Raw genomic sequence first — 115,503 nt, forward strand, 5'->3', positions numbered from 1 at the left:
GCTGAGGTAACATACAGGCTGGGGGGTTACAGAGGTAGGTACTGCAGGGCTGAGGTAAAATACAGGCTGGGGGGGGTTACAGAGGTAGGTACTGCAGGGCTGAGGTAACATACAGGCTGGGGGTTACAGAGGTAGGTACTGCAGGGCTGAGGTAAAATACAGGCTGGGGGGTTACAGAGGTAGGTACTGTAGGGCAGAGGTAACATACAGGCTGAGGGGTTACAGAGGTAGGTACTGCAGGGCTGAGGTAACATACAGGCTGAGGGGTTACAGAGGTAGGTACTGCAGTGCTGAGGGGTTACAGAGGTAGGTACTGCAGGGCTGAGGGGTTGCATACTCCGCACGCTGTGCCTGACTGCAGCCCTCCTTGCGTGAAGGAGGAGGGTGGAGCTCTGGGGGCGTGACTCCGGCCAGTGAGCATACTGGAGGCGTGTCTAGAGCTGGCTGAGCGGCCTGAGGGCTCATGGGAAGTGAAGAGGAAAGGAGGCGGAAGTGACGTCACGGAGGCTGAGCATGTAAACAAACAAGGAGGAGGCTGCAGCAGCATGCATAGCGGAGAGGCATGAAGAAACAAGCCAGCAGGTATGTGGGGTGGGGGGTGTGGAGGCGGCTGCTGTGCAGGATGAGGCTTAGATACAAAGGGACCTTGTGCGGTACACCCCTGTAACGTATTGGTGCAGCTCTGGCTTTGTGCATTGTCCTGTCCATCATGACCTTCCCTGTTCGGATGCCTGCAGGGGGGATTGTTTGTAGCTTCATGCACACAAAAAGCTCAGCCGGGGGAGAACACAACGGATTCTTTTAACATCCCTACAAAGTGCTCTGCTATTGGCTGTTGAATCATGGCAGCTTCTTACTCCACAGGAACTACATAAAAGCTTCCTGGGCTCGTCCAGCATCCCATCGCCTGTGACACTGCCGGCGGCTCTTCTTTACTTCAAGGATTTTGTTTCATTTGGTCGCTGCAGGTTTTGACTTTTCTTCGAGGACATCTTCATAGGAGTGATCGCTTCTAACTACACAGGTGAGCTTATTCGCTTCTATGTTCTGGTACCCTTCAAAATAGTGATCAGAACGTCCGCAGGGGCCACGCGTGTGCGATCCAGCGCCACGCGTGTGCGATCCAGCGCGGTGAAAATCGCATTAAAGAAAAATGGCCGCGATCGAGTGCCAATCTTAATTATTATATTATTGGCCATTCACACGGGCGGTTGCCACGTGATGGCAAAAAACGCAGGTGCGCGGAAATCCTTTGATGGGTAGAAATCCTCAGAATGACCGCTAATAGTTAAATAGCAGCAGCTGTCATCTTTTTCCCGTGTTGGACAGTGCTAAACTCCCTCCCCCTCTCTGTTTTCCAGCTCCCATAGACTTCTATGGGAGCTTCCAGCATATCTTGGCAAAAGATAGGGCAAACCGTACAAAATCAGTCACCATTTTCGGTTGTTTTTCCCATCGTAATTTTTTTTTACGTGCGCAAAAATCGTTCCTCTGGATGAATACATTGGAATCCAATGCTTCAGATGGTCGTGATTTTTGGACGCAGCTGCCATAGCAGCGTAAATACGGTCGTATGAATAGGGACTTATATACGTGATGCACTTACTTCGTGGAGCAGTCCTGTTCCAAGGTAGGATTCCTCTAAATCCAAGTAGGTCCTCAGTAATCCGAAGGGAACGCCAATTGTTTTTATCTGGTGCGCTACACACAGCCGCTGTCCGCCCGACCGCTTCTAACGTGACGTTCTGCTCTTCGGCTGTTGCACGAATCTCCTCTCGACTCTCCGCTCCTCCTAACTTTCCACCACCGTGACATCGTGTAGCGCATTATAGAACTGTACCAAATAAAAAATTGGGGATCCTCAAGTCCCCTGGATTACTGAGGACCTACTTTTATTTAGTCCTACCTTGGAACAGGACTCCTCTACGATGTAAGGGCATCACCCGGAGCACAGGGATTTTATCATTCTGTTGTGTTTTATGTGACCGAGGTATTCTTCATCCTGAGGGTTGCCCCTTGACGCTCTTCCTGTGCCTCTTGAAGATGCCTCCAGGGATTGGTGTAATGGATATAGCAAGGCCCCCTTGGACCGGTGGTATGGAGGACCTGTCTCACGACGGGCATTCCACATCAGCTGAGTCCCCCTTCCGACTATCAATGTCATAAAGTATCAATTGAATGGAACACTTTTCCGTTAACCTAATGACGTGTCTCCTATCATGGCGTTCATACTGGCAAATGGAGAGACACATGGCTCTCCTGCCTGTGGGATGCTTTTGTTTGCTACTTCGAAAGATATTTCAACATGTAAATAGTTAATTCGCTCACCTGGAAGATATGGTTTTTTGGAGGAAATGTTCGCAAGAGCGAACTCTTCCATTGCAAAGGAGAGCTTGTTCACTTGTAGGTTTGCAGTGTTACAGCACTCTCTGCACTCGATCCCCATGTAATGTAAGTGTTGTGTTTATTTACAGTTGTCGATTAAGAGGGCAGTCAACACTTCGAGGGCTACGATGCTTACTTGGGCTAAACGCCGTCTGGCAGCTGCAATCATGATACATGTAGCGGAGATGAAGATGGAAGAGAGGGAAGAGGAAGAGGAAGAACGTCCCCGCAAACGACAGCGGAGAGTTTGGTCCAAACAGCTGCAGCAAGGAGAAAGCTTGTCAGACTCGGGGCTTATAACAGAGCTACGGGAGAACAACCCGGAGGATTTCAGGAATTGCTTGCACATGTCTGAGGAGTCATTTTCTGTTTTGCTGGCATCTGTGAAACCATTTATTGAGAAGCGAGACACAGTTATGCGTGAAGCTATCTCCGCAGAGAGGCGGTTGGTGGTGACTTTACGCTTCTTGGCTACCGGCAGATCGCTGCAAGACCTGAAGTCCTCAGCTGCCATCTCAGTTCCTTCTCTGAGTGCCATTATCCCGGAAACTTGTGATGCAATAGTCAGAAGCCTGAGAGCAGAGTATTTCAAGGTAGGTTGTTGTAGCTACTTATCTGGTCTCAAGAACACTTGGCAGCTCATTAGCAAGAAAGTTGGGTGGGCAATCCAAAATCGTTGTGCAATCCCATAGGCGTGCCAAAGTTTTTAACTTCAGGGAGATATTTACACATCCGTTAAACTTGTTCAATTATTTTTGAATTTTTCCTTCTACACTCGGACCCGCACCCCGCATGCCCTATTGGCGTCAGAGAATCACACGATTACAGGACGTGTTTTGCCGTATCACGCAGCTGTAAATAAAACCGTATCAGAATGTGGCGCAAAGTGTTTAATAAATGCTTGCTTCTGTTTGTGAGCTTCACTGCTCTGTTCCATCTTGTAACCAAGTGTTATCTTTTCCAACAGTTCCCAAACACAGCAGAGGAGTGGAAGAATGTGGCAGAGGAATTCGATCGTCGGTGGCAATTCCCCAACTGTGGAGGGGCTCTTGATGGCAAACATGTTAGGATCTCAAAGCCTGCAAACTCAGGATCGTATTATTACAACTACGAGGGCTACTTTAGTATAATCTTGATGGCCCTGGTGAATGCTAACTATGAATTCCTGATGGTAGATGTGGGCCAGAACGGAAGATTATTGGATGGTGGTGTTTTGGAGAACACCAAATTCATGGAGATGTTGCAAACAGACAGACTAGGACTACCGAGCAATGCAGACACCAAGGCAAATTTGAATTTTGTGTTCATTGGAGATGATGCCTTTCCACTGCAGACACAACTACTAACCCCTTTCCCTCAAACCGTATTGGATCCTGAAAGCAAAATATTTAATTATCGTCTGGCAAGAGCCAGACGTGTGGTGGAGAACACTTTTGGCATTATGGCCAACCGATTCCACATTTTTCACACCGCAATCAATCTACGTCCAGAAAAAATAGACAAGGTAGTGCTGGCCTGTTGTGTCTTGCACAACTTTTTACGACGCCGTGACACACTGTCATATTCTCCGCCTGCAATGTTCGATAACGAAAATGTGGACACCTTGGAAGTCAACCCTGGCGAGTGGCGGTCAGAAGCACAAAGGATGGTACCTCTTCAGCCCCTTCAGGATCACTGTGCCTGTGATGATGCCATTCGTTCTCGCGAGCAGTATAGAACATATTTCAACAGCGTTGGTGCAGTACCATGGCAGGCTGGAATAATATGATATGTATGCAATGCTTATCCTATGCATCTAAAGGGAGTCTGCATGTTTTAGAGTGGGCTGAGTTGAGCAGGTTGATATGTAGTTTTATCTGGAAAGATTCAGTATGAGTTGTACTGGATTCATTTATATCTCTGCACATCCCAAGCCAAACAGTCCAATGGGCAGGATGTGCAGAGACACAAATGAATACCAGCTGACAGACACCCTTTAAATGCAGCCAATAAAGCGGGATGAGCTGAGCAGATTGATATGTAGTTTAATGTAGAAGGTTGTATAAGCTGTAATTTTTCATCCTTATGTAATAAATTAAATACATGACACAAACGCAGTCTGTTATAAAGTATACATTTTTTTTTTATAACTTAGTAAACTTTTTATGGAAAAGTAAATAACAAACCGCGTTGTAACTGGAGGCACTACTTCCTAGTCCAGCTAATGGGGCAGCACGATGACGACATGAGACCAGCCCCATCAGCACCCAATTACTGTGAAGCAAAAGTTCTGCGGACGCTGTAAGGAAAGTATGGCCTTGTTGGGAAGTGGAGCGACCCAAAGCTCTATTGTTGAATCCCTACAGGCCTTTTACAGACACCACATTTAAACGACCCCAAGATCACTATCACTGCAAGATGTCCCAGTAGCGTTCCAATATTCTATAGACATCAGTTTCCCTCCCATCGTATGTGCCGATTAATCTAATTGTCTTTTGCTAACTCAAAAGGCTGTTTGTCACTGTTGTTTTCTGAAACCTCGTTTCCAGGGTACCATCTCTACCCCTCTTGATACTTAAAATCTGTTTTTTCCCAGTGTGAGGTGCTTTGTCTGGGTGGACCGCTAGGATGGAGGCTCCTTAGTATTGGATGGGGAAGCCGAGCCCTCCATGGTAGGTGGTGTTTCTGGGGGCTGTTTAAACTGAATGTCCTATTGGACATACTGGTTGCTTCCTTCCATAGCTATCAGTCCACCATCATGGTGGCATTTTTGTCTGTTTTTATACCTACCTCTTCTGTCTCTCTATACTAACTAGTTGTCAGCGTTTGGTGTTCTAAACTGGAGATTTGAGAGAGTTTTTCTTGTGAGGAGCCCAAAGCTTTGACTATGCCTCTGATGTAGGCCTTATGTGTTTCCCACACTAGTGGTTGCTTATCTGATGATTTGTACATTATCTTTAAAGAAATGTTTTAAATGGGGTAGATATGGTTTTATAAACTTCCTGGTTATCCAGAAGAGATTCATTTAATCTCCGGCACCAACTTTTGTTCAGGAGGTCGGTCAAGGTTAATGTAACTGTGACCGGAGCATGGTCTGAGACTGTTATACTATCTATATTGGAGTTCTTGATTTGCGAGGCTAGGCTAGAGGAAAGTAGGATGTAGTCTATTCTTTGGTGTGAATCATGTACCAGAGAGTAGAAGGAAAAATCTATGGCTGATGGATTGACAGTTCTCCATGCATCTATCACTTTTAGTTGTTGAAAGACTTTATGCAATTTTCCGGGCTTGTTTCTAGATCTAGAATCTCTCCTAGGAGGAGTCCAAAATGGGACATAAGAGTGAGGTTAAGGTCTGAACTATTCTGTAATTAGTGTGAATTTACTTAGAGCGTCTGACGGCCAGGTAATCTGTTTTTTATTTGGTGCATACAGGTTTACTAGAGTGAAAATTTCCAAGTGGATCTTCCCCTTTATGAAAAACATTTGTCCCTCTGGGTCTGAATACTGGCTGATAAGAGTGAATGGGACCGAAGGATGTATTGCTATGGCCACTCCTTTGGCGGAAGAGGTTGGATGGTTGTCTACATACCATTTTGAACAGAAACGTTTAGGGAGTTTGGGGATTTTATTGCCTTTTGAAATGGGTCTCCTGTAGGAACTCAATCAGTGTTCTCAGCTTCTTTAAGGGCCAGCATTTAATAACCTAAGAGTGCATGTGTTTGTCGTGGGGATTTTGGATAGTTAATTTGTGTATTCACAAATGTCCGAGTTGAGGTTAAGGGTTAGATTAAGGGAAATATCGGGTGTTGGAAGTGTTCTAGGATGGATCCAAGGTTAAAATTGGATAGAGAATAAACCTTTATCCAGCTGTTAGACCTAGGTCTACCCACTGTGAGTCTGGTTAGGCCCAACTTGGCGGAAATGATATGTAACAGTTTTTATTCTTATTTCTGAAAACTTAAGTCTTGTCTGATCTTGGTGCGCACCTACATAATGCAACTATCAATTTGACATGTATGTTAAACATTTCTGGTGAATCTAGCAAGTTTTAATAAACTGGCATCAGTGCGGCCGAATGATATTTGGGTCCAGCACCGCAGGGGAAAGAGAGAGGGGGAACGGGGAAAGGAGGGGGTGGGGGGGGGGTGGAGAGACCAGACCAAGCATCCACCACCACAGCCGTGAGAGTCCCCTCCGCATTAAAATATGTTCCAACCCCTTCCCCTCCACGGCACAGCAGATAGCGTCAGGCCTGTCCGGGAGGCACATGGTAACGCCCCCAGGGTTGGCCCAAGCACCATCGGGTTAGCGAAGCAAGGATCCAGACCATGCTCCTAAATATAGTATATAAACAGTGCTGGTGTGTAGGAGCCTAGTAAACATCAGGAATATAGTAAATACTGTAAATCAAAGTTGCATATACTACAACCATAAACACATGTTTTACTACATAATGGATAGAAGAAAAAAAAGAGGTGAGCATGCAAGAGCCTCAATAAAATGATTTTTTTTTTTTATTATTAAATAGAATTCTATAAAAATATCACAATACAGAAGGGATGAGTTTCCCAAAAAAAGAAATAATGAGGAAGTTTGAGCGAAACGCGTGTTGGGGCTCAGGTCATAAGGTTGGGACCATTATGTTCATGTTCCTATTATTGTCCTGTACATGTGAATATGCAGTATTTAATATGCTTGTTGTATTATCGTCATCATTGTAAACATGATTGTGATAGCATTGAATATCTCTTGCTTATACATCTCTATTTGCATGACATGCTTCCTTTTTTGATGCATTATTTCTTTTTGTTTGGTAACTCATCTCTTCTGTAATGTGATATTTTTAAATCTATTTAATAAAATGGAATAAATTCTTTTTATTGAGGCTTTTGCGTGCTGACCTTTTTTTTTTTTGTCTAGCAGGAATATTACAGTATAATAAAACTAATTTGGGAGTAATATTAGAACCGGCTAATTAACAGCATGCCCAGCAGACATAGTAAGTCCATATTCTCTGATAGATCTTTCTCCTACAACAGAGTAAGAAGTCTCCAGATTGCGTTCCTTTGCTCGCCTCCCCACCTATGCTAGGAACCCTTTTCCCTCACACCTTCTCCAGTCCCTCTCCCCGCTAGTTGTCATCTACCTCACCACCATATTTAACCACTCTCAGACCTGTGATATTTTCCCCTCATTCAAACATGCTATCTTATCCCCACTGCTAAATAAACCGACTCTTGACTCGTCATATGCTGCCAACTACCGACCCATCTCAAATCTCCCTTTCATCTCCAAACTATTAGAATGCCTTATAATATATCTCTCTGAAAACTCTCTTCTTGACCCCCTACCTGATGGCTAAGTTGAGGGGGTGACTACTCCCTACTGATCCTCCTCGACCTCACACTGTTGCCCACAAACTCCTCACTATGCTTCGCTCCATTGGACTAAAGGACACTGCTCTCTCCTAGTTCACCTCCTACCTATCTGACCACTCAGTGTATCCTTTGCAGGCACTACCTCCCCTCCGCTTCCCCTTGCTTTTGGGGTCCACCAGGGCTCGGGCCCCCTCCTATTCTCCATCTACACAGCCCCTTTTGGACTAACTAGCAGGAGATTTGGCTTTCAGTACCATCTCTGTGCTGATGACACTCAGTTATACACAACCTCCCATGACATCACATCACCATTCCTCCAGAACGTCACTGACTGTCTGCCCGCTGTCTCTAACACTACGTCATTTCCCTACTTAAAACTGAACCTCTCAAAAACTGACATACTGGTGTTTCTGCCCTCTACTAACCGACCTTATCCTGACATCTCCATCTCATTGTGTGGCGCCATAACTTCCAGACACTCACTGTTGCCCTTATCCACTCTCTGCTCGATTTATTGCAACTCACTGCTGATCGGCCTCCCCTGTGCCAGACTCTCCCCTCTCCATTCTATCCTGAATGCAGCAGCCAGGCTTATCGTACCGTCCAGCTGCTACTTGGATGCATGTGCCAGTCCCTGCACTGACTGCCTGTCAAATACAGAATTCAATTTAAATTCGCCACCCTCATCCACAAAGCTCTCCACAGCACCGTGCTGCCCTACATTGCTTCTCTCATCTCAATCTACCACCCGGTCCGCTCCCTCTGCTCTGCTAATGAAATCAGACTGGGCCCCTTTAATTTAAACCTCTCATTCCCGCCTCCAAGACTTCTCTAGAGCAGCACCAGTCCTCTGGAACGCACTACCCCAAAATTTGCTCCTTGCAGTCACACCGATTCGCCCACTATTTGGCACAATCTTACTATTGTCTTTGTGTATAGCATCCCTCACTCTCCACCTCACCATACCGCGCACATCTCCAGCCCCTTTACCTTCTGTACCACCCCATTATCTGTAGTATGTAAGCTCGTTGGAGCAGGACCCTCACCCCTACTGTTTCCAGCAACTGATTACTAGATGTAACTGTGGTTTTGTTTCCCCCTGCTTTGTAAGGGCTGCAGAATATATTGGTGCTATATAAATCTTATTCTATTGCTTGTGGAGGCGTGGACGACAGTCGATCGCCGGATCTTTCAAGTGAAAAGAAAGGGGAAAACACAAGTTCTGCATACTGCGGGTACCAACAAGTAGTGTTGATTGAAGAGTCAAAATTGCCATATGTCCTGGGGACCTACACCATATCTCAAGGCAGCAACTCTAAGGATCTGGAGGGAGGTCGGCAGCTATAGATTCTTGAGCTTTGCGCGAGACTTCCTGCTCCTTGGAGATTTTTAATGGGTCACCTCCTTCCAAGGTGTTTGCTTGGATAGGTTAGGGAGATCTTCCAGTTCTCTCAGTGGCATCCAAGAAGCTGTCTGAATTGGCGGTATGTCTAGCTCTTTCCGGGTCTGCCGGGGTATGAATTATGATACATTTGCTGTCTTTTTGGACAGCTAGACCAAAGGGAAACAGCCAAGAGTATTGCAAGTTTATGAGGGCCTCCAGAAGGGGTTTAAATTGTCTTCTTTTGGCTAGATCCTCGAAAAATTGGAGGTTTGCTTCTTCGTATTTTAGTTATACTTTGCCCCTAGCTGCCGACAGTATCGCCTGTTTGTCGATAAATGAGAGCAGGCCGCAAATTACGTCTTGAGGCCAGTCGCCCATCCTTTGTTTTGGGCGCACTGCTCTGTGAATTCTTTCAATGATGATGGACTGAGCTCTTTACCTACCCAGGATTTCGATAAATAGTTCATTCGCTATGGTATGGAGTGTGTCTGGCGCCCAGGACTCTGGTAAGCCTTTAACCCTAATGTTGCGGCCGCAGCTCTTATACTTTTGACCTCCTATCAGGGTCAGTGCTCTGTCGATTTGATCTCTTTGCTGCGTGACGAAGGTGGACAATGTGTTAGTTTGTGCTATAATAGCCGCGCAGGTATTTTTGAGGTCCCCTACCATGTGACCGATGTGCTGGACCTAAAAGAAAAGTGAAAATAAGATCAATAAAGTTTTATTAATTGTAAAAAAAAAAAAAAAAAAGTAATACAAGTTTAAATCATTCAGACGACCGTATATCGGCCGGGTATTCACGAAGGCCGATATACGGTGTCTCTCTCTCTGCAGGGGAAGAAGGCTGAAAGAGCCGGGGGGCAGTGCTCTGAGCTCCTGCCCCCTCTCTGCCTCCTCTCCACCCCCCCTGCACTATTTTCAATGAGGAGAGGTGGGACTGGGGCGGGGCAAATTCACTGAACTTAGCCCCGCCCCCTTCCCACCTCCTATCATTGCAAATAGTGCATAGGGGCGGAGAGGAGGCAGAGAGGGGGCGGGAGCTCAGAACACTGCTCCCCGCTCTTCCAGCCTCCTCCCCCTGCAGAGTGAGACGCCGTATATCGTCCGTCGTGAATACCTGGTCGATATACGGTCGTATGAATGCACCCTAAAAGTCTGATCTATCAAAGTAGTGCATTATTTACCCCGCACAGTGAATGTCGTCCGAAAAAAAAAAGAGCACCATAAATGCACTTTTTCAGTTACCCTGAACGCAATAAAAAGCGATCAAAAAGTCGTATGTATTCCAAATTGGTACGACCGTAAACTACAGGAAATCCTGCAAAAAATGAGCCCTCACACAACTGCGTTGACGAAAAAATAAAAAAGTTATTGTGCGCAGAAGATGGTGGCAGAAAAAATTTAAAAAATGTAAATGTCTGCAAAAAAAGTAGTACAGTAAAAAAAAACTATACAAGTTTGGTATCGCAGCAATCGTACTGACCCAAAGAATACAGTTATCGTGTCATTATTGTTGCAGTTTGTGCGCCGTAGAAACAAGACGCATTGCAAGATGGCGGAATGTCTTTTTTTTTTCATTTTACTCCACTTTTTTTTTAAAGTTTTTCAGTACACTATAGGTACATTAAATATCACCATTGAAAAACACAACTCGTCCGTAAAAACAAGCCTTTATACAGCAACGTCGACAGATAAATAAAAGAGATACGATTTTTTTTTAAAGGGGGGTAGAAAAAATGAAAATGGGGGGGGGGGGGGGGGGGGGGAGGGCCGCATCATTAAGGGGTTAAATCTCTTTTTTTCCTGTGCCGTCGCTAGGTGATGACGCGTGTACCCGTGACCTATCCGCAATGTGAGTGGGCCGCGGGTCGGACAGCTTCCATTGACTTTAAATCCGCACAAGAATAGAACATGGCAACGGACATACGAATGTTCTATTCTTGTAATGTATGCAGAATACTTCGGTGCCGCTTTCCATGTCCGAGTCGGCAAGGGTTTCCTCCTCAGTGGCAAAAGATGAGGATTTTTTGGTGGCTCCTGGGAGGGACTGGGCAGTTCTCTTTTTTAGAAAGCGTTGGAGGTCCGCTTGGTTTTTTGATGAGCTCTGCAGTATGTAGTATGATGTTACGTTATATTGTGTCCTGTCGTCTTCTAAGAGAGGTTGGTGTTTATGGTGGTTAGGCCCCTTCCTATGGAACCTGAGCTGCGCCGGCCAGAGTCTGATGCAATAGCACACTCTCTCTGTTACGGTGATCGTAGGTTAAAATATGCAGGTATTAAAAGTTTTTTAAGTTTTTTTTTAGGGTCTCGATGCAGTAACCCAGTACTCCTCAGTGTTCTTCAGTGAGGATGGGGGAGGGGAGCTGTGGGCTGAGGCGAGGTCTCTTCTTTCAGGCCTCATTGTGGAGTGTTAATGAAAGGCCTATTGTTCTCTACTCACTCTGCATCCACACCCAAGGCTCAGCCAGAGCCTTTCACTAGGCCATCTCCCCTGCTACCAGTGTCTCTGCAGACTTCCCTGCAGCTGCACACTACAGACAATTTCAGGCCCAGGCAGTGGGTTGTGGACTCCCCTCCAATATCTCATCACTTTCTCCCCAGGTCAGTAACCTAGCAGGGAACTCCTTCCATCTATGGATGAGCTGTTCTTTCCGCGGCTTCCAGATTTTGTCGCAGCGCAATCTCGCGGCTTTTCCTGTACTCAAGCTCTTGGCTTCTCCTGCTCCACTAGGCCCAGAAGGCCGCGATCGTATCGAGTGGTCTGGAGAGGCGGGAGGCCCGTCTTTCTGCTGCTCTGTAGCATGAGAAAGCGCTTAACTTTTTTACTGCAGGACTTAGAACCAGTTGTCTCCTCCTTGCCTAATAAGCCGCTCCCGTAAGTGATGAAGGACATTTAATGTTTTTTTTTTTTTTGGTGCTTTATCACTTTTGAGGTATACTTTTTGCATTCTTGTATTATGTCTAGTTTGCTATATTGGACCATTTTTATAGTTCGGATTAATAAAGGTTACGTTTTAGGGGTTTCTCCAGTAAATTGGTGAGAATGTAAGTGGGTAGGTAACTGGCTCAGTAATAGAAAGCAGAGGGTGGTTCTAAATGGTACATACTCCGGGTCACCGTTACTAGTAGGGTACCACAGGGGACAGCATTGGAGGGGATCCCTGTTATTAGTGGGGTAATCCAGGGTGCAATATTCGAGGTCTCCCCCCCCCCCCCCCTCCAATATTGCCCCGTGGTACCCCACTAGTTAAGGTCCATTTACATGGGACGGCAGTCAGGCAAACGATGCCAAGACACACGTCCCTGTGTTTCCTCACCCCCGTGCTGTTGCATGGGGGCTAGCAGAGCTGTCTCGCTCACAGAGCGGCTAGCAGGGGGACGGGCAGTGCAGGAGATTTCTCTCCTCTCACTTCCCCGCCCATCTCCATTGAGATACACAGCGGCCGTTCACTACTTAACGGCGGCTGTTTAAACTGAGCAATAAGTTTATCGCTGATCTTTTATGCTGCATAAACCATGAGCCCATCGTTCAGTTTTATCTCAATGCACTCTGTGAGCGAGACAGCTCTGCTAGCCCCCATGCAACAGCACGGGGGCGAGGAAACACAGGGACGTGTGTCGGGCATCGTTTGCCTGACTGCCATCCCATGTAAATGGACCTTAACTAGTGGGGTACCACGGGGCAATATTGGAGGGGTCACTGTTACTAGTGGGGTACCACAGGGGGCAATATTGGAGGAGGTCACTGTTCCTAGTGGGGTACCACAGGGGACAGTATTGGGCCCCATTCTTTTTAATATATTTATTAATGACCTGGTAGAAGGATTGTGCAGTAAAATAGCAAGATTTGCAGATGAAACAAAACTAATGTAAAGTAATTAACGGAGAAGACAGAATGCGGTGGATCTGGATAAGTTGGGGGGGGGAGAAAAGGGAATTCCGCCCCGTAAAATAACCTATAATCACCTGCGGCATGTTCTGCTTGCCACGGGCGTACGCGTGGACTGCTTCCATTGCAGTCAATGGAAGCCGTTCGTTACGCTATCTTCCGCTGTAGCACAGCCGAAGATAGCGTGAAAACGCTTCCCCGCCCGCGTCACATGACGCGGCCTGCGCGTCACGTAACGCAGCCAGCACGTCATGCGCTGTACTGCGCATGCACACAGGATGCGGGACATCGGGCAGCAGATCCGGAGGCGAGTATGGGGTCTCTGGGGGGGGGCGCCGTGACTGACTCAGCTGCGGAATTCCGCCTGCATAGCCTGTCACGGCCGTGGGCACTAGGCCTTACACTTTGCCCTCATCCTAACCCTCCATTCCTCTCAGAAATCACTGCTGCTGCTTGAGTTTAGTGGGCTGTCAGGACCTGCAGCCCATCGAGCTCTGCAGCCAATCACGTACAGCCCCCCTCCCACTTGTCAATCTTGACTCCACCAGTTCTTCCTGGTGGCGTCAAGATACACTAATACCGACGAGAACATTGTTCTTCCTCTTTACAAGTCACTGGTCAGACCACACATGGAATATTGTGGACAGTTTTGGCATCGGTACTCGAGAAGGACATATCGGAGCTTGAGCAGGTACAAAGGTGGGCAGCTAAAGTAATAAATGGAATGGGCGAACTACAATACCTAGAAATGTTATCAAAATTGGGGATATTTAGTTTTAAAAAAAGATGGCGGAGAGGCGACCTAATAACTATGAATAAATATATCAGGTGACAATACAGAGATCTCTTCCATTACGTATTTATACCCAGGACTGTGACTGTAACAAGGGGAGCCCTCTACATCTAGAGGAAAGAAGGTTTCTACAGAGACATAGAAGGGGTTCTTTACTGTAAGAGTAGTGAGACTATGGGACTCTCTGCCAGAGGATATGGTGATGGTGAACTTACTAAAAAAAGTACAAGAGGGGTTCGAACACCTTTCTTGAGGGTTACATTATTACATGTTATGTCACTGATTACTTCAGAATAGTCGGTGATCCGGGGATTTATTCTGATTGCCAGATTGGAGTTGGGAAGGAATTTTTACCCTAGACTGGGTATTAGTGTTTCTTGACGCCACCAGCAAGTGCTGGTGGAGTCAAGAGTGACGGGGGTGACGCCCCTGTATGTGATAGGCTGCCGAGGAGGCTGTGCTGCAGGTCCTGGCAGCCCACTGATTGCCTACAGCTCCATGGAAGGAGAGAGCGGCCCCCGCAGTGGGCTGAGGTGCAAGGGGCTTTGCCATCGGCGGCACCCCGTTCTGTTCAAAATTGCAGAGCTGGGTCGGCAGCAGGGAGGCCACACGTCGGGAGCGGCAGCGCCGGCTGAGGAGCGGCTGCAAGAAGTCCTCAGGGCTACGTTACACAATGTAATGTTGCCTGCGGTGACACAATTCTCCTTCCCCCAGCACAGTAGTCAGCGGTACACTGCTCAGCGCAGACAATGTCAGTCAGCACGTCACTTCCATGGAAAACTTGAGGCGAAGCTAATGGCAGGGCTGCGGGATGTTGCAGACAAGGGCGCTCTGCAGAGCGCATCACAGACAACGTCCGCACATGGCTGTAGCGCGGGCACTGCACACTTACACCTGCGGCCCCTGGGGACTATCAACTGTCGCACAACTGTTAACACAGCGCACGGCAGGCTGGATCCTCACACCTCTGAGGCGCACACTGCATTACAGCGGGGACGGCAGAGTGACAGCTGCGGCCTCCGTCCACAAAGCGAGTGGCAAAAATCCCACAACAGTGGCCGCAGGACATTTCCATCTGCGCCCTCCGGGAACAGCGCTGTGAATAACTTCACTTCGGCATCCAATTGTGCACATCAATGCTCATAGTACTGTGTGCTAACGGAGCACAGAGCGAGTGCAGCCACAGCTGCTACACGCTGCTTAAAGGGGTTGTCCCGCGAAACAAAGTTGGGGTATACACTTCTGTATGGCCATATTAATGCACTTTGTAATGTACATCGTGCATTAATTATGAGCCATACAGAAGTTATCAGAAATTTTTCACTTACCTGTTCCGTTGCTAGCGTCCTCGTTTCCATGGAGCCGTCTAATTTTCAGCGTCTAATCGCCAAATAGGCGCGCTTGCGCAGTCCGGGTCTTCTTCTTTTCTCAATGGGGCTCCGTGTAGCTCCGTGTAGCTCCGCCCCGTCACGTGCCGATTCCAGCCAATCAGGAGGCTGGAATCGGCAATGGACCGCACAGAAGCCCTGCGGTCCACCGAGGGAGAAGATCCCGGCGGCCATCTTCAGCAGGTAAGTAAGAAGTCACCGGAGCGCGGGGATTCAGGTAAGCGCTGTCCGGTGTTCTTGTTTAACCCCTGCATCGGGGTTGTCTCGCGCCGAACGGGGGGGCTGTTGAAAAAAAACAAAACCCCGTTTCGGCGCGGGACAACCCCTTTAAAGGGGTTGTCCCGTGCCGAAACGGGTTTTTTTTTTTTTTTAAACCCCCCCCCCCCCGTTCGGCGCGAGACAACCCCGCTGCAGGGGTTAAAAAAACAACCCGCACAGCGCTTACCTGAATCCCGGCGGTCCGGCGTCTTCATACTCACCTGCTGAAGATGGCCGCCGGGATCCTCTGTCTCCATGGACCGCAGGGCTTCTGTGCGGTCCATTGCCGATTCCAGCCTCCTGATTGGCTGGAATCGGCACGTGACGGGGCGGAGCTACACGGAGCTACACGGAGCCCCATTCAGAAAAGAAGAAGACCCGGACTGCGCAAGCGCGGCTAATTTGGCCATCGGAGGGCGAAAATTAGTCGGCACCATGGAGACGAGGACGCCAGCAACGGAGCAGGTAAGTATAAAACTTTTTATAACTTCTGTATGGCTCATAATTAATGCACAATGTACATTACAAAGTGCATTAATATGGCCATGCAGAAGTGTATAGACCCACTTGCTGCCTCGGGACAACCCCTTTAAGGACCTTCAAGCTCCTTCAGGAATGCCGCCAATCGGGTGCTGGGGGTGTGATAGGGGCGTTCCTCCTGTCAAACCCCTAGCTTCCGGTGGCGTCAAGAAACACTAATACCAATACAGTAGGCTGAACTGGATGTGCATATATATTTTTTGGCTTAGCATACTATGCTAAAGAGTCGCTTTAAGGCTATATTCACACATGCGCTTTTTACGGCAAAGCTTTTTGGATTCGAAATTGCATTGCTTCTGTGAAATTGCGATCCTTACGCTCATGGTAGGATTGCAAGTATTTCATGTTGATGGCATGCAAGGCCTTTCGGGGTCCTATTGAAAACATTGGGCAATGCATTCCAGTGGAGCATCCAAAAATGAAATATGCTGCGATTTTTATTTCCTTGCAGCGTTATAGGCCTAGCCATGTGTTCTGTAAGCAGATAGGGGTATAGACCATCAATGTAAAACTTCAGAAAAGCCCTATAGTCTTACATGAATTAATTTTGCAATTTATTATGTACTTTCAGCGCCACCCTGTGGACAATGACAGGTAATTTATTATTCTATTGAATTTCTCATCCATTGAGCAAAGATTTATCTCTGCATTCCAGCGATTCTTTTTTTTTTATTTCTTGGTTGATATTGCTGGATGAGGTCTTGTTTTTTGTAGGATAAGTTGTATTTTAACCGTCAGTCTTTATTTTTTTTGTGGGAAAAGGAAAAAAATATACATACTGTGTTGACCAAAAATAAGACCCTGTCTTATATCAATGTTTACCCCCAAAAGAGGCACTAGGTCTTATTTTTGGGGATGTCTTATCATACTTACCTAGCAGGCACGGTCCATGTCCATCACGCTGCTCTCAACAGCTCTGACGTGCTTCCCGCAGTCCTTGGCCGCTCATACAATATCACTTCCTGGTTACTGGATTCATAAATCCTGCCTCCAGAAAGCGATGGCTGTGATTGGTTCTTTGACCGCTGCTCGGCCAAGCAATGCAGCGCTGGAAGAACCAATGCGACGGCTGTGATTGGCTTATCCAACACTGCATTGATTGCTTGAGCAGTGGTGGAAGAACCAATCAACAGTCATTGCATTGTAGAGCCGGGAGTTATGAATTGGCTGAGCTGCGGCCAATCACAGCAATTGCATTGGTTCATCAAGCGCTGCATTGACTGGCTGAGCAGTGGTTAAAGAACCAATAATGTCTAGTATAGTAGTTTTCTGAATAGGCATCGTGACCATCAGTAGGTAGTAGGTATGTAATTGCGGCAAATTTTTTTTTTAAAGTGTAGAACGGCTATTGAAGTAATAGGACTGTATCCAAAGGCAAAAGGGTGTAAAAGGCTGCATTCTAATCACTCAATATTCTTTAGGCCTAGATACCACAGGTGAGGATTCAACTAGCCTGTTTCTCCGAAAATACCATACCCTGATTTTTCAGGAAGACTTGAAATATAAGCCCTGTCCTGAAAAGAAGCCCTAGCTGCATTAGATTATAAAAAAAATGAATACTAGCAGGCTTGGTCCAGGTCCTCCTGCTGCTGTCAGGAGCTCCATTGGATGTCCTGCAGTCCTTGTTTTTGACCACAGAAAATCACTTCCTGGTTATGGGCTTCATAAGCTTCACCTCCAGGAAGCGATGGCTCTGATTGGTTCTCAAGTGCTTATCATTGAAGCATTCAATGAACCAATGCGATGGCTGTGATTGGTTCAATGAGCGCTGCATTAATTGGCTTACAGCGTTGAAGAACCAATCACAGCTATCGCATTGTTGAAGTGGGATTTATAAATTGGCCAATCAGTGCCATGGCTCATAGCCCGCCCCTTCTAGGTAAGTATAATAAGACATCCCCCAAAAATAAGACCTGGCGCCTCTTTCAGGGCAAAAATAAGACAGTGTCTTATTTTTCGAGAAAACACGGTAGCTCTGCACAACAAAACCATCGCTTTGGACATACCATCTCCAAAAGCTTAACTCTGTGCAAAATATTTTGGGCATTTTATTCCGACTTTAGAAGGTGAGTTTGCTTGTACTTGTTTCTTCTCTATAGCTGTTGAAAGCGGTGTATTCCTTGTAGTACTGATCATAAATGTGAGTGTAAAAAGAGATCCTTTGTTCTCCCGGCAGCCAATCGCTCTGCCTTTTTAGGCGCAAGAAAGTATGCCCCGCTAAATGATGACCCCCTTCCCACAAATCACTGAACGATTGTCATTTAAATCAAGTGAACTGCCAAAAGACGGATTTTATGTGGACTGAAAGTCAACGATGAACGAATATTGAACGAACAATGCACAATGGCCGTCCGTTTACACGTAACAATTATTGCTGACTTTTGGCAGTTTGAATAACTTTTCTTTAAAATAATTGTTGCGTGTAAATGGGCCTTTAAACTCCTCCTTCAGTCATACTAGTTAATGAATGTCTGGCATGTCTAGAGTGGAGCTGGTGTTTGCCCTGGCCCTTGTCATGCTGGACGTTTGAGGAACTATACAGATGGCACATTTCCTGAGTTCCCCCTCCATCCATGAGATTTCTGCAGACTCCTCGGGGCATTTGAAAAAGCCTGTTTGGTATTACTCTCGGGGCTTATTCACAGCCGGACGGCCGATATATGCTACCATCTGATGCATTGGATGGCAGTGCATCAGATCAGACATGTGTATTCCTGTGGTGTAAAAGCCGGGCAGGAAAGACCGTCCTGGAACTATTTTCCTGGCAAGACTACGGACGCTACCATAGACTCCTATGGGAGCCAATGGCAGCGTCCGGAGAAGGGAGGTGGGAGGGAGTTTAGCAGCGTAACTGCTAAACTATCTACCCCTTCTCTTCTTCTCTCCGGCTGTTTGCAAATGGCTGTCCTCCCCTCCAGCAATTGCTGGCTGCGGACAAAGGGCAAAGAGGGGGCTAGAGTTTAGCTATGCCCCCACCTCTTCCATTGCAAACAGTCGGAGGGGAGGAGAGAGGAGTTGAGCTGGTGAAGGGAAGGGAAAGGGGAAAACAGCTTAGCAGAGCTAAGCTTAGCTGTCATTCAATGACAGCTGGGCGCTGCCTCTGATTGGTCACAGCGCTGTGACCAATCAGAGGCAGCGCTTTCAAGAGGCGGGGATTTAGTAGTAGAGTTCCGGGGACCTACTAGAAGACTCGCCAGAGATGACTGTGTTTCCAAGGTGATGTATTAGTATATATAATTTTCTACAGTTCATGGATTATGCTTTTTTTTGGGGGGGGGGGGTTCAGGGGCTTATATTTCAAGCCCCCTTCCCCCTGAAAATCCTCGCCACGGTGAGTCCTCTGCCACTGCTGTCACAGCAATGGCAGAGGGTCGTGAGCATCTCCCATTGATTTCAATGGGGCTGTCGCTACTGCCGCCGGCTCTATTGGAGAAAAAAAGGGGCGAGATCGCAAAAAGAATAGACATGCCACAATTTTGTTTTTTTAACGCTGCATCTCCAGTGTTAAAATGTTCCACATGTGCATGGAGCCATTTGAAGCCATTGGCTTTAAATTTTTGCGATTTCTCGCAGCACTGGGAAATCGCTGCAATCTCTATACGAGAAAGGAGAAAAAAACTCCCATTGTGAATGAGTGAGGATAGTTTTTGAAAAAATAAATAAATAAAAATACATGACAGTGAATAAAGTGGAGATATTAAGTGTACATAAAATCTATGACGCATATTACTGCAATATAATAATACAAGAGATGTGCATATAAGCATTAAGATCATCCCAACAGTATGGCAACCTTGACAGCAATCTCTGTAAGGGGGGGGGGGGGGGAATTGATAATGTAAACATGAGTGAAAAAAGCACAATAATGGGTCATACAAGCATAACAGTGAATCAAGAGGAGATATTGAGGGTTACATGAAAATGACGACGCCATAAAGTGATACAATAAATAGAATCTAAAAGTGAAGTAAGTGTAGCAAATGCTAGTCTAGTTCCAAAAAATAGGACACTATACATAAAAATATTACTAGATCTAGAAAAAAAGTATTCTTAAATCAGTAGCCAGTCCTCCCGTCCATAACTGTAGAGCGTGAATGCTTCCTGCATGAGAGGGACGTGTGAATCCACATTCTTCTCCGAATATCCAAACAAAAAACAGACACTATGAAAGAGTTAATAAAATGAGAAACTTAAAGCTAAACATAGCAGAGATATGGAGCTACAGGAACGATGAGAAGGAAAGGGGCTCCTTCAGTGTCTTGGGGACCATGGTATGCAGATGAACTATCCAAAAACACTCCCTCTGTGCCAACAGTCTCCTGGTCTTCCTCCCTCGATGCCACAACTAACCCTCTCAATTCCCCGCACCTTAAGCCCATCCGGATCACATCCATGGAATTCTCTAAAGAGCTGTGGTATCGTTTTTAATGCATGTACCGATCGCACTTTTTTGCCGGATCAATATCGCGTGCTGTAAAAAATAAGCATTTTGCCTCAGTTTTAAGGTTTTTTTTTAACGCTTTTTGCCGTGCAGTATAAAAAGTGTGTTCAACATATTGTAAGAGTCGTTATGGATACGATGATGCCAAATATGTGGGATTTTAATTTTATTTATTTTTTTATACTAATAGGGAAAAAAGCACAAAAAAGGGGGGTGGGGAATTCCTTTTTTTATATCCCTGTAGGGAACTTGTACCATAGCAGCTATGTTTGCTATGATAAAGCATTGCAGGACTTCTGTCCTGCAATGACTTATAGCTTGCAATAGCGATCATAGGTAATGGCAAATCAGGATGCATATAGCTTGCATCCTGTTGCCATGGCAACCTGTTGGCCCTCTACTACCATCTAGCGAGGGTCTGATGACATCACAGAGGGAGCACCCTCCCTCTGTGAGCCCTTTACATGCCGCGATCTACATAGATTGCAGTGTGTAATTGTTTAACAGTGGGGGTTGCTGTTGCAGCAGGTGGCCGGCTATCGGTGATAGTGACAGCCATCTCTCATTGCCGGATGGCGCGGGATCTCTTCTGATCACACGCTATCCGCAGGACATAAGTGTACATTGTGTTAAGTACCCCTCTGCCAGGATGTACACTTACGCCCCGTGGCGTTAAAAGGTTAAAATCCTCACATGGGAAAGCTGCCTCCTCGCTGCAGCCGCTGTTTGGACTAAGCTCCACGCTTTTTATGTGCTGGAAATGCAGCGTCCCATAGGGAGACCCCGGACACCTGACATACGTGGGGAGCTGGGAAGGTAAAGTGATAGCTTGCCATGGCGGCACTTAGCAGACTCCTTTCCCGAAGGGATGACACGTAGCCAAGGCCAGAGCAGGACTTCAAGCCACCATCGACACGCCTAGGATAGGGAATGCCAATAACAGGGTAGTGGGGGTAGTAGTTATTACAGGTGACGCCAGTGTTTCTACACACCGGAATGATTCTCGGCGGAGAATGAATACAAGTAGAGAAAGACTTTGAGTACCGCGGGTCCATAGGAACAGTTAGGGCCCGGTATAAACTTTTACTTGCAAACTTGAACAGATTATACAGGGCAGTTCAATCAGAGATTTTACAGTGCAGGCAAATGACTTTCAAACATAATACAGATTATTCTATTACAGTACCTTCACCCCGACTCAGAGATGCAAGGGTGTGACAAAGGGTGTACCTCTACGCGGTGATCCTGGCTCTGGACGGCCATATAGATAAATTAGACAGGCAGTACCTCTGCACTGGCCTTGTCTGAAAAATTACTTACAATTGCTCTCTCACTATTGGGGACTCACTCCACTCACATCCAGAATTCAGACATTACGGGAAATCCCTCCTCCGCTTTCATCTTCACCACAAGGAAGCTGAAGGTGCTTCCATGTGGTCTGTGTTTGGTGGCAGACAAGGTGGAAGACCTGCTACTCGAAGAGATGGAACTCACTCACTTTCCCGCTCTCAAGCACTCCTATTATACCCTCTCTCACTCCATGTGGCATGACATGCAGACTTGGATTTTATTAAAGTTAACCTCTCAAGCGCCGCAGCTGTGCAACACACAACTGGAAATAACAAGACAGGCTTGCACAGTGCATCCACATAAGACAACATGTATGACATTTATGGAGGGGACCAGGACGATGTGCTGGGCCACAACAGAAACTACGCCCTGACAATCGCCTTTCCCCTCCAGTCATTTGAATGAGCGCTCTATAAACAATAGATGGACGAGAGAACACAGACTTTCAGTCCTGCCAACACAAAATGACGAACGTCATTCAGTCGTTGACTGGCGCTTAGACGGAACGATTATTCTTCACTTTTGTTCATTTGAACATGTAAACTGGGAATTATTTTCTGTGCTCTATGCTTATGCCCCATTTACACGGGATGTCTGTCGTCTAAACGAGCGGATGACGTCACCACTAGTTCACACAGAATGTTTAGACAGGCAGATCATCGCTGACTTCTCTCACTGCTTCACATTCTCAGTAAAAGACTGATCGGGAAGCGTTTAGACGCAGCGAGAAGTCAGCAAGCCGGCGCCGATTTTAATGCAGGCTGAATCTAAGCAACAAATGAAAAGTAAGCGAATAGTATACGATTGTTTTGCGTTTAGAAGTAACGGTTATCGCGCAATTATTACATGTAAATTGGCCATTAGTTATGGTTTGCCTGACCTGTGTCCCTCCCTTCTTCTGCGCTCACTTACTTGCTGCTGTGATATGCAAATTTTGACCTTTCTTTACATTTAGAGAGTTTATTCTGCTGGTCTAGTCAGCACCTACCTAGATTGATTTAAAGAAACAAAACAGGAAAAGTTACTAATTAACATATTAATATGCCTATGGGCTTTCTGCATTGATATGTTAAATATGACGTTTCCCTGTTCAAATGACTCCGGGGGAGGGGAGGGGTGATTGTCGGTGTAGTCTCATGCACAGGAAAAGCTCAGCAGTAGGCTGAATAGAACAAAAGCCTTGGTAGTGTTACAGCACTCTCTGTACTCCATCCGCATGTAACGTAAGTGTTGTGTTTACTTGCAGTTGTTGATCAAGAGGACGGTCAACACTTCGACAGCTACAATGCTGACTTCGGCCAAGCGCTTTCTGGCAGCTAAAATCATGCAACATGTAGCAGAGATGGAGGAGCAGGAGGAGGAAGAGGAAGAAGACGAAGAGGAAGACGAAGAACGTCCCCACAAGCGAAAGCGTAGAGGTTGTTACAAACGACGGCTGCAGCGAAGAGCCAGCTGGTCAGACACAGGGCTGTTAATGGAGCTACGGGAGAACAACCTGGAGGATTTCAGGAATTGCTTGCACATGTCTGAGGAGTCCTTTTCTGTTTTGCTGGCATCTGTGAAACCATTTATTGAGAAGCAAAACACAGTTATGCGTAAAGCTATCTCCGCAGAGAGGCGGTTGGTGGTGACTTTGCGCTTCTTGGCAACCGGCAGATCGCTGCAAGACCTGAAGGTATCAGATGCCGTCTCGGTTCCTTCTCTGAGTACCATTATTCCGGAAACTTGTGATGCAATAATCAGAAGCCTGAGAGCAGAGTATTTCAAGGTAGGTTGTTGTAGCTACTTATCTAGTCTCAAGAACATTTGGCAGCTTGTTAGCAAGAAAGTTGGGTGAGCAATACTAAATTGTTGCGTAATCCCGTAGACTTGGAGTGGAACAGGTTACCACGGGAGGTGGTGAGTTCTCCTTCAATGGAAGTGTTCAAACAAAGGCTGGACAAATATCTGTCTGGGATGATTTAGTGAATCCTGCAGTGAGAAGGGGGATGGACCAGATGACCCTGGAGGTCCCTTCCAACACTACCATTCTACGAGGTGTGCAAACGTTTTTGACTTTAAGGAGATATTTACACATCCGTTAAACTTTTTCAATTATTTTTAATTCAGCCTTCATCACTTGGACCCGAGCCAGCATGCCCTATTTTTGTCATGATTACAGGGCATGTGGTGCAGCGTCACGCCCCTGTAAATGAAACCGTATCAGAATGTGGCGCAAAGTGTTTGATAAATGCTTGCTTTTGCTTGTGAGCTTCACTGCTCTGTTCCGTCTTGTAACCAACTTTTTTCTTTTCCAACAGTCCCCAAACACCGTGGAGGAGTGGAAGAATGTGGCAGAGGAATTTGATCGTCGGTGGCAATTCCCCAACTGTGGAGGGGCTCTTAATGGCAAACATGTTAGGATCTCTAAGCCTGTAAACTCAGGATCGTACTACTTCAACTATGCGGGCTACTTTAGTATAATCTTGATGGCCCTGGTGAATGCTAACTATGAATTCCTGATGGTAGATGTTGGCAAGAATGGACAAGTATCGGATGGTGGTGTTTTGGAGCACACCAAATTCATGGAGCTGCTGCAAACAAACAGACGAGGACTACCGAGCAATGCAGACACCAAGGCAAATTTGAATTTTGTGTTCATTGGAGATGAGACCTTTCCACTACAGACACATCTACTAACCCCTTTCCCTCAAACCGTATCAGATCCTGAAAGCAAAATATTTAATTATCGGCTGACAAGAGCCAGGCATGTTGTGGAGAACACTTTTGGCATTATGGCCAACCGATTCCACATTTTTCACACCGCAATTAATCTCCGTCCAGAAAAAATAGAGAAAGTAGTGCTGGCCTGTTGTGTCTTGCACAACTTTTTACGACGCCGTGACACACTATCATACTCCCCGCCTGAAATGTTTGATAGCGAAAATGTGGACACATTGGAAATCAACCCTGGCGAGTGGCGGTCAGAAATGCGAAGGATGGTACCTCTCCAGCCCCTTCAGGATCACTGTGCCTGTGATGATGCCATTCGCTCTCGTGAGCAGTATAGAACATATTTCAACAGTGTTGGTGCAGTACCATGGCAGGCTGGAATGATGTGATGTGATATGTATGCAATGCTTGTCCTATGCATATAAGGGGAGGTATAGAGTGGGCTGAGCTGAGCAGGTTGATATGTAGTTTTATGGGGAAAGATTCAGTATGAGTTGTACTAGATTCATTTATATCTCTGCACATCCCAAGCCAAACAGTCCAATGGGCAGGATGTGCAGAGACACAAATGAATACAAAAACGGAATATGAAGCTGCTCTGCTCCTCCTGCTCTACAGCATTCAGCCTGCTCTTCAGACATCTTGTTTCAGCTGACGGACTCCCCTTTTTAATGCAACCTATAAAGCGGGATGAGCTGAGCAGATTGATATGTAGAAGGTTGTATAAGTTATACTTTTTAATCCTTTTATATAATTAAATACATGACAAACGCAGTCTGTTATAAAGTATACATTTTTTTTTATAACTTCTTGTTTACTTTTCCATAAAAATTTCACTAACAGTGCTGTAACTAGAGGCACTACTGCGTAGTCCAACTAATGGGCCAGCACGATGACGACATGAGACCGGCCCCATCAGCACCCAAGTACTGTGAAGCAAAAGTTCTGCGGACGCTGTAAGGAAAGTATGGCCTCGTCGGGAAGTGAAGCGACCTGAAGCTCTGTCGTTGAATCCTTCCTCTGCACACTGCCTCTCCTGCATGCTTCTAATTAGGTACTGCATCACACTACAAGGCACAGTGCAGTGTGGGGTGGCTTCTATATAAGCCCCCCTCGTCCTGGGAGGGGATATTGTTGCACTGCCGTGGGATAAAAAGTTGGTGTCACTATAACACTTGGCTATGAAGTAACATTATCCAAGCATGGAACTAATCTGAACTGATAAAAAACTAAAAAGTAGTATGAGACATAAAGATGGACAACCACAGATATCTCCCGCATTAGATTAAGGCCTCTTTCACACGGGCGATGGCGATATTACTGCGAGAAAATCGCAACAATATCGCATCTGTGTTCTGTGCAATATTGCTGCGTTTTCTTGCGGCGATATCAAGATTTTTGTATTGCTCTTTTGCCAGGATTTTTTTTTGGGGGGGGGGGGCATGAAATATAAGCCCTAGCCTGAAAATAAGCTCTTGTTACATTAAGACACAATACATCACTTGACAGCGACTGTACGCTGTGCCGCACATCTCCTTTTTAGGTCCCGACACTCTTTTTAAGTGTTCAGGCAGCGCTTCCTGGACTGGAGGTTCAAAAACCCCGCCTCCAGGAAGCAATGGCTGTGACTAGTTCATCGAGCGCCACGGCTCAGCCAGTCACTGCAGCACTCGATGAACCAATCACAGCTATTGCATTGTCCCCTGTAGAGGACCTGAACCATAGCTACGATAAGGCATTGCAGGACTTCTGTACTGCAATGCCTTATCGTTTGTAATGGGGTTCATAGGTAATGGTAAGCCATTGGCCTTCCGTGATCCCACGCCATCCACAGGACGTAGGTTTATGTTCTTTTGCGTTAAGTACCCTGCAGCCAGAATGTAAACTTATGCCCTGTGGCGTTAAGGGGTTAATGGAATTGCATATACAACATATATAAAATATTCCCATCATCCCCTGGTACCATTATAGGTCTGTCCCAGTTGGGGGAGATTGATGGGCGCAGGTTGCTGTGGGACTCTCACAACAGGCTCACTTCCCCTTTAAGAAATTCAGACAGCACAGGGACTTGGGAGCCTGTTGTAGAGACGGACAGAGAAGGGGATTCCTAGGGCTCCCTATTCTGAGTCCACTCACTCACCCTCGGCTCTTAACTCCCCGGAAGGATCTCTTTCTCTACCTTTGGAAACCCAAGGGACCTCTCCTAGCTTGAGCGGAGTCTACGAAGATCCAAATCGATAGGGTCCACAGAATAACCGACCCCTGTCGCGCTGAAATCTTCTACACCATGGGATGTTTGGTGCAGAATTCATTTTTTCAGAGAGGAGGAGATTTTACAACTTGTCTGGAGATTGGGCCCCATATTGTTTCAGAACATCATGGTGCAGCTGTTGCCAGCTCTTTCACAACGCATCCTTGGAATGAGGAGCCTGAAACCCCTCCTGGGTCGTTTCATCGAAATAGGTGCAACTTACAGATGGGGACACCCTTTTGACCTTATTATACGGAAAATCTGCGCTACATTTTCTCTACACTCACCAGATGAAGCTGCTGCTTTGGCCCTCTTCTTGGGGCTTGAAAACATATCCTTTACAGATTGGCTGGTTTTCCCGCTACCTCCTATGCAGCAACATCCCCTGCCTCAGGAAATCAAATGAAGTTCGACTTTCAGACCTCGGCGCACGACTCTTAATAACAAGAACAAACCTCCATGATCTGCCTCAACATCTTCACCATATACTTGGAGACCCTGACATCTAATCTACTACTCCTCTAGTCTTTCTTCTGGGCGAGTACAGACGTGGCCCCTCCCTGAGTAAACGGTTGTCCGAGCTGTGGCTCCACATTCTCCTACCGAAATAGTCTTATCTTGTCCTCAGCTGAGGAGCCTGCAGTTGCCCAGGACCAGGTCCCTGGCTCCTGCGTTTGCACCTCCCCAACTACTATGGTTTCTTATCCCTCTGTCTTTGCCTGCTCTTGGATTACCCAGCATCAGTACCTGAATCGACTCCAGTGACTCATTACCTTCTAATCACTTTTTTTCCCCCTTTCTCTCCCTTCCTTTCTCGCCTTATGACCAGGACATGGACACTGTTTCCTTTACCATGCTTAACACTCGGGCCCTCAACTCACGAGAGAAGAGGTCCTTCCTCCTCCTGCTCCTTTGGAGCAAAAGGGTTCAGATAGCCTTTCTCCTGAAACCCATTTTAAGAACAGCTCGCTCCCCACCCTTTAGTCACGTAGATACCCCGATGCCTACTACAGCTGTAACCATAGAACAAAGGCCAGAGGTGTGAGTAGTCTCCTATCCTGGGGGGCTGCTGTGAGAATTAAATGATCACCACTGGGATAGAGAGGGATGTTTATTCGTTAAGAGGAAATTGGTAGAACGTCCCTTCACCTTTGTGAATGTATACTGCCGAATCCTAACCAGGTGGCGGCCCTAGAAGACATTCTAGAAAAGTTAGCTGAGTTTGTAATCTGTTCGTAGATTTGAAACCTAGCGCTCGATCCCCTTTTTGGATGTTTCAAGGAGTGCATCCTACTTAGCCTTTTCCTATTTCTGTTGGGTTAAACAACTCCCACAGTCACACCAGTTAATGGATGTCTGGCGTACAGCCTAGCCACAGGGGGGTGGGACTACATTTATTATTCCTCAGATCATAAGGATTGACTACTTTTTATTTATTAGACATGCTGATCTCCCTCAGATCCGCTTCTCTATTGACCCCAATCACATATGTAGACCATGCGATGTTGCATGTCTTGCTGGCATTCCCTGCGACTATATCCAGACCTTGGCACTGGCGCTTTAATGAGTTTCTATTGCATGACGTAGCGATTAGTGAGGCCATTCAAGCAGACCTAACTCACTACTTTAAGGAAAAACCCACCAGGCAACACTTCTCCCCTTACGGTGTGGGCAGCATATAAATGTGTCGTTTGCGGGCTGTTTGTGAGGCATGGGACTCAGCATAAAAAAAGAAAGGTCACATGAAATAGTGGCCCTTATAGCTGAAATTGAAGCTCTAGAAAAGACGCATAAAACGTGCACATGCCGATTCCATTCACTCCGCACTCACCATAGCCCATAAACATCTGAAAGAAATTAGACTACCCGACGTACAGCAATACTGCGAGTCATGGACTGGTGCAGACATGATTCTCTGAAACAGTGGGTCTCCATTAAACATGCCTTTGCTCTCACTCCACTAGATTTTCTCCCCTGGTTACCTGGTCCCATCCCACGATTGGACCTAAACTTTCTCTATGCAGGAACCCATTGGACGGGAGGGATAGATCACCATCTCCCGTCTTCCCCATCTTGCCATACTCACAATTCCCCACAAGTTTCTCCATTGGACAGTTTCAAACTTGGTGCCTTCCCAGTAAATACTACACTGTACATTTTCTATTAATTTCTAATTGGTTGTCTAGAGCGGGGCCGCTGTCGGTCCTGAACCTTGTGCCCCTAGGCTTTTGAGGACCTATACAGATAGCACGATTCCTGAGTTCTTTCCCACCGGCAAGAGATTTCTGCAGACCCCTCACAGCATTTGAAAAAGCCAGTTTACTGACAGTAATGAATAGATTCTGACCAAAATTCATTCTCTCCTGGTCTCACAGCCAAAGGACTTAAAACCCTCTACTTGATCAAATGGGAACAGAAGCTTAATTTGTTGTTCTCCCCGACCCAGGTGGATAGGATCTTCGAGTTCACACATAGATCCTCAATCGCCAGCACATATCAAGCTCCTTTCACAATGGTACATGTTGCCCTCTAAATTGCACAAAATTTACCCTTCCTCATCCCTAACATGCTGGCAGTGCAGTACAGAAGTTTTCTGGCATTGCCCCCTGAAAACGTAGCTTCTGTCTCCAGCCTTATTCCTATTATATCTTTCGGATCTCCCTGCGCAAAATATACCGTAAATCTATACTTAAACACCTTGCTAATGCGGCCCGCTCATGCATCCCCAGCCCTTTGGAAGTCCTCTTACCCACACTCCCTGGGCCTTTGGACCCGCAAGATAGAAGAAATCCAGTGGATGAACTCGCAGGCTCCTTTATAGGTAAATATGAGTTTTGTTATTATACCCGGACCCCCTTGGGTTAGTTTCTAACACACACAAGAATATCAAATAAACCTGGGCTGCATCTAGGACGTTAGAGTAGAGGCCCATTTACACGCAAAGCCATTGTGCACTACTACCGTAGTTCACTTGTCGTTGGTCGCTGAGTTTCAGCCTGCATACAAATAGCTACTTTGTTCACTTGTCAGTAGGTTAAACAGCAGTTATTCAAACAACTGGAGAGGAGGAAGGGGGAGTAGGGGGGTGATTGTTTGCCCAGTCCACTACTGCAGTAGACAATGGCTTTTTTTCACACTAATTAAAAAACATTGCACCTTGGGATTCTTCACATATGCACACCAACCTGAGCAAACACTCCTTCACTTACCTTTACATATAAACACTAGCAAAAGGATCCAGCTAACCAGGAAACCAGTGAGGATTTCAAAGAATTATTTTTACGTGTGAACACATCATTTGAAAGCAAAAAAAAGGCATTCATTCGTTCAAATGACAATCATTGCGTGTAAATGGGCCTTAAGAGGTGAGAAGAGAAAAGTAACAGAGACCCTGCATTTACTCAGCATGGTGAATAAGCGTCTGTCAAGACTCCGACCCAGAGTATACCGTGATCAGCATCTTTTGGTTCCTGTGAACTGTTGATAATTGTGTTATCTCCTTAGGACTGGTTCACATGAATGGGTTGGATTGTGCTTGCAGGAGGCCCGCACCGGATTCCGATTGCGAGCCTGGCCGGTCACCCTGCGTACCTGATTTTTCAGTATTGTCTATGACTGCGGCGACTTGTCCTCAGTTATGCGCAGTTTTTTTTTCTTTCTCTTCTTGATTGTCTGTATTTCCCATGCCATTAATTGTGTATGGGCTGCCAATCAGACTTCAATGGAGGCAGTCCACGACACAATAAAGAATGCTGCGATTTTTCTTACACTTGCAGAATACGCAATTCATATCCGTGAGTGTGAAGGAAAAAACGAAAGTTCATGCCTTTGAATGCCAGTGTTTTGCTGCAGATGCTCTACCCGGACAACGATTGCGGATTACACAATTAGAATCCGTCCATGGGAGACCCTCCGTGGTGGGAGATTTTTTTTTTTTGGGAGGGAAAAAAAAAAAGCAAACAGCATAAAAAAGCAAAAACTTTAAAAATAAAGACACTATAATGAAAAAATTTTTTTTTTTTTTTTTAGATGGGGGTGGATGGAATATGACATCTTTTCTTTTTTAAATCTGTGTTCACCAGTTTAAGGGCTCACTCACACAGCCATCGGCATTTTTTAAGTGCGCCCGACGGGGCTGTAAAAACGCGTGAACAGGCGTACAAAGCTTACCTTTGTGCGTCCATTCAGACAGCCCGAGCTCTGCGCATATACGCCAATCCCATAATACCGTTGGGCAGGGAGAGGGTGGAAGACAGTTTAGCTCGGCTAAACTGTTCTCCCCTTTCCCTCCCCGGCTCTCTGCAAGGTAAGTAGGCGGGAACTAGTGTGCTAAGCTCCTGCCCCTTGTCACAGTCAGCAATGGGAGGGAGCTTAGCTCCACCCCCTCCCATTACAAACAGACAGCAAAGGGCGAAGAGGAGCAGGGAAGGGGGTGGGAGTTTAGCAGTCTTCTCCGGCTGCTGTCATAGACTCCCATAAGAGTCTATGCAGCCGTCATAAAAACGCCCATGTGCACTGATGCATTGTAAACCAATGCATCGGAGAGGCATCTTATATCACCTGGGCATGAAAGCGAGAATTTTTCTTTTCAAGAATTCCCCTTCTTGAAGACATCATGACAGCATATGCTGGAGGTTGCTTCCCTGCTGACCTGAAAGGACAGGACGAGGCAGAGCATAAAAGAAACCTCCCCTCCACCAACACCAGTGTGTTCAAATGACAGAATACTTAACCAGAAGGTGTGTTTTTATTGACTTCACACACCTCAGAAAATAAACTTCTATACATATACATTACCTCATGTGAAATTAAACATGTCGGTGGGGGGAGAACCCGTATGCTGTCATGATGTCTTCAAGAAAGGGAATTAAATGGCAAGGGCTTTTTTAGGGAGGGACTACCGCTTGCAGCACTTTCCACACAAAGGTTGCATCCTGACTAGCTTTTAAGTCCAGCCTATAATGTTTAATAAATGTGTGGCTAGTGGCCCGCGTGGCTGCATTACAAATTTGTTCAACTGAGGCATGTGCTTTTTCTGCCCAGGAACATGCAACCGCACGGGTAGAGTGAGCTTCCAGTCCTTTTGAGGAAGGGATGCCCTTGGCCTTGTAAGCCTCCTGGACGGCTCGCCTGAGCCAACGGGCGACCAAGTCTCTTTCTTTGGCCTGCCCCTGATATTGAACAAATAGTTTGCCAGTCTTCCTAAAACTTTTTGTTGCCCAACGTAGTAGTGCTCTTTTTACATCTAAATTATGGAGCTTTTGCTCCTTCACATTTTTGAAATCCTGAGAAAAAGCTGGAACAACAATTGTCTGGCCTCCATGGAAATCTGACAAGACTTTGGGCTGGAAGGATGGGTCCAAAGTAAATGAGATTTCAGCAGAGTGTCATATATGGGGCCCTTTGTGATAGGGCCTGGATTTCACCCACGCACCTAGCCGACGTAAATGCCACAAGGAGGGCTATCTTATACGGCAGCATGGCGATGGATAAGTCTCTAAGAGGTTCAAATGGGGGTTCACAGAAGGCCTGGAGGACTATAGTCAAATCCCAGGGGGACAGGCGCAGTAAGCCTTGTGAATGGATGGAGTGTACGCGCCCCTCTAAGAAATTTTTTAACCCATCTGTGTTCTGCAAGAGCGAGATCAAAGAATGCACCCAAGGCTGCCATCTGGACCTTGACAGTATTTGGGCTCAACCCTTTATCCAGGCCCTCTTGGAGAAAATCCAGTATTCTAGGGATGTCTCTTTGATTTAAATGCTGTATATTTTGACCCGCCCACTCCGAGAATTCTTTCCAAATTCTTGAATAAATCTTTTTGATTGAAGGCTTAAGGCTTTCGCAAATAGTGGATACTACAGTACTAGATAGGCCCTTGCCTAAAAATTTTACCCGTTGAACATCCAGGCCACCAGCCTGAACTTGTGACCCTCAGGGTAAAGAGGGCCCTGCAGAAGTAAATCCGGTCTTGGAGGGAGGTGGAAAGGCTCTCCCACTGAAAGGGAGATCAGGAGAGGGAACCAGGGTCTTTTGGGCCAATAAGGAGCTACCAGAATTACTGACAAACTTGACTTCAGTAACTTCCTTCGGAGGAACAGGGTTAAGAGGCAAAAGGGGAGAAAGCATACGCAAAGTCCCAAACCCAGGGGTGAGAGGGCGCCCATGCCTAAGGCTTGTTTCTCTGAGCCTCGGGGGAAAAAGTGATGGCACTTGGGATATGTGCTTGACACAAACAGGTCTATCTCGGGTAGCCCCCATTTCGTCACGAGAAAGCCAAACACTTCGGGATGAAGCTCCCACTCTCCTGGATCAACTTTCTTCCTGCTGAGAAAGTTCGTGGCTATATTCTCAGCTCCTTTTATATGGAAAGCCGACAGGGACCTGGTTGTAAGTTTCAGCCAATGAAGTGTCTTTCCCGCCCGATGTTGAAGTAGAGGATTCCTGGTGGCGAATGAGTGACACTGTCGTCATGTTACCTGAGAAAATCCTAACGTGTTTCATCCCTAACTCTGTTTGCAGACTATGTAGGGTTTTCCAAACTGCATTAAGTTCTCTTAAGTCAGATGAACTGGTTCTCTACGGGGGTTCCAGGAACCCTGGATCTGGCCACACTCAAAAGTGGGCCTCCCACCCCTTGGCATCAGTCATTATTATTGCGGGGTCCAGATTCCATTCAGATGCCCGAGAAAGGTTGTCTGAGGACAACCACCAGCAAAGGGAGGATCTAGAGCTGTAGGAAATAAGGATTGGTTTGATCAAGTGAAGCCTGCAACTTGTCCCAACTCCCGAGGATAAGTGCCTGAAGGTCACGGCTGTGGCACTGGGCCCAGGGAACCACATTAATGCATAAAGTCATTAACCCCAGGATCCGCATAGCTTCTCTAATTGACACTCCCGATTTCAATCAAGGGTCCGAACATTCGTCTACAATGAGTTGGTTCCTTAGGGAAGGTAGGGATGAACATTGGAGACGAGAATCCAAAATGACTCCCAGTTTCTGGCTCCATGTTGCATTTTTTAAATTATGAATGATCCAGCCCAGATCGCGTAGTAACTGAAGTGTGGTATTTAAAGGGGTTGTCCCGCGCCGAAACGTTTTGTTTTTTTTTATTCAATAGGCCCCCCCGTTCGGCGCGAGACAAACCCAATGCATGTGTTAAAAAAAATTAAAAAAAACCGTTTAGTACTTACCCGAATCCCCGCGCTGCGGCGACTTCTTCCTTACCTTAGCAAGATGGCCGCCGGGATCTTCACCCACGATGCACCGCGGGTCTTCTCCCATGGTGCACCGTGGGCTCTGTGCGGTCCATTGCCGATTCCAGCCTCGGCACGAGCGGCCCCATTCACCAGGGAGAAGACCGGACTGCGCAAGCGAAATTAGACGGCACCATGGAGACGAGGACGCTAGCAACGGAACAGGTAAGTGAATAACTTCTGTATGGCTCATAATTAATGCACGATGTACATTACAAAGTGCATTAATATGGCCATACAGAAGTGTATAACCCCACTTGCTTTCGCGGGACAACCCCTTTAAGTGTAACTTCAGAATTGTTGGAGAATCCGCCACCAAAAAGGAAGTCATCCAAATATGGGATGATAACAATTCCCAGATTACGCAGAAAGGCTATCATTTCAATAACAATTTTGGAAAAAACCCAGGGAGCGGAGGAAATAAACTGGTAGTGACAGATTACCCCTTCAATTACCAACACAAATGTTAGGAATTTTGGAGAGGTAACAAATGGGGATGTGATAATACGCATCCTTCAGGTCGATAGTAGCAGTCACACTATCTGGACCAATTAGGGGGGGTTAGAGTTCTGATCGTCTCCATCTTAAAATTTCTTGTATTCTATGAAATTATTTAGGTCTTTAAGATTGATTATGGTGAGAGCTATTTGGTTTAGGAACCAGAGATAGTGGGGAGTAAAACCCCTTCCCCTATTCCCTTTTGGGGACGGGGGTAACAGCAGCAGAATTGGAGACTTCAACGAGGTTAACACAAACCTATCCAGGGGACAAAATTCTAGCTCAATCTTGTAATCCTTCGCTACTAGGTGTAGAACTCATTCATTGGTTGTTAAATTCTGCCAACTGGTATGGAAATAAGGTAATCTTCCACCTACCGGGCATGGAGATGTAGACTGAGGGACAATGGTAAGGACCTTAGCCCTTTCTCCCTTCGGATAAGACCATCTCCCTGTCTTTCCTTTCCCTATATAGGCTAGAACCAAGGGACGCGGGGTGAAGGGCCTTTTAGCAGGTCTGATAGCTGGAAGCCCCCGACTTGTCGGCTGCCTATTTTAGCAGGCGATCCAGGTCTGGTCAAAATATGCGTAGGCCCCAAAAGGGTAAAGTACACAATTTATTTTTTAGAGGCAACGCCCCCTGACCATTCTTTTACCCAGGCTGCCGTTCTGGCTGTGTTAGATAAGGCTGCCATACGTGCCCCAAAACGGACTGACTCCATGGAAGCATCTGCCAGGAATCCTGTAGACATCTGAATTAAAGGAATGCCACTTGCAACTTCCTCTCTTGAGGCTTTTTGATCAATTAGAGAAGTAAGCCATACAGCGTGCTACCGAAGTGGCTGCAATGTTGGTCTCTTCATGACCAAACTTGATGTGGACCAGGCCTTCCGCATGGTCATATCCACCTTGTTGTCCATCGGATCTTTCAGATGGGACGTATCCTCAAAGGATAGCCCTGTCTTCTTTGTCACCATAGAGATGGCTGTATCCATCTTCAGCGTTTCGTCAAAGGTAGCAACATCTTCATCCCAAAAGAAGTCGCTCCTTAAACATTTCTTAGAAATCAAAAGGACTTTGAACCACACATTTCCACTAATTTAGAATCAACTGTTTAAGCGTGATGTTTATGGGAAACATGGATCTGCGTTGGGGTAAAAGGCCCGCAAACGTGTCATCTTGCGCTGTGCGAGGTTGTTATACTTCCTATTCAACTTGTATGGCCTTTTAATAAGTGATCCCTGTTAGCAGTGAAGAATAGATATTTTTTTCTCCTCCTTCGCCACTTCGCTTAATTTCCCCCCAAAGAGAATTCCTCAGCCATGCAAGAGTCAGACTGACATTACCATTCTCGATCTTCTTGCGGTCCCCCTGAGGGCCCTGGCTGGCGATCAGAGAGGGAGGATTGCACTTCTTCCTGGAGTACTGTCTGGATCTCAGACATAAGGAAAGATTTTTGCTTCCTGCAGAACCTTCGCTGAAAACGCAACACATAGCATTTTAGTATAGGCGACATACAGTTTTGCTAAGCATACTGCACACTTTACTCCTCCTCGCCTCCCTAGGTTTTTGAGTATCCCTGTCCTGAAATGACAAGGGAGAACTCCATTAGTAAAAGGAGTGTAGTGCAGATATTTGTAGGTTGGCCCAAAGAAGCACTTACAGTTTGGAAATAATCTGGGTCCTCCCTGGCTGACATCCTGCACTGTGGGCTCGGACTCCTGTCCTTAGGAACCGATCCCCGCTTGTAGTAGCCGCCTGCAGCGTTCTCCCAGTGCAGGAGCTTTTTGAGTTTGGGGCCAAGCCACGCCCGCCACCTTGGAGAGTCCTGAATCCAGCGGCATGTGACAGCATACGCAGGAGCTCTGCCGCTGTTGTCCTGAAGGGACAGGAAAAACACCGATGTTGGTGGAGGGGAGGTTTCTTTTATGCTGTGCCTCTTCCTGTTCCTTCAGGTCAGCAGGGGAGCAACCTCCAGATGTATGCTGTCATTATGTCGTAGGGAAAACACTTAACGTTCGTGTGAATCCAGCCTAAGTGATCATCACTAGGATCTGCAAGCCAATACGACTATGGCAATGCCAAATTTAGGTTATTGCGGAAAAAAAGGGTGTGTATTAGAGATGAGCGAACGTACTCGTCCGAGCTTGATACTCGTTCGAGTATTAGCGTGTTCGAGATGCTCGTTACTCGTAACGAGTACCACGCGATGTTCGGGTTACTTTCACTTTCCTCTCTGAGACGTTAGCGCGCTTTTCGGGCCAATAGAAAGACAGGGAAGGCATTACAACTTCCCCCTGCGACGTTCAAGCCCTATACCACCCCCCTGCAGTGAGTGGCTGGGGAGATCAGGTGTCACCCGAGTATAAAAATCGGCCCCTGTGCAGTAGTGTGGAGGCTGCTTTTAGCAGTGTTGCACATTTTTATTTTTTTGGTATATCGGCCGTGCAGAGCATTGCACCCTGCAGTAATACTCCAGGGAAAGAATTGTGTAGGCAGGGCCAGAAGACATATATTATAGATTGAATATACGCAGTGGTCCTTTAGAAAAAAATATTTGAAAAAAATCTATTTGGCCTGCCTGTCACTCTGCTCAGTGTTCTGGGTCTGTGTCTGCTGGGGGTAGTAGTTCTCCAAATAAATACGCAGCCAGCTAAGTGTTACAGCAGGCTTGCGCCAAATTATTTCCTGGCTCTGAAATCACCGGTCTGTTGCAGTTAATAACAGTGCAACACTGCAGTTCCGTGACACACATATCAGGGACAGAATTGTGTAGGCAGGGCCAGAAGACATATATTATAGATTGAATATACGCAGTGTGGTCCTTTTGAAAAAAATATTGGAAAAAAATCTATTTGGCCTGCCTGTCACTGTGCTCAGTGTTCTGGGTCCATGTCTGCTGGGGGTAGTAGTTCTCCAAATAAATACGCAGCCAGCTAAGTGTTACAGCAGGCTTGCGGCAAATTATTTCCTGGCGTTCCGTAAGTGAACTCAGCCTCCAACCACAGGCCAATAAGCGGCACATTTAATTACAGTGTTGTGTTTCTGCATTCCTGGTAATACAGCATGCTGAGGAGTAGGGGTAGGCCTAGAGGACGTGGGCGCGGCCGAGGACGCGGAGGCCCTAGTCCGGGTGTGTCCAGGTGTATCGCAGCCGACTGCTGCGGGATTAGGAGAGAGGCACGTTTCTGGCGTCCCCACATTCATAGCACATTTAATGGGTCCACGCGGTAGACCCTTATTAGAAAATGAGCAGTGTGAGCAGGTCCTGTCATGGATGGCAGAAAGTGCTTCCAGCAACCTATCGTCCACCCAGAGTTCTGCGCCGTCCACTGCTGCAACTCAGAATCCTCTGGCTGCTGCTCCTCCTTCCTCCCAGCCTCCTCACTCCATGAAAATGAGACATTCTGAGGAGCGGGCAGACTCCCAGGAACTGTTCTCGGGCCCCTGCTCAGATTGGGCAGCAGTGGTTCCTCTCCCACCAGAGGAGTTTATCGTGACTGATGCCCAACCATTGCAAAGTTCCCGGGGTCCGGTGGATGAGGCTGGGGACTTCCGGCAACTGTCTCAAGACCTTTCAGTGGGTGAGGAGGCCGATGACGATGAGACACAGTTGTCTATCAGTGAGGTAGTAGTAAGGGCATTAAGTCCGAGGGAGGAGCGCACCGAAGATTCTGAGAAAGAGCAGCAGGACAATGAGGTGACTGACCCCACCTGGTTTGCTACGCCTACTGAGGGCAGGTCTTCAGAGGGGGAGGCAAGGGCAGCAGCAGGGCAGGTTGCAAGAGGCAGTGCGGTGGCCAGGGGTAGAGGCAGGGCCAGACAGAATAATCCACCAACTGTTTCCCAAAGCGCACCCTCGCGCCATGCCACCCTGCAGAGGCCGAGGTGCTCAAAGGTCTGGCAGTTTTTCACTGAGAGTGCAGACGACCGACGAACAGTGGTGTGCAACCTTTGTCGCGCCAAGATCAGCCGGGGAGCCACCACCACCAGCCTCACCACCACCAGCATGCGCAGACATATGATGGTCAAGCACCCCACAAGGTGGGACGAAGGCCGTTCACCGCCTCCGGTTTGCACCGCTGCCTCTCCCCCTGTGCCCCAACCTGCCACTGAGATCCAACCCCCCTCTGAGGACACAGGCACTACCGTCTCCTGGCCTGCACCCACACCCTCACCTCCGCTGTCCTCGGCCCCATCCAGCAATGTCTGTCAGCGCAGCGTCCAGCCGTCGCTAGCGCAAGTGTTTGAGCGCAAGTACGCCGCCACGCACCCGCACGCTCAAGCGTTAAACGTGCACGTAGCCAAATTTATCAGCCTGGAGATGCTGCCGTATAGGGTTGTGGAAACGGAGTCCTTCAAAAGTATGATGGCGGCGGCGGCCCCGCGCTACTCAGTTCCCAGTCGCCACTACTTTTCCCGATGTGCCGTCCCAGCCCTGCACGACCACGTCTCCCGCAACATTGTACGCGCCCTCACCAACGCGGTTACTGCCAAGGTCCACTTAACAACGGACACGTGGACAAGCACAGGCGGGCAGGGCCACTATATCTCCCTGACGGCACATTGGGTGAATTTAGTGGAGGCTGGGACAGAGTCAGAGCCTGGGACCGCTCACGTCCTACCCACCCCCAGAATTGCGGGCCCCAGCTCGGTGGTGGTATCTGCGGCGGTGTATGCTTCCGTCACTAAACCACCCTCCTCCTCCTCCTCCGCAACCTCTGTCTCGCAATCAAGATGTGTCAGCAGCAGCAGCACGTCGCCAGCAGTCGGTGTCGCGCGTCGTGGCAGCACAGCGGTGGGCAAGCGTCAGCAGGCCGTGCTGAAACTACTCAGCTTAGGAGATCAGAGGCACACGGCCCACGAACTGCTGCAGGGTCTGACAGAGCAGACCGACCGCTGGCTTGCGCCGCTGAGCCTCCAACCGGGCATGGTCGTGTGTGACAACGGCCGTAACCTGGTGGCGGCTCTGCAGCTCGGCAGCCTCACGCACGTGCCATGCCTGGCCCACGTCTTTAATTTGGTGGTTCAGCGCTTTCTGAAAAGCTACCCTCGCTTGTCAGACCTGCTCGGAAAGGTGCGCCGGCTCTGCGCACATTTCCTCAAGTCCCCCACGGACGCTGCCACCCTGCGCACCCTGCAACATCGGTTTAATCTGCCAGTGCACCGACTGCTGTGCGACGTGCCCACACGGTGGAACTCTACGCTCCACATGTTGGCCAGGCTCTATGAGCAGCGTAGAGCTATAGTGGAATACCAAGTCCAACATGGGCGGCGCAGTGGGAGTCAGCCTCCTCAATTATTTTCAGAAGAGTGGGCCTGGTTGGCAGACATCTGCCAGGTCCTTGGAAAGTTTGAGGAGTCTACCCAGGTGGTGAGTGGCGATGCTGCAATCATTAGCGTCACCATTCCTCTGCTATGCCTCTTGAGAAGTTCCCTGCAAAGCATAAAGGCAGACGCTTTGCACTCGGAAACAGAGCCGGGGGAAGACAGTATGTCGCTGGATAGTCAGAGCACCCTCCTGTCTATATCTCAGCGCGGTGAGGAGGAGGAGGAGGAGGATGAGGAGGAGGGGGGGGGGGGGGAGAGACACAGCTTGGCCCACTGGTGAGGGTACACATGCTGCTGGCCTGTCATCCTTTCAGCGTGTATGGCCGGAGGAGGATTCTGAAAGTGATCTTCCTAGTGAGGACAGTCATGTGTTGCGTACAGGTACCCTGGCACACATGGCTGACTTCATGTTAGGATGCCTTTCTCGTGACCCTCGTGTTACACGCATTCTGGCCACTACGGATTACTGGGTGTACACACTGCTCGACCCACGGTATAAGGAGAACCTTTCCACTCTCATACCCGAAGAGGAAAGGGGTTCGAGAGGGTTGCTATACCACAGGACCCTGGCGGACAAACTGATGGTAAAATTCCCATACGACAGCACTAGTGGCCGAAGGCGCAGTTCCGAGGGCCAGGTAGCAGGGGAGGCGCGGAGATCAGGCAGCATGTACAGCACAGGCAGGCCAACACTCTTTAAGGCCCTTGACAGCTTTATGGCTCCCCAGCAAGACTGTCACCGCTCCCCAGTCACGGCTGAGTCGGCGGGAGCACTGTAAAAGGATGGTGAGGGAGTACGTAGCCGATCGCACGACCGTCCTCCGTGACGCCTCTGCCCCCTACAACTACTGGGTGTCGAAGCTGGACACGTGGCCTGAACTCGCGCTGTATGCCCTGGAGGTGCTTGCTTGTCCTGCGGCTAGCGTCTTGTCGGAGAGGGTGTTTAGTGCGGCTGGGGGAATCCTCACGGATAAGCGTACCCGCCTGTCAACCGACAGTGCCGACAGGCTTACACTCATCAAGATGAACAAAGCCTGGATTTCCCCAGACTTCTCTTCTCCACCAGCGGACAGCAGCGATACCTAAACAATACGTAGGCTGCACCCGCGGATGGAAGCATCGTTCTGTATCCCCATCCAAAACGGGGACCTTTTTGCTTCATCAATCTGTGTATAATATTCCTCCTCCTCCTCCTGCTCCTCCTCCTGAAACCTCACATAATCACGCCGAACGGGCAATTTTTCTTAGGCCCACAAGGCTCAGTCATATAATTTTTCTACGTTTCAATGCTCATTAAAGCGTTGAAACTTTCACCTCCACCAATTTTTATTTTAAAGGAGATGTCCCGCGCCGAAACGGGTTTTTTTTTTTTTTAAACCCCCCCCCCCCCCGTTCGGCGCGAGACAACCCCGATGCAGGGGTTTAAAAAACCACCCGCACAGCGCTTACCTGAATCCCGGCGGTCCGGCGTCTTCATACTCACCTGCTGAAGATGGCCGCCGGGATCCTCTGTCTTCATGGACCGCAGGGCTTCTGTGCGGTCCATTGCCGATTCCAGCCTCCTGATTGGCTGGAATCGGCACGTGACGGGGCGGAGCTACACGGAGCTACACGGAGCCCCATAGAGAAGAGGAGAAGACCCGGACTGCGCAAGCGCGGCTAATTTGGCCATCGGAGGGCGAAAATTAGTCGGCACCATGGAGACGAGGACGCCAGCAACGGAGCAGGTAAGTATAAAACTTTTTATAACTTCTGTATGGCTCATAATTAATGCACAATGTACATTACAAAGTGCATTATTATGGCCATGCAGAAGTGTATAGACCCACTTGCTGCCTCGGGACAACCCCTTTAACTGGGCTGCCTCCTGCCCTAGTTACCAATTAAGCCACATTAACCAAACCGATTAATGGGTTTCACCTGCCCTCTTGGTTGGGCATGGGCAATTTTTCTGATGTACATTAGTACTGTTGATACAGCAATTTTTGGGGGCCCTCGCCTACAGTGTAATCAAATGAATTTTTAGCCCACCTGCATTACAGCTGACATTACCTCAGCTGTGTTGGGCAATGCAATGGGATATATTTATGTACCGCCGGTGGGTTCCAGGGAGCCACCCATGCTGTGGGTCCACAGGGAGTTGTAAATGCATCTGTTTCCACTTCTAAAGAACCCCAGTCTGACTGGGGCATGCAGTGTGGGCCGAAGCCCACCTGCATTAAACATGACATTACCTCAGCTGTGATGGGCAATGCAATGGGATATATTTATGTACCGCCGGTGGCTTCCTGGCACCCACCCATGCTGTGGGTCCACAGGGAGTTGTAAATGCATCTGTTTCCACTTCTAAAGAACCCCAGTCTGACTGGGGCATGCAGTGTGGGCCGAAGCCCACCTGCATTAAACATGACATTACCTCAGCTGTGATGGGCAATGCAATGGGATATATTTATGTACCGCCGGTGGCTTCCTGGCACCCACCCATGCTGTGGGTCCACAGGGAGTTGTAAATGCATCTGTTTCCACTTCTAAAGAACCCCAGTCTGACTGGGGCATGAAGCGTGGGCCGAAGCCCACCTGCATTTAACATGACATTACTACCTCAGCTGTGATGGGCACTGCAATGGGATATTTTTATGTACCGCCGGAGGGTTCCAGGGAGCCACCCATGCTGTGGGTGCACACGGAATTCCCATTGCGGAGTTGTACCTGCCTGTGACTATTTATAAAAAAACGCGGTCTGACTGGGGCATGCAGACACCTTGACAGAATGAATAGTGTGTGGCCCACGTGTGCAGCTCCAGATGGAGGTGGCACAGGATTGGATTTCTCATTGCTTCTGTACAGCATTGTGGGCTATCGCCCCGCCCCTTTTAAAGAGGGTCGCTGCCTAGCCGTGCCAACCCTCTGCAGTGTGTGCCTGCTTTTCCTGTGGCAGACGCACTTATAGACATGTGTGGCGTGGCATGAGGGCAGCTGAAGGCTGGGCAGGGACAGTTTGGTGTGCGCTGTGGACACTGGGTCGTGGGGGGGAGGGGGGGCTTGGGCAGCATGTAACCCAGGAGAAGTGGCAGCGGAGTGTCATGCAGGCAGTGATTGTGCTTTGTTGGAGGTAGTGTGGTGCTTAGCTAAGGTATGCCATGCTAATGAGGGCTTTTCAGAAGTAAAAATTGTTGGGAGGGGGGGGGGGCCCACTCTTGTGGGACCTGGGAACTTGAGATGCAGCCCAACATGTAGCCCCTCGCCTGCCCTATCCGTTTGTGTCGTTCCCATCACTTTCTTAAATTGCCCCGATTTTCACAAATGAAAACATCGGCGATATACAAAAATGCTCGAGTCGCCCATTGACTTCAATGGGGTTCGTTACTCGAAACGAACCCTCGAGCATCGCGAAAAAATTCGTCTCGAGTAACGAGCACCCGAGCATTTTGGTGCTCGCTCATCTCTAGTGTTTATTTATTTTTTAATACACGTCCCTCAAGGGGACTTTACAATGTGTTTATGGCCTGTTGCAAGATCTCAGGCTGCCATGGCAACCCATCAGCATCCCAGAATTGCATTGGGAGGGGACGGACAGACAAAAGGAGCTCTGCTACTGACCACACTATGAATGGGGTTAAATGGCCAGATGAGAAGTCTCTCCGCTCTCTGCCATTACTGCAGGCGCCTCGCTGTCAGGAGGCAGCAGAGCTCTCCCTGGCACGAGACTCATGTGCTGGCTTTAGACTAAGCTGCTGTCTTTAAAATGTTCTACCCCAAGCCCCCTTAATGCCCGCAGTAAAACCCATCTTGGTTGTCAGTAAGGGGTGATTCTCATGTTCTAGTCACAGATTATGAGACGACGGCCGGTAATACAATCCACCCAACAAATGTCAAAGTCATATTTTTTTTTATTGAATATTCTGTTCACACAAACATTTCTTATTTCAGTAAAAGCACAATATACCCCCGTTATATCTTAGCAGCAGATAGCTCCTCACTCTTATTAAATTATAGTCACGGTGCCGGCTTTATTTACATTTTTTTTCTGTTAAGTACAGTAAAAGGAAAAGAAAAATTAAAATGAATCTATGGAGATATTACAGCAATTTCTCTTAGCAAAAAAATACATGTTAAATCCTCTATCGGCTATGGCCTGTACTAGACATCTCTGTAGAACGGTTTGGTTATATACACCATACGAGGGAGGAGAACTCACAACATTGCTCTATACTGACAATCAGCAATCAGATGACGAGGGGATGGTAAGAAGAGAATAAGGAAGGGGGGGGGGGGGGGGTGTTCTGGGCTTCAACAATAAAAAGTTTACATCATCTCTTGCTTTGTAAGTACAAAAATCCACCTGCATTGTTTGACCGCTGCTGGAGAGCGGCCATATATAGAGGTGACAGGAAGGTCCTTGGGACGCACATTTACAACAAGACTTCAACCCTGGCGCTGTCTAGACTGTGGTCAGGATTATACTTGTTTGTAGTGTCTGTGGGATGATTTTTACCAAAAATTCAGGATGATCCTGGGTCTTCTGTAATAAATGGAAATATGGGAAAAACTCCCCAAGCTTTCTTCAAATGCACTAAAAACCTAGGAGGCTACCAAACGCCAATGCGACACCCCTGTGATCAGAAGAAGATCTGTTTGGCATCTCCGGGACTCTGCTCCATAGGGCAATACGGGCACTTTAATCTGCAGAAAAGAAAGACCGTTGAAAAACACCATGACAGTTGTGGACATTTAGGCTGTGGAGTCGGTACAGATGTACTAACTGCCCTCATAACGTTATTAAACCCCATTTAGCATTTTACTACAGTAAATCACTAATTGTTTTACATGAAGCATTTATGAAGGTGTCGGAGCTGAAGACAGAGTTTGGAAAAATAAGAGTCAGTCCGCTTACCGACGCCACCAGTAGATATCAGATATAAGATAATATACATGGTGTAGTCAAAAAGACTGATCCAGAGTCATTAAAAAATAGTCAGGTATGAACTTCTCTAGTCATTGGGGATCCTGGCATGCTCAGCAGCACTCCCATAATCCTGCTGCATCAGAGCTGAGAGATCTCATTAGTTAGTCGTGGCATTGCCTAATCACAGTCCATACCGATGGCAACCACTGTATTCGTACTGTGCGGTATTAGGCAAGACGTAAACCCTCCCAACAACTAGTGAGATCTCGCAGCTATGGGATCACCACTGACCAAGAGTTCACACCGACTTCTGCAGGAAACCAGGTAATTTTCATACGGTAGATCTGCTGTACTAGGAGCAATAGCATTGACAATTTTACAATAGGAGTGACAGGACAAGGGGAGGTGTTGGGACCGCTTTAAAAGGAAACCTGTCAACTCCTGTAAGCACCATAAACTAAGTTATGGTGCACGTAGGTAGGATAGCGCCCTATGAGTCTGAGGGTGTAATTGTTATACTTACAAGGCTCCACATTCCATCGCAGTCAACCCAGCAAGTGGTCAGTTAGCATGACTCTTCATTTAGTCTGAGCGCACACTCAACTGTTCTCTACTTGAGTGCAAGCCTGGACTGAATGAAAAGAGTTATACTGACCGAATGCAGACCGACTTCTAAGATTGACAGCGCAGGAATTAGGAGCCAGGTAAGTATAAAGTTACACCCCTGGAATCAGCGGGACCTAGCCTATAAGCAACATAACTTAGTTTATGATGCTTATAGGAGGCGTCAGTTTCCTTTTAAAGTCCTGAAAGGCTGTTAATAAGAGTTAAAGTAATTTACAGCGTTATTAAGCATAAAACCGTTTTCATGTTTTGCCCTCAAGTGTCCACACATTGGTGATACTGGGGGCAAGCCCTGGATAGAATCAGTCTCCTTCCCCCTATGGCAGCCAATATAGTCCCGTCTTACTTCCTCTGTGCGAAGAGTCATATGAGCTATACTGCTCCTGACAAGAAGACGGAAACCCATTTCCATTGAAGAGCGGACCACTGACTAAGCGTGCGTCCCCTCCAGTACTCTGCTCATCAGGTGGACGTGTGCACCGCTGCACACTGAACACCGGGCACTGTCATTAGTTGGCTAATACTTTGCTCTGAGATTAAAGAGACCTAAAAAAAACAAAAAAAAAAAAAAACCTCAAGTAGACTACTTGGGCATAAAATAAGACCGAAAATACTACAAGTTGATGTACAGGGTTCACATACTTACTTGCTACCATTAAACATTTTATTTAATGCATCTCTTGATATTATATGTCCACAAACGAGTTTCATGGGAGGATTATTCTCTGTAGTTTGCTGACGAAGGATGGGGCAGGCGAATATTGAATGGTACCAGCACTTTTTACCCAGGTCCACTTCAATCTGAGAAGAAATGCAGAAAACATTATCCGTTACACACTGCTGAGACCGGCAGAAACTGCTAGAGAAGACAATCCATACTAAACACAACTGGCAAGGTAAGCCGGCTGGCTCATCACTACATTTAGTCTGCAGACTGTGCTGGATAGCAATAATAACCATTAGGGAAGAAGGTCTTCAGAACCTGCAAACTCCAAGCACAACAGGCTACCAAAGTGCTGCAAATCACCAATATAGATCATGCAAAAAAACTTACATTTGGGGAAATGGGGGTTGGGGCTATGATCACCTCCAAGCGGAAGAGGCCTACTCGATGCAGCAAGCAACCAAGCAAGTGAAACGTGTAGTGAAGGAATCATGTAATGTAACATTCCTCTGTTAGAGATACCACCAGCGTTGTTTGAACGGACTACACCTTTTTACTAAAGCAGACATCAGTAGAGCAGGGATCTCCTTTTTAACCCCTTAAAGACCAGTGATGTACATGCAAGCCATGAATTGCAAAGGGGGTAGGAATGGGCTCTTAGATCATTCCAATCCAGACCATTTGATTGCTTAGACATCATGGTCAACGCTGAAGCCGTTAATAGGAGGACGACTCGCTCTGCTCTCCCCACACATGATGCCATTGCAGAGTGCCGATGGATTGTCATAGAATTATGTACTTGTAAGGCACAGCCTGCTATCAGCCCTTGAGATGAGAACGTACCTGAACTTACACTTTACACAATTAAAAAGGGTTTTCCAAGGATTCCGTCAATTTCCAAAAAGCAGACAAATCAGTCCTAGATGTCCCAATGCGCCCGTCTATTACCTTCTCCCACTGCACACAGTGTCTGCTGACAATCAGAAGTTTCGCCACACCATTTCACGCCCAGCCTTACTACAAGGCCCATCATCCTTAGTACTGCCATTGCAGCCAGCCTTTGGTCTGCCCACCACGCTCCGTATGGATGGCTGTTTCCCACCCTGTTCGCCCGCCCATCTAATGAACATTCAGATAAGAGAACCGGAAGATAGCTGCACCAAGGTTATCGGCAGAACGTAGGCAGAAGCGAGGAGACGGCGTGCAGCAGAGTCCAGTGATTGCTGATCTGCATCCCAGACTGACCCGAGTACAGGTACACAAAGCATATTGGAAAGGCTTTTAAATCATGCTTGGCTTGTTTTTATGTGCAGAGTAGGAAAAGCCCAGCAATACCCGGGGTTCAATAGTGCCGCACCAAAGTATCTCTCAAAGCCGAATGTGGCTGGCAAAAAAGGAATTAAAAAAAAATAAGTAAATACATAATAAAACAAACCAACCACATTTTCCTATTAAAAACTGGTAGAACTAATAGTTTTATCTTACGTTGACTCTAGATAACAGAAGGCAGGTAGTGGTCCCTGATCCACGTATGGCTACATAAAACAGCTATGCCTCCCACCCAGTTTCTGTAATCTCCCCACTTACATAAAGGGGTTGTTGGAGACTTACATTTGATGACCTGTCCTGATCGTCCAGCCTGCTGTCAGTGCCGACAGCGCCATCTTTAGTGCTACTGTCCAGTTTGGTACTGCAGCAGATCCCATAGAATTCAACGAGATCTGTGCTTGTAATACCAAACCAGGCTGCTGCAATGCTGACAGCACGATCTGTTCCCAGTGCTTTATGCACTGACAGTGAATATCCTGAGCAGCGGATCGGCACCATTCAACTACTGATGACCAATCCTGAAAATAGGTCATCAATAGTAAAAAGTGCTGGACAACCACTAAGTATAGGGTGCCTCTGACCACTTTTTACCTGGAAGATGAAGCACTTTGATTTTTTTAAAAATCGTAGGATGATGACAGGCCCGGTTCAGTGCCAAAGTCTCTTGAAAGTTTGGGAATCTCTCTGGACCCTCAAAATTGGTAGAGCGTGCAAACCCCATATTATGTAATAACTCACCCGGAAAGTGTACATTATACAGTTCTCCCTACATAGGAGACAGAAGCGCTCTACTCACCGGTAACTCGTCCTTCTGATTCCACACTCCAGTGCACTGCCGCTGTTCAATTACCGCCTTTATGTTAATTAATGCTGGAAGTGCCACGCACCCTGCAGAAAAGCTACAAGAGAACAGATAAGAACCTCACATTACCATTACATCTAGATGGACGGGAGGCTCACAGTTTTTTTTTTTTTTATAGATTATGTTAAACATAAGAGATTTGTTCAGTTTTTACATTAAAAAAAAAACCAAACAAACCCCTTTTTTTACTTTGTAAAATGGATTTTTTTGTTAAACTGTGATGTCACGGCAACCCATGACCCACACTGCAAGTCCATTGAGATCAGTGGCAGCGTGATGCTGCAGTGCTTAGTCATCTTCGGGCCTCCTTTGTGGCCAAAGTGGCTGTGTAGCCCTAGCTGACCTTACAAGTCTTGGAGGAAGATAAACTGTCCTATGAATACAAAATAAAGTATTACGGCCCGTTTACAGGCAACAATCGTCGCGAAAAAGTCAGCGATAATCGTTACGTGTAAAGGCGAATCCATCATACACTATTTGCTCACTTGTCGTTGGTTGCAGAGTCTGTCTGCATAACAATAGTCACTAGTTTGTTCGCTTGCTGTTAGGGTTAAAACAGCAGTTGTTCCGTCCTCACCCAACTGGAGGGGAGGGGTGACTGTTTGCCTAGCTAAACAAAATGACTCATTCAAAAGCCAATCCCCATACGGCTGCAGCAGACAATGGCTCCCCCCCCCCCCCGCACTAATTAAAAACCGCCCACCTAGAGATTCTTCAGATATACAGGCACCAACCTGAGCGAACAATCCTCTACTATTCTTTACATATAAAAGCTACCCAACCACCCAGCTAACCGGGGAGATGAGGAGGATTTCAAGAGATTATCTTTATGTGTAAACAGTCATCACTTGAAAGCAAAAAAAAGTCATTGAGTCGCTCAAATGACAATCGTTGCATGTAAATGGGCCTTTATTCGCCAGGCACACGACACTCACCTAACACTGAGAGGAGATTCAACAGATAGACCCAGCAGGGCGCAGGCATCCCGAGTGAAGATGTCACAGATGTCTGCCCACTGGTTTGCATCCAGCAGATGAACGTAGGGAGAGTTCTCGATTCCCTGCCGCAGGTACACAAGGCTTCCCATGAGCACCTGGATATCTAGGAGATGGAAGAGAAGGATTAATACACAAACTTCCCCAGTGACCATTCCCCAATAATGAGCCGGGGATCACTCACCTTTCTGATGATTTAAAGCAAAAGGCTGGAAGTTTTTGGCATATTGCAGCGCCTCCCTCTGGTTGGTTGCTCCTCCCATCAGTAAACTAATGAAGTATAATCTGTGAAGCTTGAACTCCAGTGAGCTGTTCTGAGCCATCAACATTTCCCTGTTTGATACTGCCCATCTATGGGGAAAGAGAAGAAAGAAAAAAAATTTAAATCCTCCCTGACCATCTGCAGTATTTTCAAGATCTCTGCTTACTGGAAGTGAAGGGGAACCTTTTTTCGTTTACACCCAACTACAGCCAAGTTTGACAGTCCTGTGGAGACCAATGGAGTGGCAGTGCACATGGACGATCATGTCTACATCCGTGCGGGTTGGCTTAGAAAGTTGTGTCCTTGTGATCGTTGGGGATCCACAGTTGGGACCCCTAATGATCAGATACTAACAATTTCCACGATTTGGTATACCTGGCTGCAATAAAGCGCTGCAGATCCGATCTAGCGGTGAAAGCCCATCTACCGCGTCTTCTGAAACATGCAGTGTACACACATTGCTTTACTTTGTATGTGAAGAGGAAAACGTGAGCAGAGGCCCAAATGGCATAAGCACTGCAGTCAGGAGCCGGCGGTTTAGAGGAGGGAGCGAGGATAGTATGCGGACTCAGTGACTCGAGTAGCTGCAGGCATCACCCAGATGACGCTAGACCGGACATTTACATACGGGGTGCTTAAGAATAAAATAAGAATTTGGGATGACTAAGGCCCAATGTCCATGGGGAAAATTGATTTCTTAAATCCGCAGAGGTCTCCCACCTGCGTGATCCACGCCCATAGGGAATCATTGGACACCTGCAGGTAATTAAATACCTGTGGATGTCATTTCCCCCGGCGTGCTGGTCGCACACGCGGGAAAACAACCACAGCATGCTCCATTTTTGTGTGGTTCTCCCGCGGCTTCCATTAAAGCCAGTGGAAGTTGTCCGGATCCACTGCACAGACACAGCTGTCCCTGCATCCGTGTCGCGGACCGTGGGAAAGCAGAAGTTTAAAAAAAGAAAAAAAAAAAAACTGCACAGAGCATGCGTGTGGCACGCTGCCGGTGTCCTGAGTGCATCCACCGGCCAGAAGAAAAAAGATTCGGCTGCAACGGAGGAGAGCCCCGCAGCATCTGGACAGGCGAGCACACTGTATTTTTCGGCCTTATGTCTGCGGGCCGGGTGGAACCTGCTGCAGGATTCTGCACGGGAAAACCATGCGGGCCCATGGACAAGAGGCCTAAGGCAGCTTCACATTGGTGTATGCGCAAATGTGCATGCTTCGGCGTAACATGTTTGCGTTATGAACGAAGTTGATTTGCGGGCGCCTGCTGTTGACTGTACTTTGTTTGCGCACGCAGGGCATGTTCATATGTTTATGAAAAACACCCACGCCCCAAGGGCGTGTAAACGAGGGGAAGGACAATTATTTTTGGGACTCTGTTTAGTGTTCTTTTAAATACATTGTGATGGAAGGGGTTCTCGGATTTTTAGAGTTACACTGTTGTCCTTGCAACGTGAAACCAGGACAAAAAGAATTACATATATTGGTTTATTTAGATGCATAAATAGAGAAAAACCAATTTCACGGAGGCAGAATAAATCTACGTTTACTAATTATAGAAAAAGATATAGAGAAATAAAGAAAAAGATGACAACAGTGTCATTTATAGACATATTCCGGGAAACAGGAGGCAGCGCTCCCATTGATTTCAATGGGGGTGAAGATGACGATTACACTTTCTTGCAAGACCACCTATATTGACATCCAGCCGACTGCACTTAGAGTGAGCCAAACGATCAGCCGATCTGTGGGGATCCCAAACAGTGGGCCCCTATAGATCAACTATTGATGACCTGAGGATAGGTCATCAGTAGTTAATGTCCCGGAATACCCTTTTAATACTCACTCTAAAGCCGGTCGGAGAACTCGAACCTTCAGTGCCTCCAATATCCTATTCAGCTCAACGAATGGTTCTTTTTGGCTCGGGTCTATGGAGAGTCCAGCTTCCTGCAGAACAGAGGAAGGACAGAACAGACCGTGAGCAGCTCGTACAATCCAGCAAGAACGATAGGTAAAGGTCATCTGACCGCTGCCAAGTGGACTTCATCCCAAGTGACACGATATAACAAACATAGGTAAAGTCAGAGCTCGGCTAGGAAGACCCACATAAATCAAAGCATCTACAAGTGTCCTTTTCCGGCATCTCCTACCTAAAAGGGACTTAGCATTTGTTGTCCGTTCTTAGGATAAGCATATCAGGTTCCATTAATGTGGGTTTGGACTCTGGGACCCCCCACAATCAGCACAGTGGGCGAGTGACGCAAACCCCTCACTGTTTACATAAACATTGCATCCCATACATTCAAGTGGCTGAAATAGATCCATTTAATGCGCCACATAATGTGTTGGAAAGTTTGTTTTGTTTTTCTCCTAAAAAAAACTGCAATTAGAGTAAAATGAAAAATAAATAAAAATATATGCAATTTCCCAATTTTTGTTTCTACGCCATTAATGGTGCATCAGCTTTATTCTGTGAGTCTGTACAATTGTGGCAATACCAAATTTATCTAGTTTTATGTTGAACTATTTAAAAAAAAAAAAAAAAGGTAAAACAAAAAAACGGTTTCTGTCACATCTTGCCTGACAATCTCTGATGGTTTCACTGAAATGAATGGAGCCTCTGCTCTGTTCATTTGAGGCTGACTGGATCCCTGGGGTCTGAGCTGTTAGACCTCCCACCACCAAACTATCAGTTTTCACCTGTCCAGTTGATGAAACTTTAAAACCATTAAGTCTCCAGAATACCCCTTTAGCACATTGCCCTCACATGATCTGCCATGTCACATTCCCTAAACCTGGATCTCAGCACTGCGAGAACTGGTGCAGAAGGAGATTTAGGTAGTACATTTGGCAGCAGATACCTGGCACAGCTCTTCAGCCACATCCAGCATCCCCTGCCGGAAGAAGTGTTCTACCATTACTTCGTTGAGCATACGTTGGCTGTCCGCCTGCCAGCAGCCATCAATCCCCACACTGCTGATATCTGCATCAAAATTCTAGGGAAAAAAATATATACATAAATTATATGAAATAGACAAGGGAACTTCATTATAGAAATATACTCAAAACCCAATCAGCAGCCTCGCCCCGTGAGCGGCGCTCCACACAACCCCCATAGACCGCTCTGTTGTCAAGACATAGGACTCTTCCCTTCATGATCTGACCGCTCACTCAAAAGGTGGTCAGAGCAGCCAAAGGGGACCGTCATACCCACCACCTCTTACTGTGCCGCTACCCCAGGACATAATACCCAGAGACACATTAAAGAATCGGAAATCAATCACTTTAACCCCAGTGTGGAGTCAAAGATGCTGCAATCTCACTGATCAATCATCATATCAGTTTCATGTATTGCCGCGCTTCCGTATGAGACAAGGACCTATAATGCCTCTCATCCTGATCTTCCTGGTGCATGAACAGCATCTCCAGTGAAAACAGATACATAGTAGAGTAGAAGAGATAACAGTGCAGCTGTACATGCCATAGAGGCTGTGAGCCGCTGAGTGACAACCCGTATGGGCACTATAATGGTTCTGTCACTCACCATCTGTTACCTGTGTGGGAGAGTCATATAAATTATTAAAGAGACCTCTCAGAAGACGACGACGCGCACTACTAGTTCTGTTATGGTGGAGGGAAGCTTTATACGATTACTGTCCGGTAATGGTTAAATAAGATCATGAGTGTACACGAGGGGCCGGACGCCTTTCCTGAGTGTAATAATATTACGTTATATCACTGATTACTTCAGAAGGGTCGGTGATCCGGGGATTAATCAGTCAGGAGTAATTGGAGTCAGGAAAGATTTTTCCCCCCTTAAAGGGGAAAATTGGCTTCTATCTCATTTGGGTTTTTGCCTTCTTCTGGATCAACATTGGGGGATAATAGGCTGAACTTGAGGGATGTGTCTTTTTTTCGGCCTTACATACTATGTAAACGTGTATGACTCGCCCCAGGATATTAGAGCAGGACTATTTGTTAACGCTACGGCCATTAACAAACCAACTACTGTGAATATTGTGCAAGGCCGAATTCATACGGCTGTACGGCAGATTGTGCCAACTCACATCAGAGAGAACACAGCCGTCTGAGGTGACCAATCTGTACGGTTACTGCATATTGTAGATTTTATTCTCCATGAAAATGGGAAGAAAAAAAAAAATAGGACATGGGTAGAGATGATCGAACGTAGTTGTAAAGGGCGATTTCGCAATCGAGCATCGCTATTTTTGAGTACCTGACTACTCGGGTGAAAAGATTCAGGGGGCGGCGTGGTGGAGCGGGGGGATGGGGGGTAGCAGTGGGGAGCTCTCTCCCCCCACCCCACTTCCCTCGGCTACCCCCCGCCACCCCCAAATCTTTTCACCCGAGTAGTCAAGATACTCGAAAATAGCGATGCTCGATTGCAAAATCGCCCTTAATGAGCACGATCGCTCATCTCTAGACATGGGGCAATTTTATTTTGGTCTGTGTGAAAAATCGTGCATGTAAAAACCACACAGGCTTTAATAGTGCAGCATGCCGTCTGCGGATGGCACACAGCCCGTGAATAGGCCCGAGGGTATAGCGCGGGACAGATGGGGCAGTTTTGTTGCAGCTTGCATTGCAAGATCTCTGTGACTTTGCCTCAGATTTGACCATTTGCATTGCAAGGGGTATCTGCACTATATGTAAACTTCCATGCGGATTTCTGAAGCAGCGTGCAGATGAGATTTCTTTAATCCTCCCCCACTTTTTGCCTGTGACTAGACCCCAAGGGCCCTTCTGCACAGAAAGATGATCATTCAGGTAATCGCTGAATCGTGCGAAACTCACTAGTTCAGTGTAAACAGCCACAATGAACAATTCATCGTTATTGTTGTTTATGCAAACATGATAATAATTAAGCCTGCTTAAGTCTATGTACGACTACCTGTTTACCCTGAATGGAGGCGGGCAGCCGGAAGAGATCCCAACGCGTTCCGCCTCCATTCAACGAGCGATTACTGCTCCTGTATTGAGGCATAGAAGTGATTACCGTTGGGACGACGGTCGGGTGCTCTACAGTCACCCTGTGTAAAAGGGCTCCAAGGTTCAGCTCATGCAGTGTTGTAGCCTTATGCCAGGGAATGCATAGGAAGGGTCTTCCGTACGTCAATGTAGTAGGCACGAGCCATCCGGAGACTCCCATGTGGGGTCTTTATAATGTACCCTAATAAAGTGATGGCAATAGGCAAGAGAGATTTTTTTGGATATACGAGCCGTCAAGCATTAATGCAGAGAGGGCGCAAGATCAGCTCCTCCCTGACCTCGAGTGTATAGAATAGAAGTATCCGCCCCATTTGTTCCGGGGCCCTTTGGGAAGATGCCTAGTTTCACCCCCAAGCTTATCTTTATGGGTAGGCTTACTTAAAATGCTTTTTCTTAGCAATATATACCCCTTTACATTTATAGACAGCAGCTCACAAATTGAATCCACCAGTGGGAGGCATAAGTCACCCCTGCTCTACTACCTGTACATAAAGCCTCAAGGCAGTGGTAAATGAGCGGTCAGCTTTACTTACACAAGTTGTCCAAGACTAACTTTTTCAATCAGAACAGTTCATCAATAGATGATCAGTAGGGTCCTGCCGCTCGGAACAATCAGCTGATTCCCGCTGCCACTGGTGGCACAGACAGCGCAGGAAGTATATCGCTGACCGTGCGGGGTTAATAATGTGTTACTTTGATATATCGGACTTTTACGGAGGGGGCTGATTAGAGCTGTTATGGGTGGGCTTCAGCTGTAGGAAACAGCCAGCACCTGCATTGTAAGGAGTTGGATCGACCCCTGATCCCCATCTATACAAACCCGAACATCCATGACGGATCTGTACGTCCTGGAGCATTAAGGGGTAAAGCCGAGGTTATATTCCATACGTGCCGAGACTGGCACAGATCACACATACCGTACCTTATCTATGGCCTTCCCCACCCTGGACACACTGCTGTGGATATCCTTGTGGTCGGAGGCCAGTTTCTGCACCGTGTCCTTTATCCGTTTGCAGCACTGCGTTAACACCAGAGAAAGCGTCCCGGACAGTTCTCCATCTTGTTCTACTGGGCAGAAGGGAGAGAGAAGTCAGTTATGGACAACGCAGCTTGTGGTCAGTAATCACAAAACAGTATTCATAAAGGAGACTCGCTATAGTCCACCACATCCGTCCGACTTCATGAAGAACGTGCAGTCAGACCGGGGAGCAAGCAGGTTTACAGATAAGTGGCTGCCAGCCATCAGAGCTGCTTATCTTACAACAAGCAACCATAGATTAATGGTTAAAAGGTTAACCCTTTCCAATCCAATTTGTATCCTGGTTTTCCTAGGGGGCTTACTCTTTTTCTGCTGTTATACAACAGCGCTATATCCTGGCTAAAGCCAGTACTGCATGAGATGACACGTTGGATAGGCTCCGACAGCAGAGAGGCTGGCAATATACAGTAAGAGAACCCCGACGGACGTCTTCCAACATCAGAGCTGTACAGCCTTAAATCATAATGTCTTCAGAGGTCAGAGAGGATTGGAAAGGGTTAATATTCAATACTTTCATTGACTCCATTCACCGTGCATTGCAGGTGTAATACGTGCTGAAATCCCGGTCGTGTGAATGAACCCCAAGGGCTCCTTTTCATGGCTTGATCTGAGCCGTATAACAAGCACCGATCAATGAGATTTGCGCAAATTTGCCTTCCTTCACACAGCCAGATTCAGAATGTATGGAGGACGAAGGAGCCGATACAATCTCAATGTCACTAGCACATCCGCAGTTTACACGCCAACAATTTTTTTTCCCACCTTCGGTTGCAAAAAAGATGCGATCAATCAATAAACGTGCGTTTCCTCCTTTATCGCTGATCAGGTGCAGCTTCACACAACACATTCTCATTCACCCATATCAGAGGCCCTTATGTGCCAATGTCTTGTATGAGCCGGTGAACGATGTCCGGTCGCTCGTGCAGCCTGTTTATACAGCTGATACATCGTTGGCGCGGTCAAACGAGAAATCCTTCAGGTCGTTCCCATTGACTGTATAAGTGACTGAAGGAGCGCGGGGTAAACTGACGACAGGGAACGAGCCAACCGCGATTTAGTCATAAAATGAACGACGAATGAGAAGTGAATGATCGTTTGCTGTTGGCTGCGTTTACACAGAACAATTAGCTAATTTTTTTGCTTTTTTGAATGATTTTTGAATCATATTTGTTCCGTGTAAAAGGGCCTTAAGAGTCTGAAAATGTCCTTCACATAAAAAAAGAAAACAAAGCAGACAAAACCACCCCCTGAAGAGCGCAGCTACGGAGCAGTGACCTGTAAGTGTACTCACGCTGGGTGCGGGCCAAGTACAACTATTGTTCTGTCGCCGGTCACTGATCACAAAGACAATGGACAACTCAGAGCCATATCCAAAAATAGAGACTGCAGGAAGTACAAGAGCCAAAGATAGCGCCCGTACAGGACAATAGGACCGCCCCCTGCGCCAAACTGTGGGGCACAGCAACAGCTCAAAGCTCATGGACACAGTACTTAGTGGGGTAAGTGAGAAACCACCATAACAACTGTAGGCCACTTACATGGGACCATCCTCACGCCCCTGCGGGAGTTTGAGCGATAGTCGTCCTGTGTGAACGCACGCAGCGGCCGAGCGAGGATTGTTCGGTCGTTCAGTGGAACCAGCGGCCGGTCACTTCTGAACAGCAGCGCTACGAGGGATACTCCTGTATAACAGCAGCGGGCATCACTGGGACGAGCGCCGGTCAGTGTGGCCAACAGCTCGTCCCGGGTAAGTGGGGTATGAGGGCACGCAGGGAAAGCCATTGCATTTAATTCTGTGTGGACTCCACTTCTACAATCGAGGCAGAGAGCAGCAGCCAAGCTGCATATTTTGACGCAGATCCACATGGGGATTTAGCCTTGTGAAGAAGTAGAATCTGTGAAACGTCTGAAGTCATCTGCGCTAAAGGGGCCGCCCCAAAATCTAAAGTTATCCCATATCCACAGGACAGGGGATAACTATGTTTGGTGGGGGTCTCACCACTGAGCCCCCTACCAATCTTGAGAATGGGGGTCCCCTTTTCCCCCTTCTCTCACCCGCAGTGACATCACAAGGAGTGCTGGCTGACACTTGTAGCACCTCTCCATTCATTTCAATAGGACTGATGGACATTGCCGGGTGCTTGTACTTGGCCGTCTCTGGCAGTCCCATTGACGCGGCCATCGCTCTGTTCAATCTTCTCCTCACCACGGGAAGGGGGCAGTAAGGCGAAGCAAGAACACGGAACCCCATTCTAAGGATCAGCGGTGATAAGATTATCCCCTAAACCACAGGATAGAGGAGAACTTTTAGGTTTTGAAGTAGCCCCTTTAAGTAATAGCAGGTCACTTCTAAACCCAGAATTGCGTAAGAAATTGTGAACACAGATTTTGTCATTCATTGAGCATCTGGATCTGCAGCAAATGTGCATTCGACATTTGCCCCTCACTGTGTTGCAGAGATTGACCTGCGGTGAGCCCAAGAGAGGAGAAACCTGTCGCCCAAGCCACTGTTCGCCCAGGACAGCCGCGCCACCACATCCTCCCCGGTACTGGATACCCGTGGAGTGCTGGTCCGGTTAAAAACTAACTTTTAGAATTAGATCCTTGAGTGAAGGCAATAGAACGAGCGGTACTAACCTGATGCCAGGAGGAGAGTGGCAACGCTGCGGCCTCTGATTGGCAGGCAGCATGCACCTGATGCCAGGAGGAGAGTGGCAACGCTGCGGCCTCTGATCGGCAGGCAGCATGCACCTGATGCCAGGAGGAGAGTGGCAACGCTGCGGCCTCTGATCGGCAGGCAGCATGCACCTGATGCCAGGAGGAGAGTGGCAACGCTGCGGCCTCTGATTGGCAGGCAGCATGCACCTGATGCCAGGAGGAGAGTGGTAACGCTGCGGCCTCTGATTGGCAGGCAGCATGCACCTGATGCCAGGAGGAGAGTGGTAACGCTGCGGCCTCTGATTGGCAGGCAGCATGCACCTGATGCCAGGAGGAGAGTGGTAACGCTGTGGCCTCTGATCGGCAGGCAGCAAACACCTGATGCCAGGAGGAGAGTGGTACCGCTGCGGCCTCTGATTGGCAGGCAGCAAACACCTGACTCCCGCGGTCTACAGATACAGCGGGGCTGCAGCGCAGGATCATGGGTAGTTTTATTGCTTTCATTCATATGGATCAAATTATAAAAACGCTTTTAAAAGGGTTTTCCAGGGAAATCCTACTGATGACCTGCCATCAGGATAGGTCATCAACAATTGATCAGCTGGGGTCTGCAGCTCAGGCTCCCGACTGATCAGCTGAGCGGGCACGAGCGGCGAACCCCAGCCGGTCAATTATTAATGACCGGTCATCAATAGTATTTCCCTGGAAAACCCCTTTAAGCAGACAATCCCTTTAAAGGCTACCCATCATGTCCCCACTGAGCCACAAACTAAGTTCTAGTGCTGTTAGGGGACGTGACCAGGAGCCACAGAGTCACCCGGAGAGGATCGCGCGGCGTAGAAAGATCTGACTACTCGAGAGTCCTGTGTACCCGCTCTCCATAGACTATATAGAAGTGCGCAGATTCTGGTGCCCCATGTGATCTTCACCGGGTGACAGCGCTGAGTCGCAGGCCATTATAAATAAAGTACATCATCCGACTCCTGGTCACGTCCCCTAACAGCACCATAACTTAGTTTAAAGGGGGCTGCCGATGGGCTTATAGATGGAGGGTCCCACCTGTAATAGATGGAGCTGCAGTGGAAACGCTCGGCCGGCTGCAGCTTACCCTCAGTGGTCTGCGAGGGGGCCGGGAGCAGGAACCGGGCCGTCAGCAGAGGACCCTGGGAGGCGCCTTGTTAAAGCGGACGTCTGATAAAATAACCCCTACAGTCCCGGAAGCTGTTACGACCTGTTGAAGTCCTCACCCCGGACACGGGACGTTCAGCACATACGCCAGGAACGCTCCGGATGTATACAGCATTGTTTCGGTCACTGGCAGAGCTGGTCTGGGGTCTACCAAGACCCTGCGGCTCCGCCATGACGGAGGGCATGCAGCGATCATGTGTTCGGATGGAAATCATATGTGGAAACTGCCCGGCCGCTTCTTCTATTCTCTAGACATCACTCCGCAGAAGAGGTTATAAGCTGCTCATGTCTTCTCCTCCGGGTCCGCGGCCGTCTCTACTAGACTGCAGGAGCTTTAGACCCACGCCATAGTTGTACTATTGACCAGGATTAAAGCCCAGGAACAAGTGCCGTATATTTATGGTGCTTGGTCTTTATCAGGTTAAAGGGGCAGTCTGGGGTAAAAAAAAAATCATATATAAGACGTCATCCAATCACTGATGCCCAGTCCAGCGTGGCGACGTCCCATCATTGGGTCATGTGACCGCCGCCGCCAGTTATCGCTGTAACTCAGACTCATCCAGTAACTGGCAGCAGCGGTCACATGTGTGTACACGGACATCGTCCTCGGGGTCAGAAGAGCGCAGCTGCGGGGGCCAAGTGAGGAGAGGGCGATATGTCTCCTGTTTTTACACAGGGCTGAGCAGGTGTTGTTTATGTAGTGCCATCTACACGAAGGCTGCGTCCACACAGGGCGGATTTGGCGCGAAAATTCCGTGCAGAATTTCCCTGCGGCAAATCCACCTGCGGCCACTAATCCAGAGATTAGCCAGCCACGTGGACGGGACTTGTCAAAAATCTCGTCCACACGGGACGGCCGACCAGTCGTGGCAAAGCCGGCGCTGCGGCAGATTCCCCGGCTGCAGCAGGCCTATTTTTTTACGTTGCCACCGCGCTCCTCTCTGTGGGAGCGCCCGCTCCAAAACCCGCAGCTAAGTGCCATGAGTTTTGAAGCTGCGCTTTCCCGGCGGAAATCTCGCGTTTTTTTCGCTGCAGCAAAACTGCGAGATTTACGGCGGGCTTCTGACCTGTGTGAACCCAAGGTCAAAGGGAGAAGAAAACCGGCTGCACACAAGGCCTGAGGCCGTCACACTGGATGCGTCACACCACCCTTCAGTGGGGCGTCACAGACCTGCGCCTGGAGGCAGCGCTTCTAACAATGCGATTTTCAAGCGCCGTCTGCTCCATTTTCACGTTTTAGCGCACCTCACCCCACATCACAGTGACGGGGGCATTGGGTAGCGCTCTCAAACGCTGAAACATGCAGGTAAAATCGCGGTGAAATGCTGCGGTTTTGCGCAGCGTTTTCTGAACATATGTGAGCGACCTAAGGCCACACAGAGTGTCCACCGCCCCTATAATACGACAGGACAGTCATTAGGAGCCTCGCCAGCCAGTGTGGCTCAGTGGTTTGCACTGGGGGGCTCACATCTGCGCCCACGATTATGCTTTTCTACTCAGTTTAGGGAATCCCTCGGCTGAGCGGTTCTGTCTGTGGATGGAACTGAACATCGCTGGGCGGACCCCGCCGCCTGCCACGGGGGTCCTTCTGCTTTACCACCCGCCTGCCACGGGGGTCCTTCTGCTTTACCACCCACCTGCCACGGGGGTCCTTCTGCTTTACCACCCGCCTGCCACAGGGGTCCTTCTGAAGATAACGTGCCACATCTGTATTCTTCCAGTATTTGCAGCGGGATCAGCGATTGAACCTCCAACCAGAGATACCGAGGCAGATGTGGCCCCGGCCTAGAGTCCAGGGGTCCGAGGGGCAACCCTCACTAACCTTGAACCTACAACTCCAGGACTGCAAGGCAGCAGCTCTAATAACTGGGCCACCATGCTGGTTCCTTCTTCCACCAGGGATGGAGAAGTTAGAAGCATGGTGGCTCAGCGGCCAGCACGGGGCTTCATGTCTGACCACGGTCAACATCTTCATGGAGGTTCTACATTCTCACGTTTCTTCTTGTGAAGCATGGTGGCCCAGTTATCAGCGCTGCCGCCTTGCAGTCCTGGAGTTGTAGATTCGGATCGGACCAACGGGGATGTCTCTACAGAGTTATTGGAGGCAGACGTTGTCCTTGCTGAGAGTTGGACCCGCGTGTGCTGAGCCGCAGTCATGGAGGAGCCGCCAGGCAGAAGACAGGCCAATCTAGTAATGACAACCGGCCGTCCCCCCCCAAATCCATCCGCGTCCCCGCCGGCCGTCCCCCCCCAAATCCATCCGCGTCCCCGCCGGCCGTCCCCCCCAAATCCATCCGCGTCCCCGCCGGCCGTCCCCCCCAAATCCATCCGCGTCCCCGCCGGCCGTCCCCCCCCAAATCCATCCGCGTCCCCGCCGGCCGTCCCCCCCCCAAATCCATCCGCGTCCCCGCCAGCCGTCCCCCCCAAATCCATCCGCGTCCCCGCCGGCCTACCCCCCAAATCCATCCGCGTCCCCGCCGGCCTACCCCCCAAATCCATCCGCGTCCCCGCCGGCCATCCCCCCAAATCCATCCGCGTCCCCGCCGGCCGTCCCCCCCAAATCCATCCGCGTCCCCGCCGGCCGTCCCCCAAATCCATCCGCGTCCCCGCCGGCCGTCCCCCAAATCCATCCGCGTCCCCACCGGCCGTCTCCGGCCTCCATACCGCCTCCCGCTGAGCACCCAACACTCCGCGCTCCTCATCTAGTGTATAAAACGGAACAGAGGCGGTAAATAACGGACCGCCTGAACCCGCAGACCGCCGGCTCCGGTACGGAAACGTTCGCGCTCCGTTTCGCGGTTCTCATGGCAGATAGGAAGGCGCTACGAGGACGGGCCGTAACCGGCGGACACCGTAAGCTGCCGTGTCGCCCCTAGCGATGCCACCGTAGCGGCCATATTGGTTGGCTGTAAGTGACTTACCGGCCGCCTGCAGGATCTCCCGCCTCAGCCCGCCCGCGTACTCGATGAGCTCCTCCAGGCTCCGCTCGCAGTGCTGCCCGTAACCCCCGAACTTCTGCAGCACCTTCTCCAGCTCCCGCTCCACCGTCACACACTGATCCATGTCCCCGGGAGGTCCGGAGGAGGGCGGGGGGCCCGGTGGCACAGGGCGGCGGGGGGGCGGCCCCGGGGCCTCCTCTTCCTCAGACAGCAGCAGAAGCAGCTCTTCGGCCCGGGCCGGAGCGGCCCCCGCCAATGCGACCTGTGGGGGCGGAAGAGCAGGGAGGCGGAGGACGCGGCGCCGGCCTTACGGTGTCAGCGCTACCGCTCCGTAGTCCCGGCGCTCACTCCGCTCCAACAGCCCGAGGACCGGCAGCTCTACGTCAGCGAGGCTTGTTTTTGTTTTTTAACGGAGCTCATCGTTGACCTGTTTTACCGGGACTGTACCACTGCACATTATAGGGGAGTTCAAAGTAAATGTCAAGTAAAATGGTCACTGAAATACAATTGTCAAATCTTCAGCTGATTACAGTCGTTATATAATATTTAACTAAACGTGTTAAGGAGTTATAGTCACTCTAAGTTATTTACTTATTGGTAGCGGTAAACATCTTCTCTTCGAACTCCACCCTCAGTTCGACGTAAACTAATGGAACGTTCCATCTGGTTACGTCACTCTGCTTCCCCCTGCCTGTAGTTGTGATTGCGTCCGTGTTTTTTTAACATCCGGGTCTCGGATGTTGTTGCTGGGCGGGGCTTCGGAAGCTGCCACCTGACGTCACAAGACTTTCTGTGTTTGATTGGTTGTTAGGGAAAGCAAATCTGGCTATTAACTCATTAAAAACCGGGTTCATTTAAGTAGGACCGAAGTACCGGGTCTTAATTTTCAAAATAATGTAACGTTAAAAATAATGCCTTTGTTGCCCATAGCAACCAACCAGAGCGCAGCTTTTATTTATTAAACAGCTGAGGTGAAATGAAAGCTGCGCTGTGATTGGTTGCTATGGTCAACAAAGAAGTTTACGGTGATAAATCTGCTCCAGTTGTGTCTATTTGGGAAAAAGTTTGAGGAGTGAATATGATTCTAAAATAAAGTTTCTAAGTATTTTTGTGATTTATGGTAAATGTAGAAATTATATAAACCAAAATGGAAATAGTTATTTTTGTCATTTTTCATTAATTTCTCTGGTGCTCCTCCTGCTGTAGTGCAATCATCGGATGTCACAAGACCAAATACGTCTTCGCTATATACTGCCGTGAATTAGGAAATGCCAATTAAGTTTAGCGCTAAAAAAAGCGCCTTAGTTTTTTCCTACTTTCTGCACCTCTTGTTCTTCCCACGCGCGCAAATGTTGTTCCATCCGATTTTTGGATAGAAAAATTGGTTTGAAAATCAGGCAGTTTTTTTTCTCAATTTGAGGCTACCTCACACGGGCGAGCGCGGTCTCGGGCCAAGAAACTCGGCCTAATATAACGCTCGCCAACGTGCGTTTTCACAGCGATGCATTTTTCAGGCAAGTAGCGATCCTCCCGCACGGCTTTCAGGCGCGTTAGAGGATCGGCAAGTGTTTCCCATTGTTTTCAATTGGAAACCTCGCTTCGCATTCGTCGCCGCCGTGCGATGTGCTTCACTGTCCCACTGAAAACAATGAGCGATGTGTTCCGAGGAACACGAAAAGATAGGACATGCTGCAATCTTTTCTCACACGCTGCATCGCTGATGTATATGACTCCATAAAAAAAAATGGGGTTCATATTCGGGTGAGATGTATGTGTCTTGTGCAAATTTTTCGGCCGTGTGAAATCAGCCTGATAGTCCAAGTAAAATAAATGGCAGCAGGTCCAATTCTTGGATGAAAATAGTACATATCAGCGTGCGGTGTCCGCACAACACACGGCCGGGGGGGGGTCAGTGTGGGGTGCGGGTTGTGCCCGAGACTCCCAGGCGCACCCCGCGGTGGCCCATGTGAATGCGCCCTCATTGAGCCTATTTGACTATTTTTTCGTATGAAGAATTCTTTTTCTGTTTTTCGTAGGTAATATTTTGGGATAGATACGAGGGGGGACCCCAAAGACACCGGAACCTTCTTCTGGCGTTGAAGTGTTACTAGTAGTGGCTTCTGTTGCTAGGTGACAGTCTGCGGACCGCTTCTGTGGCATTATTTCGTGGAAGGTTGTGTTCGATTCCAGTGATTTTTTTCAACAAGTTCTTCAGTTTTTCGCCCGTTTTGTGATGTTGATTCAAACACTCGTAGAAAAAAGTCGCACGGAGCGAGGTCAGGCGTATATGGAGGGTGAGGCAAGAGCGTCATGCCAGTTTTCAGCTTACCAGTCCGGGCTGTGTGGCGGGTGTGTGTCATGATGGAAGAACCAGTCGCCTGTTTGCCCGCACAGTGCTGAGTGGTAAGCAGTTTTTGACAATAAACGGAACGGACGCCATCATGGTCAATGTAGTCTGTTCGGCGCTGTCCAGTTCCGTTATAAGATGGAACCGGTCGGCCAGGGGATTCCCCTCTCTGAACGGAGCAGGAAAACGAAATCCTCGCAGCGGATGTGAAGCCCTCCTTACAAGGCCGCTAGGAGGTCGGACGTTGACTTATAGGGCAGTCACTGCCCAATAGTAGGCGCTGTAGAGGCGTTCTACCATCTCTTTTATTTATACAGCACTGCAGTGGATCAGGCCGGTGACGCGCCACCGTATTTCAGCCGCGTCTGTAATTAACTCGAGCGAGTAGTGCCTTAGTCGAGTATCTCCCCGCTCGTCTCTAAAGATTCGGGGGTCGGCGCGGGTGACAGGTGAGTTGCGGTGGGGAGCGGGGGGAGAGGGAGAGAGAGATCTCCCCTCTGTTCTTCCCCGCTCTCCCCGCCCCCCGAATCTTTAGAGACGAGCAGGGAGATACTCTGCTAAGGTACTACTCGCTCGAGTAATGTACCTTAGCGAGTATACTCACTCATCTCTAGTAGTAATAGTGGCTCCCATAATGGCTACAGTAGTAACAGTGATCGCCATAGTGGTTCCTGTAGTAATAGTAACCCCCATAACGGTTCCAGTAGTAAGTGACACCCATAGTGGCCCCAGTAGTAACAGTGATCGCCATAGTGGTCCCAGTAGTAATAGTGGCTCCCATAATGGCTGCAGTAGTAACAGTGACTCCCCATAGTGGTTCCTGCAGTAATAGTAACCCCCATAAAGGTCCCAGTAGTAATAGTGACTCTCACAGTCATCCCCATAGTGGCCCCAGTAGTAACAGTGACCCCCATAGTGGTTCCTGTAGTAATAGTAACCCCCATAACAGTCCTAGTAGTAATAGTAACCCCCATAAAGGTCCCAGTAGTAATAGTGACTCTCATAATGGCTGCAGTAGCAACAGTGATCCCCATAGTGGTCCCAGTAGTAATAGTGGCCCCCATAGTGTTCCCAGTAGTAACAGTGGCCGCAGTAGTAATAGTGTCCCACATAGTAGCCCCAGTAGTAACAGTGTTCCTCATAGTGGTTCCTGTAGTAATAGCAGCCGCAGAAGTAAGGCTGGGTTCACACGGGGCGGAATCGCTCGTCCGTGATAAATGCGGCCCAAATATGCCCTGCGAGCACAAAAAGTACAGTAAAATGTGCTGATAAATGCGCAAAAAAGACTAGTTTGTGGCGCAAATACATTGCACTGATTTACGTGAAAAAGCACATACGCCCTTATGAATCCACCGTAATAGGATGGACAGGACGGCCACAGAAATCTCTGCAGCCAATCTCCTGGAATGAATTCACTGTAAACCCATGAACACCGCATTACCTAGCCAGGAAAGTGCAGTTTACTGCAATTTTCGCCCATGACGTCAGTGCTGAGTAATGGCTGGCCTCCAATTCAAAATAATGCAAAAAAATTAAATGACATTTTACTAGATTGCGAATTATATAAATTCCGTACGGAGAAAATAGAATTATTACAAATATTTAGGGGCTTATTTACCAAAACTGTCTAAGAGAAAATATATCTTTGTTGCCCAAAGCAACCAATCACAGTGCAGCTTTTATTTTACCACAGTATTTTCAGAAATGAAAGCTTAGCTTTGATTGGTTGCTATGGGCAATACAGATTATTTTCACCTCTTAGCATCAAAGGACATACACGTCCATCTTGCGTACACGAGGTGTGTATGGAGTGGGTCCAGGAGTCGAGCCTGCTCCATACACGGCCAGTGGAAGCGTTTTTTTGACAGTCAACACCCATCCACGACCAGCGTTCACACCGATTGCAGCTGGCAACCTTTTAAATGTCCAGCTTGGTGTTTGCTAGTCTTGAAAGGCCTCCCCCTGCGATGAGACTGCGAGGTGCCGTCTAGGTGCATGTCAGCTATGGCCCTCCTGAAGGTCCCCTGGGCTGATATGTATTTTTGCCTATTAGGACAGGTCTGTTTCTCAACCTTTTAGAATGCAGGCAGAAATACCATATACTGCAATCCTGAAGTATTGCAGTATATGATATAAGCAATCAAATGATCGCAAGTTATAGTTCCTTATGGGGATTAAAAAAATAGTAAAAATACACAAAGAAAAGGTTTTTATTATTGTAAAAAATAATAGCTATTAACAGTTTAAGCCCCACCCTTTTCATATATATCATATTTGGTATCGCCGTGTCCGTAAAAGTCTGATCTATCCAAATAATGCATTATCTACTGTATCCCGCACGGTGAACGGCGTCAGAAAAAAAATACAACGTTAGAATTGCTCTTTTTAGGTCACCGTCTCCAAGAAAAAATAAACAGGTCATCAAAAAGTCGTACGTACTCCAAAATGGTAGCAATGGAGAAAACTGAAATTAAATTAAAAAAAACGTCTGTGCCACTTCCATCATCCCGCCACTGTGGCGCTGCATCGCTCTGTGAGTCACTCTTGTCTAGCGCTCTCTCTACGCTCCCGCCCCTCTCCTCGCTGCTCTCTATGGTGAGGCCCCGCCCCCAGGCTCTCACACAGTAGAATACACACAGCGGGGTCAGAGGTCGCGGTGACGTCACAGCTGTCTTGTTGCTCAGCTGATTCCAGTCCGGTAAACATCGTCGGTGACAGCGGAGATCCCGGCGATGGACGGAGCCGTCCTGCCCTGCAGCGCCTGAGACACCTCTCCTTCCTTCTTGCCGCCGATGAGGTAGGGGGCGACACCGATCCTGTGCCCTGCACAACCCTGGGGGTGTCTGGGGAGTCCTGCAGACGTCATCAGTCTCATCCCTCCCACTTGCTGTGCCCCTTCCTCAGCTTGCTGTCAGTGAATGGAAACCTGAGCAGATCCCTCCCCTCCTCCAGCTCGGGGTTAGTCAGTCCTTTCAGGACAGAATGGAGCTGTAGTTCTTTAGTTTCTCCTTAACGCTCTGCATTATGTTGCTCCTCTGCTATTCCTCCTGGAAGTGTGACTAAATTGCTACTGTGCATCTTGTTATGGGGGCGGCTGCCGTACGCTGCGCCAATGTGTAATCTGAGCACTCAGCAACACGACCCTGTGGGCACGGGGCACAGAGACCACCAGCTGGCAGCTTATTCCTGGATTTCCAGGAGGAGTAACAGAGGGATACGGAATGTAAAAAATATCTTCCAGAATCACCTTTGTTTTTGAGGGGGGACAATTGTTTCCTGCTGCAGTGAGGAGAGCTGGCAGGTCGTCTTCTCACAGCAGAGGGTTTGTTTCAGTTGCATCCAGTGTACACAATACTCCGTGAGCAATGTCTGTGCGAAACTTCAGCCACATTTCTGTCCCGCGTGAACGCCTGAGCGCAGTTGTTGCGCCTGCGGGTGGTTGTGGATCGTGCAGCCAGACTGCACCGCCCGAATAGTCCCTCAGGCTATCCCACGGACTTCAATGAGTCCACGTGCGGTCGCCCACACCGACCATAAATAAGTGCGAATGACCCCTAATTCGCCTGCCCTTGAACTCTCCAGTGCTCTCATTAAAACGAATGGCGCTGCCTTGCGCTTACCTAACCTCCCCATCATTCATTTAGGGACCGACTGCACCTCCATTCTTGGGATCAGTGGAGTCGCAGCAGCTGACCCCCACCTATCAGCCACACATCGTCTATCCCATGGATGACTTGCGAGAACCAGAACACCCCTTTAAGGCGTCTGCCACATGAGCGGATATGCAGTCTGTGTGCTGTCCGGGTAAAAAAAACGGATTGGCCTTGGTCGGCACACAGCGCCATGGCAGTCAGTGGGGCAAGATGACTGTCATTGATTTTACACAGATCATGAGAAAAACCTCCCAGCGTGCGCCATTGTGATCCGATTCACGGACAAGACTTTCCCATTTAGGTCAACGAGGATATGAAAAAACAAAAACCGGACGATACTTGGACGCTGTCTGTGGGCTGTTCTTCATCAGTCCATTGCCAAGTGTCAGTGCCAATGGGCTGACAGGTGAAGGTCAGGATGGTGGCACAGGTGCACCAAGTCACAGCGTGGTCCAATCAGAGCAGAGGTCAGGGAGCGCAAAGGTCAGAGTAGGTGAGTCAGAAATCAGTATACAGGAACTGGGGCTGCCACAATGGCCAATGCTGAGTGACAACAATTAGCATCTTGCTGTGATGGCGCCTCGTACTCCAGAAATAGAGGAGCGTAGAAGTGGGAAGACGTCTTCTACCCTAGCAGGGTCTATGGACGGGCTGAGTTACCTGACAGACTGGTTGCTAGGGATGTGTTGCCTGACAACCTCGTTGATTGTGGTCACCAAGCAGTGTGTCCGTAGCAACCACATTGTCAGACGTTCTACCAGCAGTTCAGAGAGGTTCTGTCATGGTAGATCAGGTGATCCTCGTGGCTCCAGCTCCCAGGATCCTGGAGGAGGCGAGGGCCACCCCTGTGGGGGCTGTTATAGTGGTACACAGGCTGTCGCTCCACTTCAGACTATATATGAGAAAGTTTATAGTAAGTTTGTAACGACTTGCCAGAAGAGGAAATGGCCTGAGCTCCTTCTCTTACATTAGGTGTACAGTTACAGACGGCTGGGCTGCGGCCCTCCTCCGCTTCATTGTTGGCCTGAACTGTTACTTTGTTTTGTCACCCCGACAATCCGGTAAAACAAGTTCAGTTAGGTGTGTTTTGGTACGCGGCCAGCGCTCTGCGGCTCGTTAAGTTTTAGAGAGGCTTTTCGCGTTTCTAAGGCTGCAGCTGCTAAACCTCGCTGCGGGGCTGATTCGCACGCTGCGGGGCTGATTCGCTCGCTGCGGGGCTGATTCGCACGCTGCGGGGCTGATTCGCTCGCTGCGGGGCTGATTCGCTCGCTGCGGGGCTGATTCGCTCGCTGCGGGGCTGATTCGCTCGCTGCGGGGCTGATTCGCTCGCTGCGGGGCTGATTCGCTCGCTGCGGGGCTGATTCGCACGCTGCGGGGCTGATTCGCTCGCTGCGGGGCTGATTCGCTCGCTGCAAGGCTGATTCGCTCGCTGCGGGGCTGATTCGCTCGCTGCGGGGCTGATTCGCTCGCTGCGGGGCTGATTCGCTCGCTGCGGGGCTGATTCGCTCGCTGCGGGGCTGATTCGCTCGCTGCGGGGCTGATTCGCTCGCTGCGGGGCTGATTCGCTCGCTGCGGGGCTGATTCGCTCGCTGCGGGGCTGATTCGCACGCTGCGGGGCTGATTCGCACGCTGCGGGGCTGATTCGCACGCTGCGGGGCTGATTCGCACGCTGCGGGGCTGATTCGCACGCTGCGGGGCTGATTCGCACGCTGCGGGGCTGATTCGCACGCTGCGGGGCTGATTCGCACGCTGCGGGGCTGATTCCCTCGCTGCGGGGCTGATTCACACGCTGCGGGGTGGAGCAGGATCTGTACGGTAAATAAAGTAATCACATACATTTTTCTGCTAAAGCGTGCGGAATACATTGGCGCTATACGAATAAAGAGGATTATTATTTTTATTCTGTTTTGGAATGGCACCGCGTTTTGGCTTGCAAATAGTGAGCAAATCTGAAATGTACAACAAAGGCCTACGGGCTCCCACACACTTGGGATTGCGTTTTTTGTTAACGCGATTGTCAATGGGACTTTCTATTATAAAAAAAAAAAATGCAACGCACGCAACTACGTTTTTGGTGCGTTGCGTTTTTAACATTAGAAAGTCCCATTGACAAACGCATTAACAAAAAACGCAATAGCCAGTGTGTGGGAGCCCTTAAAGAGGTTTTTCAAGGGTGTGTGTGTGTATATCAGATATATATATATTTTTTATTTAAAGCCTCTTCTAGTCGCCCGTCTCGGGTCCCTACAGCTCCAGCGTTGTATTTCCGTTCTCCCTGCCGTGTCAGACCTGTTTCTTGGAGCATCAAATGCTGTTGCAGCCAATCTTAGACCTCAGAAGTCCGTGATTGGCTGCAGCAGCCTGTGACATCCTATATAACTGACAGCCTTAGGCTACCTGTCCACGGGCGGGTTTTCATTGCTTTCCCAGCCGTGGGGAACGCAGTGAAAGCTCTCTGTAGCATTGCCATGGAGAGCGCTCCCCCCCCCCCCCCCCCCCCCTGTCCATGAGCGGAGAATCATTGCGATTCTCCGCTTGCGGGCGGCAATTCACAGCATGCTGCGAATTTACTGCGATTCTCCACGGTCAGCCTATCTGTCAGACAGGCACCCTTAGGGTGTATTCACACAGGTGATGTTACATCCATCCACCTTTTTAGAAAAAAAAAACTGAATAAAAAACAAATAAATTAAACTTTATTGTACCCTTTTAACACTATTTCCAGTCCCTCAAGGGGACTTAAAGATGTGATTGTTTGATCGCTAAGACAGTACACTGCATTACTTGTGTAGTGCATCTTACAATGCCTATTAGACCCTGCCGGAAGCGAAGTCTAATAAGCTGGGTTCCATGGCAGCCTTGGGATCCCACACTGCGGGGTACCGATGGGTGACAGGAGTCGCCTCCCCTGTCTTCTGCTTACATGCAGCAGTTGTTATTGATTGTGGCATGTAAGGAGCTAAACTGACAGATCGGAGGTTTCTTAGCCAGCCGAGCCACTGCCTTAAAAGATGTATGTCAAGGTTTAAAGCCCGTTAGTGAGGTCAGTAAAAAGGTGGACTGGCCGTCACTGAGGGGTTAATTAGCGGCAGACGACATAAGGGCTTATTCTCACACGTGAGTCCAATTTCATTATATGAAAGAAGCACCGATTTTAATGCCCTCCCCACTTATTTTTTCGCACACCCTTGACTGAGAAGTCGGACAACAACAGGGAAATAAAAGTAAAAGGTCTGTGCAGTCTTATTGGCTGTGATGGTCCGTGTGCAGTCAGCAATGGCCATGACAATGACCTGTGTGAAGAAGGGCTCAGCGCTCACATAGCGGATGAGTGCGGGAATTATGCATCAAAATCTGCGTCACTTTGAAGTTTGAAAGGGGTGAAATCTGCTGAGTATCCGCATCAAAGACCACAAATAGAGTGGACCCGCACCAAGATCTGCTACGTGTGAACACGCTCTTGGGCCTTAGGCTTTTTCTGGGATTGGTTAAGTCCCAACAGGCAACATCCTTCCCTAGCCACCTCCGCCATCTATTGGCTAGATATCGCCAATCCCATGGATAGGTGATAATTTGCTATACCCCTTTAAGGGCTCTGGTACATAATTGTGTATTCAGTCTGTGTGATATCGAGGTAAAAAAAAAACGGATTCGACTTGGTCTGCACATAGTGCCATAGCAGTCCGCGAGGCAAGACACCATGTTCATACTGCTGAGAAGTGCGTAATATGTGAATGTAAAAATACGAAATGTGGTTCGGTAAACGGTACCGTTGAAAAATGCATAAAATAAGCCCTCCTACGGCTATGTCGAAGGAAAGGTGGGGGTGAAAAAAATGTCATGTCTTCAAGAGCTTACAAAACAATGGACTTCTAAAGCCCCTTTAGGGTCCTTCACACGAAGCAGAGAAGGGTGTGGAGAAGCCACATCATTTCCTCAAGCAGCGCCCCACTTTCTGCAATGTGTGAACGTACCCTTGAAGTAAATACAGGAATTGGAGTACATTTTATTAGTAATTGAGTCAAAGGGTTCACTTACTTTACCTCGACACTAATGGGTGAAGCAAAGTGTTTGTAAGGTTACTCCTCTTATTATGTCGCTGTAATCTTGCTCATCAATGGATTTTCCTTGAAGCCGTCTTGCATGCATCGCCTACATACTTACTCATGACACGTGAAGCATTATGTATGCGTCGCACATCTCTGAGGCCTCCGGTGAGGATGTCGGGGTGATGACATAATCATGTGAAGTCCTCGGGTTGTTTTCTTCTGACACCAGTTGTACCCGTTTTTGATTCCGCAGGGCAGAACAGATAAACTTGCATCCTTCAAGACTGGCAAGATGTGGCTGAAGCTCTTCCTTCTCCTCCTCTACTTTCTCATTCTCTTTGTCCTGGCGAGGTTCTTCGAGACCATAGTGTGGTATGAGACGGGTATCTTTGCCAGCCAGCTCGTGGACCCTGTGACCTTAAGCTTCCACCAGCTGAAGACCATCTTGGAATGCCGGGGTCTGGGGTACGCCGGGCTACCGGAAAAGAGAGATGTCCGGGAACTGGTGGAGAAATCAGGTATTGGAATGACCATGTTATTGGATGGGCACTGGTGTGTGATATATAGCTATTCCTATTATTGTGGCTGGGCAGCTCCCAATGGGGGGCACGGGGTTGGCTCTGTTGCTAGCATTGGAAGAGTCTCTGTAGAGCTACTGTAATGGGGTACATTTGTCCTGACCGTGCATTGGAGGGGCACACTATGGTTTGCACAGCATGGCGAGGAGAAAATTGTGTCTGGCTATGGGAAGGCAAACGCTGCGGTGTAATTCAAAAAAGTTTTGTGGCGAAAAAAAGTGGGAAGTCTCTTCACGGGTTCTTCGGATTTACCATAATTTACGCCTCCAACTGGTGAGTTCCAGCACTGTCATCCGCTGAAGTCCCGCGCCATCTGGAGCTGCTGAGGAGCGAAGTGCACGGTGGCTGTAGCTGTACTGATAGAAAGAAGCGATATGTTGTTTGGCGTGATACGGAGAGGGGAACAATGGGGGGGATTTATAACACAGCACTATGCTAGGCTGAGAAAAGACATATGGCCATCTAGTTCAGGTTATTTGCTCCCCCAATGTTGATCCAGAAGAAGACTACAAAATCCCAATGAGGTAGAAGCCAATTTTGCTCATTTAAGGAAAAAAAGTTCCTTCTAATCTGTCAATCAGAATAATCCCCGGATCACCAAACCTTCTGAAGTAATCAGTGATATAACATGTAATATTGTCACACTCAAGAAAGGCATCCAGGCCCCCCCTTGTACTCTTTAGTGAGTTTACAATCACCACATCCTCAGGCAGAGAGTTCCATACTCTTACAGTAAAGAATCCCCTTCTATGTCGGTGTAGGAACCTTCTTTCCTCTAGACGCAGAGAGCGCCCCCTTGTTACATCACAGTCCTGGGTATAATAGATGATGATTGGAGATCTCTGTATTGTCCCATGATATAGTCATACATAGTTATTAGAGCGCCCCTCAGCTGTCTTTTCTCTAAATAAATAATCCTGATTTTGCTAACCTCTCTGGGTATTGTAGTCCGCCTATTCCATTTATTACTTTAGTTGCCCGCCTTTGTACCCACTCAAGCTCTGATATGTCCTTCTTGAGTACCAGTGCCCAAAACTGTCCACAATATTCCATGTGTGGTCTGACCAGTGACTTGTAAAGAGCAAGAACAATGTTCTCATCATGTGCCCCTAAACCTCTTCTGATGCCCCCATGATCCTATTTGCCTTGGCAGCAGCTGCCTGACACTGTTTGCTCCAGTTAAACTTGCAGTAAACTAAAATCTCCAAGTCCTTTCCATGTCAGTGTTTCCCAGTAGTTTCCCATTTAGTGTGTAATGGTGACATGTATTTCCTGCCCATGTGCAGAACTTACATTCATCAGTGTTAAACCTCATTTGCCACTTTTCTGCCCCCAACTTATCCTGATCTCTTAGCAACTGCGTTCTGTTTTCTCTGTCTGCGCATCCTGTATGACGGGACGCTCCCCTCCTCATATATTAGACACATCTCGCCACCTACGCAGTAATGTACACCCGCTGTGGGCTGGAATAGGTTTCTGGTGTAACTAATAGCTGTAAATTATACATACATGTGTTGGGCGGGGGCGTCTATGACCCCTACCGACGAGCCATGCCCCCTCTAATAGCTTGTTCGGACTGTCCTAGATGACAAAAAATAAATTTTGCCACTTTTGTGTGTAATTTTTAGTTTCACAAACCTCCCCCGTGGCGGTGTCACTTCGGTTCTTGTGACCCACGGGAGGTTCAGGTGCTGCATCCATGATACAGGAGTAAAAAGGCAGCTTTGGTTCTTTTAGATGGCTGCTATATTTCCTCTGCAGCGGGCGCTACCTACAGCCACCACTAGGGGGATGGCGCCTGTGAGTGCCTCACATACGGATTTATTATTGCGTTTTAATAGAAGCTGTATAAATCCATCTTCATTAGGGTCTTAATCTTCCCCTAGTAGTGGTGGGATACCCTGATCTTAAGGGGACACCGGGGAAAGCTTCTGTTGGTGCTCAGTCATGGGTGTATTGCATCTATATTGGATCTGATGGTTATCATTAGTGATTGTGTGGATCTGCTTTTGGACATATTGATGTCTTCCTTGTAGTCGTTGTCCTTACTTTGACTTGTCTTTACCAGGAGATCTTATGGAAGGGGAGTTATACTCTGCCTTAAAGGAAGAAGAGGCCTCCGAAGCCGGATCCAGCACCAACTTCAGTGGAGAAATGCACTTTTATGAGTTGGTGGAGGACACAAAGGACGGCATTTGGCTGGTACAGGTAACTGCTCTTATGTCTGCATGCTGTCTGTAATTGTCCGAAATAAAAGGGTTTTTTTTTCTAAAAAAAAACGTGTTCTACATGGCAAAAGAACCCCAAAACAAGCTGATCCTCTCCTGACATGTCCCCCACCAGGTCTTCACTGTGACATGGTTTACAGGCTGCAGCATCTTGTGTATGGAACGTTTACAAGCTGCAGCAGCCAATCACAGAGCTAACGATTCACCACTGAGCTCTGTCATTGGCTGCTGCAGGCTGCATACAATACATCACAGCAGAGAGCTAGAGCTATTGGTCAGGAACCCACAGGGAGACAGGAGAGGCGAATATCAGTTTGCTGCTTGTGTTTTGTTTTAGTTTTTTTTGCCATGGGGACATTTTTTTTTAAGAAAACCATTTTGTCTTGGACAGCTCCTTTTAAATAAGAACACTGAATATGGAAAACCTTCATGGATAATGGGAATAGAAAAATTGGAAAAGTTGCCTATGTTGGGTCTTTAATTTTCTTTTCCTTTGCGCAAATTTTGATTGTTACTTCATTGTGTTTCCCATTTTGACGTTTATTAGACTTTGCACAATAAAGACTGACCCTTCCTATAGGCCCTTATGTTTGTCCACGTATCATGTGGTCAGCACATTTCTGACTAGTCAACATGTAATACCACATATCCCCTTTAGTAGTCACTGCAAGGAAAATATATGGCCAGATGCAAGTTAGAAAAACCTGACCGCAGCAATCTGCTGATCGCCCGGCCGGCTTTGGTTGGGACAACAGCCTTCTTCTTGCAACAGCGTGTACATCCGGGGTGCCATAATGTCAGCAGTTAAAAAAACGGTGCTGCTGCAGCCTCTATTCGTCAGGCAGCGGTCACCTGACTTGCACTGTCAACAGAGACTGGAAAAATTGTGGGGCTGAGGACAATTAATATCCTTTATTTTAACCCTTTCCCATCCACTGTCTGACATCTTCTAACATTCTGATTGAAGCCTCTGCCGGAAAACGTCCAGCAGAGTATTCTTACCATCTATTACTGTCCGCCCTGTTGTTGTGGGGCTTCTCTGGCATGTCACATACTGCAGTACTAGCTCTAACCAGCAGATGATGCCATTGTATAATGGCAGAAAGAGAAAAACCCCTAGGAAACCCTGAATCCAAATTTGGATCGCAAAGGGTTAACCCATTGGACTCTAATTTTACAGTTAATTTGTAAATGGCCAACCCCTTTCAAGCATGTTACTGCTACAGGGGGGGGGGGGACATATGTGTAGGTTCTAATTGATAGTGGCCGGCTCTTCATTCATAAAATAAACATGTTGATCCCCTTGAAGTTGAGGGTGAAGACTTGTATTTTGCTGGTCAGCAAAAAACACTGAACCTGTGCAGTAGCACACCAGTATGGGGGAGACACACAAAGGTCTCAGGACTTGTAAAAGCCTAAACTGGAGTGTCATTACTGCCCACAATAGAGCCTGTTTGCCAAAGAAATTAGGGGATCTGGAAAATTGCCAAGACTGATTGGGTGCATTTTTACAAGGTTCTTAAACTATTAAAATCCATTTTATGAAGAATAACATGAGGCATGGGCCAAACACTTTACATTCTTGGCTATTCATAGAATCATGTCGGCTTATTTTTTTGTCAAACGTAATTTAAACAAAACCCTGCAATACCGAAGTATTGCAGTGTATTCTATCAACAATCAGAGAATCACATCTTCATGTCCCCATACTGGGACATAGAATAATAGTTAAAAGAAAAAACTGGGGATGTGGGGGGGGGGGGGGGGGGGTAGTAATCACCCTTCTTTACAAAAAAAATAAAATTCTGAAAAGCATAGTGATAATAAAAAAAGTACATAATTGACCTCACCGCAGCCATAACAACCTGGACAGTAAAATGGAAGTATCCCACATGGTGAACATTGTAAAAAATAATTTGAAAACTAAGCCAAAATGTTTTTTTTTTTTTTTTGGTTCAGTTCCCCTCCCCAAATGTCATGTACTCCAAAATGCCACCAATAAAACTACAGATTGTTGGGCAAAAAAGCGAGCCCTTGAATGTTACTGGACAACGCCTTTAAAGGGTTTTACTGGAAACATATACTTGCCACTGCTGATGAAGAAATGGCAGCGTTTCCACTTCCGCTCCAGTTCCAACACCAGTGACGTGGTACGGACCTCTCGTTGTCACTGCAGGGTCCGGCTGATTGGTTCACTGCCATAACATAGCCCGCCCCTTTCTTTGCCATGGCTATTCCAGTGACAGAGAAGGGGTCTGACTAAGGCTGCCTGTCCACGGCTGTGACAGAATATCGCTAGCGATATGCCACCGCAGGGAGGAGGAGGGAGCACTGACAGGTCTCCGCCATGAGCCTATCTAGATAGGCTCACTGTGGAAAATCGTGGCATGCTGCGATTTGAATCCTGCGAGCGGAGAATCGCTATGATTCTTCGCTCGTGGACGTTCGCCTGTGCTTTCAATAGTTAGCCTATGGAGAGCATGTTATGCGAGGTCCGCGGGTGATTTATCGCCACGGATCTCGCAATAACAACTCGCCCATGAACGGGCAGCCTTAGTTATTTAAATAAGCGAGTCGGCCAGCCACCCGCAGTTTCACCGTCAACGAGAGACCCATACCGTGCCATCAGAGCTGGGTCAGAAGTGGAGGTGCTCCCCCCCCCCCCCCCCCCCATCCACCCCTTCTGCTATCCTGCACCAGGACATACCTGTACTTCCTTATGTGGGAAGTTTAGTCACTTTGCTTTTTTGTTTTCCGTCCTCCTTCTGTTCTCTAATCCCTACCCGCACTTCTCTCGTTACTTGCAGGTGGTTGCAAATGACAGGAGTCCTCTTGTAAGTAAAGTCCATTGGGAGAAGATGGTGAAAAAAGTGACCAAGTTTGGCATTCGGACAGGAACCTTTAACTGCTCAAGTGATCCCAGGCAAGTGTGCTTCATTGTGAACTTCACTTCTTTCTGTTCATCGTAAAGTTTTCTAACCTTTGTTACCGGCTGCTTCACATCTCCAGAATCTTCTTGGAGCGGATCTGGCACCTAAATATACTCCCATTTATAAAAGCTTGTGCTCTTCGGCCAGTGGGGGCTATCCTAGAATACAGTTATGAGACCGCTGTATTCGTGAGGGTAGTACTTGCTCTGACTTTCTCCACCCCTATCACCGGTGACTGACCAGTTCTTGTAACTTCACTTTTTTTTTTTATTCACGCATTCTACATTTTTTTTCCCCCCAGCATATATAAGCGAGCTAGTTTTACCTTGGTTAGTTATTCCTTTCTGTCTGAAACTCCCAGCCTCTTTTTCCTCAGATGGTCATGTGATCTCAGTTCTGACCAGCTCAGATCTGCTTCGGTTTATGTGTTCTCAAATTTAAGCCCTTTTAACAGTCTGTGTTATGCTGTTTCGTGAATCCTACCAAAGAAACTGCTTAGAGGGGAACACCGACACTCCTGTTACTGACCACACAGGTATGATAGAGGAGATCACAACTCATTCTCCTGATTGTATACTTACAGTCTGTAGCTTATTTAGGTTAATATAGAAGGTAATAATTAAACTGTCTCCCTAGCAGGCAGAAATGGTATAGCCTCAGCTAATGCTGTGCTAATTCATCAATGGGAGTGATGTCAAGCAAAGTAAAAAAAAAAAAAAAAATCTCACTCTAAAGATGGTGCCTGATGAGCATCAGACAAGAGCCGGCATTGCATAGAAGTCACTGTAATACACAGAGGACACCTCCAGAGTGTGACAGGCAATTGGATGGAATTTTTTTTTCTACCGTAGGGGCCTTTTAAATCCTCCCTGCCTATGCCCTTTTGTCTTTTCTTATCTTTTTTTTTTTTTTCATCCCCACTTCCAAACAATCAGAACTCTGTATTTTTATGGTGACACAGCTACATAAGTGCTTGGGTTTTTGCAGCAGGAGTTACAGTTTTCAATATTGCCATTTAATATATCATGTAATGTATTGGAAAACTTTTAAACATTTCTAAATGAGCTGAAATGGGAATAAACTGCAATTGATGTGGGAGAAGGAGTAGTTTTTAAAACATTCATGGTGTGATAAATGACACATTTTTCAGTTAAATTATGATGATACTAAATTTCTATAGTTTTTTTTTTTAAGTTGTAGAACTAGAACAAAAAATAAATTGCCTTTAAAAAAAAAAAAAAAGGTGCCAACTTCTGACTCCTGTAACTAAATTAAATGTGTAGTATTAAATTTTAGTAATACATTTTTTCATGGTGGTGGGGTGATCGAAAAAAAAGCACAATTCCAGCATTGCATATTTTTTTCTGACTGTGTTTTATTGTGTGGGATTAATGATGTGATTTATTTAAAAAAGGAAAAAAAGAAGAAAGTAAAATTATAATCTAAAAGTCAAATTTATGTGTTTCTGATGTGACATCTGGGAAAAGGGAATTTTAAAACTTTTTTAAAATATTTTTTTACATCTACAAGATTTTTTTTTTTTTCTTAGTGCCTATAGGAGACTTGAATTGACAATCTTCTGTTCACATGTACAATATACTGCAATACTGAAGTATTCCAGCATATTGTACATTTCCAAACATCCTGCTAATCCCTGCTGTAGGTCCCAGGCTGCCATGGTAGCCGAGTGGCACCCTGCAATCTTGTTGTGGGGTGCCATTTGGGAGACAGAGGCAGTCATCTCCCTCTGTCAGGCCATTGAAATGCTGCTGCCAGTACTGCTGTGACATTGGAACTCACACTTCCTTTCTGTCAATTAGAAATTGCAGTAGGTAGTGTGTGCTTTATGGCAGCTGCAGTGAAAGGAAGTTAAAGGGGTATTATATAGTCCTTTTTTTTTTTTTTTTATAACTGATGACCTATACCCTGGATGTGTTATCAGTAGGTGATGGACAGGGGTGCAGTGTTCGGGACCCCAGTCTATTAGCTGATTGTCTGGCCCACTGCAGAGCTTTTCGCCTACCATTTCTGCTCAGGAAATTCTGGCCAAGAGAGCAGCAGGAAGCAGCTTGGCGCTCTCATTGATTTCAATTGGAGTGAAGACAGCACTCCCTCTGACCATTGATGACTACATCTGGCTTGCTGCAGTTTCGCAGTGGGATGGAGGATCAGCTATTAGACGGGAGTCCCAAGGAGCGGACCCTCGTCCATCCGCTACGGTTGACGTATCCAGGGGTTAGGTCATCAGTTAAAACAGACTGGAATACTCCTTCATTGGTCAGAAAAAATTGTCAATAGACTAATACAAGCTCCAGGAAGTGGAGTACAGCCTAGAGCTGCATATAGATTCTTCTTTGTGCACATAATTGTTTTTCTGTCTTAGTTAACTTTCAGAAGTGCAATAGAGCTGTTATTAACCCTCCTACCCTCTAATGATGTTACTCCGCTTACTCTGCCTCAGTCTACAAAGTACAGCTGAAAATCGAGCTGCAGAAAACTGGGAATGGTAGCTTATTGTGTGTTCTCCTTAATGAAGATAGTCAGTAAGCAGCACACTGGGGAGAGGGGCAGTCGCCCAAAGAATGCAATTGGGTCCATGCTTCACTTATCAAAGGCTCATTGGAAAATGTAGGCAACAACCTATTGGGTTTCTCCACCGCTGTTTGCTTGCACCAATCTTTATGAAGCTTCCATACGAAGTACAAAAGTAGGCTTGGTTGACTTGCAATGTCCTTTATTAATTTTACAAAACCTAACCTGTAGTAATGTTTTTTTTTATGATTTCCAGATATTGCAGAAAGAGAGGATGGATGAGATCAACCCTTATTATGTCCGTGCCTCAAACTAACACTTCAAAGGGAAAAGTCATGCTTAAAGAATACAGCGGACGTAAAATCGAAACAGAGCACATTTTCAAGTGGATTACCGCCCATGCCGCTTCACGCATCAAGACCGTCTACAACTCTGAACATCTAAAGGAGGAGTGGGACAGAAGTGACCAGTACAAGGTCAAACTGTTCCTCATTGCAAATCTGGATCAGCCTCCTGCCTTCTTCTCTGCGCTGAGTGTTAAGTTTACTGGAAGAGTAGAGTTCATATTCGTCAATGTCGGAAACTGGGATAATACAAGTTACATGGCTGAAATCGGCATATCGAGAACACCATCTTATGTTCTGAAAACTCCAGAGGGAATTTACAAATATGGGAATAATACAGGGGAATATATCTCCCTCCGAGCCATGGATTCCTTTCTGCGCACCTTACAACCAGAAGTCAATGACTTGTTTGTGCTCAGTTTGGTTCTGGTGAACCTCATGGCATGGATGGACTTATTTATTACTCAAGGAGCTACCATAAAAAGATTTGTGGTTCTGATCAGCACTTTAGGGACATACAATTCCTTGCTTATTATTTCTTGGTTACCAGTCTTGGGTTTTCTCCAGCTACCTTACCTTGATAGCTTTTATGAGTACAGTCTGAAACTACTTCGGTACTCAAACACCACCAGTTTAGCTTCATGGGTAAGAGCCGACTGGATGTTCTATTCTTCTCACCCCGCTCTTTTTCTTAGCACTTATCTCGGTCACGGGTTGCTCATCGATTACTTTGAAAAGAAAAGGCGGAGCAGCAACAATGCCGATGAAGCCAACGCTAATAATCTTGAGTGGTTGTCCAGCCTCTGGGACTGGTACACCAGTTACTTATTCCACCCAATCGCTTCTTTTCATCACTTTCCCAACAACTCCGATTGGGATGAAGATCCAGAACTTTTCCTCGAGCGTTTGGCCTTTCCAGATTTATGGCTTCATCCTCTGATACCCACAGATTACATAAAAAATCTACCAACCTGGCAGTTCTACTGTCATAGTCATCACTTAGAAGAAGACCTCTCTGAAAGTTCACAAGAAAGTGACAGTGACCCCGAAACTGAACAGTCTAGGTGTTTAAGGAATCATCCTTTGAGTTGCACAAGAGAGACAGCTTCAGAGTCTGCTGACCAGACTTGCTCATGCGAAGAGGCACAAATTGGTTCATGTGAAAGAAAACTTGGGTCCTCCTCCAAGGACAACTTGGAACCAGACTGGTCCACGTGGCCCAATAACATGTTGCACTGTACAGAATGTGTCGTTTGTTTGGAGAATTTTGAAAGTGGTTCTCTGCTTATGGGTCTACCGTGTGGTCATGTGTTCCACCAAAATTGCATTGTCATGTGGTTGGCAGGTGGTAGACATTGCTGCCCAGTTTGCCGATGGGCATCCTATAAAAAGAAACATTTCACTCAACAGTCATCTTTGTCAAGTCCTGCCCGTTCTTAGCATCTGCATTTTGTCCGGAAGCTTCCTGGCCTGTAACTGCTTGTATCCGTGGTTTGATGTCATGTTTTCAGTCCTAGTACAGTGGACTAATACACATTACGTTACTGTCATGGTTAATTTTCTTGCCTTGCGTGTTACGTGTTAATGCCTATGTAAGCTACAACAACAACAAAAAAAATATTTTTATGATTTTCACAAATTATATTCCTATTTCAGTGTATTTTTAAAAAAAAATCTGCCAAATTGTAGAAAGAGAATTTTATGTTGATTTTTCTTTTCTTTTTGACTGCTTTCATTTCTACCATCCTTGCTCAGTGTTTCATACGTTGGTAACGGTACATAATGGAAGTCTGAACCTTTCACTTAAGTGTTATGATTTTTTTTTTCCTTTCTAATAAAACTATAACAGAGTCTTCTGCTCTGGTGTCCGAAGGAGGACAAACTATAACTTCAGTATCTGAGTCTTTCCTGTACTAAATATTTTACAGTTTGCGTTTGAGATTCTAAGCCATAGAAACCTTTTTTTTTTTTTTTTTTTTTTTTTAATGCTCTAAAATGTTCCAGATGACATTCTGTTGTATCTATGAGTAGCGGTGCAAGAACCAAGATGACAGAAATGCAGAAAAATTTGCCTTTATGTATTGATCTATAAAAGATGCTAATGTTTATGCTCACAGTGACTGTTTTCAAGCCTTAAAGTTTTTCTAGATTTAAAGGTTAAAAGAGTTTTCCAAGACTCAGACATTTATGGACTAACCAAAACATTAGATCAGTGGGGGTCTGGTGCTTGGGACTCCCACCGATCATCTGTTTGAAGAAGGAGTGATGCTCAAGTGAGCGCCATGGTCTCTTCTCGGACCTGTGATGTCACGTGGAAGTGCTCAGTCCTATACAGGTGAATGGGATTGAGCTGCTATACCAGGCACCACCACTATAGAAATGTACAGCACTGTGTCTTATTTGCACAGCAGTAGCCACAGAACTCGCTAGGGCTGTGCCACTTCAAACAGTTGATCAGTGGGGGTCTCGGGGAGACAGACATCCCCCACTGATCTTCTATTGGTGACCTACCCTGAGCATAGGCCTTAATATCTGAGCCTCAGAAAACCTCCCTAATCAGTGTAAGCAAAATAAATACTTAAACAGCTATATGTACTCTATACTCATTTCCTCACCATTTTTATTATGTTTCTTGTCTACGGTAACAATGCTAGCTCAATGCAAGATGGCAGAACTGGACTTCACTTAGAGCGGTTGCCTTTCATAGAATAATAGAATGGTAGAGTTGGAAGGGACCTCGAGGGTCATCAGGTCCAACCCTCTGCTCAGTGCAGGATTCACTAAATCATCCCAGACAGATATTTGTCCAGCCTTTGTTTGAACACTTCCATTGAAGGAGAACTCACCACCTCCCATGGTAACCTGTTCCACTCATTGATCACCCTCACTGTCAGAAAGTTCTAATATCTAATTTGTGTCTCCTCCCTTTCAGTTTCATCCCATTGCTTCTAGTCTTTCCTTGTGCAAATGAGAATAGGACTGATCCCTCTGCACTGTGACAGCCCTTCAGATATTTGTAGATAGCTATTAAGTCTCCTCTCGGCCTTCTTTTTTGCAAGCTAAACATTCCCAGATCCTTTAACCGTTCCTCATAGGACATGATTTGCAGACCGCTCACCATCTTGGTAACTCTTCTCTGAACTTGCCCCAGTTTCTGTCTTTCTTAAAGTGGGGTACCCAGAACTGGACACAGTATTCCAGATGAGGTCTGACTAAGGAAGAGTAGAGGGGGATAATGACCTCACGTGATCTAGACTCTATGCTTCTCTTAATACATCCCAGAATTGTGTTTGCCTTTTTGGCTGCTGCATCACATTGTTGACTCATGTTCAGTCTATAATCTATTAGTATACCTGCGTCTTTTTCACATGTGCTGCTGCTTAGCTCAATTCCTACCATTCTGTATGTGCTTTCTTCATTTTTCTTGCCCAGATGTAGGACTTTGCATTCATCCTTGTTGAATACCATTCTGTTAGTCGCTGCCCAGTGTGAAAGCTCTTCTAGATCTTTTTTGAATACTTTATCTCTCTTCCCTAGTATTAGCTATCCCTCAGCCTTGTGTCGTCGGCAAATTTGATCAGTTTCCCATCAATTCCCTCCTCCAGATCATTTATAAAAATGTTGAACAACACTGGGTCCAGGACAGAGCCTTGTGGTATCCCACTTGATACATTCTTCCACTTGGATGTGCAGCCATTTATGACCACTCTTTGCGTACGATCACTCAGCCAGTTCTGAATCCACCTAACAGTTGCCTTGTTAATCCCATATTTGGTCATTTTTTCATTAAGTATGGTTTGAGATACTTTGCCAAATGCTGTACTAAAGTCAAGATGTACTATATCCATCGCATGTACCTGATCAACCAAGTTGGTGATCCTGCCATAGAAGGAAATTAGATTAGTTTGGCATGACTTGTTTGTTACAAACCCATGCTGGCTCTGGTTAATTATTTAATTTTCATCCAAGTACTTGCATACATGCTGTTTAATTTGTTCAAAGATCTTTCCCAGTATAGAAGTCAGGCTCACAGGCCTGTAGTTTCCTTTATCCACCTTCTTCCCTTTTTTTGAAGATAGGAACAACATTTGCCCTTTTCCAATCTTCTGGGACTTCTCCTGTTCTCCAGGAATTTTCAAAGATTATGGTGAGTGGTTCAGCAATTACCTCTGCTGCTTCCTTTAGTATCCTAGGATGTAATTCATCTGGACCTCGAATTCACCATTTTCATCTTGTAAGCATCCAATAACATCTCTGACTTTTCTTTTGTTTTTGACATACTTCCAAAATTCTTTTTTTTTTTTTTCTTTTTATTGCTTTCGGCCTCTGTTGCAAGCCTCAATTCATTATTAGCTTTTCTGACACTTGCCCTACAGTTTCTGCAGACCGCATTATATTCTTCTTTAGATATTCCCCCTCTTTGCATTTGATAAACATATTTTTCTTTGTTTTTACCACGTGTGCAAGTTCAGTGTTCATCCATCCGGGTCTCTTTAAATGCTTCCCATTCTTCCTTCTTTTAGGGATTGTTAACGATCTTGCTGTGTGAATCTCATTTGACAATATTTCCCAATCTTCTTGGGCATTTCTGTTCTTAAGAACATACAGCCATTGGATTCTTTCTTCCCTCTCTCTGAGTTCATTAAAATCTGCCTTTTTGAAATCCAACCTTGAGGTCTGAGTTTTCTCAGGTCTTCCTCCCCTTTTTATCCAAAATTCAAGGATAACATGATCACTGCCTCCTAATGTCCCAGCCACTCTTACTTCCTCAACCATTCCCTCCCTGTTGGTAAGAATTAGGTCCAAGATAGCAGATCCCCTTGTTTTCTCTTCGACCTTTTGAAAGATAACGTTGTCAGCAAAAGCGGATAAGAATTTGTTGGATCCATTACTTTTACCTGAGAGAGATTCCCAACAAATGTCTGGATACCCTGTTTCCCTGAAAATAAGACATACCCTGAAAAAAAGACATAGCATGATTTCCCAGAATTTTTGAGGATGCAAAATGATTTTTCAGGCTTTTTGAGGATGCTTGAAATATAAACCCTACTCCAAAATTAAGCCCTGCTAACAGTTAATTAAAAAAGTCAATTTAAATAGTGTCCAGGCAGCTATACATGTAAAAAAGTTAAACCTTTTTGAACAAAAATTAATATAAGACACGGTCTTATTTTCGGGGTAACGGGATAGTTAAAATCTCCCATGATCACTATGTCAGGCTTTTTTGAGAGCTTGGTCATCTGATGTAGAAAGAGTTCATCACTATCTTCTGCTTGCCCAGGCGGCCTATAGTAAATGCCTACAATGGTGTCCTTTCTGTTGTTCTCTCCTTGTATTCTTACCCAAACAGTTTCTACAGAACTTCCAGCTCTGAAGCTGGAATCTCTGTGGAGATGAATGTTTTCCTAACATACAGCGCAATACCTCGTCCCCCTTTTTTAGGTCTGTTTCTTATACATATGTTGTATCCTTCAAGCCTTGTGTTCCAATCATGTGTATCATCCCACCAGGTTTCCGTGATGCCGATGACATCATATTTCTTTTTTTGTGTAAGAAGCTCCAATTCACCTTGTTTGTTTCCCACGCTCTGTGTATTTATGTAAAAACATTTTAGTTTGTGATCGGTGTCTTTTGCTCCTACTTTCCTTCTGAATTTTTTGTCTTTGTTCTTTCTTTCCATTTCTGATAGCAATGTTTTCAAATGTATTGATTAGCTGTATACTTTTACCTGGCCTTTCACTTTCCTTCTCATATTGTTCTAGTTTAACCCCTTGAGTGGCGGGTTTCCTACCAACCCTGTCAGACCCACCAGGGCAGGTTTTTTTTAAATGGTCTAATCATTGAATTTCAACTAATTTTGCAGTTGCGTCTCAAGAGCCATAACTTTTTCATTTTTCCATTGACATGGCCGTATAAGGGCTTGTTTTTTGCGGGACAAGTTGTGATTTTTTTTAAACAGGGGGAGGAAAAAAAGAAATGGGGGAAAAAAGAAAAAAAGGGGCCATGTCATTAAGGGGTTAAATAATGTATTAACTTCCTTCTCTGGGTCATTACGACGCATGGATACCACATGTGTGATTGTATTTTTGATTTTTTACAAAGTAAAGGGAGACAAGTGTTTTTTATAATTTTTTTACTTTTTTTTTTTTAATTTTTTTTGTCCCTTTAGGGGACTTCCACAGGGACCCATCAGGACCCCTGATCACATTGCGGGGGTCCGATGGTGACAGCCTTTTACATGCTGCAGTGACAGCCCTTTACATGCTGCAGTCACATAGACTGCCGCATGTAAAGGGTTAACACAGCAGAGATCGGAGGTTTTCTCTGATCTCTGCTGTAAGCGCTGGTACCTATCTGTCCTCTGACAGCTAAGCACCAGCTCTCCCTGCCACAGAGACCATCGGCTTGCTTCTGACAAGCCGATGGTCTCTATGGCAACCTGTAAACAAAGCAGGAGACTTAGAAGCAGGAGATTGCCGGCAAATCGGCAATATCTTCTGCTGGTTTTTCAAAGCCCTTGCTTTGTTCTCTCTGGGTCTTTGCAGGCAGAGCACAATGCCACAGCTTGTGGTATTGTGCTCTGCAGCTCCCATAGTGATACATAGCCTGAAATCTTCCGGGCTATATCACTATCGGCAGTGGAGCTCATCCCGGAAAATTTCCGGGCGTGCCCCTCAAGGGGTTAAAGCTCTCCTAATGAGTGAAGCAAGGCACCAACCAAATATCTGCTTACCTGTTTTTGTAAGGTGCAACCCATCTCTAGCAAGCAGTCTATGCCTTTCTTGGGTACTAACTGTGTCTGTTATTACGCAGATACCACCAGCATTTACAGTAGCTCTAATTATGAAACTCCTCAACAGTTAAATGAGTAATAAGATGAAGCATGTCTCAACACTAGTAGGTAACCAAAAAAATATGCAGGAATAGGTAATCAACAAGACAGGAACAAAATGGTGGTGGTAATCGAATGATTGCAGTATTAGATAAAGAAGCAAATTCTGATCTAGCTTTCCTATATCTTCTCCTGCCCCTAACACCTGCTACTGTGCCGAAGTATCAGTAAAGATATGTCTAATGGAAACTCTATCTGAAGCACTGGCCCTGAACAATGAGAGGACACTAAGACAAGAAAACCAAAGCTGAACTATGAAGCAAGACAAGGCACATACCAACAGGCAAAGGGCCTAATGGAGAACTACAAGGCTAAGAAACAAGAATTTGACTAGTAATAACTATAGATACAAGCAAAGCAAAGCTTCTATATAGAAACAAGCAAAGAAGAAATACTGGATTTAAAAGCACACTGCTTACACTATACCCCCCAACACACAGCAGAAGCCAGGAATATTTGCACAGAGGCTAAACACCCAGAAACTCCTCTCCAAATGAGACTAAGCCGTAGCAAGGTGATCAGCTGTGGGACAGTTGCATAGTAACTGCTCCAACAACAAATTTGTTAGGGAGAAGATGATACTGTAGGCAAATTCGTACTAATCATAACATCTGTGAAGGAGAACATGACGTCATGCCCATCCTGCAGTTAGTTCACATTGCCTAGACTGGATATAAGAGCTTTGACTCCAGACTGATACATTGTAGCAAACTACCAGAGAGGCATTGGGCATCTATTTCTAATGTATTTAGCTCACAGAGCATTGCCTAGACAGGATACAATTGCAGCAGTTTCTCAGCCGAGTGCAGGACTAGCTGTGAAAAGTTAACTTTGAATGCGAACAAGTTTTCATTTTCAGGCCTCGGTCAGACGGGCGGTTTTTCACGCGATTTGTGGATCGCATGACGGATGCGCATCCGCACATCGCGTGACCGGGGCCGACGATTCGCCGAAAAATCTGCAGCTAGCAGCGTTTTCGGCTAAACGGCCCAGCGCTGCCCGCTATCCTCTGCCACAGCTGTGGCACAGCTGTGACAGAGGAGAACGATGTTCGCCCATTGAATTCAATGGAGCCGGCAATCCAGCCGGCTCCATTGAAAGCAATGGGCTGCCGGCAAGCGCGGGATGAATTTTCGGGAAGGGCTTAAAAATATAAGCCCTTCCCTGAAAACCATCCTAAAATGTGTAAAAAAAAAAAAAAAAAAAAAGTATACTCACCTTTTTCCTGCAGCCGGAGTTCAGCCGGGTCCGGCCGGCAGTTCTCCTGAACTGCTCTGTGTAGTATTCAGCAGGCGGGGATTTAAAATCCCCGCCTGTTGAATGGGCTGCCTCTGATTGGTCACAGGCCTCACCAATCAGAGGCAGCACTCACCCATTCATGAATGGGTGAATGAGTGCTGCCTCTGATTGGCTGAGCGCAGGGACCAATCAGAGGCAGCTCTCAGCTGTCATTCAATAGCGCATATATAAAACATAACGAAACGCAGATAGGCGCGTTCTGCTAAAAAGCGGACGTGACTGATCCCATTGCGAAGCATTGGGTCTATATATGCGCGGATCGCATGCGCAAATCGCGCAAAAAAACGCCCGCCTGACCGAGACCTCAGTCAGTGAATAAGATATCTTCAAAGTGGTGAGAAATTAAAATCTAAAGTATGTTAGGAAGTTGTAGGATGTTTCATTCATACACTGAATATGCTTCAATAAGGGGCCACTGCAGCGTAACCCTATTTTTCCATCTCTACACCCCTCACCTAATTGCCTGTCATGCTCTGGACATCTATGTAAATTGTAGCCACCTCCTCCTGTCTGATGCTGAGCTATGACCATGATTTTTCTTTTACAATTCTGTGCTAGTAATCCCATGAGGCTGTACCACAACATCACATGAGCTACTAGACGCTAGTACCATCTCTGCCTGCTGGGAGGATACTATAATTATCACTACTCTGTTTATTCACCTAAACAAGCTACAGACCTAAGTATAGAAGTCTGGAAGCTGAACTAGCATCTTCATAATAACCGTATGATATTGGCCTCTAAACCTCATCAGTCACTGTAATGGGAGTTTGTGTCCCTATCTGAAGAGCAAGAACCCGGGACCGGTATGTACAGTGCGTCTGTGTACGTCTTATTAAAAGATGTTGCTGTGTTTAAGAATAAATATACTTTTCATATCCACTGGTTTGCCACTTCCACCTTTTTGTTGTTGGCGTAGAGTTCAGAGGATTGAAAAAAGGAAGTCTTGAAAGTGCTACTTTTTTTTTGTCTATCCGGAAAAACTATTTAGGAACATTAGAAGCAAGATGTTCACATCAACCTAGACCAATGTCTCCCAAACTTTGGTTTTCACGACCCAACAGGTCACGTTTTCAGGATTTTCTTAGTGTTGCACGTGTGATGTCATTATTGTTGGTGACTCAGAAACTGCACAACTATTCTCTCTACAGGATATCCTGAAAACATGACCTGTTGGGCCTCATGAGGACTAGACCACAAACTAGGGAGTCTGTGAAGAGTGAATCACACCCCCTGGTTTACCAGACCGGTGCTCTAATCCTCCAACTATGATGCCCGTGTGCTGTCCCTTCCCACAACAGGGTAGATTTACCATTGAACATTTACCGTATTGTGGTGCACATTGCGCCACATTTGAGGTGTTTTACTTACTGTCAGACACTTTTCTTTGCGTGGAAAAACGACATGCCCTAAATGTATCATCGTGTGCTAATATGGCCATGTCGATGGAAAAATAAAAAAATTATGGCTTTTGAAAAGTGGAGATGAATATTTCCCAAAAATTGCAACGTCCTTAGTGCCAAAACAGGCCGTGTCATTAAGGGGTTAAGAAAAACCAGGCTGTCTGAAGCAGGATTCAAACCAACAACTCCATTACTCACTACAACCGAAGGTGAGCACCCTAGAAAGCGCAGCCATTCAGATTGACATACAACTAGGGATGAGCGAGCGTACTCGCTAAGGAAAATTACTCGAGAGAGTGTTGCCATTTTCGAGTACATGCTCCCTCGTGCCAAAAGATTAGGGAGCCGGCGGGGGAGAGTGTGGGGGAGATCTCTCTCTCTCTCCCCCCATGCTCACTCCTGCAACTCACTGCTCACCCCCGCCGAACCCCGAATCTTTTGCCACCAGCGGGCATGTACTCGCAAATGGCAATACTCGCTCGAGTAATTTGCCTTAGCGAGCACGGTCGCTCATCTCTACATACAACCCCTAGTGCTCAGAATTCGGTGTGATATGAGTCATCATAAGCCTCAACACAAAAAAATTGTCATATTATGTTAAACTACCACCTAGGGGCTCTGGGACGCTGCTTCAGTAATGTGGAAAGACCTTGAGTGACCTTCAGCAAAAACTGGGATGTCACCAGCGATACTAGAAAGCAAGACTCTGGGATAGGCTGCGCAGACATCGGCGTAGTCGGGGAAGGAGGCCAGTGAGAGTAGTCATTGGTGCCGGTTGGGAAGGTGAGTGGCCATTTGTCGTCTGTTTACATGTCACTACCATGCAGAGTTTTTTGTGTTTTTTTTTTTTTGCAGTTTTTGTTTTCTATGGGGCTTAGGGAATTTTTGTTCAAAACACAGCATGCTCTATGCCTGCCGTTTCCTACTGCCGGTTTTCCATGGGCTTCTCTTTAGGATTTGGAATACGCCTGATTAGAAGTGCTGCCTAATTTGCATGCACTGTATCAATATATGAAGGTGTTTTATAATACATCATTCCTTCAGGATTTTGCAGAGACTTGCAGAAGCAATCGGAGGGAGGAACTGTTATTTTTGGTCGCCTGAATCGAGTTGCTAGGAGAGAATGAGAAGTCTCCATGGCTTAGGGCGTTCCTACGTTTGGTGATAGAGATTCGCTTGCTAATAAGATTAACGAATTCATGCATCAGATATTCTTTAAAATGATTCGCTGGTAGAAATGCCGTAAAAGAAAAAGAAGTTCTTTTCAGAAGAGCTTCGAAGTGTGACTCAACCACATCTGTGTTGTCCAAGGCTTCTGTCCGCTGTGCAGCTTAGTAGACACACCGGCCTGACGAGGCTACCGATCCCTTCGAGTATTGAACCGATTTACTCATCATTTCTGGTGGAGGATGCCTGAAAGTCATAGGGTGCTACAACGGGGCTGACACCCCTTCCCCGTACCCCGCCTGTCTGTATGCGGTGGTTTCACACCTGGTTAGGGCTAAGTTCAGGGGTTCCGTCTCTCTGCTCCGTTTTTAGAGAATTCAAAAGTGAAATGAACTGATCAGTTTTTCTCCCCTATTGATTTCAATGGGTTTTCAAAAAAGCTGAAGGCTTTCAGTCGGCTTCAATTACATCTATTTTCTTCCGTTTTTTAGACTGGAACAAAGACGTAGCAGAGTGCGTCTCTGGGTGGTTTCACATCTGTAGTAGGGATTTTGTTTTCCTGCTCCGTACGGGGAGTAGGAAAGGGGAATCCCCGCAGTCGAACGGCTTCATCTCTAGACATAACTGAACAGTGCAGAACGGACCCCATTAACGATAATGGGGTCCTCCCAGCGCTTTTTCTTCCGGGATTTTGAGCCGGATCCTACAACAGAACCTCCAACCGGAGGATCCGACGCAGAGGTGAAACCGGCCTTTGTGCCAGTCAAAAAACTGAAGTAAAACAGAAGTGAAGTGAAGTCAATAAGAAAAAAAAATGATATTTTATTTAAGTTTTACATCCTCCAAAAACTGAGCAGAAAGAGGAAAAACTCTAAAGCCGGTCTCACAGCTGCATCTCAACCTCCGACTGGAGGTTCCATCGCAGAACCTGCTCAAAACACCGAAGAAAAAGCTCTGCGTACATCGCCCTTCCTTCCGTCCAAAAGCCGGTCAGCTGGGTGTGGTTTATGTTTATGGATGGCTTTTTAAAAAATAGGTTTTCCCACTAAAGACAGTTTTACGTAAATGTCTCATTGGCAGTGTGACCGCTGGGGCCCCAGCATTCACAAGAACGGTGCATGCAACGCGCCCCATGGCAAGTACACGGCCACTGCTTCTATGGGAGTGAGGGATATGTCCCGTAAAAGGGAACAGAGCAGTGGTCAAGCATGTGCACTGCCGCAAAATTTAAAGGGGTCCACTACTCGGGACCATCAATGATCGTCCTGCCCACTGTCAGTAGAGGAAGCCGAGGCAGCATCGGTTTCACTCCCGTTGAAGTCAATGAGAGGGACACGTTGGCTGGATACTTCCGCAGTCAGCACATCATGTCGTGTCCTGGGCAGGGTGGCACTACCATTAATTTCACTGCCAGTGAAGCTGGCGCTACCCCGGCTTCCTGTCATGATGCAGGTCCTGCCACTGACCGCGGGCAGGACAATTAGCTGATGGACTGTGGGCTAGCGGCAAAACCCCCATCATCAACTACTGGATAGGTCACCAGTGAAAAAAAAGCCCAGAATCCCCCATTAAGTTTATGTGTCCATCCAATTTTATTCATAAGTATTATTTTTGTTTACATGTTACTAGGCAACACAATTATTTGACTAACAGCCTCTTACAGCCCATATGTCATATATACTAATAGTACACATATCTTATAGCAGAGCAGCAGGTTAGTGACCAGCCTCCTCCTCCCAGACCTAAGCGCCCACGTCACCAGCGTACGGACGCCAACTGCGCACAACGTCTGACGTCACACTAAGGGCGGAAGTGTCAGGAGGTGTGAAGTGTCGGGCGGAAGTTCTTGACACCGGAAGTGCTGTGGGGAGGCTCCAGCTAAGTGTTATAGTTGTCGGGTAGCTATGGGGTTGTTCGGCAAAACCCAGGAGAGGCCGCCGAAGGACCTGGTGAGTGACGGCAGAGCCGGGACGGACGGGGTGTGTGGTAGCCTGCGCGGTGTAGATGTGCTGTAGTGATTACCGGCTGTTCTTATGTGCCGGGCTTATAATGTGTGTATATCCCTCTCCTTCCTGTGTCAGTATGTTATGTAACGCTAGCTACTGGTTATAACCGTGCGGTACGCAGCGCCCTCTGGTGCCTGTGCAGTACTTTTAGGGTCAGAGGCAGGAGAGGGTGCTATGTATATAGTATGCGGCGCCCCCTTGTGGTGGAACGGTATGCGACACCCTCTTCTGCTGGTGGTGGTGCTTTTACAGTTGGAGGCAGGAGACGGTACTATGAATGTAGTATATAGCACAGCGCCCCGTCGTTCCGGTGGTGGTACAGTACATGGCGCCCCCTCGTGCCGGTGGTGGTACAGTACGTGGCGCCCCCCTCGTGCCGGTGGTGGTACAGTACGTGGCGCCCCCCTCGTGCCGGTGGTGGTACAGTACGTGGCGCCCCCCTCGTGCCGGTGGTGGTACAGTACGTGGCGCCCCCCTCGTGCCGGTGGTGGTACAGTATGTGGCGCCCCCTCGTGCCGGTGGTGGTACAGTACGTGGCGCCCCCTCGTGCCGGTGGTGGTACAGTACGTGGCGCCCCCCTCGTGCCGGTGGTACAGTACGTGGCGCCCCCCTCGTGCCGGTGGTGGTACAGTACGTGGCGCCCCCTCGTGCCGGTGGTGGTACAGTACATACCATAAGCGCTCCCACTGATATTAGTGGCAGTGAAGCCGGCCATGCCCACTGATGATAGTGCAGCGGGCCGGGTGGTCAGCCGGGGGGGTCCCAAGCGGCAGAGCCCCATCCATCAACTACTGATGACCTACCAGAGGGATAAGTCATCAGTTCAAAAATCCTGGGCTACCCCTTTATATAAAGTGTCGGACAAGTAAAGGTGACTTCTTCATATGTGAATTGACCTCCGATAGAAGACCTCTTCCAGTTTGTATTGCACCTGACAGCCGTTGCATGTTGGTGACGCGGCGGATGTGAGGCCGGCCAGTTCTGTGCAGACGCAGCAGATCCTCTGTTGCTGAGATCTGTTGTTTCAGGTCCCCTAGTGCCGCCGGCGCTCACCCCCAACCTGTTTAGTGCAGCAGAAGTGGCACCGCAGGACTCGCGTTATACTGATGGCGCACATCTAACGCTTCTCCTTCCTTTTATAGGTAAATGAATGGGCGCTCAAAATCCGGAAGGAGATGCGAGTGATTGACCGGCAGATACGAGGTGGGTCACGACTTTGGTGTCCGATACATTTTTTTTCTCCCCTCGTTTTTTATTGACTTTATATCTGCAATGAAAATTTAAAAAACCCCTTGCTCCGAAGGCCCCAAACTCCACTTGTGATAATTGGCGCTGAATGAGCAGTGTCTTCCCTGGCGGCGCCATGTAGATGGCGTAACACCGCGGCAGCCCTTCTGTTGACCAACATGGTGGCAGGTCTGTGAGCAACCAGAAGGAGGACACCAAGGGAGCAGAGGGGAACGTAGATGTACCGCTCTGACCTCTAGCTCTGCAGGGGCGTCTAACATGTATTTCCGAGCGATCCCCTGCCTCTCTAACTGGCACACACCCGTTTCCCTGCTGAATGAGCTGCCCGGGCGTCCTGCTTGCCACCATCTGCGCCGCACTGAGGCATCGTGTGATGTCATCCCTGCGTGAGAGGGAGTCGTCGTGCCGCTCCAGATCCCTCGGTGCGGTGCAGACATCTCTAAAGTCAGCATTAAGCAAAGCAGGGGGGATGTTTGAGCTGAAGACCCCGGACTGCTTGCAGAGGTGGACCGCCCATTGGATGGGCCACCGCTAGTTAGCATACGGTGCAGAAGGAACTTCAGCAGCGATATCTCAAGATGGGAACCTCCATTGAAAATAATAAATAGTTCAGACGCACATGCAGAGACAGACGTCCTTTAACGGACCTATATACTGTCTGTAATTGGCCTGAGGAAGGCGCCAACCCGGATCAGCAACGTGCTGCCAATAAAGCTCTAATCTAACCAACCTTCAGTCCTCTTTGCCAGTATCGCCGATCTTCCCTCGTGGTCTTCTTGTGGTGGCCCTATTGACTAGGGTGATGCCAGTGAGCAGTGGAGTCTGCCAACTTCAGAGTAGCTGAATCTAACAGGACCCGGTACAGGGGGAGATTAGCAACAAACGAACCCCCATTAAAGTCAGCAGAGCGGAGGCTACAACATCAGCCAGTCCTGCTGACCCAACGACGGGGCGGGTTAAGACTACCCTGTCCATATTGGGGTATATGGATTTCCTCAGGAGGGCCCCCATGAGCTGGAGCAGCAAGCCCCTCTATAAGAGCCTCGCCCTTCCAGCAGACCCCACTTGTACTTGTATTATACGCTCAGCTGTCGGTATGGACGGCCACCATATAACACTACATTTCACTTGCATCGGCTGCGGCTCAGAAAATACCCGGCAGGCTGTGGCTTCTTTTGGTATAATCGGCTAGGGGGGTCCAAGAGAGGCGGTAACCAGCTTATCACCTTACTGGATGCCTTCTGAAAGGGTAAAAAGACAGCAAAGATAGCGTAAAGGGCAAAAAGAAAGAGAAAATGTAGATAAAGAAGTACAAAAAAACCATTGTGGGGTTGGCGGCTTTTTTTTTTCCACACTTTTCTTGGAAAGAAAGTGCTGATTATGTGGAAATAAACCCCGTGGACAGTATAGTATACGGGGAGCCTCAGTGTGCATAGTGACCAATAAAGGTATAGGGGAGGAACAAAGATGGCCGCAGCGGCTTCCCTGACGCAGATCTGTCCGTGTTCTTGGTCAATACCCGGCAGAATGCAGCGGGGTGAACACACATGCAGGTCTGTAAGGCCACCCGATCTGGTATCATGGGGTTAGTACCCAACCGTATGGACCCCTATGGTCACATAATGCATTCGGCAGTGGACTCTTATGGAGTTAAATGGACGTCTGAGTTGTGGTTCTAGCTGGTCTGAGCGTTTAGTTTCTGCCCCCCGTAACCTGAACCGCTTCTTGCCCCCACTCTCGCTGTGTGCGGGCCCCTGAGATAAGGGGGTCTCTATAAATAGACGCTTCTCTCCGCTCAGCTGTTTGCTTTCTCTGAACATGACATAGAAGGCTGTCGGACATCAGTAGCTGCAGTCTGTGGCCACTAGAGGTCAGTAACTTGTGTTATCATGGTATACATAAGGAATCGGAAGTAAAGTGTGTGCTGGCGCCAGTGTGCATGTCTTGTATATGGTGTATGCCTAATACTCTGTAGGACCCCCTTGTGCTGCGAAGGATACCAAGACCCATGAAGGCCCGGACCCTGCAAGACCCGGCAGCAGCAGAACCTTTAACCTTTTTTTTTTTTTTTTTTTTTCTCAAAAATTCATAATTGTATTTTTTCCATTAACTAAGCTATCTGATGGTTTCTGGTGGGACGGGTTGTATCTTCCAATGGTACTATATAATGTAGCACCGAGAGGAACATCAGCTCAGCGACTCCTACAAGAAACAAAGTATTACAAAATCATCTAAATAAATGTAACCTTAGGGCGCCGGCCACAAAATATCAAAACACGGTTTTTTGTTTTTTTTTTACACGTTTCTAATGCGATCGGCACACACGGGTTCACTCACTGGCGCCAAAAATGACATAACTTTACTCTGTGGGTCAGTAGGATTACCACAGAAGCCCAGTGCCAGTCAGTTGTATCATGGGCAGTCTCCACTACCCATCCAGTGCCCACGCTGACAATTGGTTTACAGTGGGCAGTGGAGACCACCTACATGATGGCTTATTATATTTTTATTTATTTTTGGGGGCTTTGACATTAAGGGCATCCTGTATTCTTGTCTTGTTCCTTAAGGGACGTCTTGCATATCCAGCTTCTCTTTACATATAATGCGCTGCTGACTGATGAATCCGGCGCTGCTTTTCTTATCTTCCTCCGTGCTGAAAATCCGTTTTTATTTTTGCTTCCCGCACGATGTGTGACTGATTGTAGTTCCCTGGCCCCACTTGTCCACGACTCGCTCCCCCATCCAAACCCTAACCATGCCTGCAGCTCCGGGGACCTGGAGGCGCTGTGTGTCACTGACGGACTGCCCCCGGTGGCCCACGTCTGTCCTGACGCTTGCACAGTGACGTCGCTCAGTCTGGGAGATGAATGACTGTTGCGGCGTATTTCTTGAGGCGCCAGCACAGTCCTCCAAGGATGCATGACGTCTCCAGTTTCCCTGAGCTCTAGGCATCGCTCGATGGCCTGGGGGCGAGGTTGGCATTTGAAGGGGGGAGAGAGTCTCGGATGAGTTGGGCAGTGGAGCCCCCGCTGAATAGTCCAGAAGTCACTTACATACCTGAGGGAAGCTCCATGAAATGGGGCCTAGACATCATCGACTGTAATGTGTTTGGGAGCCTTCACCATCCAACGTTGTGTGACTTGGTCGTAAAGTGTCTTCAGTCAGTAGTTCAATCTGAAACCCCCACAGCTGGAAGGAGGATGTGTGAACAATTGCAAAGCAGTAATGGGGGCCGCAGTCATGTGACACGACCGCTGGGTCTTTGGATGCTTATGTGTACCTTGGCATCTGATCCTGCCGTCACACTCTCTGCCATCGGTCCTCTAATTCTTGCTGGCATAAAGAATATTAAGAGGTTCGGTAAAATTGCTGCTTCTATTTTCAATGCAGCGGGGTGATATTAAATGGTGCAGAGGTGAGGGGCGCGGCGTGTGTGTGATCCGGGCAGAGGTGGGGGGCGCGGCGTGTGTGTGATCCGGGCAGAGGTGGGGGGCGCGGCGTGTGTGTGATCCGGGCAGAGGTGGGGGGCGCGGCGTGTGTGTGATCCGGGCAGAGGTGGGGGGCGCGGCGTGTGTGTGATCCGGGCAGAGGTGGGGGGCGCGGCGTGTGTGTGATCCGGGCAGAGGTGGGGGGCGCGGCGTGTGTGTGATCCGGGCAGAGGTGGGGGGCGCGGCGTGTGTGTGATCCGGGCAGAGGTGGGGGGCGCGGCGTGTGTGTGATCCGGGCAGAGGTGGGGGGCGCGGCGTGTGTGTGAGCCGGGCAGAGGTGGCGGGCGCGGCGTGTGTGTGATCCGGGCAGAGGTGGCGGGCGCGGCGTGTGTGTGATCCGGGCAGAGGTGGCGGGCGCGGCGTGTGTGTGATCCGGGCAGAGGTGGCGGGCGCGGCGTGTGTGTGATCCGGGCAGAGGTGGCGGGCGCGGCGTGTGTGTGATCCGGGCAGAGGTGGCGGGCGCGGCGTGTGTGTGATCCGGGCAGAGGTGGGGGGCGCGGCGTGTGTGTGATCCGGGCAGAGGTGGGGGGCGCGGCGTGTGTGTGATCCGGGCAGAGGTGGGGGGCGCGGCGTGTGTGTGATCCGGGCAGAGGTGGCGGGCGCGGCGTGGCGTGTGTGATCCATCATGAAAATTTCGTTATTTAGCGAATTTATTGGTACTGTGGGGATTAATATGACGCTTGTTCCTATTGCAGATATCCAGAGAGAGCAGGAGAAAGTGAAACGATCCATAAAGGACACGGCTAAGAAAGGCAACCGGGAGGCATGTGTTATATTGGCCAAGGAAGTGGTGCAGTCAAAGCGGGCGGTCAACAAGCTGTACGCCTCCAAGGCCCACATGAACTCCGTGCTTATGAGCATGAAGAACCAGCTGGGTAAGTGGCTGCCGGCAGCACTGGGGGAATGTTGGGGGTTTGGGGACATACTACACTAATAGTCCTGCCAAACTGTAGGCTTAAATCCTGATACTCTAAACCAACAAACTTCACTTTCTTTGTATGTGCCCAGATTTGCTGTTTTTGGTAAAATTGTAGTTTGGCGCAATAGTTTCTGTGTAACCTGTAACGGTGGAAATCAAATCTACACTGAATGGCCACGTTTTTTGCCTTTTCATGAAACTTTCCTGTATGGAAATTCTCCCCGTGACCCCGGAGTGCAGCATTAAATCAAGTGACAAGTTTTTTGTGTTTTTTTTTTTTGTTTTGTTTTTTGTGGATCAGCTTCAGTGTGACTCCAGACTAGAAAAGGACAATCCAGCAATCTGATCGACTTCCAACAAGGACCGGTCAGCGGGGCTAGACTAGCCAGGGCCAAGGTCCTACGCTGCCAGCCTTTTGGGGTTAATGGTGTGGGGAGAGTTTAGAGAATGGTGTGATCATTGGGAAACATCCACCAAATGGGGATCCTGTGGATGTAAAGAACCCGTTGACAAAATGGGTCAAAAGAGGATGTCAAGAATCATTCTGATGAGCAGTCAAGAGTAGCCGAATACAACGCTGGTGCCCCAACTGATGTGTCCAAATGCACAGCTCACCGTTCGTTAGCATGGATGGACTAGAACCGTAGAGGACCAGTTCCAGCGCCATTGTGTCTAAGAGAAGCAGAAATGGAGAGTCTAGGAGGCTAAAGAGTATAAAACTTGTATCGCTGATCAGGGGAAAAACCTCTCCTGGTCAGATGAATCCAGATTTCTGTTGCACCGTGCTGATGGGAGGTCAGAATTTGGCGCAAGCAGTATAAATCGATGACCCCTTCTGTCAGCACCACCATCTAATTTATGGAAACTGCATGAAGCTTCCTGTCCGCAGGGGCCGATCTTCCCACGGACTGACTTCATCATGGCATAGCTTCCATAAGGTGTTGGATTCCTGCAGTTCTATCAAAGTGGCATTCAGTGTACTTTATCGCTTCCTAATCTGTGGGATGTGACTGCTGAGACCCCCACTGATTCTCAGAACAAAGGCTTGTTAAGCCAGCTGCCCACAGTGTAAATAATAGGGGCCCCATAGCCATTAGTCGCCTAGCGGTCAGATGAACAGTTGTCCCCCCTTCCTTTATAGTATAGGGGTTGTGCAGTATCTTACATATCTTGTAGTTGTCAGATAAGACTGTGAAGCTCCACGTTCAGCAGCTGCTTGCAGTCACAGTAAAGTGTTGTGCGGCACATAGAGCAAGCCGTAAGGCTTCATCTGTTAGTCCCAGAGAAGGCTTTGTGAGGCAGTGATACTGTAATAATGGCCACAAATGTCACCTTCCTTCATCATGTTGATTGATTATACTTTCTTGCTTGAACATATGGTTCTAGCCGTACTCCGAGTTTCTGGCTCCCTACAGAAAAGTACCGAAGTCATGAAAGCCATGCAAAATCTAGTGAAGATTCCAGAGATCCAAGCCACCATGAGGGAACTTTCTAAAGAGATGATGAAGGTAAGAAAAGCTACACAATATAATAAGAAAGAGGTCACCTCGCCTTCTTAACTGGACCAGGAAAATATCATTGACTTAAGTTCACTGTACTGACCTTGGGTCATATCTGTATTATACTCCAGAGCTGCACTCACTATTCTGCAGGTGGAGTTGCGGTGAACAGTATTTATCCTGTACTGATCCTGAGTTACATGCTGTATTATACTTCAGAGCTTCACTCACTATTCTGCTGGTGGGGTCACTGTGTACATACATTACTTATCCTGTACTGATCCAGAGTTACATCCAGTATTATACTCCAGAGCTGCACTCACTATTCTGCTGGTGGAGTCACTGTGTACATACATTACTTATCCTGTACTGATCCTAGGTGACATCCTGTATTATACTTCAGAGCTGCACTCCCTATTCTGCTGGTGGTCATTTAAAATGGTCAGCAAGCTTGTTATGGGATATTTCCTTAACGGTGTAGCGGAGCTCCTATATTGGTAGTGTTGTTGTTTCCTACATCAGATTGCTGTACAGGTCAGTGAAGTTGGCACTTTACAGAGTGTAGATCCCCAGAACAGGGGCTGTACAGAAAAGATGCTCCTTGAAGGTCATATGTTTTGCCTCTTGATTGGACGATGAGGTCCTCGCTCGTTGATGACGCCTGCTGGAATCCTCCTCTTGTAGTAAGAGCCATCAGCAACCTGTAAGACCATACAACTGTGCACAGAGAAACCAGATTGTCAGCCGCACTCACCAATCGTCCAATCGTGGATGGAGTGGAATTAAATGCACGCTTTATAGGGATAAGATCCAAATCCGCTTGAAAAAGACCCTTGTTGTGGGTGGAAACGGCTGTCGCTGTATACTGTGACCCTGCAGTGGAAATAATAAGTGATTTATTATGAAGAGACGTTGAGAGTTTGATCTCTATTCACCTCTGATGCTGCTCTTTCATAAGACAATACAACTGTGTTTTTTCCTGCAGGCCGGCATTATAGAAGAGATGTTAGAAGATACGTTTGAAGGCATGGAAGACCAGGATGAGATGGAAGAAGAGGCAGAGATGGAAATCGATAAGATCCTTTTTGAAATCACAGCAGGTAAAGAACCCGTCAGATATGATATTCAGAAGGAGACTAGACCTCCTTCTCGAGCGGAAGGATATTACAGGATATAGACATTAGGTGACCAGCGGGTCTGTAGTTCCGGGTCTTACATTTAGGTAGGAACTATCAGAGGTTGATCCAGGGATTATTCTGATCGCCATTATGAAGTCTGGAAGGAACTTTCCCCCAAATGGGCTATTTGGCTTCTGCCTTTTTGGGGTTTTTGCCTTCTTCTGGATCAACTAGAGGGTGGAAACAGGCTGAACTAGATGGACATTGTCTTCATTCAGCCTCACCTACTATGTTACAGACACAACTCCGAGGTTAAATTTGCTCATCTGAATAGACCCGAAAGGAGGGAGTCCCAACTTGCTCCAAACTTATCAAATCACTCCAAAATTTGGCTTATTTCCCCTTCATAGTAAAATCTGCACCTGATGTGTCACCTTAATGATAAAAAGTTCTGACCACCAGAATGCAAATGGGCACAATCCACTCACCACCACTAGATCCAATTATCAAGCACCACAGGCTTAAAGGGGTTGTCCCGCGGCAGCAAGTGGGGTTATACACTTCTGTATGGCCATATTAATGCACTTTGTAATATACATCGTGCATTAAATATGAGCCATACAGAAGTTATTCACTTACCTGTTCCGGTGCTGGCGTCCCCGTCTCCATGGCGCCGACTAAAGCTGCCTTCTCCTTCCATTAGACGCGCTTGCGCTGTGCGGTCTTCTGCTCTGTTGAATGGAGCGGCTCCGGCGTGCTCGCGCCGGAGAACGGGTCTGCGCATGCGCAGAAGACATGTGCGGCGCGAGCACGCCGGAGCGACCCCATTCAACACAGCAGAAGACTGGACAGCGTAAGCGCGTCTAATGGAAGGAGAAGACAGCGTTAGTCGGCACCATGGAGACGGGGACGCCAGCAACGGAGGGGGTAAGTGTATAACTTCTGTATGGCCAATATTTAATGCACGATGTATATTACAAAGTGCGTTAATATGGCCATACAGAAGTGTATAACCCCACTTGCTGCCGCGAGACAACCCCTTTAAGGAGGAGGAAGGAACACTTCACTATTGGTGCAACAGGAACACAAAGAATCGGCCAGCACTCTCCAGCTATGTCAAATACTTTTATTGTATCTTGATTAAAAACCTCACAGGAGCAGAAAAAAAACACACATGAACGCTCTTACACGATTGGAGCCACACAAGCTTGTATAGCTCAAATTGTGTAACAGTGTTCTTGTGTCTTGTCCTTTTTTTCTTTTCTGCTCCTGTGATAGCGCTATATATATATAATTTTTATTAAAGAAACCTTTATTGGGTATTCTTCTACAATACAGACCTGCATAGGAAGGGATATCAGCGGTGCTCTGTAAAGTTCAATAGTCAGAACTCTTGTTCTCCTCCCGTCCTCTGTAATTACATATACCCTTTTATTTATTCTCCCCCCAAAAACAGAACTCAAGATTCCCAACCTGGGAAATGGTAGTAACTAAAACATAGTATATACGTATAGATTTATATCATTTTTTATTAATTCTTCTAAATATAGGTAGTGACGTTGGATTATTATTTTTTTAATATCAGTTCTTTTAGCATAAAACCTCGATGTCTACAACCGGTCATTTTCTGATGACACATTCCCTTTAACAAAAACCACCAGATGAGACCTTCTGAAGGACGCTCTGCTATGGTGGACTGTCTTCATAGTATCTGTACTGCAGTTAATGTTGGTGTGTTTTCTAGGCGCCTTGGGCAAAGCTCCCAGCAAAGTCACAGATGCCTTACCAGAGCCCGAAGTGAGGGGAGCCACAGCTGCTGTGTCCGACGAAGAAGAGGAGGAGGAGGACTTGGAAGCCATGCAATCCCGGCTCGCTGCCCTCCGGAGCTAATGATGCCCTGTACAGACTCCGTCCTTTATATTACTTGTACCTTTCTTCTGTGGAAGTATTTTGGGTTCTATATATATATATATTACTATATAAATCTATCTCCCCTCAGCTTATTAAAGGTGACATACTCCTCGTGCTGTCGTCTTCCCCTGGTTCCTGGTACTTGCCCTCTAGGGGGCAGGCAGCGGGGATGGCTCTCACTGTGCGCCATGCACTTGTCTTACCTTTTTGTGACTGGATAACCCACGATGACCTGCTGCGTGTGATCAGTGGACGGACAGACAATGGACTAAGAGCGGGTTTTGCATCTGTTAAATGATGGCTATATTACTGTATCTATATATAATCTATTTTTTATCTTCTGATTAAGTTGTTAATTGCGTTGTCAGATGGGTTGGATGTGGTCTATTGATTGCCTAGCTGTGGAAGGACCCATACAGCGTATATGTGAGTATGTATCATGTCTGTCTGCACAGTTACTACAGGTTGACTCCACATATCAGTAGTGATGTCTGGTCGCTAGGATTGCTCTTTTATGTACTTTATATGAGGTTCTGACCTGGATTTGGAAATGTCTTTAATTTTTATTTAGCACTAGGAATTGCTTTTCTGAAATCGGGAAGCTTTTTATGCTTTTATTGCATCTTCACACTCTTTGAGCCTCCTACAGTTTTGGAGGAGCTCTGCTTGTTCTATAGGAAAAATACATTATGGTTTCTGGCAAACAGGGCTCTTTCAACCTCAGAGAGCTGTAGCTCCATTATGACTTTTTTTTTTTTGCTTTGCTTTAACATGACACCAAAAGCATGCTCACGCTAATAGAACTGAAGCTACAGCCATTTGAAGTGGGGTCGGTAACACTGAATTTACAGCTGTCATTTCAGTGTGTGTACAGAGGGAGGTGCAGCGGACAGGGAGCAGCACAGAAGATCTACCACTTTCCTTCCTCTCCCTCTGTCCCAAGGGAGGGGTAACATGGACATTTTCATGTAATTACCCCCTTTATCAATCATAGAAGATATTTTCTCTTTGACCTCTTGCTAATCTTCTCATTATTCCTCTACGATTTTTAACCCCACTAACCGTAGGATCTAAACAATTTTGTATAATTAGAAAAATTATGTATAATTTTTTTCCCCCCTTACACAATGCTTTAAATATGGAAAAAATTACCTTTTAGTCCCCGCATACGTAACTTCTGGCGCTATACAATATTATGTTATTTATCCAGTATGGTAGTCCATCAAAAAAATCCTAAAATAGCAGTTTTCCTGCTTCTTCAAAACAGGAATAAAAAGTAATCAATAAGTCAAACATCAAAGTGGTAGCAATAAAAACTACAAGTCATCCTGCAAAAAAACAAGCCCTTGTACAGCTCTTGTCACCTGAAAAATAAAAAATGCTGCAATTGTGGACTGTGGTGCTTAAAATGAAGTAGTCAAACATATCAAAAACTACTATGTAAATCGGGTGTTGTTATAATCGCGATGACACATAGAATAAAGTTACCGTAAGATTTATACCACATGATGAACACCGTAAAAATCCCTAAAACCAATTTTGAAAAAAGCTTTTTTCTTTTTTTTTTTTTTTTTTTGTCCCTCATCACCCTGCAAAAAAAAAAAATTCTTGAATATCTAAATAAGTTATTGATGACGTTTATATGTAACCGAAATTGGTCCCTATAAAAACTAGAACTCGTCACGCAAAAGACAGTCTTGTACTGCAACACTGATGAAAATAATATAAAAGTTATGAATGCTGGAACACAAAAGGTAAAACTGTTTATTGGTTCTCAAGTCTAAAATTAGTTCTGCTACGAAGGGGTTAAAACTGGACTTGAGGCAACTGATTAATGTGCTGAATATATCTACAGGGAGGTTTATTCCCTTTAATGTGACTGTTGGGGAGTTAAAGGGGTTGTCCAGCTTTAGAAAAAAAAGGCTTTGTGTGTTTATAGGCCCTGTCCCGTGTTGCAACTCATCTCCATGCAGTTAAAGTGACCTTCAGGTCCCGGGGATGAAACTAGTCCTGCCATCGTAAGGCAAGAGGGACATATTATCCGCTGAGCTCTGTTTGTGCCAGCGTAAATGTCAGACCTCACAACCTGTACAAGAGAAGTCAAGAAAATATTTCCTAAATTGGTCGGTTTTTCTATCGATTTTTCCATGTAGTCAGCTGCTTTAGTAGATCTCATCCTGTCGCACAATAGCAAATTCCTTTAAAACACTACACCGTCTTGTCTGCCATGTTGGAGCACAGAGACACTTTAAAGCGACCCTCTGGTCTTGGACCAACAAAGATGGCCGCGCCTCTTCTTTGACTACCTGATGCACACTGTGCGTTGGTACGTAGTGGTAGTCTAAGACACTTCATGCTGATCACATGGGCAGAACTGGCCAATCAAAGCATTATGTAGTGTCGGCCATCTTTGTTTGTCCAGGGTCGGAGGGTCGCGTTAACTATATAAGCCAAATGACTAAGATGTGCTAAGTGTGTACTACGGTTTACACCGTCTGCAGAGCTGTAGATTGTGGGATCTAGCCTTAATTAGTGAACAACCAAAACTTCCTGTTAGCACACGGTCCACAACTCACAATGCCCACATCAGTTAAAGCAGAGGGTGCTGCACCTCTTGTGATAGGGCGCCCCCAGAGGGCTGTAGGGCTATTACAAACACATCACCATTCCCTACAGTTAACCGCCACCACAATAGACTTTCGGAAGAGGTGAGCAGGAACGGCACATGAAATGCTGTGGAACGTGATAACCAAAATGACTTTGCAGTGTGTTGTATGGCTCATGCAGCGCCGCCCCCCTCTCCATCTCTTGTATGTATAATGGCACGACGGGAGTTTTCTGCATCCTACGTTTAACCCTAAATGCAACTAAAATTTCTTAAAAGGGCCGTCCAGAATTTGAGAAATGTGTCAGCTTTCTTACAAAAATGGCACTATGGGAACACCAGTTGGGTTTTTCAAAGACGCCAGTCATGTTTTTCTAATCTTGGATACCTTTAAAGGGACCCCGTCAGCCCAGAACAGCATCGTAACTTTATAAGCATCGTTTATGGTGGTGTTCGGGGAGCAGGGGATGTGTGTTCTTTTTTTAAATACACGCCCTCTCCCTGAATCCTGGGTGTCCTCCAGTGAAGTTCATCCACAATCTCCAAATTTGCGCCTCTCAGACTTCTGTGGGGGAACAAGATAGAAAACAAAAACAGGCAACCGAAATAGTGGGCTAGGCATTTTGTGGCTTATTTACTATTCAGAATACAACTATTTCCTGGCATAAATTATGCCAGAAACGTCTGACATGCTTGTGCCACATTTTTAGACACTTTCTGAAAGTCCTAAATTGTGCCAACTTTTTGGCTCATTTTTTGGTGTAAAGTAAGCCCCCTAATATGTGGTGTAAACGTAGTCTTATAATGCACCAGATGTAGGACTGTGTATAGTTTGCCCTAGCTTTTAGACCGTATTAGTAAATAGGCCCAATGACTATGTAGTATGCTCTCCCCCATAATTGTATAGTAACTATGCAGTAACTCCAAAATGCATGATCAAAACAAGGAGCCCAAGGCCTCATGTCCACAGGCGGACCAGCTTCCGCATGCGGGAGCCCACAGCAAAATCTGACCCTGCCTGAGGACCCTGTGGGTCTTCATTTTCTTCTCTGCGGATGTGTTCGCAAGCGCCGGCCACTCATGCGCAGTGGTTTTTCTTTTTTTGTTCCCCTTAAACACCTGCTTTCCAGCAAAATCTGCGGCCCGTCCGCTATTGAATTCCGGACAGGCTGCGGATCGGAGGCTTCCATTGACTGTGTGAGATCCACATGCTGCGATGTTTCTGAACCAAAAGGTCCACAAATCAAATCCTGCATGTTTTATTTCATTTGCGGACGCCCATGTCGCACAATAGCAAATTCCTTTAAAACACTACAACGTCTTGTCTGCCATGTTGGAGCACAGAGACACTTTAAAGTGACCCTCCGGTCTTGGACCAACAAAGATGGCCGCACCGCGTCTTTGACTATCTGATGCACATTGTGCGTTGGTACGTATTGGTAGTCTAAGACACTTCATGCTGATCACATGGGCCAATCAAAGGGCCATGGGCCAATCAAAGCATTATGTAGTGTCGGCCATCTTTGTTTGTCCAAGGCTAGAGGGTCGCGTTAACTATATAAGCCAAATGACTAAAATGTGCTAAATCTGCAGCCCGTCCACAATTGAATTCCGGACAGGCTGCGGATCGGAGGCTTCCACTGACTGTGTGAGATCCACATGCTGCGATGTTTCCGGGCCAAAAGGTCCACTAATCAAATCCTGCATGTTTTACTTCAGTTGCGGACGCCCATGGATCCTTATGGGCGACTTAATTTGTGGATCTTCCACGTGGATGACCTGCTAATCCGGTCCGCCCGTGGACATTGGGGCTAATACTACCATAAAATATATATTTTAATAGATATATACATTTATACCAAAAAAGACAATTGTAGGATCTCAATAACTAGTGCACACTATAGGGCAGGGGTGTCCAACTCATTTTCACCGAGGGCCACATCAGCCTTATGGCTGCCTTCAAAGGGCCGATTCTAATTGTTAATTGTAAGACAGTATAGTAAAAGTGAATCCCACAGTGGCCCGATTGGTAATAAGGTCCCCCATGGCGGCCACTGAGATGCACACTAATATATATATATATAATATATATATATAAAAAATTTTAATTTCATTATTGGACAGGCGCACACTATTACGCACATATAGCACAGGCGCACACTATATTTTTATATATATATATATATATATATATATACTCATTCACAGGTGATATATATTTATTTATTAGAGATGAGCGAGCACCCAAATGCTCGAGTCCGCGTTATTCGAGTCGAGCTTCTTGTAAAATTCGAGAGCTCTACTCGAGTAACAAACCCCATTGACTACAATGGGAGACTTGAGCATTTTTGTATGTGGGACGCCGGGTCCCGAGCTTTGTTTTTTTTTTTTTTTCCCCTAGGTTTCTTTCTTTCTCTCTCACTTTCTGTCTCTGTCTGTGTCTCTCTCGGGGAGGAGACAAAAACTGGGTCGGGGTCAAACGTGGCTTGATGCTCGTTTGAGTAACGAGCACCATTGAGTAAGCTAATACTTAAACGAGCATCAAGCTCGGCAGAGTATGTTCGCTCAACTGTAATTATATATATATATATATATGTGTGCACGCAAGGACACTTCTGTATTTTTATACACATTTTTAATACTTACCTGCATCCAATGTGGTCCCACTGGCATGTATACCGGCTGCTCTCTTCTTGGGGCCCTCCTGCATACCTCGGCCCCTGATGTCTCCCCAGGCCTGCAGCCATGAACAGAGGGTGTACGGGTGAGAGGAGTTCAGTGCTGACTAAGCTCTCACTCTGCAGCTGCTCCTTCTAAGCGTCGCTCTCCTCGCTGCAGAGATCATGTTCTCTGCAGGTTTCTTCCCCCCTCCTCTGTCATTGTCAGTGTGCTATCGGCATTCCTCTATTACTGTCTGCACTAGACAAGCCGATAGAAGATCACCTACTGACAGCAGCACGGAGGTGAGGGAACTTTGTGCACAGCCCGCGGGCCACAGAAAATGAGGCGGCGGGCCTTGTGTTTAACACCTGTGCTATAGGGTATTAGCCATATCACATCACTATAGTACGAGTACACACAAGTGTATAGAATCCCACAAGATGCCCCAAGTGCTTAATGGGTAATATATGAAACCTATATAGCCATTAATAGTTCTGCACCCCAATATACGTTTCATGCCTTCTTCCTCAGGAGAACAATTATAATACTTGCACTTTTTATGTATGTACTATAGTGATCCACAATGGACCTCTGTGATATGTGGGGTGTGGCTAATGCTCTGTAGTCTGAACTGGTTATTGGGATCCTTCAATTGTCTTTTGTGTTTGTGTGTATTTTAAAGGGGTTTGCCAGCACTAAACTATTGATGACCCGCCCTCAGGATGGGTCATCAATAGTTGATCATGGGGGGGGGTCCGTTGTTTGAGATCCCTGATGATCATCTGATTGAAGTGACAGTGGCACTCTGGAGTGTGGCTTAGCTGCTGTCGGGTCACGTGGCATCACTGCGATCGGTGGGGATCACAAACCACTATCCTGAAGATGGGCCATCAATAGTTTAGTGCCGGAAAACCCATTTTAAATGTTTTCTATTAATATATATATATATTTTATGTTCATATTAGGCTCCTCATTTTGTTTCCATTACATGGGAGGGTGCGCACAAAAGTCACATTTTCTGACCATGCATTGGCTTCATCGGTGGACACCGGGAGATTAAGTTAAAACATTTTTTTTTAAAGTGCATCCCCTGGCTCAGTCACCTCACCAAAGTGCACCATAAATGAGTTAGTGGCGCTGTTCTGTGGTGACCGTGTCCCCATAAGACACTATCGCCCTGAGATGGTGGATCGCGGTGTGGCAGTATGTGCAAGCTGTTTGCTAATTTGGTATATTTTTTTGATTGTACGGCACTGAAACTTTAATAAAGACTGTTTTTACATTGGTTGTTGGGTTGTGTATGTTGGTGCAGCGAAATGCAGTCGTTCAGGAACAGTATTGTTGCCTTTGTCTGTAACGGAGTATCCCATCCACATAATGCACACATTGCCTTGTGCTTCTCCCACTGCCCTTATTCACAGGAAAGCCTTATACCCATATCACTTACAAGGCTGTGTTGTACCCCTCTACAATATGGGCTACATACAATTCTACAATTTTAGAGATTTTTTTTTTTGCATGAACTCCGCTCCATTACATGTTGAGATACTCGACCCAGGAAGCATTGCTTCCAAAGAATACAGTGCCTAATGGGCACACATTACATCGACGGCGTGCCTATAATACAGCTGGTGGAGATACTGATGCTATGTACATGGCTGTTACACATCTGCCTTGTATAGTTTTTTTTTTTCCCAATATTGTAGCTCCTTTTGTTTCATACGGATCATATGTGGTACAAAACGTGGACCACGCATATGAGACTGCAAGGCCGGGCTCACACAAGTGTAATTTACTGGCATATTACGTGCCCATAATGCACGGTGAATGGCGTCAAAGAAATGACATTGATTTTCATTGATCCGTTTACACTTGGTTAAATTCATTGCATATAATATGTAAAAAAGACCGCAGCGTGTTCTATGTTACCCTGTTGTTCTCTATGGGTGCGTATGTAGGGCGTGTTTTATGCAGGTTGCTAGGAAGCATGAGTTAAAAGTTGGGGGGAAAAAAAAGCCAGTACATGATAGTGTGCGTGACATACGGTGTCAGGCGCAGGCATACATAATTACACGTGGTGATAAAAGCTCCACACACCAGTAAAACGCTGCATTGTACTAGATGATCATGTGAGCCCGGCCTAAGGTGGTACATGGAGTCTGTGTACTACTGTGCAACACCTCGGGGGACAATGGTTCCAAAACATTTATTTATTTTTTTATTCGAGGGGTTATTCCACTTAAAAAAAATTACCAAATTAAACAGCTGATTATGACCTGAAACAAGAGAAACAATACTCCCTTTTATTTTTTCCCCGGTAAGTGGCACCACGGCTCTCCTAGTCTGTGTTTACAACAGTGTCGTCGTGTGGCATAATGGCGTGCAGGATGTTGGCGCTGATGCCGGGAGAACAGACTGTGAACAGGCTCCTGATTGGTTGCAGCTGTCACCTGACGTGCTGTTAACTCAGACTAGGAGAGTCGCAGGAGCCACTGTTTACTGGGAGGAGGAGAGGATTGGTTCTCTGGTAGCTGTTACTCATTTTTATTTTTAAGTGCAACAACTCCTTTTAATCCCTTATGGGATTACACCCTCCCCCTTTGTCTCCCTTTTTTTTCCTCCCCACTTTCAAAAACTCTTCATTACTCTTGAATTTATCAACATAGCTGTGTGAGGGCTTGTTCTTTTTTGTGGGACAAGTTGTATTTCTATTGGGGGACACAGCTAAAGACTGTGCATATACCTACTCCCACTAGGAGACGACATGACGTAGAAAAGTGTTAACTCCTCCTACTAGCTATACTCCTGCAAGCACCAAGCTGCTCAGTTTTAGCTTAGCGTCTTTAGGAGGCAGACCTCTTCAATCAACAGTCTTTAGGACCACATGGATGTGGGCCACAGGGCAGGCAGGACTCTCCCTGTTCCACACGAGGAGGGCAAATGGCAAGTATCTGCCCTCCTACAAAAAGAAAAGGGGGTACATCAATTCTGCTTGATAGTGACCCACCAGCCATAGGGTTTCCCATCCTGGAGCACTCCCATCCATTGGATGGTGAGTAGATGGGGGTTCACTGCTGGATAAGAGAGCATTCCCCAGCATCCTGACAACCCAAGCAGTGTCCTTGGTTTTCTGAGGTGAGCTCCTCGCACTGCCTCGATCCACGGTAGTACAGGTTTACTGTGCCAAGGACCTCATACAGTTAGGGCCAGAAATATTTGGACAGTAACACAAGTTTTGTTATTTTAGCTGTTTACAAAAACATGTTCAGAAATACAATTATATATATAATATGGGCTGAAAGTGCACACTCCCAGCTGCAATATGAGAGTTTCCACATCCAAATCGGAGAAAGGGTTTAGGAATCATAGCTCTGTAATGCATAGCCTCCTCTTTTTCAAGGGACCAAAAGTAATTGGACAATGGACTCTAAGGGCTGCAATTAACTCAGAAGGCGTCTCCCTCATTAACCTGTAATCAATTAAGTAGTTAAAAGGTCTGGGGTTGATTCCAGGTGTGTGGTTTTGGATTTGGAAGCTGTTGCTGTGACCAGACAACATGCGGTCAAAGGAACTCTCAATTGAGGTGAAGCAGAACATCCTGAGGCTGAAAAAAAAGAAAAAATCCATCAGAGAGATAGCAGACATGCTTGGAGTAGCAAAATCAACAGTCGGGTACATTCTGAGAAAAAAGGAATTCACTGGTGAGCTTGGGAACTCAAAAAGGCCTGGGCGTCCACGGAAGACAACGGTGGTGGATGATCGCCGCATACTTTCTTTGGTGAAGAAGAACCCGTTCACAACATCAACTGAAGTCCAGAACACTCTCAGGGAAGTAGGTGTATCTGTCTCTAAGTCAACAGTAAAGAGAAGACTCCATGAAAGTAAATACAAAGGGTTCACATCTAGATGCAAACCATTCATCAATTCCAAAAATAGACAGGCCAGAGTTAAATTTGCCGAAAAACACCTCAAGAAGCCAGCCCAGTTCTGGAAAAGTATTCTATGGACAGATGAGACAAAGATCAACCTGTACCAGAATGATGGGAAGAAAAAAGTTTGGAGAAGAAAGGGAACGGCACATGATCCAAGGCACACCACATCCTCTGTAAAACATGGTGGAGGCAACGTGATGGCATGGGCATGCATGGCTTTCAATGGCACTGGGTCACTTGTGTTTATTGATGACATAACAGCAGACAAGAGTAGCCTGATGAATTCTGAAGTGTACCGGGATATACTTTCAGCCCAGATTCAGCCAAATGCTGCAAAGTTGATCGGACGGCGCTTCACAGTACAGATGGACAATGACCCCAAGCATACAGCCAAAGCTACCCAGGGGTTCATGAGTGCAAAAAAGTGGAACATTCTGCAATGGCCAAGTCAATCACCAGATCTTAACCCAATTGAGCATGCATTTCACTTGCTCAAATCCAGACTTCAGACGGAAAGACCCACAAACAAGCAAGACCTGAAGGCTGCGGCTGTAAAGGCCTGGCAGAGCATTAAGAAGGAGGAAACCCAGCGTTTGGTGATGTCCATGGGTTCCAGACTTAAGGCAGTGATTGCCTCCAAAGGATTCGCAACAAAATATTGAAAGAAAAATATTTTGTTTGGGTTATGTTTATTTGTCCAATTACTTTTGAGCTCCTAAAATGTGGAGTGTTTGTAAAGAAATGTGTACAATTCCTACATTTTCTATCAGATATTTTTGTTCAACCCTTTAAATTAAACGTTACAATCTGCACTTGAATTCTGTTGTAGAGGCTTCATTTCAAATCCAATGCGGTGGCATGCAGAGCCCAACTCGCGAAAATTGTGTTACTGTCCAAATATTTCTGGCCCTAACTGTATCTTCAGGCTGTGTTATGGCACGTTAGGCAGTAGGTGCCTTGTAGGAAGCTCCCTGTCAGCAGCTCTCACCCTGTGGCTGGATGGGGCAGTTATGGACCCCTTTATACTCCTTATTTAGGTATATTTAACGTATAGGCATCCATTAGCGCTAGTCGCAGATAGAGTTGATAATGTTTTCATTACCACATGCGTCTTACCTACTGCTCTGAAACGTTCCACAGTCTTGCTGTGTCCCCCGATGATACAGACAAGAAAACAAGATTTTGGTACTTACTGTAAAATCTCTCTCATCTTGTTCATTGGGGGACACAGCGCCCACCCAGTCTGGTATAGGATTGTAACGTATACGTCTCTGGGGTGGAGTGTTCTCAGTGCAGTCACACATGGTGGTAGAATGAGTTACAGTTCTTATGTATTGTGATTAACTATTATTGTGGTATCCTACTTGGCTGCTCGTATACAAATTGAGCTAGCTGAATGACTGCAGGAGGGTATAGCTAGGAGGAGCTAACACTTTTCTGCCTAGTGTTGCCTCCTAGTGGCAGAAGCTATACCCATGGTCCTTAGCAGTGATCATGGAAAGTTAAAAAGCGTAAAACGTAAAGCCTCATCTCCTCTTACGGATTGTATTCATGAGCAGAGATGAAATTACATACCCAAGGTCTCCGGATTTGTCCCCCGATGGGATCTTTATCCACAGATCTTGCTCAGGATTTGGCGCATGCGCCCATCAGCATAATGGCGGTCACATGTGCAAAAGTCAAGGATTGCCCAGGAAATTTAAAATCTCCCTGCTCCTGGCTACCAAAGGTAGCGAGAGCCTGGAGCAGTGACCAGTGGCTGGGGATGTCACAGGGGGCCGCGGTATGCGGTTACTGGTCACATGATCGTAGTTATCCAGTGGATAATGGCGATCATGTAAAAGTCTTTAAAAAAAGTTGGAGTTTCATCTTCCCCCACCGCTGCGATCAGTGAGAGGAGATGAAACTTTGACTTAAAGCCTCCGCATTTGAACCCCGACACAATGATCCTCCACAGACCTTCCCCGACTCCTGCGTATGCCCCCGGGGATAAAAGGCCGGACACATGGACAGGAGCTGGGGAGCTCAGGAAATTTTAAATCTCCTTGCTCCCAGTCACCAAGAGCCTGGAGCAGTGACCAGTGGCCTGTTCTGCGGTTCCTGGTCATGTGCTAGAAATTGCGGATTCTGCAGGTGTTTGATCTGCGGTAATACACGGATCAATCAAATGCATTGGATTACACAATTCCACTCACGGGTCAGAATTACGTAATCCACTCGAAGAAAAAAAAAAGAACGAAGCATGTTCTATTTTGCCGCAGATATCCGCAACATAGAGCCCATTGTGCTCTATGATTGCAGATATATCTGCAGCCCATACACAACTACATTGTATACGGGCTGTGGGTCCCCGTGTCATTGCTGAGTGATGGTGGGGAA

At 47.0% G+C, this 115,503-nt stretch overlaps 4 protein-coding genes across 7 annotated transcripts; 3 read left to right on the forward strand and 1 right to left on the reverse strand.

The window, feature by feature from the left end:
- Positions 1–472: 472 nt before the first annotated feature.
- LOC136572428 (putative nuclease HARBI1) lies at positions 473–7,251 on the forward strand. Its single transcript, XM_066572970.1, has 4 exons — positions 473–582; positions 865–1,024; positions 2,475–2,978; positions 3,353–7,251. Exons 3-4 carry the CDS (start codon positions 2,514–2,516, stop codon positions 4,151–4,153), a joined length of 1,266 nt encoding a protein of 421 aa, XP_066429067.1. The 5' UTR covers positions 473–582; positions 865–1,024; positions 2,475–2,513; the 3' UTR covers positions 4,154–7,251.
- Positions 7,252–11,628: 4,377 nt separating this feature from the next.
- LOC136572427 (putative nuclease HARBI1) lies at positions 11,629–25,273 on the forward strand. Its single transcript, XM_066572969.1, has 3 exons — positions 11,629–11,729; positions 23,034–23,555; positions 24,088–25,273. Exons 2-3 carry the CDS (start codon positions 23,073–23,075, stop codon positions 24,886–24,888), a joined length of 1,284 nt encoding a protein of 427 aa, XP_066429066.1. The 5' UTR covers positions 11,629–11,729; positions 23,034–23,072; the 3' UTR covers positions 24,889–25,273.
- An 18,432-nt stretch (positions 25,274–43,705) lies between these two features.
- RMND5A (required for meiotic nuclear division 5 homolog A) lies at positions 43,706–62,768 on the reverse strand. Of its 2 annotated transcripts, none has more exons than XM_066572971.1 (9): positions 62,298–62,768; positions 55,414–55,559; positions 52,343–52,477; positions 51,328–51,428; positions 49,398–49,564; positions 49,154–49,319; positions 48,153–48,255; positions 46,010–46,164; positions 43,706–44,516 (listed from the first exon to the last, which is right to left on the reverse strand). In XM_066572971.1, the coding sequence occupies exons 1-9, from the start codon at positions 62,437–62,439 to the stop codon at positions 44,453–44,455; spliced, it is 1,179 nt and encodes a 392-aa protein (XP_066429068.1). In that variant the 5' UTR covers positions 62,440–62,768; the 3' UTR covers positions 43,706–44,452. The 2 variants fall into 2 exon arrangements, with proteins under 2 accessions (XP_066429068.1, XP_066429069.1); XM_066572972.1 differs by having other exon boundaries at positions 55,414–55,556; positions 62,298–62,767.
- A 4,516-nt stretch (positions 62,769–67,284) lies between these two features.
- On the forward strand, positions 67,285–110,477 carry LOC136572430 (charged multivesicular body protein 3). Of its 3 annotated transcripts, XM_066572975.1 has the most exons (8): positions 67,296–67,459; positions 72,618–72,882; positions 75,011–75,150; positions 94,886–94,946; positions 99,175–99,354; positions 100,785–100,906; positions 101,883–101,997; positions 103,760–110,477. In XM_066572975.1, the coding sequence occupies exons 2-8, from the start codon at positions 72,657–72,659 to the stop codon at positions 103,903–103,905; spliced, it is 990 nt and encodes a 329-aa protein (XP_066429072.1). In that variant the 5' UTR covers positions 67,296–67,459; positions 72,618–72,656; the 3' UTR covers positions 103,906–110,477. The 3 variants fall into 3 exon arrangements, with proteins under 3 accessions (XP_066429070.1, XP_066429072.1, XP_066429071.1); XM_066572974.1 differs by lacking the exons at positions 67,296–67,459; positions 72,618–72,882; positions 75,011–75,150 and adding an exon at positions 93,556–93,686; XM_066572973.1 differs by lacking the exons at positions 94,886–94,946; positions 99,175–99,354; positions 100,785–100,906; positions 101,883–101,997; positions 103,760–110,477 and adding exons at positions 77,978–78,093; positions 80,889–82,864 and having other exon boundaries at positions 67,285–67,459.
- Positions 110,478–115,503: the final 5,026 nt, after the last annotated feature.

This window comes from Eleutherodactylus coqui, chromosome 7 (assembly GCF_035609145.1).
Source record: "Eleutherodactylus coqui strain aEleCoq1 chromosome 7, aEleCoq1.hap1, whole genome shotgun sequence".
Classification (NCBI taxonomy): Eukaryota; Metazoa; Chordata; class Amphibia; order Anura; family Eleutherodactylidae; genus Eleutherodactylus; species Eleutherodactylus coqui.

Excerpts from the sequence above, each read along its gene's own strand:
- LOC136572428 (XM_066572970.1), top strand. The coding sequence starts at position 2,514 with ATGCTTACTTGGGCTAAACGCCGTCTGGCAGCTGCAATCATGATACAT. Across the intron at positions 2,979-3,352 it reads TGAGAGCAGAGTATTTCAAG|TTCCCAAACACAGCAGAGGA; the intron begins GTAGGTTGTTGT and ends CTTTTCCAACAG.
- LOC136572427 (XM_066572969.1), top strand. The coding sequence starts at position 23,073 with ATGCTGACTTCGGCCAAGCGCTTTCTGGCAGCTAAAATCATGCAACAT. Across the intron at positions 23,556-24,087 it reads TGAGAGCAGAGTATTTCAAG|TCCCCAAACACCGTGGAGGA; the intron begins GTAGGTTGTTGT and ends CTTTTCCAACAG.
- RMND5A (XM_066572971.1), bottom strand. The coding sequence starts at position 62,439 with ATGGATCAGTGTGTGACGGTGGAGCGGGAGCTGGAGAAGGTGCTGCAG. Across the intron at positions 51,429-52,342 it reads TGGCTGAAGAGCTGTGCCAG|GAAGCTGGACTCTCCATAGA; the intron begins GTATCTGCTGCC and ends TCTGTTCTGCAG. Across the intron at positions 49,565-51,327 it reads GTTCTCCGACCGGCTTTAGA|ATGGGCAGTATCAAACAGGG; the intron begins GTGAGTATTAAA and ends CTTTCCCCATAG.
- LOC136572430 (XM_066572973.1), top strand. The coding sequence starts at position 72,657 with ATGTGGCTGAAGCTCTTCCTTCTCCTCCTCTACTTTCTCATTCTCTTT. Across the intron at positions 72,883-75,010 it reads GGAACTGGTGGAGAAATCAG|GAGATCTTATGGAAGGGGAG; the intron begins GTATTGGAATGA and ends TGTCTTTACCAG. Across the intron at positions 75,151-77,977 it reads ACGGCATTTGGCTGGTACAG|GTGGTTGCAAATGACAGGAG; the intron begins GTAACTGCTCTT and ends CGTTACTTGCAG.